The sequence below is a fragment of the Emydura macquarii genome, unplaced genomic scaffold (genome assembly GCF_026122565.2).
Source record: "Emydura macquarii macquarii isolate MOO-44397 ecotype Brisbane River unplaced genomic scaffold, CSIRO-AGI_Emac_v2 contig_1229, whole genome shotgun sequence".
Lineage (NCBI taxonomy): Eukaryota > Metazoa > Chordata > Testudines > Chelidae > Emydura > Emydura macquarii.
In genome coordinates this window covers 1973932-2083074 of record NW_027131366.1, presented here as the reverse complement: position 1 = coordinate 2083074, position 109143 = coordinate 1973932, and the positions used below count along the sequence as shown (strand labels likewise).

The window sequence follows — 109143 nt, the reverse complement described above, 5'->3', positions numbered from 1 at the left end:
GCACCCCATTACAGTCCTGGGAATAAATGTGGACCATTTTTTATTGTGGTTTTTTACTTCAATTTTTAGCAATTACAGAATGGCATGCTCAAGCAGGCTCCATTCTGAGTCTAAAACTTAATTTCTTAAATTTTGTCTTCACGTTCTTTTTAATTGTCTCTCTTGGTTTTTTAAACTCACCCTTCCTGAGTCTCAGTGTCACTGTATTGCCTACTCTCATGATTTTATCAAGTGCCTGGTATTTGGGTTTTTTTGTGAAGCCTCAGCTTCCAGATTCATGTAATTACATAAGAATCTGAGTTTTCATTTTTGAAGTAATTTTCTAGCCCTCATGATTGCAGAGAAAAGCTCAAAAATGTGACTAAAAGCTCACACACCAGCAGGCAAGGAGACCAGCAGAGAAGCTAATGAACAGGAGCAGCAAACGGAGGAGTTTTACAAAGGAGTCCTCCATGTGAAGTCGGAGTGACTACATGACCCTTGGGGTGAGTTTGTTGTCTGCCAGTTTGTTGTTTGTATGCTTGCTGCTTGCCTGAAATTTATAGTGTGGTCCGTTTGGGGAGGGGGGGGGGGGGCATGTGGCCTGCTAAACCAGGGTGAGAACTACTTAATGAGGCTTTGATCCATAATCCCTTTAGGATCTGATAACCAGGGGGTGGGGCTACTCAGGGTGAAGAGGAGTTTAAAATGCCAGCTCCTAAATGACCAGAGGAGCTAGTGAACAGAAGCAGCAAACAGGAGAGTTTTGTGAGGGAGTTTAGAGAAGGAGCATGAGAGCCAGCTACACCTAATGTTCTTTAAACTGGATCAATATACACCCCTCCCCCAAAAAATCCCAAACAAACAAAAACAAAAAACCCAAAAGTTGCAGGAATAAAAATAATGCAGGTAGCAGCCCATCAGTAGACTTGGAGCTATCCTGCTTATTGCACTGAATGCAGCATGCATGATTATCTGCCTTGTAGACAGGTACCATATGTGTGCACTTGGTGCAAGCAGCACTTGGACTTCAGGGAACAAATATGGGCTCGTGAGACCAGAGTGGCTGAACTGGAGGAGCTAAGGGAGACAGAGAGGTACATAGACAAGACTTTCTGGGACACAGTAGAGCAGTCCCACCCCCAGTCTAACAGCATCTGTGTTGTTGAGAAGGATGAAAGTCTCAGAAAGAGAACACTAAGCTGGAGTGGAGGGAAATGATCCCATAGTTGGGACCCATCTTCCATATGATGTCATGATATCCTGTCACACAGAGGATACCTCTTCAAGGGAGGGAACCCCTGTTATTAGGAAGAGACAGTTAATAGTAATGGGGGATTCAATCATTAGAAATACTGATAGTTGGGTTTGTGATGACTAGGAGATCAGATGGTAAATTGCCTGCCAGGTGCACAGGTTGTGGATTTCTTGAGATATTTAGACAAATTATGTGCAATGGTGGTAATCAGGGTACATGTAGATACCAATGACATAGGGAAAGATATTTGAAGACAGAGGTCAGAAAGGCTAAATCTAGGCTGCTAGGTAAGAGATTGAAGTTCAAGACCTCCATGGTAGCATTCTCTGATATGCTTCCAGTTCCTCCTGCAGAGCAAATTAGACCCCTAATCATTTGCATTGCCCTCCTCTGGACTCTCTCTAATTTGTCCATATCCTTCCTGTGGTGGAGGCCCCAAAACTGGACACAGTACTCCAAATGAAGCATCACCAGTGCTTAATAGAGGGGAATAATCACTTCCCTCGATCTGCTGGCAATGCTCCTACTAATGCAGCCCAATATGCCATTAGCCTTCTTGGCAATAATGGCACACTGTTGACTCATATCCAGCTTCTTGTCCTCTGTAATCCCAAGATCCTATTCTGCAGAACTGATGGTTAGCCAGTTGGTCCCCAGTCTGTAGCAGTGCATGGGATTCTTCCGTCTTAAGTACAGGACTCTGCACTTGTCCTTGTTGAACCTCATCAGATTTCTTTTGGCCCAATCCTCTAATTTGTCTAGGTCACTTTGCATCCTGTCCCTACCCTCCAGTATCTACCCATCCGCCCAGCTTAGTGTCATCCACAAACTTGATGAGAGTACAATCCACCCCATCCTCCAGATCATTAATGAAGATGTTGGGGGGAACACCCCCAGGACCAACCCCTGGAGCACTCTGCTTGATACTGGCTTCCAACTAGACATTGAGCCATTGATGTCTCAATAACTACCCGTTGAGCCCGACGATCCAGCCAGCTTTCTATCCACCTTATAGTGCATTCATTCAACCAACCCAAAATCCTTTAACTTGCTGGCAAGTATACTGAAGGAAACTGTAACAAAAGCTTTGCTAAAGTCAAAGCATATCACATCCATCACTTGCCCATAGATGACTGTAGGATAGCTAATGTGATGCCAATTTTTAAAAATGGCTCCAGAGATGATCCTGGCAATTATAGGCCAGTAAGCCAAACTTCAGTACCATGCAAATTGGATGAAACTATAGTAAAGAAGACAAATAGATTAACACAATATGTTAAAGGATAGTCCACATGGCTTTTGTAAAGAGAAATCATGCCTCACTAATCCGTGACAATTCTCTGAGGGTATCAACAAACTTGTGGACAAGGTTGGTTATAGTGTACTTGGAATTTTAGAAAGCCTTTGACAAGGTCCCTCACCAAAGGCTCTACGGGCTGGTCTACACTAGAGAGTTTGTTGACCAAAGCTGATTTTGTTGACAAAACCAGGGAGGTGTATAGACTAAAATGCTCCTCCCACCGATGTAACTCCCCTGCAATACCAACATAATAAAACCACCTCAACAGGAGGTGTAGGGCTTATGTCTGCTTAATTAGGGCGATGCAGTGACAATGTAGATACTGCATCCCTTACATCAGCTATGGGGCTGTCATTCTTATCAATTTCACTGCTTCTCCACCCTCTTCCTGCAGAGAGTGGAGGCAGCCTTGTCAATTTCATGGCTGAGCTGTGAAATTGACAAGCTGTCTGGCTCCCAGCCAGGCAGCTGGACCGCACTCCTCAGGAGTGAGAAGTCCCAGGCAGCTTCCCCCTGGGAACAAGGAGGGGAGAAGCCTGGATCTGGCTCCCAGCAGGGAAATGGGAATGTGGGGGGCAACCCATCAAGAGTCTGACAGCCTGTGGGGCTCCTGGCAGGGAGCTGAGAGCCCACACTACCCCTCTTAGGTCGGTGGGAGTGTAAGTCTATGTTAGGTCGACTTATTTTTTCTAGTGTAGACAAGGCTTAAGCGAAGTAAGCAGTCATGGGATAAGAGGGAAGGTCCTCTCATGGATCAGTAATTGGTTAAAAGATAGGAAACAAAAGGGTAGGGAATAAATGGTCAATTTTCAGAATGGAGAGAGAGAAATAGTGGTGTCCCCCAGGGGTCTGTACTGGGAACAGAGCTGTTCAACATATTCAATAATGATCTGGAAAAAAGGATAAATAGTGAGGTAGCAACATTTGTACACAATACAAAATTAGTCAAGATAGTTAAGTCCAAAGCAGACTGCGAAGAGTTAGAAGAGGATCTCACAAAACTGGGTGACTGGGCAACATAATGGCAGATGAAATTCAATGTGTATAAATGCAAAGCAACGCACATTGGAAAACAATCTAAATTATACATACCAAATGATGGGGTTCAAATTAGCTGTTACCACACAACAAAGAGATTGTTGAATCATCGTGGATAGTTCTCTGAAAACATCTGCTCAGTGTGCAGCAGCAGTCAAAAATGCTAACACCATGTGCAGTTCTGGTCACCCCGTCTCAAAAAAGTTAAATTAGAAATGGAAAAGGTAAAGAGAAGGGCAACAAAAATGATTAAGGGTATGGAACAGCTTCCATATGAGGAAAGATTAAAAAGACTGGGCCTGTTCAGCTTAAAAAAAAAAGAGATGACTTAAAGGGGATATGATAGAGGTCTATATAAAATCATGACTGGTGTGCAGAAAGTGAATAAGGAAGTGTTAGTTACCTATTCAGATAAACACAAGAACCAGAGATCACCCAATGAAAGCAATAGGCAGCAGATTTAAAACAAACATAAGGAAATACTTCTCCACACAACGCCCAGTCAACCTGTGGAACTCATTGCCAGCAGATGTTGTGAAGACCAAATGTATAACTGAGTTAAAAAAAGAATTAGATAAGTTAATGGTGGATAAGTCCATCAATGGTTATTAGTCAAGATGGTCAGGGATGCAACCCCCTCTCACTGCCAGATCCTGGGACTGAATGACAGGAGATGGATCACATAATAATTGCCCTGTTTTTTAATTTCCTCTGAAGCACCTGGCATTGATCACTGTCAGAAGACAGGATACTAAGATAGATGGACCATTGGTCTGATCCAGTATGGCCATTCTTATGTTCTAAAAAGCACCCAAAATATCTCATGATGTTTAGGCCAATCTCATGATTTTGGCAGTACTGTCTTATGATTTTGTAATGCTTGAGGTTGGTGATATTGATGCCATAGTAAAGTAAAATAATTACACAGAGCTGATAGAAAACTAAAAATTTGGTATTAGAAAGAAGGAAAGAGAAAACAGTTTCCTGGGGTTCAGTCTGAAAAACCAGTAATTCACCCAAGGTGATGAACGATACAAAAGTTACAAGATAGTTGTGTGGCATCCTATATCTGTCTGTCTACCACCCACCCCAAAAAGACAAATCTCAATCTGGTGTATGTGAGATGTTCAGGCATTTCTGGAGGAGTATTTTAACCCATCCAGTGTGCTGATATACGTATGATGACTGGCTGGAGAGGCAGGATGGGGGAAACTGGCTGGACACCATGGAAGAATCCAGTGGCCTGTCCCATGGCAGAGATGGGTCCATACTATTTCTAATGTAGGACGCTGGGGGCGGGAGGGAGATAGTAAGGTAATATACACAAACACTGAAAGGTACATTTAAGGTGAGAACAAATGACACAGAATGACAAGACAGACCAAAGAAACCACACAATAAAAGGCATGGTCTTACCTCCCCAAACACCATCACCCTCATGCCATGCCCAGAGGCAAGGCATATGCAATGTATCTAACAGCACTGTCACTCCTCCTGTAGGACTGGACTATTCAAGGTGCAGGAGAGACCAAACATATAAACAGGAGATGATATATTCTACAGACCTGAGAAAATGTGCAACTAAACCAGGGAGCATAGCAAGGTAGGGAAAAGAAGCCAAAGGTTTTCACCATTTCCTGAAACTGGGGTGCTGGATATTGGAAAAGACAGTATAGAGGTGGGATTGTGTGGAGTAAGGGGAGTAGTGGAAGATGTAGGAAAATTAACATGAACGTTTGTATTACTGTAGTACCTAGGAGCCTGGGGTGGAGTGTGATTTTCCCAGATTATCAGGTGGGGGCTTGAACCTGTTCTGTGTTGTATTGTTAAGAAGAACCCCTAGATATTGAACGCAGCCCTTGTCACTGCTGACTCCACTTGGCAGAAGTACTACAAAAAAATTTTTTTTAAACTTAGTGTATCAAAGGAGGGAGGGTGAACATAGTTCCTTCCAGGGACTATGTTACCACTTACCTATTTCTTCTTTAAAAGCTGGTCATCATTTGGAGAACATAGCAGTTTTCAAGATACTAGAATGGAACTGAGAAGTAGGAGCACTTGGCACCTCTAAAAGGCAATATTTCCCTTTTGCAAGCACTGAGTCTGAGTATAGAAAAGAAAACTTAAAAAAGGGAAAAGAATTGGCATTAATTTGGGGAAATGCCACAAGCATGATTCACAAGCATATGACCATGAGCAAAACACTCACCCCAGAGTGAGTCAGTGTCCTTTGCCTCAGGTTCTCACCTTGCGATGTGAAAGTCTAACAAACAAATGTTCTTTTAATATGCCACTCCCCTCTCCCTCCATCACACCTCTCTCACAGTTGATGTCCTTGGTCAGTGAAGACCCAGAGTTCAGATGTGCGTTTGTGAGAGTTCATTTCCCACCATGGGGGGAAGGCATCAAGCAATGCATCAACTGCTGCAGCTGCGCGATTCACTCTGTGTTGCTGCTTGCTGCCACCTCTGCTCCATTGAGCAGCTGCCAATGGCAAAGCAAACAATCAGTCACTCTGCTGCTGCCTGTGTTGTTGTTCACTCTGCTACTGTGCCACTGGGTTATTGTTCACTCCACCATTGCACTGTCACCCTATTCACTACTGTACTGCAACCTCTGCAATGTCTCCTGGTCCCATCACTTAACCCAGTTCTCAGTGATTTCAGCAATTAGTGGAGGAACCTCACTACTAGGGCAGGTTGGTCAGTCTCTTTCACTGGCAACACTTCCCCACAGCAGGTGTAAGGCTTAGCACACAGACCTGGTTATCAGAGATTTCAGCTCTAGCTATCTTTAACAAAACAAAAGACTCCCAATTGACTCTAATCAGCTGACATTAAACAATGGAAAGGGGAACGGTCAAATGGTGTCCAGGATTCTTTGGGCAGACCACACAACAACAAGGTACAAGTACCTATCCCCACCCATTCTCCTTGTCATTGGGATTTGACATCCTTACGGCCCTTGCTCAATGAGTGCCTTTCAGTTGTGGGAGACTCCCTCAACCAAGGCAGGCCAAGCACATCCCTGCTGCCCCCCCACTCACACAACAAAAACTACTACCTTTCATAACCCCTGCACCCAACACCCAAGTGACTTGCAATCCAACAGCAGCCAAAAATGATTATGTGGGCAAAGCAGCTCCATCATGCTGAATACCTAGGCAGAGTAGGCATGTTTATGCAAACAAGGTCAGTTTCTGTAGTCTTTTCCCTCAGCTCATCACTAGATATCAGGAAAGAGCTTATTCAGAACGTGCTTGCACATTACTACAGATATCTTAACCATTATTAACCTTTGCTCTTTCCTAAGGGCTGCAAAAGTTTGAGAATGAAAGAGAGTGTAACAGTCACATTCCTGAAATGTGAAAAAGTATCAATATTGGGTCTTTCAGCAGCACAGCTATGTTAAGTGGGAGGATTTATAAGCTTCTTTCAAAAGAAAGAAAAATGTAATGCTACCCTTCCCTTTAAATTGGCAGGACCTTCCATTACTAAGAGAACAACCATTTCTGCCAGGAGGGCACGCCAGAGGCAGATGGAGAAGGACCTTGGAGAATGTGCTTATTGGCATGGATAGGAGTAGTTTTAGTTCCTTGGACCATGGGAGGATCAGGCTCTTTGGAAGATCAGGAGAAGGCACTGATGAACCAGTTCCTGGAGCAGGATGCATGCCTCAAGGAATGGGATCAAGCCGTGATATAGTCACTCATTCAGCTGTTAGCCTGCTTGCCACGGCCACTGCGCCTGTCTGGGAACCGGCGCCATCTCCTTCTCCTCCCGCTGATCCACAGGATGCTGAGGAGGTGGAGGACCCAACTATCCCCCAAGTGACAGGGAGGAGCCTGCAGGACTCCTGGCACAACATCCTCCACCAGCACCTGAACCCCTTGTCAGGGAACCCCATTGAGCATGTAGGAGGGAAACAATAAGCCTGAGGCAGTCCCTGAAGCCGAGCTTGTGACTGGTCTGCAAATCCCATACAGATGACCCGGTTTGTCCCCCCAGATCATTTTCCACAGCCATTCCCCTGGGGATGGAGAGAGAAGGATAAGGAGATAGGGTCACCACTAATAATGTGCGCACATTACTCAGGGAGCCTGACCCATTGTTTTTTCATTTGCAGTTCCTTTAAAAAAAATTTCACTTTTACGTTTCATGTACCACTTTTAATATTACTGTTCCTTTGGCTTGTGTGTAGACCCTCCTTTCTGAGTATGATTAGCAGGGTATTTTCTGCAGATTTGGCCTAGGGCCCCAAAATTCACAGCACGTGACTGACTTCCACAACGCTCTGCTGCCAGGACACTGCAAAGAATTCCTTCTCTCTCCTATGCCCATTCCTTGGGCCCTAAATATCCTAATTTTAAAAAGGCCACAAGAGGAATAGGAACAGTGAAATGTGATCAGAATGCACTGGGTACTTTTGCCAGCAGCAGAATTAAAAACACAGGAAGAGTTTACATAAACATCTTTATGGCTTGGTTAATATATTAACTTCCCACAGAAAAAGGAAACAATTAAATTAACAGTAAAGACATCAGACACCAAACAGTGGTTAAATAGCCCCTTTCCTTCCTCCTCAACATCCAACAAACTTTGCCCACTTTCAACTTTGAGTGTAATCATGCATAATAGCTGATAAATGCTATAAGTGAATGGGGAAAGAAAGAAATTCTGATGCCCCTCCCAGTCACTTACAGACCTGTGTTTAACGTAGTTTACAACTGATTGAGTGCTTTTGATAAGGCACTTTTAAACAGAGGTGTTAACATAATACAAAAGCATTCCACAATAATGGCAATGGAACTGTGTGGACACCTTCTGCAGCACAAACAAATGGCCAAACGTGTTAAGCTTGAGGAGGTGCCCTCACACAATTGTCTAGGGTCAATAGGTACAGAAATGTCAGCTTCAGGGGATCAAAACTCACAAAAATGTTTGTTGGCACACAACTCTATGCAAATGTTCTCTAGTGTTTTTCAAGTGGCTTCATAGGGTGAGATCTGAGATTGTGACTTCTGCCTCTGACAAGCAGCACTATCTGCCTCCCTGCTGTCCCAGGATGTGGGATATATTGCATCCCAGATTTCATTTGCCCAATAAGAACCAGGACTTCAGTACACTTGAGTGGAAACTAGTTATCTGTACAAGCTTTGCAAACGAGGTCTGTCCTGTGCTCACTCTGTACTGAAGTATTTCCCTTTCCTTCACATATGTTGTGAAGGACACAGCATGCCATGATTATGCAAATGGTGCTGGTCACAATGGCATCCAGACAGGTATGCAGGCTTTGCCAACAAGCTTTCAGCTGCCCAAATGGACACTCCATGACCATTCTGCAGCTATCCAGCCTGTAATTAAATTCCATTTTTGCTGGGTCATTGATGTTGGGGTATGGCTTCATTAGTCAAGTTAGGAGTGGGTATTCAGGGTTCCCCAAAATAACTGTTGACACAGAAACACCTTAGAGAATCACCTTAGAGAATTGTATCTGGGGACTTAAGTCCCTTCTTCCCCTCTCAAGTACAATTCCACTCTCTTGAACAACCTGGCATCATAAATCTTTCCTGTGTATCCAGCATTGGTGTTAATGAACCTACCTGTCACCATTCCAGTCTGACCCAATATGCCCCTTTGTGGGTGGGCATACTGTTGCAGACAAGCCCTTACTTGATTTTCTCCTTGGCCAGGGTATCAAGTTGAAACAGCTAGTTAAGTGCTAAGGAGGCCCTCCTTGTGTGGGGGTCTAATTTATTAGTGGAAAAGCCAAAACAAAACATAAAACTTTCACCCCACATCCCAGTGCGGTGACCAGGTCATTCTTAGTCCATGTTCCTCACCTGCATCATGTTCACTTCTGCCTAGGCTCTTCCTCCAGGGTTCTCTTGGTTTCAGCCTCTTGCCCCTTCTGGAGTAATGTCCTTCTCTGGAATCTGGATTCCAGGGAGGTTTGTCCATTATGACTCTTCTCCAGGGACAGCAGGTGATCCTTGCCAGGCTGGGCTTGCAGCTAGTGTCTGGAGGTATGAGTGGTAAAGTCCTCTGTCTAGGAAGCTCCCCTGTCTAGGAAGCTCCTCTTACAGGCTCCCCATTCTGGTAGGCTCCCCAGTGAGCTCACCTTCTAGACTCCCTGTTCAGAATGCTGGCTTAGGCTTCTCTTGAGAGCTCCCCTCTATGGGACAAGAACAAGGACAGCCTCCTGTCTCCCTCTAGAGTTTCTCTAACTGAGCTTGAGTAACCTTTATTAGGTCCAGGTGCTTATTTACTAATCAGCCACCTGGGGCAGTCAATGACCCTACAGTAAGAGTATAGACTACTTGTGTGCTCCAGAACAAGCTGTTCCAAGAAATATTCATTGCTTCTCCAATCTGGGTCCCAACATGACCTTTGAACACAAGGGATGAATTTGGCCCTTTGATTACTGTAGGAATTGACATGGATGACCCCTATGGATTTCAGCAGGACTCCATTATTGTTTCACTATTTATACTATTAATTTAAGATAAGTTCATATGTAAACATTAGAAAATTGCTAGCAAATGAGGATACATGGATCATGGAAATAAAAGCTTATTAAAATGTTTAATCATTCTCAGAAGTAAAACTTTTCCAACATGTTGCTACACATGATTTCTGTTTATAGAACTTTGAATCACTTTTTTATATTGTCTTGGAATGTTGCAACTACATTTAAAAAATACCTAACTTTCTGTGAGTAATTAACTTTTTCTTATAACATAGTTGCTTATTGTATAGGTTATTCCATGTCTTTATGTAAATACAAATCCACAATATCTCATATTTGAACTTTGGGTAGGACTTTTAGAAGCACTCAGTGCTAGCCTAAATCTGCTCCCATTACAATTTACACACTCAAAATGCTGTATAGCATTAACTATTTATACCTCAAAACAGCCTGTGAGGTAAGTAGGTAATTATCACTTTTTTATAAATAGTAAAAGCTACTGGGGAAGAGCCAGGTTAGTTGACTTCCTGAAGGGCACACAGCAACTCAGTGGCAAAGCAAATATTAGAACTCAAGCATTCCTAGATTCCATTCCATTAGACTAGATTATCCCTCTCTCCCCAAGAATTCCAAGAATAGTCTTCAATAAATTACTGAAACAATCCTAAACACTGAGTAAGTAGTGTTTATAGCTAACAAACATGAAAGAGATTTTGTATTATATATAGCTGTAACGTTCCTATTTTTATCTGTGGACCCTGTGCTCTGTATGCAATGAAGACAAATCCAAGCCATTTGACAACTCCTAGGTGCAGTACTATGGCCTACTATATTTGGAAAATCTTTAAGGAAAGCACGCAAGATTGTTTCAGACCCATAGGTTTACTTTTTTCTCAAACTGGATAAACATACAAAGCCTGCCAAGTAAAATCATTTATCATACGGAGCCATATATGGAACCTCCATAATATTAGGGATTACATTCAGCTCTTTGAGCAAGAAAGCACATTGTGTCATTCTCCAGCTAACTCATCAGGCTGACACACTGAATACTGATGGTTTTCTTTTAGGTTAATTTAAGAAGATCCCTCTCTCAACCAGACTTCTGTTATAATTTATAATAATATAATATAATATATCCTGACTTCCCTCATTACCTCTAAATATACTAGCTTCTCCCTTCTTCTAAACTCCTTCATGCATTGTCATACAAGCTCCTTCTAGTTTCCTCTTCTTACCTTCCATTTCCTTTTGGCACACATCCAAGCTAGGGCTAGCTGGAAAATAAGAATTCCATTTTGTAAAAAGTTTCAAGATTTCAACATTTGTTTTTGTTCCACACCAGAATGAAATGAGACCTTTCAAAATTTTTCACAAAAAACCATGACAAACCTACCCCAGAATAGCTGATAACTATCCAAGATGAGTTGGCTCATACCAGGCAAGCCAATAACCATCCCTGGGATAAGACCACCCGGAACATCCAATAACCATCCTAAGAGAGTGCCGTAACCACTGGGCTATAGCCTCAGTCTCTTTCCCACTGGAGTTGTTCCACTTTATATTAATAATATTATTGGGGGATGGGGGTAAAAGAGAGAGAGAGCAAGCATGAGCATATGCATGCAAGTGAGAACACTGTCTCTACAACCCAGTGGTTAGGGCACTCAACGGGGCTGTGGGAGATCCTGGTTCCAGTCCGTGCTCTGAATCAGACAGAGCAGGGACTTGAACCTAGGTCTCCCACAACCCAAGTGACTGTCCTAATAACTGAACAACAGGATATTATGGAGGTTGGATGTGTGCATGCCTCTCTCTACTGAAATTATACAAATGTTTTATTGAAACCAGTATGTTGCCACAAAAAGTTTTGTTTTTGACAAATCAGATTTTCCTAGGAAAAAAAATGTTTTGTCAAAAAATTCCCAACCAGTTCTAATCCCAGCTTTCTTTCTCCCTACTTTTTGCTGGATACAGATTTTCTTCTGCTGGGCTCCCATGAATTCACTTTAACACTCGGACACATTGAATTTTGTATTGCACTCTAGAGTATATTCAAGCTCCAAGGCTCATGATTTAAAGTGCAATGCTCAAGTCCCTGCTGAGAAATAGGTGGACCACACAATGGATTTTATTGAGTAGGTGGAAGTAATGAAACTCCAGAAACTTGTGAGGATTCTCAAGAAGAACTTTACCTAAGTATCTTGAAGGAACCTTTATTCACCCACTACTGATAGTAACTCATGTATGGGTTTTATTTTTTCTGTTTTAAAAAGTGAGAGTGGGTTTAGTGCTCATCACAAGAAAGACTAACAAAACCTTGAGACTTGCATAGTGCAGACAGGATTGTGCTGCAAGCTGCAGCAGCATGCAGGGTATGCACACAGCAAACACATCCAACCACTGATGGAAGAACACTAATCAGCCAAGTCTGCTCTTGTGTCTGCCATTTAATAGCCAAGCAAGTTTGAGTGATTAATACAGTGACTAGAATCACACTGCTGTATTATTTCATTATAACTCACTGCAGTCAAACTATTACTCTATGAAAATTGCTTAACAGTTAAGCATTCTCTCAAATATTTGTCTAAATTATTTTCAGGAACTAATTCAAATGCAGCCTTTATTTATAACAAGATGTTACAATGCTTTTGTTGCTGCAAGTTGTTAGAGACAGCCACAAGATGATCAATAAGGAGAAAATCAATATGGCTAGATGTGACACTCTTACTCCTGTTAAGTAGTACCTTATTACAAACAAGCAAGCAAGCAAGCAAAGTTCTTTATATCATATGAAAACATTTTCCTAACAAAATAATTTGTAAATTAATATATTTTTGTGTAGATTTCAATAAATACATTTACAAATAAATCTTATTCTGGTGGAAAAGCTACATATGTAAAAATATCAATGAAAGAAGATAGATAACGTAATAATACCAAATAGGAAATTACTTTCAAGGTACTACTAGGGAAATGTAGGTAAAACATAGGTTTAATAAAGGGGGATGGAATAACTTGGTATTGGATATCACCTTGTAATTCATTTTAAAGTGCGGCTGTCCAACCTAGGAAGAAGTAGAAGCAACGGTTGCTGAAGTTTCTGACGCTGATACTTTGTTCTTCTTCCTCACTTTACTTTTAACTTTGTTCCATATGTTTATTTCATATATTTGCATCATAAATGCCACAAAGAGGATGCCTCCTACTAATACAGCCGTTACTGTGCTAACAAGATATTGTCCTGGGAAAGCCAAAGGAGCATCGTCAATATAAATCTGCAACAGAAAACATTTAATACTTATGATGTCTTATTCCAATAATTAACTACTAAAATATTATATCAAAATTTTAACACTTCCTATTTATTATTTGTTAATACTGTTAGCGTGCTCAACAGAGAGAAAGAAATGAGAGGTTCTTTTCCCTAGGAGCTTATAATCATAGAGCCAACTTCTGCTCCATTGAAATCAGCAGAGGTTTTGCCATTGCTTCAATGGGACCAGTGTTGGGAAATAAATTAGATTACCTAAACAGTTCAGACATAATATATTGGACTATGGAAAAGTGGTCTAACCTCAGATTAGTTGCTTTTAAAAAATTATGCACATACAGTTCTTACTTTGATGTGTTAATACTGATAGGCTTCACAGAAGGTTTACTGGGTCTGATCCATTCTTGGAGTGACTCCACAAAAGAAGTCACAGCAGGGATGAGTTTGGTCAGTAACTCTAGACTATCATTTTTTCTGAAGCATTATTTTGCATTTGTTATGCTCAGGACAGTCTTTTTGTAAAATATAAAAGTAAATACTTTTCTCCTACATAGAACACTGATTGTAGATATTACTGTAAGTACCTTTATGTCCTTTAATGAATGTAATTTGTCATGGATGTAAATTTGCTCGAGTAATTGCTTCAGTGAAATAAGAGTCCATACTTAAAAATAAAACAGCATTAAAAAGTATAAATCCTTTTATATAAAACTCCATTCTTTCAACCTTCTACAAGTTAGTTAATGTTTGTAAAGATCTTTGAAGGTGTGAAACATTATCTCTTGAATAAGTATATGATTTCTTTACAGTCATCTTTCATAAAAATGGTTTGCTTGGCTAAATATTACATTATTCCATCATCATCAGCTTCCTTTTAGAAATTCTGCTTAGCCTATGATTCAGCTTGACCAGCTATGCTGAGGAAAAATTACACCTTGACATGTCTGCTCTAGGATTTTACAATGTGTTAGCTATTCTGCTGTAAAAAACATACCTATTTTTCCAACATAGCCATTAATGCCTATCAAATCCTAACTATAATTCTTAAAGACATAAAAAGCTGTTGCTATTGCTAATCTGCCTACCTAAGTATTTCTAACACATTCATGACTATAATATCCAAGCACACATTTATAGTTAGTAAATAAAATCATCTTTCTAGGTATTCCATTGCTGAAATTGCTTTGGTTCTCTAACCATCTGCATCAGAAGACCTGCAAACATTCCCTAAAATCTTAGTTCTTGATCAAGCAGTGCCAGGAACAAAACTATGTTAAGAACATAGTAACAGCTTGTACTCATGATCTGAAACTCTCTCTACTTTGCCCTTTCTTCATCACTACCACCAGCCTCCTCATCACTCACAACTTAGGGGTCATCTTTGATTCCTTCCTTTCTCTTGACCCACACGTCTAGGCTGTGTCCAAATCCTGCCATTTCTGCCTCCATCACATTTCCAAAATCTAAACTTTTCTCTCTGCACTAATGCTCTCATCCAGGCTCTCAGCATCTTCCATGTTCAGTACTGCAACCTGCTTCTCTCTGGCTCCTTTATCCTCAAATCAGCACTGCCACCACCAAGTCCATAAAAAAGCAACTGCTAATGTCCATAATCCTTGCCCACTGCTTTGACCATATCATTATCCCCTCTTTGGATTCTTCCTACCATCAAGTTCTCACTTATCCATCATATCAAGTTCAAGTTTCTTTTTCTGTCTTTCAAGACCACTTATAGATCTCCCTCTGCCCTACCTATCTGCATTGGTCTCAGATAGCATCACTCCCTGCCTCATCTGCTCTGCCAATGATGCCACCTTCGATATCTCATATCCATCTTCTCAGGCAGACATGTATTGACCTTCTTCCATGTTGTTCCTTAAATAGGGAATGCTCTTCTTGAGCTGATCCATAAAGCCTCTACTCATCTCTTCTTACACATCTCTCCCTTAGCCCCATCTCTGTCACAACACCTACAACAAATATTCCAGCATAGAATGGCTAGGGGGCACAGTGAGAAAATGGAATGGGGATGTGGGAGAATGTATTTCTGTAAATAAAAGAATTATGTAGAAGTTCCAGAATCATAGAAATGTAGGACCGGAAGGGACCTTGAGAGGTCATCTAGTCCAATCCCCTGCACTCAAAGCAGGACTATGTAATAATTAGACCATTCCTGACAGGTATTTGTCTAACCTGTTCTTGAAAACCTCCAGTGATGGAGATTCCACAGCCTCCTTAGGCAATCTGTTCCAGTGCTTAACTACCCTGACAGTTAGGAAGATTTTCCTAATGTCCAACCTAAACCTCCCTTGCTGCAATTTAATCCCTGGGCTTCTTGTCCTATCCTTAGAGGTTAAAAAGAACAATTTTTCATCCTCCTCCTTGTTATGTACTTGAAAACTGTCATCAGGTCCCCCGTCAGTCTTCCCTTCCCCAGACTAAACAAACCCAATTTTTTCAATCTTTCCTCACAGGTCATATTTTCTAGGCCTTTAATCATTTTTGTTGCTCTCCTCTGGACTTTCTCCTATTTGTCTACATCTTTCCTGAAATGTGGTGCCCAGAACTGGACACAAAATTCCAGCTGAGGCCTTATCAGTACAGAGTAGAGTGGAAGAATTACTTCTTGTGTCTGCTTATAACACTCCTGCTAATACATCCCACAATGATGTTTGCTTTTTTTGCAACAGTGTTGCACTGTTGACTCATATTTAGCCTGTGATCCACTGTAACCCCCAGATTCTTTTTCTAGGTAGTCATTTCCCATTGAATGTGTGTGCAGTTGATTGTTCTTTCATAACTGGAGTACTTTGTATTTGTCCTTATTGAATTTCATCCTATTTACTTCAGAGCATTTCTCCAGTTTGTCCAGATCATTTTGAATTTTAATCCTATTCCCCAGAGCATTTGCAACCCCGCCCATCTTGGTATCATCTGCAAACTTTAGAAGTGTACTCTCTATGACATTATCTAAGTCATTGATGAAGATATTGAACAGAACCAGACCCAGTGTGACCCCTCTCGATATGCTCTTCTAGTTTGACTGTGAACCACTGATAACTACTCTCTGGGAATGGTTGTCCAACCAGTTATGTACCCACCTTATAGCAGCTCCATCTAGGTTGTATTTCCCTAGTTTGTTTATGAGAAGGTCATGCAAGGCAGTATCAAAAGTATTACTAAAGTCAAGATATACCACATCTACCACCCTATCTACCCCCTATCGACACGGCTTGTTACCCTGTCAAAGAAAGCTACTTGGTTTCACACAATTTATTCTTGACAAATCCATACTGACAGTTCCTTATCACCTTATTATTTTCTAGTTGTTTGCAAATTGATTGCCTGATTATTCGCTCCATTATCTTTCTGGGTACTGAAGTTAAGGTGACTGGTCTGTAATTCCCTGGTTGTCTTTATTCCCCTTTTTATAGATTGGCACTATGTTTGCCATCTTCCAGTCCTCTGGAATCTCTCCTATCTTCTATGAATTTTCAATTATAATTGCTAATGACTCCGATATCTCTTCAGTTAGCTCCTTGAGTATTCTAGGATGTATTTTATCAGGCCCTGGCAACTTGAAGACATTAACTTGTCTAAGTAATTTTTAACTTGTTCTTTCCCTATTTTATCCTCACATCCTACTTCATTTTCACTGGCATTCACTATGTTAGACTTCCAATTGTTACTAACCTTTCTGGTGAAAACTGAAACAAAAAGGTAATTTAGCATTTCTGCAATTTCCACATTTGCAGTTATTGTCTTTCTCTACTCATTGAGTAATCGGCCTATCCTTTCCGAGATCTTCCTCTTGCTTCTAATGTATTTGTAGAATGTTTTCTTGTTGTCTTTTATGTCTCTAGCTAATTTAATCTCATTTTGTGCCTTGGCCTTTCTAATTTTGACACCACATGCTTGTATTGTGTGTTTATATTCATCCTTTGTAATTTGACCTAGTTTCTACTTTTTGTAGGACTCTTTTTTGAGTTTCAGATCATGGAAAAGCTAAGGTGGTTTCTTGCCATACTTCCTATCTTGCTGCTCATTGGGTAGTTTTCTCTCGTGCCCTTAGTAATGTCTCCTTGAAAAACTGCCAACTCTCTCAAACTGTTTTTCCCCTTAGACTTGCTTCTCATAGGATCTTACCTATCAACTCCCTGAGTTTGCTAAAGTCTGCCTTCTTGAAATCCATTATCTTTATTGTGCTGTGTTCCCTTCTATCATTCCTTAGAATCATGAACTCTATCATTTCATGATCACTTTCACCCGAGCTGTCTTCCACTTTCATACTCTCAGCCAGTTCCTCCCTATTTGTCAAAATCAAATCAAGAAAAGCCTGTCCCCTAGTTGCTTTTTCCACTTTCTGAAATAAAAAATGATTTCCAATGCATTCCAAGAACTTGTTGGATAATCTGTGCCTGCCGTATTATTTTCCCAACAGATGTCTGGGTAGTTGAAGTCTGCCATCAACACCAATTCCTGTGCTTTGGATAATTTTGTTAGTTGTTTAAAAAAAGCCTCATCCACCTTTTCTTCCTGGCTAGGAGGTCTATAGTAGACTCCTACCATGACATCACCCTTATTTTTTTACCCCTTTTACACTTACCCAGAGACTTTCAACAAGTCTGTCTATTTCCATTTCATCCTCAGTCCAAGTGTATATATACCTTTGATATACAAGGCAACACCTCCTCCCTTTTCTCCCTGCTTGTGCTTCCTGAGCAAGCTGTACCCATCTATACCAATATTCCAGTCATGTGTATTATTCCACTAAGTCTCTTATATACATTTTGGTGTTTCCTGCTCTCCTCCTGTTAGTATATCTCTTGTATTCTTTGACTACAAGCACTGTGGAGCAGGAACTATGCATCTATTGTACATATTTGTATATCACACAGCATAATGGAGCGTTGGTCCTAATTTTGGGGCTCTAGGTTGCCCCACCTGTAAAATGGGGATAATGATAATGACCTTTTCTTAAAGTGCTTTGATATCTATGGATAAGTACTACAGAAGAATTCAAATATTATTATTGTAAGTAGTAACATAAAATAATGAAAAATAATAATATGCACCTATTAAAAGGACCCTCTGCATGTGGACCTCTTCCATTCCACATGGAAAAAGGGTTGGCTGTCTTAGCAGTAGCATTCCACTTGGAGGACTCTCTGCAGAGTTGAGAATCTGCAAGTGGGAAGGGGACTGAAGATTGCATTAATTCTAATTAAAAGTACAGCTTTTGGGATAGCTCTATTGTCTTTCATTTGAAATGCTGTGATCATTATTTTTAAATGACAGTTGAAATTATGGGCTATTTACTGTACCTGAAATTCATCAAGTAGATTACAAAAGGACACTCCAGGAATAGTTGCTACCCTGAAATGGAAAAGCTCAGACCCCTGTGAAAACAAAACAATGCAGCATTGATGGATCTCTTGTTTTAGGAACAAAATTTGTTTCATTAAAGAAAATATGCATTTAAGCTCCTATTGAGCAGAAACAATGCACAGAAAGAGTTTTCAACTGGTTCCTTGAAGCTATTTTGCAATTTTGACAGTAAAGCCGGCAAAAGTAAGAGCAGCTAGTGAGGGACAAACCTATCTTGCTTGCAGACACAGTAAGGGAGGGGGTTAAATTGGGGCCATCAGGGGGCTGACAATCTTCCTGTAATAGTCTGTGATTTCTTTATTCTGGTGTGCATCAATCTTAAATCGATAAGGGCCAGGGAGAAGACCACAAGGAGGGCCAATGTGAACTGCATGTTTTCTCCATACGTTGCTCCTAAAATCCAAAGGGTCATCTTCATTTCTCTCCTTATCAGAGAAAACTCAGCAGCAGGACAGCCCTGCGGGCAAAGGGGACAGAATACTCTGGCTTACTTCCAATTCCACTTCAGAACAGCTGATGTAGAAATCAAAGGAGGAATGCTCACCTGACTGAGGATTTCCCAATCCCATTAGCATGCCAGAATAAATTAGGGTGTTTTTTACTGCTCCAAAACATACAGCACAGATTGCTCCCAGAAAATGGCATCTCTAAGTGGATTTACTGGGAAATGGATCCATAACTAGTCCGCTGAATATCTCATTAGAAGACCCCAATATTGGTTTCTGGAGCCATAAATGGCCTAGTTTTGAAAGGGCAATCTCATTTCTGAAAGAAGTTAAGTTAAATGAAAAACAAAGTGCTAAATTTAGCCCTGATATAAATTGACACAAATTCTTTAAAGTTACATCTGGGCTGAATTTTTCCAATAATCTTTTATACAGAAGAAAAGTGTCTCGCAAACACACCAAAATCTTTAAGAATTTAATTTTAAAGCTGGGCTTAACATTATTTATTTTAATATTGTTATTGAAAACTTTAGAAGAAAGCAAAAAAGCTAAAATTCACATAAAGCATGTTTTTAATAAAGTGCTACTGTACTTTAATAAAATTATTTTAAAAAAGCATTTTGGAAGAAAGGGCTGCTAGAGTACCACACTGGAGAGCTGTTTGGGAATTTTCCATCAGAATGATTTTTGAACTGAAAACAGTCTCCAAAATAAAAAATTATGCCAATATTTTTTATTTTCCATTGAAAAATTGAAAAGACATTTTTTGGGGTCAGTTTAACCAGAATTTGAATATTTTGTTTTATTGAACTCACCCAAAACATTTAATCTTAAATCAGTTAAAAGAACCCATTAAACTGCATTTCCCTAGGACATGGCCTTATGGGAGTTGTAGGTTGGGTTCCCTAGAGGACTACATCTCCCAAAATGCAATGTGGATTCAGCTGACCGAGCTAGGGAAATGAATTTAATGTTGATGTGACTTGAAAGGAAGCTTTAGAGTCAATTCAGCAAAACTGGGGCCCTGAGGCCAGTTTGTTCAACATCTTCATTAATGATCTGGAGAATGAAGTGGATTGCACCCTCAGTAAATTTGCAGATGACATTAAGCCCGGAGGGAGTGGTCGATATGCTGAAGGATAGGGATAGAATATAGAGTGACCTAGACAATTTGGAGGATTGGGCCAAAAGAAGTCTGATGAGGTTCAACAACGACAAGTGTGGAGTCCTGCACTTAGGATGGAAGAATCCCATGCACTGCTACAGACTGAGGACTAAGGCTAAGCAGCAGTTCTGCAGACAAGGACTTGAGGGTTACAATGGACAAGAAGCTGGATATGAGTCAACAGTATTGCCAAGAAGGCAAATGGCATATTGGACTGCATTAGTAGGAGCACTGCCAGCAGATCGAGGGAAGTGATTATTCCCCTCTATTCGGTGTTGGTGAGCCTTATTTGGAGTATTGTGTCCAGTTTTGGGCCCCCCACTACAGGAAGGATGTGGACAAATTGAAGAGAGTCCGGCGGAAAGCAATAAAAATGATTTGGGGGCTGGAGCACATGAATTATGAGGCGAGGCTGAGGGAACTAGTCTTGTTTAATCTGCAGAAGAGAAGAGTGATGGGGGATTTGATATATCTGAAGAGGGGATTCCAGGGAGGATGTTTTCAGTGATGACAGATTACCGAACAAGGAGCAACGGTCTCAAGTTGTAATGGGGGAGGTCTAGGTTCAATATTAGGAAAAACGTTTTCATTAGGAGGGTGGTGAAGCAGTGGAATGGGTTACCTAGGGAGGTTGTGGAATCTCCAACCTTAGGGGGTTTTAAGGCCCGATTTGACTAAGCCATGGCTGGGTTGTTTTAGTTGGGGTTGGTCCTGCTTTGAGCAGAGGGTTGGACTAGATGATCTCTTGAGGTCCCTTCCAACCCTAATCTTCTATGATCCTATGAAAACTAAATGAAACATTTAGATTTCAGAAATGTCAAAATGTCTTGATTCTATCAAAAATGAAAAATGTTGAAATTAAACATTTTGAAGTTTCTGCAATGAAAATTTTCAGAATTTCAATTTTGTAATTTTTTTTTAGAAATTTCAATGTTTTGTCCTATTTCAGGATTAAAACAAATGTTTTCAGAATTTTAAGGCCAGAAGGACTAGTGTGATCATTTAGTCTGACCTTCTGCATAATACAAGCCATAGAACTTCCCCCAAAATTTCCTGTGGATGGGACTGAAATTCCAAATTTTGCTCAGCTCTATTATGCAGTTTTGACATTTGAAAGTTTAGGCAAAATATTCAAAAGCAGCTTCTAAAGACTGTACTCAGAATTTCGTATACCAGAAGCTATTTAGAGTCTTACTAAAACTGCTTAGAAAACAATCTACGGATAGATTAGATTAGCTAGATAAAACAGATAAAATAGATTAGATAGAGAGATCAAATATAACCATATTTAGTAATCAGTTATTTTTTTTCCAGGGGAACAGCTCATGTAAAACAGACTGATGAAATAAGTAATAGTAAGGTCTTGAACAAGACATATAGAGTAACATATTCAAAAGGATCGTACATGAAAGAACTGACAAATGTTTCCTTTAATATCTAAAGGATCAGCACCTTTATAGGCTACATATGGTATGTTCATAAGGTATAAGAGACAGTTTATCCAAATTACAGATGGGTCTGAACTACAAACAAATGTGCTTGGGCCTGGTTTTATAGGGAAAGGAAGTTTGGATTCAGATCAGAATGTCCTCAGATTTGAATGGTGTTTGGATATTTATTTTCAGTTCATGCCCATTTCTGTCCAAAATATTTATTTTTATCTGAAATGATAACACTTACATGTATGCTTAGGGCCAGGGCATCTGGATTATACAGTGTATTGTTGAGTTTATCTGCTAAATATGCTCTCATTTTTGACATGCTTGGTGTTTCCTTGGTACCTGTAAAACAGTACAGTAATTCCACTTTTTTCTTTCCCCCATAATTTTTAAATAATTCCTTTTTCTATATTATGGGTAGTTGGTAATATAGATTCTGGGACTCACAGACAGACAGATGAAGGGGAGTGTTTTAACATTTTGAGTCTAAGGGCCTACCCCTGTGAGATGGTGAGAGCTTCCTTCAAGATGTTAAGTACCATGAACTTCCATTAGAGAAAATGGGAGCTAGGGGCACTCAATACCGTGAGAGGTGCTCCGAATCTTGTAGGATCCAGCCTTTAAGCAATTTTGATCATTCACCTATCCCTGAGTTTCTGTGCATTATAGAGAAAGGAAAATCAGGGCCATTTTTGCCTCCTTGGGTTAAAAAAAAAAAAAAAAAAAAAAAGATTTTTCTCCCTTTCCTTGAAAAATTTCACTGCATCCACAAAATCATACAGACTGGGGACTCCAATTATACTGTATTACAAAAATCAAAATAAAGAAATATACTTTAAGGTGGTTGTGACAGATTTCTAACTGCATTCAATATCTTTGGGGACCATATTGTATTACATTTACAAATGTTTTATGTATCATTGTAGGCCAAGAATTTCATGCAACTCCAGGGGGGAAGGTTACCATAGCTCCTCCCATGAATGCAAAACAGCGGGGAGGGGGTGATCACACCAGTTTCAGAGACTGTAAACAACTGCAAAGAACTACTCTCTAATGGGATGGTTTGCATATACTGGTGTAGGGCTGAGTTTAAAAAGACTTGTGTGTCTGTTTTCCATTTGATTCAACTCTGAGAGGTTGACTTTCCTCTCTCACAGTGGAATCAGACTTCTCAGGTTTTCTGATTTTCGTTGAAATCAATAGGGTTCTGCCCTATGATGCCTAAAGCATTCCCTGAAATGTTGGAATTGATTGTCTGTGCAGCACCACTACCCTCAAGCCAAAGATCCACTAAGGACCCAGAAGGATTGTCTGCTGAAGCAGGTGTAGGAGGGGCAGGAATGCAATCTCTATCCTTCAACCTGAATGTCCTGTCCTCCTAGAGCACCACCATCTGAGGACCTCAAAGTGCTTTACAGGCTTGAGGGAATTTACCCTCTGTGACACTCTGTGTCTGAAAAAACACACCAGAAACTCCACATCCACCAGTGTCAGGTAATTATGATATGTTCTGTTCAAGGTATGCCTTGTGTGGTATTATTTTAAAAGTCTTGATTTGCTGAACATTCATAGCTTGGTGGATTGTATGTGCTGCCATAGTATGTGAAGTTATCAAATATTGCTGAAAATGCTACTAAAACAGGTTGCAAGGTGGGAAACTCCCACAAACAGCCTTTCAGGCACAACAATGGAGTGGCCAGACAGTGCTGATGGCTCTCTCTCACCCATTCCAGGATAGATTCCACTAACAAGAATTGTTCGCAGTAGAGACTTCAACAAGAAAGCTCGTAGACAATAAAATGCTGACTGACCAATGAGGATGAACCCCCAAGTCATGAGGACCAACTTTACAGCAAACTAGAAAAGACTATAAAAGAAGGGAAGTGGGGCAATTGGCTAGTTCTCTTAGGTGCCTGTGTACAAATGCAAGAACCCTAGGAAACAAGCAGGAGGATTTGGAAGTCCTGGCACAGTCAAGGAATTATGATGTGACTGGAATAACCAAGACTTAGTGGGGTAACTCACACAACTGGAGCATAGTCATGGATGGGTATAATCTGTTTAGGAAGGACAGGCAGGGGAGAAAAGGTGGAGGAGTTGCACTGTATGTAAGACAGCAGTATGATTGCTCAGAACTCCGGTATGAAACTGGAGAAAAGCCTGTTAAGAATCTCTGGGTTAAGTTTAGAGGCGACGGAACAAAAGTGATATCGTGGTAGGCGTCTGTTATAGACTACCTCACCAGGAGGATGAGTAGAGGAGACTTTCTTCAGATAATTAATGGAAGTTTAAAGATCACAGGCCCTGGTTCTCATGGGGAACTTCAATCACTCTGTAATCTGCTGAGAGAACAATACAGCAGTGCACAGAAAACTTCCTGGTGCAAGTGCTGGAGGAACCAACTAGGGGCTGTGCTCCTCTTGACCTATTGCTTACAAACAGGGAAGAATTGGTAGGGGAGGTAGAAGTGGATGGCAATCTGGGCAGCAATGACCATGAGATGGTCGAGTTCAGGATCCAGACAAAAAGAAGAAAGGAGAACAGCAGAATATGGACCCTGGACTTCAGAAAAGCAGACTTGGACTCCCTCAGGGAACTGATGGGCAGGATTCCCTGGGAGGCTAATATGAGGGGGAAAGGAGTCCAGGAGAGCTGGCTGTATTTTAAAGAAACCTTAGTGAGAGCACAGGAACAAACCATCCCAATGTACAGAAAGAATAGTAAATATGGCAGATAACCAGCTTGGCTTAACAAAGAAGTCTTCAGTGAGGTTAAGCATAAAAAGGAAGCTTACAAGAAGTGGAAGTTTGGTCAGATGACCAGGGAGGATTATAAAAATACTGCTCAAGCATGCAGGAGTGAAATCAGGAAGGCCAAAGCACAGCTGGAGTTGCAGCTAGCAAGGGACATGAAAGGTAACAAAAAGGGTTTCTACAGGAATGTTAGCAACAAGGTGGTGGTCAGGAAAAGTGTGGGCCACTTACAGAGTGGGGGAGGCAAGCTAGTGACAGATGATGTGGAAAAAGCTGAAGTACTCAATGCTTTTTTTGCCTCTTTCTTCACAGACAAGACTACTGCACTGGGCAGCACAGAATGGGGAGGAGGTGAGCAGCCCTCAGTGATGAAAGAACAGGTTCAGGACTATTTAGAAAGTCTGGACATGCACAAGTCCATGGGGTGAGATGCAATGCATCCGAGGATGCTGAGGGAGCTGGCTGATGTGATTGCAGAGCCACTGGCCATTATCTTTGAAAACTTGTGGCTATTGGGGGAGGTCCAGGATGATTGGAAAAAGGCAAATATAGTACCTATCTTCAAAAAAGAGAAGGAGGAAGATCTGGGGAACTACAGACTGGTCAGCCTAACCTCAGTCCCCAGAAAAATCATGGAGTAGGTTCTCATTTTGAGAACCATTTTGAGGCACCTGGAAGAGAGGACGGTGATCAGAAACAGTCAGCATGGATTCACTAAGGGCAAGTCATGCCTCACCAACCTAATTGCCTTCTATGATGAAATGACGGGCTCTGTGGATGTGGGAAAGCTGGTGGATGTGATATATCTTGACTTTAGCAAAGCTTTTGATACGGTCTCCCACAGTATTCTTATCAGCAAGCTAAAGAAGTATGGATTGGATGAATGGACTATAACATGTCTAGAAAGCTGGATAGCTCATTGGGCTCCATGGGTAGTGATCAATGGCTTGATGTCTGGTTGGCAGCCGGTAATGAGCGAAGTGCCCCAGGGGTCCATGCCGGGTCCGGTTTTGTTCAACATCTTCATTAATGATCTGGAGGATGGGGTGGATTGCACCCTCAGTAATTTTGCAGATGACACTAAGCTGTGGGGAGTGGTAGATACCCTGGAGAATAGGCATAGGATATAGAGTAACCTAGAAAATTGGAGGATGGGGCCAAAAGAAATCTGATGAGGTTCAATAACAACATGTGCAGAGTCCTGCAGTAAGGAAGGAAGAATCCCATGCACTGCTACAGACTGGGGACCAACTCGCTAGGCAGCAGTTCTGCAGAAAAGGGCCTGGGGATTACAGTGGACAAGAAACTGGATGAGAGTCAACAATGTGCCCTTATTGTCAAAAAGGCTAACAGCATATTGGGCTCCATTAGTAGGAGCATTGTCAGCAGAGCGGGAAAGTGATTATTCCCCTCTATTTGGCACTAGTGAGGCCTCATTTGGAGTATTGTGTTCAGATTTAGGCCCTCCACTACAGGATGTGGACAAATTGGGGAGAGTACAGCGTAGAGCAACGAAAATGATTAGGGGGCTGGAGCACATGACTTATGATGAGAGGCTGAGGGAACTAGTCTTGTTTAGTCTGCAGAAAAGAAGAGTGAGGGGGGATTTGATAGCAGCCTTCAACTATCTGAAGGAGGGTTCCAGGGAGGATGGAGCTAGGCTGTTCTCAATGATAGTAGATAACAGAACGAAGAGCAAAGTCTCAAGTTGCAGTGTGGGAGGTCTAGGTGGGATATTAGGGAAAACGTTTTCACTAGGAGAGTGGTGAAGCACTGGAATGGGTTACCTAGGGAGGTGGTGGAATCTCCATCCTTAGAGATATTTAAGGTGCGGCTCGACAAAGCCCTGGCTGGGATGATTTAGTTGGAGTTGGTCCTGCTTTGAGTAGGAGGTTGGACTAGATGACCTCCTGAGGTCCCTTCCAACTCTAATCTTCTATGACTCTATGATCATGAATTGGCTTCACTCCCCCTCAGCTAAACACCTGAAGAAACGTCTGAAAAGACAAAGAACTGTGCACTGGGGGAGGAGGGAGGGAAGTCCCAGACTGGGAAAGCAGTCTCTGCTTGTGAATTGAAAATCTCTAGCTTGCTTATACCATCTTTCTGGGTGAAACATTTGTAGATTCAAATCCTTTCAGAATTTAGATTACGTTCTTATTTTTTATTTTCTTTAGTAACTATTTCTAGTCTCTTTACATTTGCAATTTGTAATCTCTTAATTTTTGTGTAGTTAATAAACTTGTTTTATGTTTTATCTTAACCAGTGTGGTCTTGCATTGAAATGTCTAGAAACCTTAGCTCAGTAATAAAAACTGGTGCAGGTCTTCCTCACATAGAGAGGGAAGCGGACTTATTAATAAGTCTGTGATAGTTATATCTTTGTCCAGCACAAGACGGTATTATCTCGCATTCTTGTGCGATTAGGCTTGGAGAGCTGGGGGCAAACTGGCTGGGGATTGCATCCATGTTTTCTCAGGGACAGCATTCTAGGTCAGGGGTGTCAAACATACGGCCCGCGGGCCGGATGTGGCCCGCGAACCGGTTTTGTGCGGCCCATAGCCCCTGGAGCCACCGCCGAAGAGGGGAGGACGCGGTGAGTTTTGACGGCGGCAGCTCTGATCCCGCGACCCGCCACCGAGAAGAGTCGCCGCCTCCTCCCCTTTTCTGTGGCAGCTCACGGCATCATAGCTGCCGCTGAAAATGGGCAGAGGCTGGGAGTTTTTTCGGTGGCAAGAATAGCACCGGGAGTTGCCGCCGAAAAGGGGCCGCTACCACGCTGCCGAAAAAGTGAAGATGCCCCGAAATATTTGGCGGAGGGTATTGCTCCTAGGTACAGCCCAGCTCAGATACAATTTATTAAAATGTGGCCCGCAATCATCAATGAGTTTGACACCCCTATTCTAGGTTATTCATTTGGATGTCCGGCGCCACCTGCTGTTGGGTTGAGTGATAACAGAACTGGAGAGACTGTATCATCAGACAGAGGATGATGGAGAGCCCACCTCAAGCTAAATAGTTAATAAGTGAACCCAGCAGTTCCACAGCTCCCAGGCTGTAGCTCAGGGGTTCTGCATTCCGTCGCACCCTCCTGTCCCTCTAGGCCAACAGGAGACAAAGTAAAATAAGATTCATTACAGACAGATCCCGCTACCTTAGCCCCTCCTGCTCCCTATTCTTCCCTAAACTCCCCACCACTCAGGCTTGCAATCTCTGTGCTGCCTTTTACTCCCCCGTCACCTAGGTTGCTATTGAATCCTCTCTGTTCTTCATCCCCACCCTCAATCCCTGCTCCCTGTCTTGGTCACCTCTTCACTTGACTCCTGCAGCTCTCTCTTCTCTGGCCTCAATGCTTCTCCTCTTGCTCCCCTCAGCTTAGCTAAAATGCTGCTGCTAAAAATTATCTTCTTCCCCTGCCACTTTGCTAATATCACTCACTTCTTTAGATCTCTGCACTGCCCTCCCTGTGCCTCCTGCATCAAGGTCAGACTTCTTATCACCTGCTAGGACCTACCCTGCTCCTCTCCCTTCTTCATCTCCTCTTGTTCCCCACCACTCAGCCCAAGCCTCTTTGTATCCTCCCCATAACCTTTATGCCCTCTTTCATGCCCCCTTTCTGTGCAGAACAGCCTCTCCCTATTCCCATATGTCACATGACTTCCCCTCCTCCGCCTTCACTTCCCTCCCCAGAGCTCACTCCTTCTAACAGTGCCTCAGGAGAGATTCCTGCACACACTGTTACAGACAAACAAAAAGAAATGCCAATGAGTTGAGTGTAAGCTGAATCATCCAATATGTCTCACACTTCCTTTTTATTTATAATATGGTGCCTCAGTTTTAATTAATGAAAAACATTATTATTTTTGTGGAACTATAGGTATTCATGCTTCTTGATAGACAAATAGAAAAATATGGTTCCTGCCCTGAGGAGGTTAGAAAATAAATCATACTGATACCCCAATGAATAACAACAACAAATCTTGGCAAAGGTAAGAAAGGAAGAGAAATAACAGAAAACAAGGGAAAGGGAATATTATTCTTGTGGGAGCATTATTTTATTATTTATATACAAAATTTCTTGAGTAATGCTCAGAAAGGTGATTGGTTTCCAGGCATTTTGCTACTATATATGGCCCAAGCAGAAATGATTTAATGGTGATTTTGTTCAGTAGTTAAATTCTTTTAGAAACGCTAATGGATTAGCCTAGGCAGCATATGAGAAGGTTACTCACCTTGTGCAGTAACTGAGGTTCTTTCAGATGGTTGTCCCTGTGGCTGCTTCACTTTAGGTGTCCAAGCATCCTGCACGTGAGATCGAAGATTTATGGTAGCAGTGCCCAGCTGGGTCGCACAAGTGCTGTCATCATCTCGCGCTATTTTCGGTGGTTACATAGCGCTGTGCGACCAACCATCCCTCCATTCCTTCTCTAATGTGAAGCGCTTTTTATACCTACATACTCCAAAGTAGAGGTGAGGAGGGAGGGTAGTGGAGCACCCACAGGGACAACCTTCTCAAAGAACCTCAGTTTCTGCACAAGGCAAGTAAACTTCTCTTCTTCTTCTTCGAGGAGTGCTCCACTTTAGGTGACTGTTAAGCCCTTCAATGGAAGGAAGGGGTTTCAGAGCTGTGTTACGTACCGTTGATAAGACTGTCAGCCCAAATAAGGCATGTGAAGCTGATTGTTTTTCTATTGCATTATGTTTTGAGAAAGCATTGATGTCCAAGTAGCTGCTTTGCAAATGTCTATAATAGATACATTATTAAGGAAAGCAACCAATGTTGAGAGTGCTCTTGTAGAATGCGCGCAAATCCCAATTGGGGCCTGTTGGTGCATTTTCTGGTAACAAAGGTGAATACACCCCAATATCCACTTGGATAGTCTTTTTAAAGCTTTTAGTCCTATCTAGATAGAAGGCCAGTGCCTGTCTGACATCAAGAGTGTGGAATGCTGCCTCCCTTTTCTCCATGTGTGGTTTTGGAAAGAATGCAGGCAAGTAAATAGGTTTGTTTAGGTGAAAAGAAGAAATGACTTTAGGTAAGAATTTTGGATGTGGTCTCAAGATGACCTGGTCTTTAAGGAAGACTGTATATGGAGGATAGGCCATTAGTGCACCTAGCTTGCCTACTCGTCTAGCTGATATGATGGCAGTAAGAAAGGCGACCTTCATGGAGAGGTGTAATTGGGAGCATGAGGCAAGTGGTTCAAAGGGTGGTCCCATAAGTATATGTAGAACCAGATTGTGGTCCTAGGTAGGGACTGGAATTTTGGTCTCTGGGTAAGTATTTTTAATGCCCCTAAGGAATCGTTTAGTTATTGGATGGGCGAATATGGTAGTGCTGTCTACTTTGTTGTGAAACACTGTGATGGCCACCAGATGTACTTTAATGGAGTTTATGGTAAGACTGCTTTTCTTCAATGTAATCTAGTACTCATGGAGCTGAGAGGAAGCTGGGTTGAGACATTTGTTGTTGCACCAGGCACAGAATCTCCTCCATTTGTAGGTGTATATCTTCTACTGTTTAGTAGAATGTCTTTTACTTCATCTGAACAGGTTAATTCACTTTCTGTGAACCATGGAGTAGCCATGCTTTGAGGTGTAGGATCATCAGGTTGGGATGATAGGTATGTTTCGAGTCCTGGGAGAGGAGATGAGGTATTTGTGGGAGGTGCTGTGGTGGGCACAATGCCATCTGGAGAAGGTAGGGAAATCAGGTTTGTCTGGGCCACATAGGTGCTATGAGGATGACCTTGGCACTTCCTTCTTGATTTTGTGGATGACCCTGGCTAGTAGTGGTATGGGTGGGAATGCGTATGTTAGGGGCGCATCCCACTTGATGAGGAGAGCATCGCCCAGTGAGTTCAGACTTAGTCCTGCTCTGGAGCAGAACTGTGGGCGTTTGGTGTTTTGTGCCATTGCAAATAAGTCTATTGAAGGGAAGCCCCATTGACTGATTATCATGTTGAGGACTCCTGGTCTATTTCCCATTCATGGTTCTGTACAAAGTCTCTGCTCACTGCATCCGCTGTGGTGTTCAGTGAGCCTGGAAAAATATGATGCCGTTATGTCTACGTTGTGGCTGATGCACCAGTTCCAGAGATGAACTGCCTCCATGCATAGGGAGTGTGATCTTGCACCACCCTGGTGGCTTATATAAAACATGCATGTCATATTGTTCATTAGAATCCTGATTGATTAGTACTTGATTAGTGGTAGGAAGTATTTGCATGTGTTTCGTACTGCTCTTAGCTCTAGCAGATTTATATGGATGTTGGTCTCTGATTTGGACCATCAGCCGTAGCTCTTGTTGTTGAGTAGGTGGGCTCCCCAAGCTAGTAGGAATGCATCTGTTGTGATTGTTAGTGTTAGGGTCCTTTGGGAGAAAGGCACTCATGTGCAGACATTTTCGGGAAGAGTCCATCATTTTAAAGATTCTTTTATTTGGGTGGTATTGTGAGGAGTCTGTTGAGACTGTGTGTCTGAGGAATGTGAACTGTTCAAACCCATGTTTGTAGATTTCTCATATGAAGTCTGGCATTCTTGACCATGAAAGTTGTTGCAAACAGGTGACCTAACAGTTATAGGCACATTCTGGTGGATATCTGTGGGTTGTCCATCACCATTGTTATGAGATTGGTTAGGGTGATTAATCGTTGTTGAGGAAGTATGGCTCTAGCCTCCAGGGTATTGAGATAGGCTCCAATAAATTCTAGTTTTTGAAGAGGTACCATTGTTGACTTCTTTTCGTTTATTTGTAACCCTAATTTCGTGAACAGGGTTATCACACCCAGAGTGAGCTTTATTGTTTCTTTTAGTGTTGTTGCCTTTATCAGACAGTCATCTAGATATAGCAATATCATGATTCCGTGTTTTCGTAAGTGTGCTGCCACCACCGATAGAACCTTTGGAAAGATCATCAGAGCAGTAGATAGACCAAACTGGAGCACCTTGTCCTGAAAGTGTTGGTTCCCTAAAGTGAATCTCAGGAATCTCCTGTGAGATGGGTGTATCATAATTTGAAAATATGCATCCTGGAGGTCAAGAGCAGAGAGCCAATCACCCTTTTCTAACGCTGGGATTATTGTTGCTAGTGTCACCATCTTGAAATGTTGGGTTCTGATGAATTTGTTGAGTTTTCTTAGATCTAAGATAGGTCTCCATCTGCCTGTCTTCGTCTGTGTCAGAAAATAGTGTGAGTAAAAACCCTTCCCTCTGAACTGTGGTGGTGCCGATTCTACTGCACCCAGTTGTATGAGGCATTGTACTTCCAGTTGTAACCGGTTATCATGAGAGGGGTCCCTGAAGAGGGACAGGAAAGGAGGCTGAGTGGATGGGATAGACATAAATGGGATGGAATAACCATTCTCTAAAATTTCTAGAACCCATTTGCCTGATGTGATGTTTCTCCAGATGTTCTGAAATGGTGACAGCTGGTCTCCGAATGGTGTGGAGATGGTAAGTACTTCCTGCATTAGTTTCTTGAGGGGTCTCGTGCTCTCAATCGGACCTTCAAAATTGTTGTCTAGATGTGGGTTCCTGGCTTGTTGAAGATTGATTTGATGTTGGGTGTCTTCTGGTCTGATGCTGTTTACGCCTCTGGTCGAATTGCCTATGAGGTTGGGCTTAAGGTGGTCGAAATCTTTGAGTGTAAAACCTGCCTTGTCTCTTTTTGTTTTCAGGTGTGTAGATTCCCAAGGATTTGAGAGTTGCCTGAGTCTTTGAGGGAGTGAAGAGACTCATCTGTTTTCTCTGCAAATAACTTCTGGCCTTCAAATGGCAGATCTTCTACTGTGGACTGTGTTTCTTTTAGGAAATCCAAAAGATGAAGCCATGATGCCCGGCACATGACTACTGATGTGGCCATGGAGCGAGCTTCTGTATCGGCCGAGTCAAGTGAGGCCTGTAGTGCTGTGCGTGCAATGAGATGGCCCTCAGTGATATTGGCTCTAAACTGTTCTTTCTTTTCCTCAGGTAAATTATCAATAAAAGTTGCCAGTTTAGAAAAAATTGTGTGGGTGTATTTTGACAATAATGTGTCATAATTGGCTATGCGGAATTGAAGTGTAGCGGATGAGTACACCTTGCATCTGAAGACATCTAGTCTCTTCCAGTCCTTATTGTAAGGTGTCATTCTGCTGTGGTGTTGTTTACCTCTCTGATTCACAGCCTGTACTACCAAAGAGTTTGGTATAGGATAGGAAAATAAGAACTCATTATCCTTGGAAGGGACATAGAATTTTTTATCCGAGCATTTAAATGAAGGTGCTGCCATGGCGGGTGTCTGCCCTACGGGTTTTGCAGGTTCCACAATTGCATCATTAATGGGTAACGCAATCTTAGAGGATGCAGCAGTCTGTAATATGTCGCACAATTTGTGATGTGCTTCAGGTACCTCTTCCAGGGATATTTTGAGAGCCTCCAACACCCTTTTGAAGAAATCCTGGAATTGTATGAAATCATCTCCAGTAGTGGGTGGTGGAGACATTATAATGTCATCTGGAAAAGATGACGATAATTCTGGAGGACAAGTGTCCTCACGATCAGATGGTATATCAGAGTCATCAGCTACCTCATCGTGTGGCTACGAGGGAGGTGGAGCCATTGTTGTCATGGGAGAGTGTGGTACTCTTGACCTTGGAAGACTTACGGTCTTTGAATGTTGGGTCCTGTACATCAGTGTTTCTCAATTTTTTAAGTAGCAAGTACCGTGTGCGCTTTTCCTTGCCCTTAGTGTCTTTGTCTGAGCTTGCCTTCTTAGGGTTTGTAGCTCTATGGGTTCTTGCGGTAGCTCACAGTACTGAAGTCCCATAGTTTGAAGCACTCAATGTAGTTGGTACCAAAGTGGTTTCTGCAGCACAGGGACACTTTTTCTTTGATGATTCCCTCTCAGGTGAGTTTGCAGAGTGCTTTTAGGTGGTCTTTTTTTGACCAGATTCCTTGGTAGTCATTTTTGTGGTTAGCCTTGTGTCAGAGGGTGCCGAAGGTGACTGTTGGCTCAGAGAAGACCCTGGTTCAGGCTCTGAGGTGGATCACAGTGATTTCTCCATTAGGAGGAGTTTCAACTGAAGATTTCTAGCCTTCCTTGCTCTCTCCTTCAAGTTGTGGCAATGAGAGCACTTTTGAGGGCTGTGCGATTCCCCCAGGCAATGGACATACTGTGAGTGAAAGCGGAATGGAAAGCCTGTAGGTCAGGCACCACTTGAACCCTGGGAAACCAGGCATGACTGGGTTTTTGTCCATCATGTGAATTCCTAGTCTTCTAATTTCTAACTATAAACTGTAGGAAAGCTAGAGGGGGAAAACTCTGGGGAAATAGGATCAAAAATATATATATTTTTAAATATAGGGAGAAACAAGGAAAGAAAATAAGGGTTTACTAGGTTTCTAACGAGAACAAGTAACTATTAAGTATCTATCTAAGAAGAAGGGTGCTGCTTTCGGCCCTGACTCAAGCCAAAGGCAGTAAAGAAGGAACTGAGAGACGGTTGGTTGTACAGCGCTATGTAACTGCCGAAAACAGTGTGAGACGATGACAGAGCATGTGTGACCCAACCGGGCACTGCTACCATAAATCTCCAATCTCACGCACAGGGTGCTTAGACACCTAAAGTGGAGCACCCACAGGAAACTCCTCGAAGAAGAAATGTTGATTACACTCTGGGTCCTAATTTGGACCAGTGCAAATCCTTCTGTTCTAATATGACTATGCTAATTTTTTATTTGATTACAATAGCACTCAGAGAACCAAATCAGTATCAGGACTAGGCACTGTACAAATATACATAAAGCCAGGGTCCCAGCCTTGAACAGATTGCATAATTTTTAAATTTGAAGATCTACAGATGAAATCCTGGTCTCATTGAACTCAATGTGAATTTGCCATTGACTTCTATCGAGCCAAAATTTCAATGGCTCCAACTATGCAGTACCTATGCAAGTAAAATTCCCATAATCTGCAATTTGCCTGAGGAAGGAGACTGCCAACTGGGTCCTATGAAACTTTTTAAATATTAGGGGGCTGAATCCAGCTTCCATTTAAGTCAGTGGTAAATGAGTGGAAAGAGCTATCAAACCAGCCTGGCTGGAATTATACCTTTTTCTCTTGCATCCTTTACCCTGTCTTTTTCACAGAGGAATGTCTTGGCTGAGAGAAATCAGACAATGCTCAGTATCACAACCCTCTGCTATCCGACTTGACCACTGAGACAGATATGGTAGCTACATCAGGATCTAAGCAGAAATCCTCGCCTGGATCAGTTAAGAAAATAGGTGAGAAAGGAAAGGTAAACATTCAACAGAAATGCCCATTCAGAGAGAAGTCTTACAAATCTTAACATTTATTCATAGCCTAGTCCGTTATCAAAAAGAACTTTTCTGCAAACCCTTCATCCATACCTGCAACTTCCCAGTTTGTCCTATGGTTAACCTCCGTGACTGTGACAAAAAAAGGAGATACCAGTGGTGTATATCCATTCTCACTGCCAACTCTGAAATGGACTGGAAGTCTTGTAACTGGATACTTCATCCTCAAAGCCTAAAATTTAAGTTGCATATTGCTATTTAGTTACATTTTTAATAAAAGATGTATTACTCCTTTAAGATGCTCATTAAACATTCAGGCCTCACTGTGATTGGAGTGTCTACCCACTACAGGTGAAAAATGGGTTAACAGGAGTCTGAGAACTCAGTCCACCCTGATGCACCTAGAAGGTGTGTCAGAATTGATTTGTTATTAGACTCAGCTGGGGATAAGTGGGGTCTTCTTGATTAAAGAAGGAACTGAAAGCTAGAGAGGAGGACCCCAGACAGAGAAACCAGGAGAGAGGAGGTAGGGAGTTCCCTTTCTCTGGGAAGGAGGAAGACAGATAGAAGAAAGCTTCAGGGATGTAATTAATTCCAGTTGCAGGCCCTGGAAAGGTGACAAGGCACAGAGAAGGAGTCTTGAAGGAGTGGTGTTCTAGCTGAGAAAGGAGGAGCTGGGAGGACCTAGGAAGAAGCTAGAGGCCTGGGAAACAGAGGAGTGGCTGTGTTAAGGACAGGATGCTGGGAAGCAGCACAGGGAAAATCAGAGATAGGAAGTGGTCCATAGAAATAGTAGCAAGTTTGAAGAAGACCTAGCTACTTAAAACAGGGTCCTCTGGGCCGGAACCTAGAGTCAAAGGTGGGCTTGAGTTCCCTGACCAGCCCAGAGGAAGGGGCGTACAAGTCTGATACAAGGACTGTTGAGCCCAAGATGGGGCCGAAGATGGAGCCTCAAGAATGAGCTAAGAAGTAGTCCGAGGGGGCAGAAGGATAATTTTATTACAACAGTTTTGGACTTTCAATTGTACTTTTGTTACACCAGAAGAGGTGCAATTAAAATGTGACCTGGCCAGAGGGCTGAACTGCGAGACGACACCACCACAGGACCAGAATGACTGTTGGCAGGGGGCATTAGAGCAGAAAGAGCTGCTATATCATGCCCATCAGGAGGGGGAGTGCCAACAGTGAGTCAACTCTTCCACACTAATGTAAGTACAATGGTGAGCTGGGATGTCTCCTTAAGAGTCAGATTCTGCTCCCTGTGTCAGTCATACAATTCTTACTGAAGTTCGGAGAGTTGCCTAGTCATAGCTAAGGGCAGAATTCAGTCTTAATAAAAGTTGTTTTCAAGCTTGTCTCATTATAGTTCTTACCTTCTCCTTGCAGTCTGAGAAAGCAACAAAAAAGGAAAGTTTCTCGTTTTCATTGCAGTTGCATTCTGCTCGAGTTGACTTGTTAGCACATTGCTTGTAGACTCCAGAAGTCTGTAGAAAGGACATAAAAATGGAGTTTACCTCACTTTCTTACCTAAATTTTGAAAACAAGATTTTTTTAAAGGAAAGAACAAGAGTAAACAAATGCAATTACCTATCTGCATTTATTGGAGAGATTTAAAATGTAAATGTGTGATTTCCTATAGACCAATCTAGGTGTTAGAGAAGATCAAAATTCAGAATTTCCATTCTGTGGGAAATTCTGAGGTTTTAAAATATGGTTCCATCCTAAATCAGGATGAAAAATCAAAATATCAGAATTTTCCCTGAAATGTAATATTCAAAAAATATTTAATTTTGACCTTATGAAAACATTTACTTTCATCTTGATCTTATCATTTTGATATTTATGTTGCATTATATTAAACTAGCACTGGCCAGGAAACTGAATTTCAATTTTGTGAACATTTTTGAGTTTGGGAAAATTTAGTTTTGTTCTAAATTGGGACAAAAAGCCAAAAATCTAAAAAAGTTTTCACAAAACTGAAATCCTGTGATATTTTGTTTCAGAAAGATTGAAAAAAAATTAGTTACTTATCTGTACTGTAACTGTTTTTCTTCGAGATGTGGGTGCAGATGTATATGCCACTCAGATGTGCAAATACGCAGTTTGCCAAAGCCAGAGAACTTTGCGCATGCATTCTCATGCCTCTTTCTGGCCCCTCCTGAGACTATGTAAAGGTGGCACTGCCTTGACCCTCTTCAGTTCCTTCGCACAGGAAGGGATGGAGGATGTGCCATGGAATACACATCTGCATCCACATCTTAAAGAGCATCTCAAAGAGCAAAAGTTACAGTACAGTAAATAACTGTTTTCTTCTTCAAGTGGTTGCTGACATGTATTTTGCCTAGGTGACTCATGAGCAGTAACAGAAGGAAGTGGGACTTGGAGTCTATTTAAAGAGCAACTGCAGAACTGCCTTTTCAAAATTTGTACCCAGCCTAGATGTAGTTGTAATAGCGTAGTGTTTGGTAAAGGTATGCACAGAAGATCAGGTAGTGACCCTGCAAATATCTAGTATGGAAACATCACTGACAAATGTGATTGAAGCTGCTTGGTTTCTAGTCGAATGAGCCAATATCCTTTGTGAACATGGGAACCATTGAGATACAGAGACACCTGGCGAAGAGTTCCCTGTTCTTTGCAAACAACTCTTGTCTCAGACCTGACAAACTCACTGCACTAAACACTTGTGTTGCAGGCCATTTATCCATGGGCTACCCTGCAAATATCCACAGATAGCTGATAACTTAACAAGATGCATAATCATTGTGAGAAGTATGTATGAGTAATATTTAAGAAATAATGTAACTATATAGAAAGTATGCTTTATAGTCCTGGAGTGAAAGTTAGTCACCTGGTGATAATATATCATGGTGATGGCACATTCAAACAGGAGGGAGTTGTCATCCCTCACAGGTTAGCCAGTAATGCAAGACAAGGCTCAACTGTCTAGTCTTGGGATGGAGCAAGACTATCAATAGAAAACCATCAGATACAACTGCAAACAATTGAAACCACTTTGATGTAAAAAAGGAACAATACAACAGAGGGGATCATATTGTCTATGAGTAGAGACAAAATACTTTCAGTATAACACAGGGAGAGGCACTCTGAATCCATTCACTGAGGAAACATCTTGTGGAGCAGGGGTGTTTTCATGAAAGATTGGATCCTGGCTCCTGTACAGCCAGCCAGTTCTGAACTCTGTGGGGGAAACCTACTTTATTTATTTATTTAGGAAAGGGAACTATTAATAAATGTAGACCCAAGTTCACATTTTATGATTATGTTTTGTATTGTAACCATTTGTTTCCATTACTCACTCTTGTTTGTAACTAACTGACTATTCTTGCTTAATAAACGTACTTCTGTTTTATTATAAGTGCTCACAAGTCCTGTGTGCTGTACAAAAGCAGTGATTTAAGGTACAATTAGTGAACTGGAGTACACTGCAGATTTGGGGGATCTGAGATTTCTGTGAGTAGCCAATGTGAGGGGCTGGATATCACAGGAGAATACTTCAAAGGGACTATGAAGCTGGGATGCACCTATTGCTAACCTGGAAGGTGAAGACAGGACTGGCACAACCCAGAGGATTGGACTTGAGGATTAAAAGGCTTGTGGTGTTAGCGGGTTAACACCTAGCCACCACAAGCATGATTCCCTCTCGCTAGAGGGACTCACAGTCCAGGATACCCTAAGAACCATTTCACTTGTGCTACCCCATATGCAGTGCTTAATTTGTAATAAAAGAGATGCTGGGGCTCAAGCAATTTTTTTACTTTCATAACTGACATGGCAAGCCCAGAGGTGCCGGGACTATTAACTGTCAAGCCTAGAGGTGCCAAAAAGCACTGCCCATATGCCATCATAATGCAGGAAGTAATCCATCTAAAACCGTCTGACTCCTCATCCAATCCACAGAAGAGACAAGAAGTCAAGGCAATGAACAAAATGGTTTAATCCTTTTCAGGTAGAAAGCTCAGGATTGTCTCCATACCCAGTGTATGAAGGTGCTGTTCATCTGCATTTGGGTGAGGCTTACGAAACAATACAAGTAAATATATTGTTTGGTTAAGATGAAAGTGTGACATTGCTTTAGACAAAAACTTAGGCCTACTTTGCTTTTGAAAAATGGCATATACGGAGGCTCTGCCAGTAGGGCCTGCAGGTCACTTACTTTCCTTGCACATGTTACAGCAATAAGAAAAGCTGGCTTTTGGACAGAGAACAAGCTTCCAGGGGTTCAAATGGAGATCTCACGAGGGTAGCCAGCATGGTGTTTAGGTCCCACAAGGAAACCACTTCTTTTACAGGTGGAAAGGGACAGACAACGCCTTTCAGAAATCTGACTACCATGGAGTTAGAGAAAATCGATTTCCCTTGGATCGGAGGATGAAATGCTGAGATTGCTATTAAGTGGGCCCTCGATGACCTGAGAGACAGACCTGAGCATTTAAGATGTAACTGGTAATTCAAAACGTCCTGACTGTGAACTATCCTTAGCCAAATTCCCTGTGCCAGTGACCAAACTGAAAAACATTTCTCCTTGGTCAAATAGGTAGACCCTAATAGAGGGTTTTCTACTATTACATAGGACTTGCTGGACTGCCTCCAAACATTATCCTTCCTCCTTATCTAACCATGCACTATGCCAGCATCTATGCTGTGAGGTGCAGACTGCTCAGTGTAAAGGACCGTGATGTAGGTGATCCAATTTAGTGGCCACAGCTGTGCTGGGGTCTGCATGTCAGGAACTAAGCAGTTGCTAAGCAGAAGTCAGAGGAGTTGCAAAAGCCAGGTTCAGAAAACAAGAGTCAGGGTCGGAGACAGGCAGGGGTTGGAGACTGGAGATCAGAAATTGTACCAGGCTGGAATCAGGAATCAGGATCAGAGTCAGTCTGGGATTGGAGACGGGAGACAAGGTGAGGTCTGAAGTTTCAGCAGGCCAAAGTCTGTGTGGTTGCCCAGAAAACTTCCTGGGGCAACCCCTGGGGTTAAATAGAGTGGCCAATCAGAGGGCCACGGGGTATTGTCATTCTGGCTTCCTTGGGCAGTACTTCCTGTGGCACTTACTCTCCACAGTGCTCCCTGGCTGTAGCTCTGCATAGCCTCCTAGTGGCACTCTGAGAATGTCAGATGTCCCAGGCTCTAGTTCTTGGACCCTTACACTCAATTTGGGATGCCATATCTGACCATGGTGTTGTGTCAGTAGGTGGGGAAAAGCATGGGCAGAGAAGGTTGGAGAATGGTCACTTACCCCAAAAATCACAAAATATACAGGTTGCTCCCAGTCCCAAGAGACCATCACTTACCCCAGGTCAATTTGTATCTCAGATCTCATACCAAAGACAATCCAATAGTAAACTAATTAAGGATTTATTAACTAGGAAAAAGAAATGAGAGAGTTATTTACATGTTAAAGCAGGCAACACATATGCACAAATGAGTTACAGTCTATGGTTCCAAAAGGTGACAGAGATGTAGTAATCTGTCTACTGAATGTCTTTTAGGGCTAACATAAGTTGACCCTGGAGATTTTGTTTCCTAGATCCAGCACTGTGAGAGTTCAAACAGCAAAATAATGAAACATTTTCCTGTCAGCTATCTTTATTTCCCTCTTCCAGGATTCATACTGATGGGACTTGCTTTTCTGCACTTAGCCTGTGTAGGCTGTGTAATAAAGTCTTTGTATCATGATACTTCACAATGGCTCACTTAGTCTTGATAGTTTTCTTGATAGGCAGGGGGAACCACTCCTGCTGTCTACTTCACAAGTTCAGAGCAGGGATTTTTACAATTTCAAAGCAAAAGTTACATATCACCTTATAGCACAGGATATAAGATTAATGCAGCAACTTACAAACATTTTATAGAGTCTAAACACTAAATACATCCATACAAGTTTAACACCTATCTTGAATAATACTAACAGATAGGCGAGTTGGCCTGGTTTCCAGCTATGAATTGTCAGTGCTCACTTGACATCAACAGCCTTGGCAAGAGCTGGCACCAGGACGACCAACATCACACTAATTAACTAAAAGCTAAGGGTACTACTACTACTACTACTATCTATAACTATTTGCAGGAGTTCACAGAGAAAGCTACTATGACACCAAAACATGAGGTAAAGATACCACACTGAATGCTAGGACTCAAACTGTGGGCAGTGAGAAAGACCTGAAGGGAGTTGGGAGCAGCATCACCTTAAATAGCCTTGAGAGGTACTGCTGACAGGTACTGCTAAGCAAAGTTCTTCTTTTTTGGCATGCTGGGCACATGCACATCTGAGTGGAATACATCTCTGCAACCACTTGGAGAAGAGCGTAGTGTTTCCAAAATAAAATATATTTTCCAGAATCCCCCACTGCAGTGGAGCTGGAAGCTCTCCTAGCCACTAACTGAAATGGACATGATCCTTGTCAGTTTTACTTCTACCACTGAATAGTAGCAATGAAACTGACCAGACCTGTCATCAAATTAATGAGAAACCTAGAAAGATCCCCACTCCCACCCTAGAATAGCCAAAAGACCAGTGGTTGGGCACTCACATGGGAATCCTATGTTCAAAGCAGGCAGGACAGGGACTTGAACCCCGGACTCCCACATCCTATCTGAGTGCCCCAACCATCAGCTATTTTGGGATGGGTCTTTGCCCCAACTCACCCTCACCTCATTTTTCAGCAGAAATTCCATCCTGGACCTGAAAATCCTTCCCAACAAAAGTTTAATCAAAACTGATACATTTCTGACAAATTGGCATTTTCCATTGAAAAAAATCCCCAGCAGCTCTAGTGCCATTCAGTTTCCACTGTTCTTCCTCTCCATTGCTGCAGAATCCACAGCTGTACACTGCAGTTTACATCAAAGTATGCTGGTGGTGTTATAATGCTCTGCGGGCTGTGCTGTAGATCCAATATATAGGAAAGAAGATTTTACCCTGACCAAGATGAAAAAGATGAAGCTGGTGTATCACTAACTGTCCTGTCTGTAAACTTGCCTCTCTTTGAGCTTTTGCAGCATTAGTTATTTAAAGTGCCTTATAGAAAACTGAACAGAGTGTACAAAATGAATAGTATTGAAAGCACTCATGTTCCCATAACATTCAGCAGCAGTGAAATGATTACAAAAGACTTACTTTTGATCCTGCAAAATAATCCCTCATTCTAGGTTTGCTGGGGTCAGCATTATAAAAGTTATTGGTGAGTGGAACAGCTATTCCCAGTTTAGATGGAGGCCTGTAGTTTACCTGTATATAAATACAACAAAAGAGAGATGGATATGAAATAAATACACATTTTGATGTATTCAAAAGGATGACGTAAGAGATTCTTAATGTCAGAATAACATGGCAGAAGAAATGTACATGATATTAAAACCACTGAGGACATAAAACAGACCTGTTCATTTATTTTTATCAGACATTTCTATTTCTGCTGTTGTCCCAAATGGAAAAGTATCTATCTATCTATCTATATCTAAAATATATGTATTGTATGTTTAATAAAATGCATTATAAACCGAATGGACTAAATTTTGAAACATGGGCAACTAAACAGAACCTTCAGATCCTATATTTGAATGTTCCAATTGACACATATGCATATTAATACCCATTTGACATGCCTATATGCTGACCCTACTAAGGGATTTGATTGTCTCATTTAGGCATCTATGTTTGAAACATGGGTCTAACATAATGTGCAAAGTTTAGTATACTTTGTAGCTTAAATACAACTAATATTGGACAATTCTGTAATATCTTAAGTCTGATATAGAACATTTCACATGATTAAAAAGCCTTGTTTGAACATGAACCATTCAGCCACATAAATCGGTGATGTGTATAAGATAATCAATGCTAAGAAAGAACCATTCAATGGTCAAGTTAATAATATCACAACTTGGTCACTTGGTTCTCTACCTTGCCCCCCTCCCTACTTTCAGTCCCATTTCAGAGCTCCTGTATCTGTGGGCCTCAGGAATTTTGAGAAAAAACAAAATACTCTGGAGGAAAGTACAAGCTTTGAAATCATAAATTAATATCTAATAAGATGATTTGCATGATTGGAATGTTAAAATAAATGATTATAACCTATTTAGAAAGGATTAAGTGGGCAAAAGTGAGATGAGTGGTACTGTATGCCAAAAATGGCATCACCTGTTTCCGAGTCACTGACAGCTTGGAAGAAAATGATCTTGAATGCTTAGGGATCAATGTCTTAACAGATAACACACAAAATGGGATATTAGTTGGTGTCTGCTTCAAACATGGGGAATTCTATATTAACGCTCATCTTGATAGATAAACAGGAATTAATCACAAAACTAAAAATTAATGGAAGCTTAAGTACTAGTGATCATAACTTGATCATATTTGTAATATGCAACAGAAGAAAGTCCAAATCAATAATATATATATATATAGTTGGTGCTTTAAAAGGAGCAGTTTCACAAAGCTGAAAATAATTATGAACCAAATCAGCTGGGAGGACAAATTTAATTAGAAAAACCGATGATTATTGGGAATTGTTTAAGAACAGTAGCAGATACCCAAAAAAGCCACAATTCCACAACTGAGGAAGAAAGCTGTGTTGGTTAAAAAGAGAGCGACCTGGCTTAAAGGGAAGGGAAGGCACATATAAAAAAGAAAAAAATGTACATATAAAAAATGGAAGAAAGTGGAAGTCAATAATAATGAATATAAATCAGAATCTAGGAATTCTACAAAAATTGATAAGGGAAGCCAAGGGACACAAGGCGAAATCTATGGTCAGCAGAGTAAAAGACCAAAAAAAAAAAAAAGATTTTAAAATACATTAAGAACAAAAAGAATCCTAGCAATGGTATTAATCCGTTACTAGGTGGAAATGGTAGAATTATTAGTAATAATGCACAAAAAGCAGAAGTATTCAATATATATTTATGTTCTGTATTTGGGGAATAAACAGATGATGTCATATCATATGATGACAACACTCTTTCCATTACACTAGCATCTCAGGAGGATGTTAGACAGCAGCTACTAAAGATAGACATTTTTAAATCAGCAGGTCCAGACAGCTTGCACTAAAGAGTTTTAAAAGACCTGGCTGAAGAACTTCCTGGATTGTAAATGTTGATTTTCAATAGGTTTTAGAACACTGGAGAAGTTGTAGAAGATAGCTAACCAATGTTTAAAAAGGGTAAATGGGATGACCTGGATAATTATAAGCCTGTCAGTCTGACATCAATCCCAGGCAAGATAGTGGTGTGGTTGACACAAGACTTCACTGATAAAAAATTAAAAGAGGGTAATATAATTAATGACAGTCAACTCTGATTTATGGAAAATAGATCTTGTCAAACTAATTTGATATCTTTTTTTAAGATGAGATTACAAGTTTGATTGATAGATTTCTGCCAAACATTTGAGATAGTACCAGATGACTGTTTAAAAAAAACCAGAACATTATAAAATTAACATGGCACACATTAAAATGATTAAGAACCGGCAAACTGATAGATCTCAAAATGTAATTGTAAATGGGGAACCTTCATCACGTGGATGTGTCTAGTGGGGCACACAGGACTCTGTACTTGGCCCTATGCTATTTAACATTTTTATCACTGACCTGGAAGAAAACATAAAATCATCATTGATAAAATTTGCAGATGACACAGAGATTGGAGGAGTGGTAAATAATGAAGAGGATAGGCCACTGATACAGAGAGACCTGGAACATGTGGTAAACTGGGTGCAAGCAAACAACATATGTTTAATGTGGCTAAATGTGACTGTATATATCTAAGAACAATGAATCTTGGACATACTTACAAGATGGGGGATTCTATCCTAGAAAGCAGTGACTCTGAAAAAGATATGGGGGTCCTGGTGGATAATCAGCCAGACGTGAGTCCCCAGTGTGATTCTATAGTCAAAAAGGCTAATGCAATCCTGGTATGCATAAATGGGAATTTCGAGTAAGAGTAAAGAGGTTATTTTACCTCCGTATTTGACAGAAATATTGTCTCCAGTTCTGGTGTCCACAATTTAAGAGGGACACTGATAAATTGGAGAGGGTTCGGATAGGAGCCAGGAGAACGATTAAGGGATTAGAAAACATCCCTTATAGTGATAGATTCAAGGTGCTCAATATAGTTAGCTTAACAAAGAGAAGGATAAGGGGTGATTTGATCACAGTCTGTAAGTATCTACATGGTGAACAAATATCTGAAAATGGGCTCTTCAGTCTAGCAGACAAAGGTATAACATGATCCAAAGGCTGGACGTTGAAGCCAGACAAATTCAGACTGCAAATAAGGTGCAAGTTTTTTAACAGTGAGGGCAACTAACCATTGGAACACCTTTCAAGGGTCATGGTGAATTCTCCATCACTGGCAATTTTTTAAAATCAAGTTTGGATGTTTTATAAAAAGATATGCTCTAGTTCAATAGTAATTATTTTGCGGGAGTTCTGTGGCCTGTTATATAGGAGGTCAGACTTGATCATGACAGTGGTTCTTTCTGGCCTTGGACTCTATGAACATTTTGATTTACTCAGCCTAAACATACTAAATATTGATGGCATATTTGCAACAAAGTGTAAACATTTTTTATCAAACTTTCACGCCCTAGCTTCTGATTTTACACACTTACATTTTTGTGCACAACTAAATGCACCGACAAAAATATGTGGACACAAGTTTGTGTATTCATTTTCTCAACTTATGTGTACAAATAAGCGTGCATCTGCTTTTGCTTGTGAAATCAGCATCTCCTACAAAAGTGGATGCACAAAATGAGAGGCTGAACATTACTCCCTTTGTATATAAATTTGTTGACTACTTAGGCTTCTTACCGGCAATTGTTTTAAGAGTTTGAAACCATATTGGTCTTCTGGATCTCCATGCAGCCAACTCTGGACAGAGATCGAAACTGGAGAAATGTAGTGCATTGATTTACTGTACGAACAGCCACTCTTCAGTGTTATGACAATTGTTGATACATCACAAACAAGTGATGCTTTTTTGAGAATGACAGCTATTGAAGATTTACCCTGTGGAAGTTCATATGGTAAAAATAAATGAGCGCACCCAAAACATACACAGAATACCATTAAAATGAACATAGCAAATAAAGCTAAAAATGACCTATAGATCATACAGTCTTCTTCAGGAATGGTCTGTACCATTAGACACAGCAGTGGTTCATAATTTGCTCTGATTGGCTAGCTGGGTGGAGTTCAAAGAGATGGTTTTAATCTAAATGATTTAAGACCATTTATCTGGAGTGTTGTATTAATTTAGATGGAATGTATCGGTCCAAAGAGTCAAAGTAGTTAACATGACCCACTCACTGTTCAATATTAAACAGTTTTAAACAAGGTTCAGGGTTTGGTATACAGAGACTTCAGCCTACTTAGTACCAGGGCAGACACATTACAAATCATTTTTAACCTTTTATTAAAGATAAAGAAACAAAAGGAAAAACAGTTAAAGTATTTGAAATGTAAAATATTAAGTAAGGGTTTCCTTTTAACAACATCCCTTGTTCTCTTTCCCTTTAGCTGGGGAGAGTCTTTGGAAGGACCCCCTCCCACACCCTCCTTGTCTGACAGTCTCTTAGATGGTATTAAAGATGGTAATAAATGTCCTTTTGGAGAAAAGAGAAGAACTTAGTTGAGATGGGCTGGAACTGTTGTTGCTGTTATTAAAGTCCGGAACTTCTTTCCTAGGAGCCAAAACACAACACACACAGGAGGAGAAAGGAAAGAACAAACAGCAAAAGCTTTGAGCAGGGGGTTGGACTAGATGACCTCCTGAGGTCCCTTCCAATTCTAATCTTCTATGATTCTAAGATAGAAAATGCGGCTTCTGTGTCTAGTGTTGACTCTCACTTGCTTTGCAACCACACTTTTGAAGAAACAAAGGCCCGCCACACCATCTTATTAGCCACTCAGAGACCTGGCATACTTGTACTAGCACTGGGCAATTTAGGGATATTGCTTTTAACTGCCTTTCTAGTCACAGGCTTATAGCAATGTTGTAAAATGTATAGTCCTGACTTGCTAAGCCAAATTCTTATTAAACAGAAGAAAAAGGAGAGAGATAAAAAAAAAAAAAAGGATTTAGCTAGAGCCAGTGGAGGTGGTGATGTCATCTGAGTTCCTGTTTCTGGCCTGGTCTGGTCAGGGCATCTCTCAGGATCAGGATGACAAAAGCACAATTATGTCACACTGGATTCCAGGATCCCAGGAGATGGTGAGGATGGCACCCAGGATGGTGAAACTCACTCCTTCCCCTTTCAATCAGTAATTATTGTGTTCACCTCCACCCATTGGAATTTCCCACCAAAGTCTTTTTTTTTTTTTTTTTTTTTTTAAGAACCCCGAAAGAGAGTGATGGGTGGATTAGCCCATCCCTTCATTATTTTGTCCAATAGGACTAATTTCTGACACATCAATATTGGTTCATTGATTTCTGGTCCCACACTTCTCTTGTTTACCAGGCACGATCTGAATAAAGTCCCTGCCTTACAGCAGTAGGCCTTTTTGTTTGGTTTAATTACATCTGTCTCCCTTATGCACCTTTTCCATCAATATTTATATAGCTTATTGTGACAGTTTATGAACTTTCGCTCACGTCTCACAGTTGAGCTCACCATTACAATAAATGTATATGCTTATTATGACAACAGCTGCCTCTCTTCCCATGTAATAGGACTATGGTTGTGATCAGCTGAGTAGTCAAGCTACCTGTTTTAGATGGGTGGGGGTAGGTTGGCAGGACATGCTCTGGGAGGCGTCCTGGACTCAGGACTTCACTCTCCCACTTAATCTACCAGAGCCTACGTTTGTTGATTTTCTGCATATGCTGTTGTGACATTGAGCCAGCAAGTGTTAAGCAACCAGCAGGCTAAGTGACCTAAAGATCACCCTTTAAGAACACATTAGGTAAGTATTGAAATAGTAAACAGGACCATTCCTTGTAGATAGATATCAAAGCTATGTTAGATATACTACAGTGTTTGAAATACAAGTTTATATTGTCAAAATATTAGAGTAAATACTAGTTGTATTTGTCTGTGTTTACCTATATCTGTTAGAAACTTCACCACGTGATCTCATTAACTGGTAGATGATAAACTTCTCTTCCTGTCTGTTACTATGTTATATTGGTTCAGAGATCAAAAGGGAATATTAGCAATTAGATGAAACTTGTGGTGTAATAATATCATTGTCTTTATTTTTCTTTGAAGATTGTAGTAAACTATCTGTGAAACTTTGAATGGTAAATTGCCTTATGCTAATAAAGGCAACTAATTACCTATGTATACATAGGAAATAGAAGTATTGCTTCAAAAGCCACAATGTATATTACCTATTCTTCATCCAAGGGATACCTGCTATGACCTGCTGTCAAAAGGCTATCTGTAACCTGCCAGAGAGCTATAAAACAACTTTGGTATCTAATTGTTTTTTCATCTCAAGTCTGCTTGAATCTTATCAGGGGAGGTTTTGAGTCACAAGACTGAAGTCTCCAGCTCCAGTCTCGATTACACTGCTATTTCTCATGGAAGAATGTAAATACACTCTGCATATGGATTTCCTATTGGATTATAACCTATGCAATTGATTCTGAAAGAACCTTTTGCAACTCAGAAGCTCACCATCTCTGTTATGAAACTGACCTAAGAACTTTACTCATACTCTGTACATATAATGGTTTTTAACCACAACAACTTTTTCTTTCCTATTTAATAAATAAATAAAACAGGAGAAAAGGAATACTGCTCTTGGGAGTGTTTTTATATTATATATACATAAGATATATACATTTTCTTGACTAATACTAATTCCATAGGTAGAACTCTCATTGACACGTATGAGAACTTTATACAAGGCCTGAACGTCAACAGGCAATAGGTATTTACAAAATTTTAATCAAATGTTGAAAATGTTTCATAGCAAAGTTCTTTAATAAAGATATTCTACATGAAGTCAAAATTCTCTCTATGCATAGATAACCCTCTGCTCTGCCTCCCCTTTATCAAAACCCTGTTAAATAAAAAATAAAAGATACCACTGTAGGAACCAGTATGTTACTCGTTACATGTCTGCTCTTACTTGTTTGTAAAAATTGTTAGTAACGGAGAATTCCATCGTGTAACTATCAGTGTCATCCCAGTAATCTTTTGTCTTCACTTTAAATAGGGATGGATTTCCAACTACTAGCTTCATTAGTGGCATGTGAAAGATTGGATAGGCTGTGAAATCAAGCACAGAAATAAAGATCATAATTACTTGGAGCCCCATGCTCCCTTATTATAAGAAAAACTCAAGCGAGGAACAATTAACTTTTTCACTAGGAGGGTGATGAAGCACTGGAATTGGTTACCTATGGGGGTGGTGGAATCTCCATCCTTAGAGGTTTTTAAGGTGTGGTTTGACAAAGCCGTGGCTGGGATGGTTTGGTTGGGGTTGGTCCTGCTTTGAGCAAGGGGTTGGATTAAATGACCTCCTGAGGTCCCTTCCAAACCTAATCTTCTATGATTCTAAGCCCAACACTCAGAGTTTGAACTCAGAGTTGCCACCTAGTGCTCCACTCAAAGGGAAGAGATTTGTGCCCATATGAAGGGAACAGAGAAGAGCTTTCCCCTACTCACAGCTTTGTAGGTCCTCCTCCTCAACATTAGTAGTTGCTTTTTAGTTTGGCCAAATTGGTTAGTTGACCTGTTACTGTAGCGTGTCCTCACACAGATGAATACAGATTTTTGTGGGAACCATATCTGAGAATTCCCTGACTTTCTCCACTCTGGTCTCCCAGCATTTCATCTCACCCCACTCTTTCCAGTCTGTGCTGCTGTTAAAATCATCTTCTTGTCTCACCACTCGACCATGTCACTCCTGTAGTCTTTGAATCAGACTTCCGTTCACGATCTAGCTTCTCACCCTCATTCTCAGTGCTCTGCATAGTTCTATGCTGGCCTGTATTTCAGCTCTCATTTCTCACCAATATGGTTACCCTCAGCAACGCAGCTTTGGTATGCTTCGCCCACCCTGACTTTTGCACCTTTTTCCATGCCACCACTTATGCTTAGAATATAATAATTGTTGTTATTTTCCAAACAATCCTCCTTCATTCCTTTTCTTTGTTTAAACAGAATTATTTTACAAAGCTTACCAACATTAATCCATCAAAGGAAGTATGTGTGTGTGTTAGAAGGAAGAACTCTGCATCACTTTGAAATTTGACCATCTTCTAGTAATATTTTTCATTCTGGTGGGATTTTCAAAAGTGCATAAGGAATTTAGGAGCACAAGTCTCATTAAAATTCCAATGGGACCTGCATTTATACATCTCTGAATGCTTTGGAAAATCCCACTGTATGTGTTTGAACTGTTTTGTACACCTTATTTAGGATGTAAAATCCTTGCCTAGATACTGTGTTCTTCTTTGTTTTGCACATCAATCACGTTACCATGTATTTAAATTTTCAACATAGAATTGAATTGCAGATTTAGGGTCAAATTCTGCTGTCAAATACACATATGCTACTCCATTTACTTAAATTGGCATGAATGGGAGAAATCTATGATTATGATAGTTAGCTTTTTAATGGCTTGATCCTACAAACATTTACACATGAGTAATTTTATTTATGTGAGGATTCTCACTGAAGTCAAAGTGATGATTCATGTGACTGAAGCTACTTCATGTGCATAAATGTGTGCAGGATTAAGTACTGGCACTAATTTTCTTACTCTCTCAGTAACAGTTAATTTTCTTTGGTTCTTATGGGGTGTCACAAAGTAGCTTGTCCCTGTGGATAGACTAGGCCCAGCACCCCTGGACGAGAGCAGGTGAGTCCAATCCAGCCAATTACAGAGGGCTCAGCTACTCCTGACCTCTAAAGGGCTGCTAGTGAGACAGGCTGTGCCTGGGGAGAGAGAGCCACACAGGAGTGGAGTTAACTCCTGTGGTGGATCCCCTTGAACAAAGTGAGGGCTAGTGCTCAAAACTGAGAGCCTGTCAGAAGACCCTGAGAGGAGCAGTAACCTGAAAGTAAGGACTGAGTTAAAAGTGTTTTTCTGTTTGTTTGCTGGCTTCTATAAAAAAAGTAAACCTCCTTGCAAGAAACTGGGCATGGCAGCATATATTTTGGAGCTGGGGAGTAGCCTGATCTGGTGACATTGGGAATTAAATCATGTTGCAAAAGCACCCATACTGTACTGTATTACATTAAAAACCGTGTTTAATCATTGTGGTCCCTGCCACTTCCTGTTCTCTTTCCTGCTATTACTTTATTCCATCGGTTTGATTTAGTTTGATTTGATCTGTTATTGGCCAACTATTTTAAAATAGGATCCAGAAGTCAAGATATCATTTGATGCTTATATGTAATTGAAAAATCAATGAAAATACATTTTAAAAGACAACATTCAGCTTCACCCGTGCATTAAATTTCTTCAACCATATTTCTCCAAGTATGTCAAAAGCTATTTGTCTTTGTTGAGAACAGAGGGTCAGATCCAAAGTTCACCCAAGTCAATGGAAAGACTCCCTTTGACTTAATGAAATTTGGACTATGCTTTAAGTATATAGCAAGCTTGATGTTTTAAAATTAACCCAGTTTTGAGTTATGAGTGCAAAGAAAAAGCATTTGTCAAAATTCTGAAAATGTTAAAATGGCCATCCTAAGGTGCTTGGTTTTGGGTATGATGAGAGAGTGGAGATAGAATATGGTCCAAAAATTTCCTTTTGTCTGAAAACAAAACATGTACAATTTCATCTTATAATTCCAGCAAGAGGCAGAGACTTGAAATGTAAGATACTGCCTTTATTGGTGTTACTCCAAATTTACATCTGTCTTACTGAGATCAGTGTCTGGCCATTAACATATAAAATTCACCCAAACCAATCTCATAGCTATTTTATGTTTTGTGTTCAGACTATAGAGCTCAAGAAATAAAAACTAAATTGAAAATGTCTCACCTGTATCAACAGGGGTTACTCTGAATCTAAAATTGTAGGTTTTGGTAAGATCCAGGTATTTAATGGCATTCAGTGGTAGATTATCAAGCTCTCGTACCCAGTATCTACAGCTGTCTACTATAATCTTCCATTTTCTTCCATTCTTGGTGCCAAAGTCATACACAAACCACATTCCTGAGGTAAAGCTTTTGTTGAAAGGCACTCTCTCAGGCATGGTAGCATCTGCTAAAACATTCAGACTATCCAGAATTTTAACAATCAGGAAGCTGCTAAAGCCAGGAATCACCACAGTCTTCTCAAGATCAGAAGGTTTAAAGATGTTAGCTCCTGAAGAAACAGTCTCATTCAAATCAACACTATGATCTAAATTAAGAAAACAGAACAATTACATTTTATGTTTAATAATTTTTGGTATGCTAATCTAGGGCCAGATTATAGCGCCCTTACTATAATTAAGACGTACTTTATTCCTCCACTAGTATGACCACATGTAGATTAAGATATTACTCACTGTGAATCATGGCATCGGAATCTGTCTCATAATTTGAATAAAGAATGTTCATCAGTAACAGTTTAGGAATAAAACCTCATATTGGGTTTCAAACATTTGTATGAGTTATAACAGCAGTACATTTTATTAAATGTGGGCCCTGATCCTGTGGAATGCTAAGTGCCTCCCTTTACCATGACATAGGAGTTGCACCACCAGCCCTATTCTGACAGGGAATTTTGATGCTGATGAAACCCTCAGGTAGCTAGCTGTTTGAGCCAGCTTTACAGCTGCTTTGTGCACAGCAGCAGGAGGCAACATCAGGCCTAGGTTTGCAGGAGGGTATTGTTGGGTGGGTGAATAGACTCATTGACTATAAGATCAGAAGAGACCATTATGACCATCTAGTCTGACCTCCTGCACAACGCAGGCCACAGAACTTCATCCACTCACTCCTGTAATAGACCCCTAACCTAAGACTGAGTTATTGAAGTCATCAAATAATGATTTAAAATCTTCAAGGTACAGAGAATCCACCAGCAAGTGACTCAGGCCCCATGCTGCAGAGGAAGGCGAAAAAGGTGACACCCCTCCCCCCAGGGCCTATGCCAATCTGCCCTGGGGGAAAATTCCTTCCTGACCCCAAATTTGGCAATCAACTAAACCCTGAGCATGTAGGCAAGACTCACCAGCCAGACTCCCAGAAAGAATTCTCTGTAGTGACTCAGAACCCACCTCATCTAACAGCCCATCACAGGTCATTGAGTATATTTACCCACAGTAGGCAAAGATCAGTCAATTGCCAAATTAGGCTGCCCCATCATACTATCCCCTCCATAAATACGCAGCTTTCAGTTTTGATACAAATGACCATTTCTGGAGCACGTTTAAAGGTGGCAATGCATTCTCTTCCAGCGGCACCATTTCAATTGTTTATAATTTATTTGCATACATTTCTGTAAGTATGTCATAGCCATTTTCCTCTTGGAAAACTAATTCTGACCTTAAAAAACCCCCACCATTTTTGAGTGGAGTTCAAGATAGATTCCACTGAAAGATTTAAAAAAATTTTTTTTTAAATAGAAACACTTTTTTTCGTGCTTCTATAACTCCATTGCAGCTCATTTGAACTGGTTGTAAATTTTCATTTTCAGCCTGAGGCTGCGAATAAGCATGTGGAGTTACAGACTCAAAGGAAGTGTTTGGGGTAGTGAAATTGGGGTTTAGAATATAATGGCTTTTCAAAATATGTTAACGGTGGTTGTAATATTGCTCATTTGGCTACTCAAAGAAAAATCAGGAAGTCTGCAAAAAACTCAAAATTCTCAGCATGTTCATGTTTGCAACCTTCTTTCCCTCCACTCTTTATATGTCACTTGTCTCTTTAGGTCTTCAGGGCTTCGATGTCTTCATATGTGTTGTATACCGTCTAGCACTATGAGGCCTCTGAACACTACGTAATATAAGCATTAAATATGAATATTTCTTATTAATTGACAATGAAGGAAGAGAAAATTGCCTCAAGTTTTGTTAAAATACAGTTCTGATTTCATTGTTAAATAATGGGTATATACGTTTTTCTTCTTGTCAAGTAATTGCACATGTGCATTCCATTCTTGGGTGTTGGTAAGGAGTGTGCCTCCTACCATGTCTAAGTCCTGACAGCATTCACCATTCCTGGTGCCTAAGAGGCAGCATAAGAAGCAGGGGAGATGCTCAGCACTGAAGTCTGCTAGGCATGGGGATAAGAGTAGAATGTAGCCCAAGTCTAAGCACTCTTCTGCTTCAGTACTGCAGAAAATGGCACCATTGACTCTGGTGCCTAGGGAGGTGCCATCATATCTGGAGACAGAAGGAACTCCTTCCTCATCTGTGGTACCACACCATGTTGACACTATCTCAGTACTGACCATGCCGGAGGCATTTGCGGCTGCCAGTGATCTCCTGATCTGTTAGTGCCAATATCGTCAGCAGTACAAAAGCCAGTGCTGTTGGTGTGGTGGACACAGGAGAACCAACAGGATTACTACAGAGCTTGGCGTCATGCTAGTCTCATGTAGTCTCATGGCTCACCCTTTGGTACTGTCAAAGAGAAAACCCATGATGCTCATTTCTCTGTGGACTGCTCCACCTATTGCTGGAATGGTGTCTCTGTGGTCATCTTCTTCCTAATCCGAGATCGTGTCCTACATTTCCCATCCTCAGAGCCACTCTTCCTATCCCTCTCCTAGATGTTTCTACCCTTCCATGCTTCATGGCTCCTGAATTCTCCAGGCTAATGGATTTGGCCCTAAGCTCTTTGGGACAGGGATTGCCATTTTTAAAATATATTTATACAGTGCCTAGTACAATGGGGCCCAATGAGGTTTTTGTCTTTAGGTGCTACCACAATATAAATGTTAAGTAATAAAACCCTATAGAAAAGTTAGGGGACAATTATATAGAAGACAGATATGCAAGTAATGAAGCAGTAAGTTGATCAGAGAAGGTAGATGGGATTTAAAAGTTGATAACTTGAAACAAAAGTGGAACCAGCAGGTTTTAAATTAAGCTTTTAAATCATATTAATTAGAAATGCCACTAACTATTATAGAGCATTACATTTATGTAGTTTTAGGGCACAGAACAGACTAATGCAATTTGAAATTGTCAGCTGTCTGATATGCAAACATTTCATATTCTATATAAAAAAAGATGTTATTTACCTGTACAGTAACTGAAGTTCTTCAAGATGTGTTGTCCCTATGGGTGTTCTCCTTCAGATGCGCACGCACCCAATATGCCTGTGGTCAGAGATTTTTGACAGCAATATCTGTTTGGTCCATGCATGCCTCCTAGTTATTTTTGTGCTCTGTTCCAAGGGTATAAAGGGCAATGCGACAAGACCAATCGCCACTCCATCACAGTGCCCAGCATAAGCTAGGGACTCTGAAGCAGAAGGAAGGAAGATGGGTAGTAGAACACCAATAGGGACAACACATCTTATAGAAAACAAGTTATTGTACAGGTAAATCAACTTTCAAAGCAATTGTCCCTATGGGCTTTCCACAGTAAGTTCCTCCCAAGCAGTGAATTTATTAAGGACGCTGAACACCCAGCTCCAGTCTAGTACAGTTGAAGTACTGCTCTACCAAAAGATGATTCAAATCTAGAAGTCTCTAGACTTCTAGCATAATGGCTTGAGAAGGTGTGACTAGAATCCCAAATAACCTCTTTACAAATATCTATAATTGGGTTATTTTTCAAAAAGGCTGCAGATTTAGACTGAGGTCTAGTGGAGTGAGCTCTACGGATAGTCGCGGGGCGGGAGTGTCTAATAGGATGTTCTTATTCACCCTGAAACTTACTTTGATAATCAGAGTAGAAATAGGGGCACCTTTCTGCAAATGAAATAAAGAGCATCAGGGAGCTTCTGAAGGGCTTTATTCTTTGGAGATAAAAGGCTAACACACTCTAAACACTTAATGTGTGAAATCTAGTTTCTTCCAGATTGGCATGAGGTTTAAAATTGAATGTCTGAATTAAGGTAGCATTTGGATACAATTTTAGGAGTAAATCTCAGCATAAAGAGATAGCTTATCTAGTAAAAAACCATCTGTGGGGGGGATCTGCCATAACAGGTCCTATTTTACCTGCCCTCCTAGCTGACATAATAGCTACTAGAAAAAATGTCTTCATTGACAAATGTAAGAAAAAACATCATGCTAAAGGCTTAAATGGGTTACTCAAGTGCTATACAAACCAAATTATGGTCCCAAACTGGAGCTGGTTCTTTAATAGGTAGAACAAGTTTCAATAACCACTTGATAAATCTATGTTGTTGGGTGAAGAAAAAAAACCAAAGAAACCTTCTAATGGAGGTGAAAGCTGCTAATAGCTGCCAAGTGCATTCTAATGGAACTCAGTGGCAGCCCCCTATTTATTAGGGATAATAAGTAATATAAAACATGTGACAGCTGTGACTCAAGAGGAAGCAGACCATGCTGTTCACACCAAATGTAGAACCTCTTCCATTTCCCATAGGTCCTTCGTGTAGAAGGTTTTCTGCTGTTAGAATGTCCTGTACTTCTATCAAACAACTTCTTTGACATCCATCTAAGTATCATGATCTGAGATGCAGGGAGGACATATTTGACTGGAGTGTTATCCTGTCGTTCTGATGCATAAGCAACCTAAACGGAGACTCAGGCAGAGAGTAGAATAAGGCCAGAAACCAAAATTGCCCAAGCCATTCTAGAGCTATAAGAATGACTCTATGTCCTGCTGTATCTTTTCAATATTCTTAGAAGCAGTGGAACAGATGGGAAGGTGTACATCAGTTTCTTTGACCTCAGAATTAGGAACACATCTTCCAAAGCTCCTGGACTTTGTGCTCTTCTCGAGAAAAATATTATACATTTCCTGTTCATGTTCATATTGAATAAATCCACGGTCAGATATCTCCATTTATGAAAGATAGACACTATCATGGAGTTGTAAATCCCTCATTTGGGGTCTATAGAAAAGTGCTCACTCAACTTGTCTGCCATCATGTTTTGGAGACCTGGTAAGCAGACTGCTATGATGATGATCAGATGTTTTATGTATGAATGCCAATGTTGTAATGCCTCTGTGCACAGAAGAGCCAATCTTTCCCCTACCGATGATTTATGTAGAACACGGCTGATGTCCCTTACAGATTGACTGTTGAGCATGGGAAGAACGTACATATATGTGTTCCAAACTGATCTGAGCTCCAGAACATCACTGTGCTGAGTGGAATCCTGTGCAGTCCATTTGCCCTGTTTTAAAAAATTGTTCAAGTATATTCCCCATCCCACTAGGGATGCATCTGTAACAATTATATTTGTCAGGAAGGGCAGTGTGAAAGACACCCTGACAGATACCCAGTCTGGATTCTGACACGGGTTAGCAATAGTAGAACCTTCTCAGGAATTGAAAGAATCATGTACAGACTGTACTTGCTGGTGACGTAAACTATACTCAACCCGAAAGTGCACAGTGCTGTACAGCCTACCAGTCTGAGGCAAGATCTCACTCAGATGTAGCTGAGATAAGGAACTGACATTGTTTTGAATCTGTCTGGAGATAAATATGCTTTGGCTGTACTGGAATCCAGTATTATCCAGATAAATTCTATGCAATGTGTCAACACTAAAATTGACTTTTTTTTTCAACTCAGTCTTAGTGGTAGCATCTTGAATAGTTGTATAATTTTTAAGATGGCCGTTTGAAAAAACTTTTTATAAAATCTTTGACAAACCAATAGTTTATGTACAGAAAAAATGTGACACCCAGCAGTCATAAGTCATAAGCACCCAGCAGTGCTGCTACCACTGAGAGGACCATCATAAACTCTCTTGGAGGTGTTGAGTTATCAAACAGATGTACTACATATTGGTACTGGTTTTGTCCAACAACAGATCAAAGAAATGGGGTGTGTGCTAGATGCATGGCTATGTAGAAGTGTGGATCTTGAGGGTTCAAAACCAGTTTCCTGGATCCAACAGCAATATTATTGAATACTGAACCATCCTGAACCTTAAATGTTGAATGACGGCGTTGAGCATACTGAGGTCCATCCTCCCTTCTTCTTGGGTATTAAGAAATATATTGAATAAAAGCCTCTGTCTTTGTAAAGTGAAAGTTACCTCTTCTATTACTTCTAATGTTAGCAGTGAATCCACTTTTTGTTCAAGAAGTGTCAAGAGTCAGGGGTCCCTGAAAAAGGAGGGGAAAGGTGGAGGGAGAGTGAGCATAGAGTGGAAGTGAATGGTATAATAATATGCTATGACTTGAAGGACCCACCTGTCCTATGTTATTTTGTTCCAAAATTGCCGGTATAAACAGAGACAGTTTCCAAAGGATAGAGATGGAGTAGAAGAAGAAGGGGATGTCAGCTCTAGACAGCTGATTGGTTTACAACTCTCAACCTGCATATCAAAAGTTATGCTTCCTAGAAGAGGATGGCTGTGTTAAAATGTTGACAGCAATAATGGATCTCTTCTTTCTAAATGTTTTTCCACATCCTAGGGTTCTCAGAAGTCCTCTGGAGATAGGGCACCTGTGTGGTAGTCTGTCCCTGGAATGATTGATATCTATTATATTTCCTCTTAATTGCAGGGTGTAATACTAAGACTAGAGTGTCACTCTGGAATCCTTATGTGTGTGGAGCAACTGATCAAACTTTCCACTGAAACATTTCAGCCTCTACAATGGAAGGTGGCTTGGACTTCTTTGGGAATTCCAGATGTTTGCAGCCACAAAGAATGACACACATTTATTGTTATTTCCATTGAACATCCAAGGGTTCCTGCAATGAGGACCTAGTTCACCTTCTCTAATGAGGAACTGGAATTGTTCCCTATGCTCCTGTGGCAATTTTTCAATAAAATCCATGAATTTATTGTAATTAACATAGTTCTACTTTCCTTGAGAGCTTGGTAATTAGATATCCAGAACTGGAGACTTGCAGACAAAAAGCTCTCGCAGCCAAACAGGTTGAAATGCTTCAGATCCTTTTCATATGGAGTGACTTTGGAAGGATGCTGCTTATTCCATTCCTGAGCTGCAGCTACCCCAAATGAATTTGACACTAGATGTATTTTGCCTTCTTGGATGGCATGTAATATTTCCTGCTTACCCTTTTGCAAGTTGGAGCTATTGTAGCTGGAGTCTGCCACACAGGTCTTGAAGGTTCCAGAAGGGAATGATTGATTAGTAGGGCAGGAGGCCTGGTAATGATGTATGAAGTATGTCTAAGAGTTTGTGTCTCCTCCAAAGGGATCTGGGTGTGTCTAAGTCATCCGCGTTATCAAATCCTGAAATCTCTTAAAATCATCATGGTATGGTGGGGTTGGAGACATTATGACCTAATTGGGTGAGAAAGAAGCATTGTTCACTAGAGCCTGTATCTCTTCCTCTGTATGATGTTCCTCCTTCTCAAATGAATCCTGCTATTGAGGAGAATGTTCCAGAGGATCACCGGGCATGGTGCATTGCCTCTTCTGAGTCACTCACTCAGTGTGTCTAAGTATAGGCTGATACTGTTCCCTATATGAGCCCCATGGATTTCAAAATGGCCTCTTAGGTGCATCTTATGAAATCAGGGGAGGAAATCATGGAGACAGGCACCAGGGCATTTGCTGTTGGTGGAACTGTGCATCCCTAGCCTGTCTGGACACCCAAGATACCCTTTATGACTGATATTCTGGGGAGGGACTCCTAGGAGAATAAGGTAGTGTGTTCTCATCACTATATTGTGAATCTAATAAGTAAGAAACATCAAATTCAGAAGAGGGGCATGCAGTAGAAGGTGGAGTAATTTGCGGTAAGATGTGAGTTCTGATCAGTACTAGAGAGTCAGTTGGTTCTGATGACAGCCTTGTGACTCATACTGATAGGTGCATGACCCCTGCCAAAAGAGGGGATTCCAGTTCCTCTAATACAAGAAGATCCTTGGATAGAATAAATCTATCTGGTGCTGGTGTCAAATGAGGAGAAAGCACTTAATCCTACGTGGGAATGAGTAACTGGTACTGGTAGTGGAAGCATTGATTCAGCTGGTACTGAATAACTCTTTAGAACTGACTACTTTGCTGGTGCCAAGGACTTTCTTGGTGTCAGAGCAAAAACAAGCACTCAAAGAAGAACTTAAAATATCTAACCATGAGGACATAAAAGAGAAATCCAGTTTTACACTAACCCAACTGAAATGTGAATTCCTTTATTTGCAGGTTAAATATAGTGTACTCTCAACAGCTAGAATGAGGATTTTTTGTTGTTGTTGTTAAAGATCATATAAGAGGTTATTTTTTAAAAAGAGTACCTCATTACTGTACCAATCAACAGTATCTAAAACTTACTTTCAGAAAGAAGCTGAAGCTTAACTGCGGTGGTGTTGGATGCCTTCAAAATACTTAAAGAATTAGCTAAAATTCCATTTTCAGATTCAAAGGGAAATCTCTTCAGAATGTCTACGACGACAGAGGATAAATATTGTGGAGGATATTCATGATGGAAAACGTTGACTATTGTACCTGATCCGATTGGCCTATATTGGCAGGAAGCATAAATTGGTTATTACATTAGACAATTCACTAATTAAAGAATTTACACATGCTTACATCCATCCCTATTCACAACACTAATTAAGCATATGCTTAAATCCCATTGGCTTCAATAGGATTTAATATAAGCGTAGAGTTAAGCATATGTTTAATCACCATTCCTGAACTTTCATGAACTGGGGTGCTAGTCAGGTCTATTAGCGTAGAAATTACCCATGTCTCCAACATAAAGCCAGAACAGTTGGACTGTGTACAATGTTGGGTGAATATGGCAGAGATAGAATTTACTTCCTAACCTGCAGACAGGCTGTGGAGCTTCAGTGCGGCCTCTCTAAAGTTGATATTCCAGCCCATGGACTACAAAAGCAGTCACTGCCATGCTGTACCTCCTCTCCTGTGTTGCTGCCTCTGGCAGATTAGTGCAAAGGCTCTCTTACAATGGTAGCTCTTTTCAGTCACCATGTTGTTTTAACTAACATGGTGCTAAAAATGCTGCCAGAGCCAAAGAACCATTTACACTTGAGTTCCTAGTAGCGCCAGCACATTGCAGCTGAACTGGTCTTAGCAACAGTAAGAATTTTTTGTAACAATTCTGTAGTGTAGACAAAGCTTGAAGCAAACTATTACTGTGTCAGAAAGCTGCAGCTGGAAAAAAAAATTACACCAGATGCAAAGGGAAAGAGGAGAGAACAGATAAAAAGAAAGTTCTAAAAAGAGGCTGTACTGATGATTTCTACTGTTATTTCTGAAGAAAAACAGGTGACTGCTGGCAAGGGTAGAGTGGGGAAACTTGGTTGGCTGCAGAACTCAAAGCCTATTTAAAATGTAACTGTGTCACTTGGCTTCTTTACCTATGCAGCCCTTTGTCTGTCTGCCGAGACAAGCAATCAGTTGTAATGGTGGTAGTTTGTGTCAAGTCGGTGCTTGTTCACTAGGACTGCCACAATGTACTTCACACAGCCATCAGAAGGTAAGATTTAGCCCATTAGACAGAGAAATTGCCTCTAATAATATTGAATGCTCTAGTAGACATTTGTAATCAACACAAAGTCAACACACAATTAGGTTATGACTGGCTGCCACTGTGCAAATGAAGCACTGAGCTGGAGAAGCAGAGCTGATGTAAACTGGCAGAGCAGTATTAGGACATTTTCATGTTCATTACATTCACGTACACAATTTAAAACTCAAAATAACTGCAAGCAATACAGAAAATAGACAAAAATGAAGCTTTTTGTGCTCTTGGATATCTCTTCCACAGTTACCTAAAAATCCTTCTGACCAGTGCTGCGCTGATTCAACACATGATGTTAGTGCACACAAGAAGGAACTACATAAAAAGTCACAATAAATCCAACTCCATTAAACCACACACACACAAATGTCAAGTGCTAGATACTACAGTCCTAAATCAAATAAAACTCCCATTGAAGTCCCACTGGACTTAGTGGTATCCTAGTAAACATCACTTATGACTCTCCTATATGTTTCTGCCATTTTACCTAGATTGTTTGCTGCCAGCGTTGCTCCATTGGACAATTAGAGGGCAAATGGATCAAATTTCCAATGTTTGCTATTAGCCATCTGGCAAACAAAGGCTTTCCGAAGGCCACTGAGCATCTACTGGACTTCAGTGCAAACTTTCCTTACAGCACAACAAGACTGGACCCATCCTTTGCAGAATGGAAAAAGTAAAATTTGACAGAAAAATCTATATTCAGCTAAAAACTGCCCTTGATTATATCCAGGAAATCCTATTGAAGACAAGAACTTTGCAAAGTATGATGGAGGACAGCTCTCCAATGTTTCCAAGTTCCTAAACACAATAAAATGTTTTATTAAACATTTTAATAAAATACAAACTATGAAAAAAAAAGTATTTGGCAATGCCTTTTTAAATGATTAAAACATGAACATATTAAATGCACTTTGATAGTAATAATATATCAAGAGTTAATTTATTTACCCATGTTGTAACACTTTGCCTTTGTGCAGATCATAAAATCTTGACTTTTGAATATTTCTTGATTTTCCATTCAATGGGATATGTTCAAAAAAAACCATTTGCTGTTCAGTGATATATTGTGGTGACAATGGGCCATCAAAACCTATGTCATCCTCCTAGAATGAAGGGAAAATGTAGGTGGTTATTCTTTCTTTTTATTCTTCTTTGCTTAAATAATGTAAAATATAATATTGTACTGATGCCTTGAAAACTGATTAAAGATAAATGAGTAAAATAAAGGCATTTCAAATAATCTGTTCACCCCCACCCCCCCAGAAAATGTTCAAAATGTTTTCTAACACCTACAGCAGTGGTTCTCAACCAGGGGTATGTGTATTCCTGGGGGTACGCAGAGGTCTTCCAGGGGGTACATCAACTCATCTAGATATTTGCTTAGTTTTACAGCAGGCTACATAAAAAGCACTAGCGAAGTCAGAACAAATTAAAATTTCATACTGACATTGACTTGTTTATACTGTTCTGTATACTATACACTGAAATGTAAGTACAATATTTATATTCCAATTAATTTATTTTACAATTACATGGTAAAAATGAGAAAGTCAGCAATTTTTCAGGAATAGTATGCTGTGACACTTTTGTATTTTTATGTCTGATTTTGTAATCAAGTAGATTTTAAGTGAGGTGAAACTTGGGGGAACTCAGGACAACTCAGACTCCTGAAAGGGGTGTTGTAGTCTGGAAAGGCTGAGAGTCCAGACCTACAGGACTCTTTACATATAGAGACCACCATTAAAAAAGCAACAGTAACCAAACTTAACAGAGTAGTATTTGAGGTAGAGCAGTTATCTCCTTTGTTACACAAAGCAAAAACTGCAGTAGCTGAGATGTGTAACTGTTGGCAAATGTTTTTTGTTTTTTTTTAATAAGAAAAAAGAGCAGTAAGTACAAGGACTATATTATTGGACTGTTACTTGTGCCCCATTTGATTTAACAGGTATTACACTAACTTTTTACTACATCATTATTCGTGCCTATGGAACAAGGTCAAATTTCCTGGAATCTTTGTAACTGACGTGAATATTTTTTAGGTAGCTCATGCACTTTGGCCCATGATCTAATTGACTAATTGATCAGATTTTACCTATGAGTGACTAAACTCCACTCAGCCTCCCCCTTCTTATTCCTACATTTTGCCCTTCTCTCTATTTCTATGAAAGAAAGTTAATGTCTTCATAGTTTTTAAGCATTCTCTTCTTTTGGTATTATTCAGTACATTATTCTGTCTTGCCATATGCATGGGAATTGCTCTGCTCACTTAATTAAAATGTTACTTTTTAAACTCAAATTCTGTAAAGCATTGAGAAATAATTGGCCTGAAAGATACTATATAAAAAGAAATGCAATTTACCAGCACCCACTATGTGTGTGAGAAGCACTGGGGGAATCAGCTCTCTTCCATTGAAGGTGAAATTCACTCATGTGTGAAGGGTGCACTTAGAGCCTTCTGCACCATTCTAGAGCAGCATTGCCCCATCTGCTGGTGGGCAAAGGCCTGTGCAAATCTGTGCTGAACCTAGATAGGATGGTCAGATGATGTTGTTTGAGGTGGAATAGAAAGATGGACTACTAGATCCACACTTAATTGTACTCAGCATAAAAGCGAAGAAAGGTCTGTGACTTATTCCAAGTCATTGACTAGAAATACCCAAAGAGAGGCTATGCTGCAGCCTTGCAGTTTGTCTAAGGGCTGAGTGTGGATTCCATCCACCTATTCGCACAAAACCCAGTGTCCTTGAACTTTGTGCCGAAGGAGGGGTTTTTAAAATATTCTACTACAGTTTGTTAATTTTGTTATACAACTAACCTGTACTAGAGTGATAACATCAAGCAGGTTTATTTCCAGACTATCAGAGATTGATTCATTCAGAGCAATTATATTTAAAGACCCCAAGTGGTCATAGTACAAATTGAAAACATTGTACGCTGATGTCGTAAGCCTGGCATATTTTTCTAAACCTACAGAGAAAAAACACAGACAATAAGTTGAAAATAGGTCACCTAAACAAGGAAAATTTGGTTGCATAGTGAATTTAGGTTTATTGCAATAGGGTTGAAGGGTGCTATCGGCTTTCAAGGGAGCTGGGAGGGGTCTGTATAAGGCCTCTATTTTTAAAAATCTCTAAAGAAACAAGCTTATGGTAAGTCAATATATAAAAACTGTTTAGAACAAAATCACAAACAAATGTAACTGAATGGTTATCTCCTAAGGCAGTGTAGCAAGGGGGTATGGCCTCCCTCCAAGACAGACAGGGAGGGATGGTCCCTCAGCCTGAGGAGGGTGGAGCCAGCGAAGCCACGCCTGCCCTGTTGGAAACAGAGTGGTGGGGTTCAGACAGGAACAGGAAGTAAAAAGAGTGGGACTCCCAGCCCAGTTGAGGGAGAGCAGCTGATGGAGAAGGATGTCTCTCCCCTGGTGCTGGGACCTGAACCGCTGCCTTGTGGAAAAGCTTCCCGGGCTACCAGCTGACTGGGGCTCTGAGACCCTGCCAGAGCTACCTGGGCCCTGGGAGCTATCGGAGCTACTGAGTCCCTACTACGCGAAGGAGCTACCGGGCCCCTACCCTGTGGAGCAGTTGCCAGGGCAGCCTGCTGGCTTGAGCACCACGGACCTGCCAGAGCTACCTGGGCCCTGGGAGCTATCAGCGCTACCGGGCCCCTACCCTGCAGAGGGAATTGCCTGAGCTCTGCAAGCCCGAGGAACTATCTGGGCCCTGCAACCTAAAGGAGCTGCCATTCGCCAGCAATCCCGAAGAGTTGCCAGACCTGCCGCTGGTCGACAACGTTGAGGGGCTGTGGAGCCTACCCCAGCCGAGTACCTTGAAGAGACAGAGAGTGACTCTGAGAGCCAGGTACTTCAGAGAAAGAGGGGAAGGAAGGAGCCCAGGGAAGCCAGATGACAGTCTGGCTGTGTTGTGGCCTGCAGATGAGCAAGCAAGTTTTTGCTGGAGCCCCGCTGACTCAGTGGTGGGACACCCCGCTACTGCTAGGGCCCTGGGCTGGGATGCAGTGGAGTTGGGTGGGCATGCGTCTCCCTTTCCACCCCAACCCTGGGGTGATCACCCTCGGCCAGTGAGGCCACCTGGGCCTCACACTGTTTGCTCACCCTACCTAAGGCTATAGACTATTTACTTTGTCTACTCACTCAGACTCAGGTTAGAGACTGCTGTGCAGGCCCCCCCTCCCTGAGAGCCTGGGGCCTATAAACTGTTTGCTCGCCTGGACTTGGGCTAGAGACTGTTTTGCCTGCCTTGCCCTCTGGAGGGCCCGTGGCCTATCGACTATTGACTCGCCCGGAGTCGGGCTAAAGCCTGCTTTGCCTACCCCACCTTGCTTGGGGGTTGGGGTCCTAGACCGTGAAGAGCTAATCCTCTGTATAAAGTTTGTCTACACAGGTGTGACCGCACCGGGGCATGGCCTCCCTCCAAGACAGACAGGGAGGGACAAGCCACATCCTTTACATGCACATACTATTTAAGGTGCTGATCCTGCACTGAGCACTGAGGTAGGCCCTTGTGTCCATTATCTTCAAAGAGGCTCTGCATGGCTGAAAGGCATCCAGGCATCCAGTGCTCATTGCAGGCTCAGAGCCCTGGGGCTCAGCCCTGCAACCACTGAAGTCAATGACAAAACTCCCACTGACTTCAATTATAGTATATGGGGCATATCATTATTGATGCTCAGCATAATCAAATTATCTGCTTTGCAGTTTTAGATGTTATGTTAGTGTTAGTGCCAGAATACAAAGAGTTTTTCCAACCTAATAACAGTTCATTCAGAACTTAACAGAAGCTATGAATTCAATGCATTAATTTTTTGTAGCAGTTTAAATGGCTTCTTGTATCCCTTCCATCAATATACTGTAAAATAACGGTAACGAAGAACTAGCTCTAATGGTTTTTCAGGGAGTATGGTTAGCAAAGCAGCAGCCCTGGATCCATTCCTGATCACCTGCAGAACTAATTCTGAATTCCTCACCTGCCTTAGCAAAGAAGATACTTCCCTTGTCGGTCACAAATGCAATTGACTGACTATAAACACACATATTTGTTTTTATAATTATTTCATTCTCCAGAGTGATTAACAACATAAAGGTGTTGCCTCCATCATCAGAAAACCAGACCTATGGAAAAGAAGCAATAGTGACTATTGAACTGCTGTCTGCATTCCCAGTTTCATCAGAGTATTATACAGACAGAAACGTTTTCAAATGATCATTTGCTGGAAATAATCAAAATACACAGCCCCACACTTATAAAAATGCACTTCATTTGTTGTAATGAAGATTCAACAAATACATAAGCATTACAGAAATATCAAGCTGTCCAAAAATCTACAATTTGGTGTTTTTAGAAAATAACTTCTATCTGATGATACAAAGTTTCCCTGTAACTAAAATTTATTCATAATTAACTATAACTCACTTCTTGAGTATTTCCTGCCAGAATTAAAAGCCCATCTTTACTCATGCTGAGCAGTATTTCACTCCACAAGTCTCACTTGATTTAAATGAGACTATTCACGGACACTATTCAGTGGGAACCAGGGCTGCAGAATCAGGCCCTGTGAGAAAAATTATTTCTTCCCACAGTTAGAAAATGCATGACAGTTTCTATTTTTGGTCTTGCTTCCATTAAAGTCAATAGGAGTTTTGCAAAATTTCCTTAAGGGGAACAGAACTGGACCTTTCATTCCGAAAAATCATCATTAAAATTATGCTTCACTTCAATATATATTCCTATGGATGCCCACCTGGTTTCCATAAACATAGAGAAAATGACTTCCTGGGTGGAAAAACATTCCGAAAGGCAAAAACATAGGATCTGGAAACCAGAATACTGGAAATTTTGTTTGCCTGTTCAATTTGTGGTCTGTTATCTTGTACACTGACACCATTGCCTTATTCTAAAGAGAAAAAACATTATTCACTATAGACAGCTAAGATTTTTGCAGTCATTAGACCACTAGCATATTGAATATCTTAAGAGAAAGAATGTACAGCACATTTAAGTTATGAATTTATGTTCAGCAAGTGAGAGTAATACACAGAACTTAGAGAAAGAAACCTGCACATTCTTGTGTACCTGGGCACAAATTTTTGCTTTCCAAAGACCAATCAAATAGAAGCATCCCCTAATTTCTAGTAACTGAAGGGAAAAGCCATTGTCCTGGACAGAACAAAAGAATGGCATGGAAGGATGGGCAATGAAATTTAAATAATCAATTAGATGTACAAAGCAGCAAAAATTATGCCTGGGGTTCCATACTGTACCTGAACAGTTATAAGACCTATTCCAGTGTTCTGCTGATAGTCAATAAGAAATGCCACCACTCGTCTAGAAAGTGTCTTTCCACCATGAAATCTATAGGGCAAGCAACTGTACCATTCTGTATATGGATCATTACTATAGAAACAGGTAGATACCTAACAGAAAGGAAATCTGTGATTAGAAACTCAATACGTTGAAAGTTTTAATGGGTTTGTATGTGGTGTATCATAATCCTGGTTTCAAAATTTAGGATTGGATCTTTAGCTGGTGTAAATTGCTGACTTCAGTGGAATGCTTATGAGCTTGATAATAACAAAACTGCACAAGCCTTCCCACAAATCCCTTCAGCAAGACCAAACTCAGTCTTACCCCGGTACTGGATTTCTTTTTCTGGGCAGAAACTGACAACCATCTGAAACTAAGCCAACCTCTCTGTTGGATTTGTGATACAGACAGTTATAAGACTATAAATGGATAAGCAATGGATAAGTAAATGGAAGTTAATGAGAATTTTCCTGGAGTATTAAGGAAGTGGCTTAAGTAAACAAATGCAACTTCAGGCCTTTTAATCTGCGCTAGATCCATATAGATAGCCCTTATGCCAATTTGGAATCTAATTGACTTTAGTAGGATCCATAGTGGCGCTGGGGCCACCAGTGAGACCCAATGGAAATATCATCAGAGTCATAGTATGAACTAATTGTTATCAGATATTCATTTGGAAAGAAACTTTAAAGCTATGAAACTAACAGGGGGACATATAGTATGACAACTTTTTTCTAATGAGTTATGACATCAAGACTTTACATGTTCAGACAGAAAAATGGCAAAGAAATAGGAAGTTAAAAAATACAGACTAATAGTGGGAATATTGTTGCATTAGTACTGGTGTTACAACCCACCAATGCACCCCTTACCTGGCTTAATGTCTTGTCTTTGTTGAATGAGAGGCTAATATAATCCACTAGGGAAAAAAACAAAAGTATTATTTACAAGCCAACATCTGTGTTTCTAAAATATAGAAAGTCAGAATGAAATAGCTGTAATATAATTTTATAAAAAGACCAACATGGTTTCATCTTAATGGGACAGATTTCCCAAAATTGGGGTCAGTTTTTCAAAACAGCTCAGTACCAAACATAGTCAGCACGTCTGAAAATAAAGTCTTATATCAGATCATATAATTTATTGTAACTTATTGGTATGCATACACACACACACACACACAAACACACACATGATAAACATACAAACTCTGTTCCTCATACAGAAGGAGAACCTGTGCCAGATAATTTGAGTTTAGGCAGGTTGGAAAGGGGACTATCACTCTCAGGCATGTCCACCATTTCATCCAACTCTATAGAAACCCTTCATGAGTTCTCTGCAGGGTTCCAGTTCCACCTGATTCTCCATCCCACCAGAGTCACAGTAAGTTACGTTGCATCCCCCTCCACAATTTGAAAATCCCCTTTAGGGTTGTGGTCAAACAACATCTTTGGTTGAAGGAACTCCTAGAAGTAAGGCTGCTGGGAGCTGGACTCAGCATCAATGGAGAGACAAGGAGCATTTAAGTGTCAGTCCCTTGCTTCAAGAGGATTCTTCAAGGTCTGAGAGTTTGAGGCTTAGAGCAATAAAATAAAGAAATCAATATTTTTAAGTATGAAAAGTACTTTTCGGTAGAAGAATAAATGGAAAAGGCTATAAATGAAAAAATGAAATGCTCTCTGTTGCAATAGCTAGAGTCTCCCCCAGTTGAGCCTTTATTACAACAAGTAAGAACTGTAAATGGTTGAAAGGGCAAAATGGCTGCTAAAAGGCAGTTGGGTACATGGGGAGCAATTTTAGAACAACTTTCATTTCCCTTGATGAAGGGGTTTGGAGGGGAGGTGGGTCTACAAGATGTCTATATTCTGTTCTACACCTCTTGTTTTATTCCTTCTTCCTCACTCCCCTCTCTTATATTAAGTGGTGCACTACATGAATAAAAGGAGAACCACTGATCTGGGAAGTTATAACAAACTTAACAGGAGAAGTGTGACGTTGGCCTCTAGGGGAACCATGCTGAGATAGCTCAAACAGGGCAAATTGCAAAGAATGGGACAGGCAAAACCCTAAACATGGGTGGTTTTTCTTCCATAAGATACACCAAGCCAGCAACAAAAAACTTCTGATCACCTCACTGGTAATTCAGAAGGCAAAAACACAATTTCCTTAAAACTATCCAGCCCTTTGGCTAGCACTCAAACAGCCAAGTAAAATATGACAGGGATTACTGAAAATCTTGTCTATCGTATGTAAAAAAAAGTTCTACCAATCCCAAAGGATCAGATACATTACCAAACAGGTCAATGAATATTTCAGATCTTACTCAAATACACGCTTAAAGCCAATGCTTATTAACTAAGCTAGTATTTATTTAAAAAAAAGAAAGAGTATTGGTTAAAAGATCAAATACATATAGATGAGAATAAAATCCATAAATAAATTGCAAAGTAGAGATAATAAACAAGCTGCAAGGTTCTTAATTTGCAAAGTTTCTGGAAATAGAAACCCAAACAACATGGGGGTCATCAATTCTTGATTAGAGTTTCTTTGTTAAAGGAAGAAAAGTCTAGAGAAGTAAAGACTAAATAGTTCATGTACAGAGTCTTTATAATTTCTTCCATGAGAAATAGCAGGATGATTCCAGGCTGGTGTTGGGATCCCAGTTTTGCCATCCAAACTTTCCCTGACAAAGGTTGGACAAACTTGAGATAAAAAGGATCAGGCCTGAAGTTACCTTTATAGTTGAAGCAAGATGGGCACTTGCAGGTAACTCCCTCATGTGGGTTTTAATGAAAGTGAGCTGACAGTTTGATCTTTACTCAATGGGTCCTTCCTCAGACAATACAGTCAGCAATAGCCATATAAACTACCAAGACAGACCACAGATATTTCCTTGAGTGGAGAATAGTAATGTATATTGTCCTTTGAAGTAAAACCTTCATTTCCTAGGCACACATTGGTAATTAGCTGTATTAACACAGTTAACAGACAGATTATTTAAACCTCAAAGAATAATACAGGCAAATGATGTTATTACACCAAAGGTCCATCTAGAATCTAGATGTTAATATTCCCTTTTGATCTCTTAATCAATAGAACAACAGTAATAGACAGGAAAGTAGTTTTTCTACATTGTTAATCTCTAACAAGATATATGTAAACAACACCAAATAATTACCAACAATACACCTGCATATCAAAGTTATAGACTACTTGTAAGGAATGACCCTCATTACCCATTGTATTTCCCTTTAATGTGTCTTTAAAGGTCAGATTTAGGCCCTGCAACTTGCAAAGTTGCTTAGCCCTTTCTGGCCCAATGTCACAAGAAATAAGGCTGAAGATAGGTAAACGACAAGTTTAGGATGATTTGCTAGTCCATATCCGTACTTTATAGGCTGTATTTACAAAGAACAGAGTTTGTGAACTGGATATGTGAAATGCTGATTTCAATCTGCTTGTCTAAAGTAGCTACTGTGCACCCACATGGAAGTACAAATGAAAATTAAGAACATAGAATATATCCATTGGTGTCTGAAAAATCTTTTTTACCCCATGTGCTCATGCGAAGAATGGGAGGCGAGGAGACCTCTAACTGTATATACAAATGCAACTGTAAATACTTTAAACCTTTGTGTAGTTGTCTATGGATTGAATTCTTGTTACTGTTTCAAAGCCTGAGTGAATGGGCTTTACACAGGGAGCTGGGGAAGAATTGTCACCCTTACCTGGAGCCAGGTTTCAGAGCAGCCACTTCATGGCCACTACAGCAGTGTCTGGGTTGTAACAGAGGCTGCTGCTTGCGCTGTGTCCACTAAGTGTTTTTCTGATCAGTGGATTTTGTGTAGTCTATAGATTCACAGCCCACCCAGCAGGACACTCTGCATTGCCTTGCAGAGAACTATTGCAGATCAGTATTGTAGGGCACTCAGAGGGCATAGGTTTCTCTTCCATGCAGCCTCTCCACCACCTGTCCATCATGCAGCAGAAGGAGAGGTTACTCATCTTGTGCAGTAACTGGAATTCTTAGACATGTATGCCTGTGGTGCTCGCTTTAGGTGCCCAGGCATCCCTGCACCTTTGACGGGAGAATTTTGATAGCAGTGCCTGTTGTGCCCGTGCATGCACCCTACATATCCTTGTGCCCCTCACCAAAGCTATATAGGGTCACATGGGCAAACTGCTGTCAGTTCCTTCTCTATCACAAACCCCACAAAGGCAGCTTTGAAGCAGAGGGGAGTAGAGCAGATAGTGAAGCACCCACAGACACACATATGCAAAGTACGACACTTAGGAAAGGACAATCAGTTGTACATATACAAAGTGGGAAATTACTTCCTAGGAAGGAGTACTGGTGAAAGGGATCTGGGAGTCATAGTAGATCACAAGCTAAATGGGAGTCAACAGTGTAGTACTATTACCAAAAAAAAAAAAAAAAAAGCAAACATAATTCTGGGATGTATTAGCAGGAGTGTTGTAAGAAAGACCCAAGAAGTAATTCTTCCACTCTGCTCCACACTGATTAGGCCTCAACTGGAGTATTGGGTCCAGTTCTGGCCGTCACATTTCAGGAAGGATGTGGACAAATTGGAGAAAGTCTAGTGGAGAGCAACAAAAAGTATTAAAGGTCTAGAAAACATGACCTATGAGGGAAGACTGAAAAAGTTGGGTTTGTTTAGTCTGGAGAAGAGAAGACTGAGGGGAGGGACATGATAACCATTTTCAGGTGCATAAAAAGTTTTTACAAGAAGGAGGGAGAAAAATTGTTCTTGTTAACATCTGAGGATACGTCAAGAAGCAATGGGCTTAAATTGCAGCAAGGGTGGTTTAGGTTGGACATTAGGAAAAACTTCTTAACTGTTAGGGTAATAAAGCACTGGAATAAATTGTCTAGGGAAGATGTGGAATCTCCATCATTGGAGATTTTTAGACCAGGTTAGACAAACACCTGTCAGGGATGGTCTAGATAATACTTAGTCCTGCCTGGAGTTCAGGGGATTGGACTAGAAGACCTCTTGAGGTCCCTTCCAGTCCTACGATTCTATATTGAAGAACTCTAGTTACTGCACAAAGTGAGTCATCTCTCCTTTTTTGAGAAGTGTCCCTGGGGGCATTTCACTTAAGATCACTCCCTAGCACTAACCCTTTAAGAAGGTGGGGATTTCAGAATGAAGTCCATCACTGAAGAAGGAACTGTGTTGCCTACTGCCACGTCTGATCTTGCAGCATGAATTGGGGCATACCAGTTGGAAAATGTATGCAACAGAGAAACATGTTGCAGCCCTTCAGATTTCCGCAACTGGAACGTCTTTGAGTAGAGCTACAGATGTAGATGAGATATGTTAGAGTGTGCAGTCACTCTTAGGGGAGGTATAACCTCAGCTAAACCATAAAATGCAATAATACACCTGACGATCCATTTAGAAAGTCTCTGAGTGGAGACAGGTGCTCCTGTAGACCTCTCTGCAATAGAAACAAAGAGTCTGGGGGTCCTCCTGAATGTCCTGTCCAAGTAAAAGGCTAATGCCCTCTTAACACTTAATGTATGAAAAGCAGACTTCTGTGTAGACTGATGTAGCTTAGGGGGAAAAAAATGGAAGGTGATTAGTTTGGTTGAAATGAAATTCAGAGGACACTTGAGTAAGAACTTTGGATGAGGTCATAAAAATACTTTTTCCTTGGAGAACAAAGTAAAGGGAGTGTCTGCCATTACAGTCCGCACGAAAATTTTAGGTGGACCTAAGTCAGATTAATATAAATCAAAAGATTAATAAATGAGTCAAGGAGTTAATCACGATTAACTAAAAGATAACTCACATCTTAACCTAAGACTAATATTTCAGTCTGTATTCAACTTACCACATATGCTGGTTGCGATGCCTCTTGCAACAAGTCCCCTCCCTCCCTTCTCTCCTCCCCCCCCCCCCATCCCCACCCTCACCCTTCCCCCTCCCCCGGTGGGTAGATTCTTAGTCTTTGGTGTTGCTTAGAAGATGGATTCCAGGGGAGAGCCCTGAGACAAAGATGCCTTTTCTTTTTAATAAGTTTCTTTGACACCCCCTGGGCACAGGTGATCATCCATGTCCGGCAATGGGTGTGATTTTGCCTCTTGAACCAAAGTGCTCAAAGGTGCTTAGGCCAGTCCATTGTTCCTGTATGCATGCCTCTGCTGGGCATGGAAACACAGCTTTGTGCTTGTCTGTATCTATTCAAGCCACATGAGACACACATTTGAGGCTATGATATAGCAGGGTTTCATATCTGTACACACGTATGACATTGTAGGGAACATGCTATCACAACAATAATGTTCAGTATGTCATGAACATTCCAAAAACACCTTACATCGCATACTTTGCATCAGACTATATACAGTTACACTGTAAGGGTGAACATGAATGATACACAAATCACACCATAAGGGTGTACATGGGGTACAGCATGTCACACACCTGTAAGGTAGTTTATATTCAGTGTCTCCAGCCCATTGTGAATGGATTATTCAAGCTTGATGGGTCATTAAGAAGAATAAGTCTTCCTGAGGATGCCTCAAACAGCAAAGAGTCAATGGCCACCCGTGTGATTCAGCAAAACGTGTAAGAGCATGTGACATGGGCATGTGACCTTGGACTCCATCTTTGTCAGTAACTTCCATACACAGGGTCGGTGGGCTTTGGGACAGTAAATTTCCATGCACATGGCAGAGGATATAAAAGACACCTAAGACATCTCCGTTTTGGTCTCTTTCCTACTCCAACTTCTCTGGCCTGTGGACTTACAACTAAAAGGAGTACTTTGAAGAATGGACTGAGGAACTTTCAATCTTTTGGAAGTTACCAGAGAGACTTCTGCAAGCCAGAAGACGATTCCATCACTGCTGCAAACCTGATCTAAGGACTTTGCAATCATTTGTATGATTTTTTAACCATTTTAACTCTATTCTTTGATTAATAAATTCTTAGTTTACTAAGGATTAGCCGGCAGCATGATTTTGGTCAAATTGAAATATATATTGATCTGGGGGTAAGTGATCCCTTGGGATTGGTAGAGCCTCACATATGATGTATTGGGTTTTCAGTAATCTCTGATCATATGAGACCAGTTTGTCTGGATGGGAACTCAGGGGTGGATTGCCTAAGGGGGACTGTGTTTTTGGCTGCTTGTTAATCAGTGTGGTGACACAAGAGCTTGCTTTTGTTACTGGTTTGGTGAATCTAATTATAGAAATAGCCACCAGTTTGGGGATGTATCTGCTCTATTTTATCAGTTGCCCTGAGTTTGGCTTTCTGAGTGTGGTCCATTCTAGGCACCAGTCACATGGTAGTCGTAGTATTTGGTACTTGAATCCTTTACCACTGAGGTATGGGACTTAGTTGAAGACTAATACTTACAGGCTTAATACTCAGAGCCTTATTAGCACTCCTCTTGGAGCGCAAGGTTTCTGGTGACCAGATCTTCTTTAATGAGGAACTCTTCATTGTTTTGGTCCTCTTATCCCCTTCCTTATACTTAGAGTGGGAAGCTCTCGGTATTGGTAGTGTGCTAATTGATAGCTCAGTCAAGGAGAGTGTAAGGATGAGAGAACTAGAACCCAGGTCTGCAGAGCCTGCGATGGCTGATATTCCCACAGTACCACCAGGACACCATGCAGTACTGCAGCTAGGAGTACTGTGGAGAATAGGCGCTGCAGGAAGTACTGCCCAAGGATCCAGACCACCCTATTTAATCCTGGAAGGTGCCCCAGGAAGTTGTCTGGGCAACAACAACAGATTTTGGGCCCGCTGTGACTCCAGACTGCACCTTGTTTCCTGATCTCCAGCATCTGATCCCAGCTTAACTTTCACACGGACTCTTGCCTCCTGATTCTAGCTTGGTATTATCTCTGATCTCTGACTCTAGCCTGACTCTGACCCCTGCTTCCCAATTCCAGCCTGGTACTCTCTCTGATTTCCAGTCTCTGATCCCGGCCTTACTATGAGCACAACTCTTGCCTAATGAACTTGGCTCTAGCCATTCCTCTGACTCCTGCTCACAGCCTACTGTCCCTTGTGGACTCCAGCACAGCTGTGACTGCTAGGCCAGACTGCCTATGCCCCAGTGCCTTACAGAGAATATTGGTAACTGGGGTTTTGGTGTCATCTTCCCCTTGGAAGCTCTTGATGACCATGATCTCAATGATGGGGCAGGCCCCCATACAGGGGGTTTTCTGTACCTGGGTTCAAAGCCTCACATCATTGCTCAATCATTAATAATCTGTACTTAATTTCCCTGTTTTTACAGGATCTTTCCTTAAAAGAAAAGCAGATTTTACACTTGCTGGGAATATGAGATTCTCCCAAGCAATGAATGCAGTGGAAATGCCTGTCACTAACAGGCTTGCTTCTGACAAGAGAGGGACCTTTTAAATCCCAGGAATCCCAACATCCCCAACAGAAGAAACAGTTGTTCAAGCCCCTCAATAGAGGAAAAAGAAAAACAAAAGTGTGAGTGCATGCACGCACACACATACATATTTTAAGAAAAGGGGAACAAACATTTCAACTATCAGGTACTAAACTGACTACTATGAAGAACTAACTATACATCTAAAACACTAATAAAAGGGGGAAACAGGTGTACAGTAAACAGGCAAACACTAGACTCCATCTTTGGCCCAAGGTGCTTGAGAAGGAATGGAGGAGGGTGGTTTGCCCATGCAGCCCTATATAGTTTTGGTACGGGGCACAAAGATGTGCAGGCACATGCACTAGCAGAACAGGTACTGCTACCAAAAAGCTCCAATCAAAGGTGCAGAGGCATATACACACCTAACGTGCAGCATCCACAGGGTCACCACTCAAAGAAGAACCATAGCATTTCTGCTGCTTTTTGCATTTTCCATAGGTTCATAAATTATGGAAGAATGGTAGGGGGATTAGCCCCTAAATTAAAAACAATTTATAGTTATGCCTGGGATTTTCAGAAGATCAGAAATTCAGTGGGATTTGTGTGCCTAACTGCCTTAGACTCCTGTGAAAAGCCCAGATTAAGTGATTAACTTTAATACAACTCAGTTCATAACTATGCTTTACTATTTTTTCATTTTCTCCCTCCCCACTTCATAGATTTAAAAATAATCTGAACGTCTCACCTTCATAGCTCTCTTTGTTAGCTAGACATTGAACATTATACCATATATTTGCGCTGAAATAATCATCCTATGAGAAATGGAGGGAAATACATAATTAAAATAATTGCATCCCTTTGTAATTCAATTTTTCTGTACATAAATAATGGCTTAGTTTGCATTAAAGAATCCTGCAGGGACATTGGAGGGTGCAGTGGATTTGTTTAGACATATAGCCATATTACATCAAACTGATCTTAAGATGAAGAGGGCTAGGCTTGATCAATAATGTAGATCAGAGTAAATACAGGTTGATGGAGAAAGAGGAGTTGGAGAATACAGCCACTTCCTGAATCTCCAAGTTAGGAGCAAGCAAGGCCTGAACATAAAGCTGACAGAGGTGTAATTTTTCAAACAAGATGTGAAACCAAAGCCTTGATAAGTAGAAGTCATTAAAAGATACCATGATAATGCTCACAAGAAAAGTGATATACTACTCAGTGTTCACGGCCAAGTTCAAATCTGAGAAACTACATTGTGCTTGCCCTACAATCCCCTCTGCTGTTTCAATCAGTTCTTAGTAACCTGGCCTAACAAACTGTTTTTGTGAACTGTTAGGCAATTGTGGTGTTTTAATTCAGAAATGTAAAACACTTCTGTGGCTTTTAAAAAATATTGATTCATTGATGTAAAGTGATCTTATGTTGTAAACAAGTAAAACAAACAGAAAATTAAGAAAAATGCATTTCCAAGTTTCTTACCCTTTCAAAGCCACAGAAGTTAGGTTTGGTGAACTAGGGGAAAAAAAGAATGCAAAAATTTAGCATTTTACTAGTATGTGATCATGTAATTAATGACTATCATAATGCATATGCACCAAGGGATGAAATTAAGGTTGCACACGCAGCCTTAATTTTGGTATTTTCTAAACGTTGAATGCTTGACCTCGCAACCTTAATAATGTTCTTTTAGCATGTTTTTTGAGTGTAATATACATATTAAAATAATCAGTAGAGGATGGCATTTCGTGGCAATTCATGAACAATATTGAGCATATTCAACTTCTCCAGCTAGTCATTAACAACCAAGAAATGCTTTTTCTAACAATTATTATTAAATATATTCATGATTAATAGAAATGACAGATGGGCATGAGCTCCAGAGTTCAAATCCAGATTTGGTTTTGAATTTCTTCAAGTTGTGGGGATATTTGAACCCAGGGTTTTGATTCAGGCCTCTCTCCAACATAAAATGGATTGAAAATCACTGGCTCTCCGGTCTGTGATAAGTTGTAGAAACATATACAGTACAAAGTATTTAAAAGTTAATAGGATTTGTTTTGACAATTTATAATTAGAAGGGGTTTTTAATTAGATAGCTATTTCAGCTATAGACAGTCCATAGACAGTCACTGGTCATTAATATCATTGTGAAATATATGTATTGACACCATATAAGGAGTTACGTCTACATGCTAAAATAGAATGTAAAGTTTGTAACAAGACCCAATTGACAAATAGGCATGCTTCATCTGGCAGAAACCTATTTACCTATCCCTGTATCTGATGTAAATTAACATTGTGAGCCAAACACATTGGGAGCTACATGTACATTCCAAGTCAATAGAGACTTGTGAAGTCAACAGGAAAGGAGCACATAAGAAAATGAACAATGGGGGAGAAGTGTTCTAGCTGGGGATGCACTTCATAAGAATATACTTCAAAGGTTTACTGGACTTTATCTGGGGGAAAGAGATGGCATCCTGTTATCCATCACTGAGGAAGCAAAACAGACAGCAGTTTTTACATGCATGAAAAGTGGATCCCAGCCACGTTGGCTGGTGATGCTGGAAGGTTGTTTTAGGCAAGAACCTACTTTAGGCAAGGATTTTAGCCTGTTAAAGTTAAGTTTAGACTCTTAGAAGCATCTTATATTTCTGTTTCCAATATTCTTACTCATTACTCATTTGAATCTTTGAATCTCTGTTCATTGTGAATAAACTTATTCTAGTTTTTATTATAAATACATCTCAGCACTGTGTTATTAAGCAAAGTGTGAATCCTCAATTGAACCAAACAAGCTGATGTGTATATAGTTCCCTTTGGTGACCGCAAACCTAGTGATTTCTAAAAGTGTCCAGTGACGGGGCTGAACACTGCAGGCGTTGCTTTTAGAGGGGCTCAGGGGCTGAGGTGTACCTTTTGTTATCTGCAAGGCAAAGCAAGGGCTGGTAGAGCTCTAAGGAGATTGTTTGAGTAGCTAACAGACTGTTGGTGCCAAGGAGCTGACAACCAGTTCAGCAGACCCATGTCTCTCTCACTGAGGCAGAGGGTGTACAAAGGTGACTCTCAGTCTTGGACACCCTGAGAAATGTATCACAATGTGGAGTTAAAATCAGAAGATTTCAGAATTTGGTCCACTGTAAGAAGTTAGGGACATAATGAAACAAGTTGCTTAAAGAGAGTAAGTGTGTGTGACTAAAAAGGATTGATCCTGCAAGTTGGGGTTAATATCTTTCATTTCAGTGGAACTACTCCCATACTTAAAGTTAAGCATGTGTTTAAGTCCTTTGCTGGATGAAGGCCAGCATCTTGATGAAGCATCTTGCAAAATCAAGTTCTAAATGATCAATCAACCCTGCACATACCACTAGAGCTGATTAAATGAATTACTTGTGGCAAAGCCAATGAATTGCAAAGAAACATCCAATTCCTTTGCTATGGTGGCAAAGCAACTCTGGTCAACCCATCCATATGCGGGTTTCAGAACATATAAATTGGCAAAGTCCATTGAAAACCCTGGCTTCAGACTAGTAGAGTGAAGGAACTTCTTGTATGGAAAGTTTGAATTAGATGACTCAAAAGATATATTCCAGCATTAAAGTTTATGAATCTAATAAATAGTTAAAAGGAGCATGACTAAGTGTGCTAAATTTCTCACAAAACATGTTTACAATAAGATTACTCTACAAATTAACTTTTATGCTATGAGACAGTTGTGTTTCCTTGTTCTGAATTTTAACAATCTTGTGTCTTCCTTTATTTCTAATTTGCTAATCTCATGTTAAAAGGCTGAGAAAAAAGTAATCTCCCTAGTCAGCAAAATTAAAATCTCCCTCGTTATATTTCCATGAGGACTTCTCCATAAATAACTGTGTACAATTTTGCAAATTTTTATTTATCTTAAGCTTTGCAAATATGGTTTAAAAAGTTATTTAACTTATAAGAAAACTCACATACGTTTAAAATTCTTCCAGTTGGATAGCGTAGATCTTGACTGATAAAAAGGCCCAGCGTAGTGAGGATTATTAAATGATTATTCGTTAAGATTATATTCACAAGTGAAAGGTCATCACAGTCTTATGGAAGAGGAAAAAACAGCATTATGAATAATCACTACTTCATTTGTTTGTTTTGTGCATTCATATCTGCCATTACTAGAGTCTACACACAAACCAAAGGATCGCTTAGACAATCAGAACATTTGTGGTATCATTACAAGTGCTCTGTTTCTTTCTGGATTCAGCATATAGAATAATTAGAGACATTTTTACAATCATGCTTGATGTAGGTTTAAGAATTTGACACTGACGCCATTTAGCTGGCCAGCCTGAACCTGGAAATAAGGTCAAAGGGATAGGTGGTGTGGAATTAGGGCTTTGATTTTGCTGCTTCAGAATAGCTTCAAAAACATGTATCTTTCTTCCCACAAGAATTGATTATTCCTTTTGCCTTCCAGTTTACAGCATGGACTCTTTAGGAGATTCCTAGTTCAGCTCAGCACTGACCCTGATCCAACTTACCATTTAACAAAGGACAGGGATATGGCTCTTTTCAGAGCACATTTTCCACTCCAGTTGGCCAGTAGGGATCACTGTAGCAACTCTGTAATGTCTTTCTATTCTCTCTGACAGGGTTCAAAGCACTACCTCTGTAGGGTGACCAGATAGCAAGTGTGAAAAATCACAACAGGGAATGGGGGGTAAAAGGTGCCTATATAAGAAAGTCCTGAATAGCGGGATTGTCCCTATAAAATTGGGGCATCTGGTCACCCTATACCTCAGTGTTATTTACTTTTTCTGTTATCTGGACTGAGAATGTGGTCAGGCAAGGGACCAAAACTATTTCAAACTAGGTTCTTCCACATGCCGCTGATCTAAGGAGCCCTTCTTTCTCTATGCATGTCTGCTATGGATTTAGAACCTTTTTGGTTTTATTAGTGACTATTACGTACAAATGATACTATGTTTTGATGTAATTCAAGATGATTTCTACTGACCTCTCGGGGAGCAAATGTGGGGAGAGATGGGTCAAGGCATCCCATCTGTGCAGTTTTGTCAACACAAATCCATGTGCAGACTTGAGTTTCTCTCATGACAGTGTAATGAATATGCCACCGGTGCAACCAACAGAACTGCACTTGTTAAATTATTAAGTACAAAAAGGAATTACCATCGTCTAGGAGACTACACAGGCTGTCCGTCACATTGAACCACATTGTATCTCGAGATATAAATCCGGAATCTGTAACTCCTAAATAAATTCCTAAAAATAAAAAAATAAAAATAAAAAAAATCAAGATTGATGTAACAATGAAAGGAAAAAGTTACAAACTAAAAACAGACATCTAGTGTGTGCAGTTTCACCTCATCCTTTTTCAAATGTGGTTTTGGAAAGAATATTGGAAGGTGGATAACCTGACAAATGGAAATCACAGATCACTCGATAGAATTTTTGGGTAAGGTCTTAATGATATCTTGTCCTTATGAAAGGCTGTACATGATGGCCTATCATCAAAACTTGCAATTTCTCCATCCTCCTAATTGATATTATTGTTGCCAAGAAAGCTGATTTAACAGAAAGATGAAACCGGGAGGATGGGACCCTGGGTTCAAGTAGAGGTCCCATCCGCTTGCTAAGACTAAATTTACAACCTAGGGAAGGATAATTTCTCTAATTGAGAATCTAGCCACGATGGGGTGATAAAAGGTAGCATATCCATGAATTGGAGGGCAGAGTGATGAGATAGCTGCTAGACGAACTCCCAGCAAGCTCACTGATAGTCCTGAATTCTTTAATTCCAGAAGATAGTTGAGAAGCTGAGTTCTGAAAGGTAACTATTGGTCCTGACATATCCATTTTATAAATCTCTCCCACTTAGCCGAATAGGCCTGCTTACTAAAGTTTTCTCTACTATGGAAGAGATTGATAGCATCAGAGCATGTTTGTTGGAGAACAATCAACTAACATCCATGCTGTGAGATAGAGAGCACATGGATTGGGTGGCAGAACTTGGCCACAATTCTCAGAATTAGGTCTTATAGTAGAGGTAAATGTACTGGCATGAGATGGAGAGGTTTCTGAGCCATGAGTACCAAAACTGCCTCAGCAACTATGATTATCTTGACTGAGTCCTGCTTGAGCTTCCTGAAAATTCTTGGTTTTAATGGAATTTGGAGGAATGTGTAGCAAAAGCCCAAGGACCATGGGATCAGGAATGCTTCTGAAAGAGATCCCAGGCTCTGCTCCCAATCTGGATTAGAAGCGATGATAATTCCTGTTTTCTCTGATGGCAAAAAGGTCTATAGTGGGGAGAACCCCATTTGAAGAACTGGGTTCAAATCACATTGTCATCTATGGACCACTTATAATCATCTATACATTGTTTGCTGAGGCAATATGCATCATGTTCCATGTTTCTGGTAGGTGAACTGCCTCCATGGTGATTTCATGGCAAATGCAGAAATTCCACAGTAGTACAAGCTCTTGATACAGAGCAGTGGATCTTGCTCCACACTTGCTAGTTTATATAAAACATGGTTGCATTGCTGTCTGTCATGACTTTTATAGTGAGGATCTGGAGGGTTGAAAGGAAAACTGAGTATGCTCAACAAATGGCTCTTAACTCATTTATGTGGAGTCTCTCCCCTTGAGGAGTCCATAAACCCTTTGTTTGTAGTGATCCAGATGACCTCCCCATCCAAAGGTGGAGGTACTCATCATCAGTCTTAGATGGAAGAGGAGAGAATGGAACCCCATTGCAGACTTTTGTTGGATCCATCTGCCATTTTAATGACGACAGGACTTATGGTGGAATGTGTGTAGCATGTGCAATTGATGTTTCCTTGGCTGATATTCAGACGTCAAATCACCCTTGCATGCAGTGCTAGAGAAGTCTGACATGCCAAGCAATGAAGGTGCAGGAAGCCATGTGGCCTAGCAGTCTAAGGCAAGTTCTCACTGATGTCCTGGGATGAGCTCTTAGATTACAATGTAGGTCTAGAATGGCTTGGAATCTCTGATGGTAGATAAGCCATCAGTGTTTCTGAGTACAGACTGTCTTTTATGACATCTTTTTTTTTTTCCAGTCCATATTGGTTTATTTTTGTTTATTTCCAGGCCTAACAGAGATGCAGTTTGCTGAATTGAGTCTGCAACTTGCTGGCATAATTTCTCCTGAATAATCCAGGTATGGGAACACTTGAATTCCTATATTTCTGAGAGAAGCTGCCACTACCATGAGGCACTCTTTGAAAACTTTGAGTACTGTTGACATGATGAATGGTAATAATCTGCACTGGTTATGGCAACTTCCTACTTGGACCTTGTATGTCTTTGGTGAGCTGGGTGAATCATGATATGCAAATAAGCATTCTGGAGCTCAAGAGTGGGATACTAATTGATCAGATATAGGGAAGAGATAATAGAGGCAAGAGACCCCATCCTGAACTTGAGCTTTTGGATGAAGGTGTTTAGTTGCCTCAGGACCAGAATAGGTTGTAAACCTCCCTTTTTTGGAGGAATATGAAAATAATGAGACTAAAATTCCCTTCCCCTGTACTCTTGAAAAACTTCTACTACTGCTGCAAGAATGAGAAGTGATTGCACCTTTAGAAATACCATGCTGTCATGACAAGGGTACTTGAATAAGGACAGAGATGGTGAGTGAGCATGGGGCAGGGTCTGCAAGTGGAACAATAAGCCCACCTGTGACAGGGTGTAAACCTTGTATTAGGTAAGGAATAGTTAAAAAGCAGCTTTGGGTGCAGGCAGCCTTGCCCTGCCATGCCCCTATGGGGCTTGCCAGTCTTGGAGGAGGAGCCTTGAAAAAGGAGAAGTCCAGTGAAAGAAGAGTTCAGCCTGGTGAGGTGGACAAACCTCTCATCTTCAGCTCCCAGAGAGGAGCACAGCAAAGAGCCAAGCTACCTTAGGTTATCCATGAGCACAGAGAGAAGGACAGACAGCAGAAGGATCCTGGTTAGAGAGAGGAGCTGGTCATGTAGTTCATTTCTGTTAGTTTAGTCTCCTTTCCTTTGTTACCTTGAGAACTGGGTCTAGGAGCTTGACGCCAAAGCAAACCTCTGCTGAGAATATAAGCCCCCTGAGGAGAAATTGGGTCAACATAGGAAGTAGTCCATAGAAGAAGCAAGAAGTCTGACCAGACAGACCTTAACCACTTGTTACTAGGGTCCCTGAGCTGAAACCCAGACTAGAGAGAGGGACTTGGGTTCCCCTACAGCTTCACCAGGAGGCTACTGTGAAGACCCCTGTAAGCAGTTGCTTTTAACATTGTAGCACTCCCTGGCATCAGGGCACTATGTTGGAGAAGACTTCATCTCAAACACCTTCTGGTGGCCACTTCCTTGGCCCCATGATGGCCTGTCTCTGTCTGGATCTTCTGAGGCCTGGCCCGCCAGCCATGTCAATTAAAAGTTGTATCCCCTTGTGGGGTAACAAAGGCTCTACTATAATTCCAAATAAATCCAAACTAAATAATTCTTCTGCCCCTCTTGGGCTACTCTAAAGTCTTCTGTTTTTACCCCTACTCTTAGGCCTGGCAGAGTTCCTTCTATGCTGCTTCTTCCCCAGCAGGATTTCCCACTGACTCCTTTTCCCATGGACTCCAGCAGAGTCCATGGATCTCAAAAATCTCCCTGCTCCTTATAGCAACCTTCCCAGGAGCCTATCCTGCTTCCTGTGGGATTTTTCCAGCCTGACTTCCTCAGGCCCTTCCCAGAGTGGGAACTCCCTTTGCTCCTCTTTTCCTGGTCTCCCCTCTTAGACTGAGTACATAGCTCTGGTTAAGTAATCCTCTCTCTGGTCCCCTGGAGCTGGGATTAAGTCTCCATCCCACTCAGCTGGGAGACAGCCATCTATTCACAGGCAAAGCTGAGCCCAACATGCCTTAAAAGGCCAGCCAGCCTGTGAAAACCCCAACACACAAAGGGCCAGAAGGACTACTGGGCCTGGATCTGGGCTGTTGACCTAGTGTGAGATCCTGGAACTACTGGGTAAAAACCCTGGTTTACCCCCAAAAGGGCTGAGACCAAATGTAAGCCAGCTAGAGGGCCAAGCCACATGGCAAAGACTACTAGTGAATCTGAATGACCCAGGGGCAGGACAACAGAGAGAAAAAACCCTGCAGTGCTGCATCTAGTCACAAGGGAGTGCATTAGTTGGTGAGTCACTTTGCCACATCACCTCTATTATTTCCAGGACCCATCATTCTGTAGTAGTGGTTCTCCACAACTCTCAGAAATGAAACCAACAATTCCCAAATGGAGGGGATACAATACTCTCGAGTGAGCTGTAAAATGTGCTCTCTTGATGTTGATAGAGGCTGGTGAGTCAACATGGCAGTGGAACCAGAAGATTTCACTCTGGGAAACTTCTGATGTTTCCTTGCTGGTTCAGGTTGCTTCTATTGCTGGTAGGATTGCCATTGCAATGTTTGCAGCTGGGAGCAAGAGTATAAATCCCTAAGGATCTTAGCATTGCTTGGGAGTCCTTAAGGGAATTTAAGGCTGCATAAGTTTTAATGTTGAAGAGATCAGACCCTTCAAATCACAGGTCCTCAACTTGTACTTCTTTAGGGGGTCTCTGATGAATGGAGTCAGAGGATCTCCTCACTGCATATGAAGTCACCACTCATCTGGAGGCCGTATTGGCTGCATTGAGGGCCACCTGGAGAGATATTCTAGTTAGAAGCTAATCCTCAGCAATGATCGGCTTAAATTCTTCCCGGCTGTCCTGGGGAATTTTGTCTGAATTTCACCATGGAGTCTCAAAAAACAAAACTAAAATTTTGCCAATAAGGCTTGGTAGTTAGTGATTCGCATTTGGAAGATTGATGTTGAGTAATTTTTCTTTCCAAACAAGTCCAATTTTTTGGCCTATCTGTTTTTCAGAGTAGATCTTTGACACTGAAGTGTCATCTCATGTGCTGCAACTACCAGCGAGGAATACAAAATTTCTCAAATTCGCACTGGGGGAACTTCATAGCAGCAGTCTCCTAGATGAGAGAGGCATGCATCTGCATCTGCGAAAACCCCACCAATTTACTAAAAGTCCTTCGTTTACCGGTAAAGTCAGACATCCAGGAGCTGTGGTTTTGAGAATGTCAAGGTCTTGGTGTGATTTTTCTTGAGCTACCTCAACAGCAATTTCCAATGTATTAGCAATTCTCCTCAAAAGGTTCTGTAATGTTTTGTCGTCATCTGGGATGGTAGTCAATGACTCAGGCATTACCACCTCATACAGACTTAATGGAGACAAATGTAGAGGGGCCGTATGGTCTCCAATCTGGGAATCCTCACCTGAATCTCAGACAGTGAGATCAGGTGATGAAGGAATAGGATGGGCTGGTAGTGGATACCCCTTTTGAAGTGCACGAGGGGGTCTAGCCCTGGACTGGGCAGCTGATTCAGATCTTCTTGTTCAAAGTATTCCCCACAGAAATTCAATATAGCCAGGGGTACTGGTAAGCATAAAGTGCTGGTAGCCAAGGAAGAGGGCACCAGGGAGTGGCATCCATATCTATGTCTATGATAATAGGAGTCAGCCCTAGAATCTCTCCCAGGGGTTAATGGCCCTGAGTACCTGGACTTCAGCAATTTAGCTGGTGAAGGCTCTCTACTGCCTTGAGAGCTAGAAGAAGAAGAAAGAGAATACACCTCTCTAAGAGGAGAGGCAGTACCAGTAGGCATGCTTGGACCCACCATAATTGTGTTTTAGTCTGCAAAGGATGCCCTTGGTACCACAGTTGGGACAGTTGCCATTACAGGCAGTGGTAACTTTACCATTGCTAACTGCGGGGGAGGGAGTCTGCTCTGGAGAAGACTGATAGGTCTTTGGATGCTAAGTAAATCTTTGGTATTGAAGATGACAATGCCTATGATAACCAAGCTGCCAATGCCAGTATTGGGGTAGATGCTATTGGAAGAGTCAGTACTGGGGACATCAGTACCAGAAGCCTTGGCACTAAAGGGTTATTACCAGGTGATCTCTGCAGTACCAGATATGAGGGTCCTGTGATGAAGTGACTGGTGCCTGACTGGGCACTGGTCAAAAGCTATCCTTAGCCTCTGACGTGTAGGAAGATTCATGGTCCTTAGAAGCAGAAGGACCCAGAGAAGGAGATCTCTGTCTTTTCTCCCTACAAGCTCCTTCCTTCCACTGCCAGCCAGAGTTTTATTAGAGGAAGTGGACAAGTCTTTCACTACAGGAACATCAGAGGCATGAGAGGAAGAGGCAGCAGGAGCCCTGTCAGATGAGAGTGCTCTGATGTTTCTACTCCTGGCAACCCAGAATCCATGATTAGAGGAAGGATATATCAATCTCTCCATCAGAAAAAATTTTAGCTGAGATTCCATGGCTTTTTGGTTGTCTTTTGAAAGTGACTTACAGCTGGCACATTTCTCCCATGATGTGCCCTTCCCTTAGACACATAGCATCTAAGGTGCCCATAGTTTAAAGGCACTTTAGCTTTATACAAAGGGCAATTCTTAAAGTCTGGGATTTATGATCAGACACAACTGAACTAGTACTGAAAGTGTATCTCCCAAGCAAAATTAAATTATTTCCCTCATAACGAGAGGAAAGGAAATGCTATAAAAAAAGATTAACACTATTGTAATCACTAAACGTGCTAACTATCAGACTACCTACAACTATTCACAAAGACAGAAAAAGGCCACACAACTCAAAGAAGATCGGACACTGCAAGTTCTGACTGACTTGTAGCCACAGATGGTGAGAAGGAACTGAGGGGTGGAACTACTCTTTATGCCCTCAGTTGGAGACACGAAGACACATAGGGTCCAAGTGCGGCACCCAGAGACACTGCTGACAAAAATAATTCATCTTGAGCACCAACGGTGGAATATATATAGACAAGCAAACAAAGAACCACTTCATCTCCTATCACTTGTGACACTACCTGTTTTCATGCTTCTTCCTATTCCTGAAACAGATTCCCTGATCTAGTATGCCTTGCCAATTCACCGTTCTTCAAATCTCTACTGAAAATGCATTTACTTCCGAAGGCTTTCACTCATCCCTGCTCTCACACTTCTCTTCCCAATCCTTTCGTCTACTCTGCATTACGATTTGAGCACAGTGGGCTGAACGCTGATGTTTCTACTCAGTCAAAACTCCCATGTATGTCAAAAGGAGTTTGATTTGAGTAAAATGGAGTAAAAAGTGAGTAATAAATTCAGGATTCAGGCCAATCTGTATTAAAAAGAAGTGTACCATTGAATTGTTAAGAAGTGTCAGGACTTCCAGGCAACTGGCTGTCACTGGAGCAGTCTGTCAGAGCTACCAGACAGCTGGGAGTATCCCCAACAAGATAGTGATGTTGAGCAGACTGGATTGGCTGCTTTCATTAGCAGCCAATATACCTCCCTGGGGTCACCTAGTTGGACTCTTGCTTGTGGATTGGCTGGGCCCTTAGGATTCACAGGTAATCATCTCAGATGACTTGTGAGGCTCAGAACATGCAGGCTCAGGGCTGATTCAGCAGGCTCAGAACACTTATCCCAAGAAGTGAGCTAAAATAATTTTTTTAAATTGCTCAATCATTTTGCGTCTACGTTGCTTCTCTTCCCTCCGTCCTGCCTCTATTTTGTTCATTTGGATTCTAAAATATTTGGGTCTAGGAATTTATTTTTGTACATGTCTATAATTCACCTTTGTTCCCAGTGATGGGAATATAATATTAAATATTAAATACATATTAAATAAATAAAACCATTTTGCCCATCCCTAAAACGGCTTAACATTTGGTTTGGCAACTCTTTCTAGCATGGTGTGACAGACCAGATTACCTATAAGCTCCGCTGATTTTTACAACAGATATAGCTAAACAATAGTAAATTACTGAATATTTCTATTTTTTTCTTTGATTTTTGTTTTAAGATTACAGGTAATCAAGTTTGTGTTGGTTTTTACTTTTCAGCATTTCCTATATCTACCATTAGATGGCAGTGTTCACTTTTATTTGCATCTCACTTCCAGTCTGTCTGAGATATTAAAGCCAAATTCACCATACTGTACAACAGAGTATAAGATTAATTTTCTAATATGATCAAGTTTGTCAGGACCAATAAGACATCTAATAATAGGAGACCATGCTAAAACCAACCAATGGTCCGTCATGCCATATTCCCCCATCTCCAACAGGGATTCACTGCTGGCTTCTTCAGGAGAGAGTTTAAAAATCTTCATAATTCAACTAAGCGTGCAACACTACCCTATTGACAATTATTTTCCTGAACTCAAATGATGATCAGCATATGTCTGGAAGCCTTAGGTAGGGCACTGGATTGAGGGATAACTTGGGTTTTATTTCCATCTCTAACATCAACTTTCTATGCGATTGTAGTCATTACATCACTCTTCAGCGCCTCAAATCATTTTTACAACTGGGACACTGAGACCCACAAATTATTTATATGCTGTGTAAAAAAACATGTCTCAGATAATTTCAGTTGTCTTTTTCCAAACTTCTTATCTTTCTGCTCTGCCTTTTTTGAAATGAAGGGATGAACCCTAAACTCAAGAGGCAAAATGAGAATGTATCATTGATTTGCATAATGTAAATATAGTGTTTCCTGAATTTTTCTTTTTTCACCTTCTGGCTGCAACTGCACACAGAGCCAGACAATGTCACTGACCTGTCTAATTTTGGAAGGGAGAATACAGATGTTAACATAAATATTACCTTATTTCAGAACTCAGAAGAGTATACGAATAGTACAAACTATTCAATCCAATCCAATGTACATTGCTTTGCACTTGTCTATAGATTTGTCTATAGTCAAACACACAGAAGCACAACTTACCATATACTGTATCATTACATATGAGAGCAATTACTGCCACATCATTAGCACAGGGACATTTTGACACTGTGATATTTATTACATCGGGTATTAGAGCATTAATTTCTGCAGAGTGCATTGATTTGCCAAGACGCCATTGAAGAAGAGGCTCTGCAGGAGAAAAAAGTTTAGATGTTTAATATATACAAAGCATGAATACACTGCATATTTATTTAACCATCCTTATCACCTTTTATTTCATGGATAAACAGAAGACAAATAAAATGGGTTATAAGAGGATAAGTACATTAAGTAAGAAATGAACCTAAAGTGGCTTCACATTTGGAGTGTAATAGAGAAAGAATGTGCATGTGGACAAGTGCATATGTAAGGGCTTGTCTACACTACAGGTGCTACAGTGGCACAGCAGTTATGCTGCTGTAGCATAGACACTTATTACAGGAATAGAAGGGATTTTTCCTAACCCTATAGTAAATTCACCCCCATGAAAGGAGGTAGCCAGGTTGAAAGAATTCTTGCATCATTGACCAAGCGGTGTTTACACTGGAGTTTAGTTCAGCTTAACTATGTCTCTCAGAGGTGTGAAAAATTCACACCCCTGAGCGGCATAGCTTGATCAGCCTAAATTTTAGATGTAGACCAGGCCTAAGATGAAGAATGTCATTGAAAAACAAAGTGCAATGATAAAAAGCACTTGCATGCAGCTTAATGGAGATTGCAGATCGTGGTGCTTAAAATAAAGTTACTCACGCAAAATGATATTAAAAGAACATCATAGAGGTTGCAAAGTCAAGCACTCAGGAGTTAGGAAATACCAGAATTAAGACTGGCCATGCAACCTTATTTCACCGTCCTTGTGTGCATGCATTATGACATAGTCTTTAATTTTATGCTCACATACTATTTTTCCACACCCAGTTCCAGTCTCCTTTCCAGCTAGTTCTAGTTTCCACTATTTATATCCCAATTCCTTGTCTTGCAGTTTTCTTGCCCGGTCAGGCCCAGTTCTCCTCTCCTGACTCCCCGTCCAATCTGTCTCCTCACCCCGACACTGGCTCTCAGTTCTAGTCTCTATCCAATCAGTCACTCCTTGTCTTAGCATCCAACTAGCCAGTCCCATTTCTCTCCCCACAACCCAGCTATTTGTCAGAACTGTATCCCCTACCACCATCCCTATTCTCCCACACTGATTCCTACTCCGTCTCCCCCTTCCCCCAGCTTCCTGTCCAACCTCAGTATACCCCCTAGCCCCAGCCAAATGGCTCCCAGCCCCCACTTTTCCCTCATTGGCTCCCAGTCTCCTGCTCCCAACTCCCAGTCCCAGTCTCTTTGCCCAAGTAGTCCCACCCTCCCCTACCTAAAGCCCATCTCCCAGACTTTTCTCAGTTAGTTTCAGCCTCCCCTTCCAATTTCTAGTTAGCTTCTCTCCCAGTCCCACCAGACTCCTTGTCCAATTTACTCTTTTTTCTGCCCTTGTTCTACCTTTTGTCCCCTTTGCATTCAAAGGCTCCTTCCCCCACCCTGCTTGGGTGCCAGCTAGGAATGGGGGTCATTGAGAGCACAGGAGAGATGAACTCTGTAAGATCACTTCCAGTGCATAGCCCCACCAAGGACAGGAGCAGAGAGTCCTTCTGAGCCCCTGCTGCCCATGAACAGAAGCATGCTCATTTGCTCTGTCGGGATCATGTATGTGTAGTGTGGTCACTAGGAGCTGTGGGAAGATGGCTCGTGCTCAGCGAGGAAGGAATCTCTGTAGATTTGAGCTGTTAAAAGCCAAGAAATCTCTACTGAGCATGTGCAAACTGTGATTTTTCAAAGATTTATAACTTGGTGTGACAGGATGCTATCAGCAGCACCCTGATCACTGACCTTGCTGCAGCCTGGAAAAGGCTGGAAGCCCAGAGGAGGGCAATTACACACTTTCTGGTGGGGGATTGAGCACCTGGCTGACAATCACTGGGCTAACAAGGTAATTGGGGAGAATACAAGGGGAGGAAACAGGAAGTAAGGGGAGCTGAAGGGCAGTGCAAGAGGTACTCAGAGGGTGATCCTGGGCTGGGAAGTGTGGGCTGCAGAGAAGCCTGTCCTTGCTGTAAGCCTGTGTTGCATATTATTGTAATGTAAGAAGAAAATAAATGCACACCTTGGTGGAAGATAAATAGCCTGGTGTGCGTTTGTGACTGGGGAAATATCTGAACTGGCCAGGCAGTGGGGTTCCTCAGGAAGCGATAGAGGTGCCCTGTAACCGTTGGCCAAATATGGGCAGATTGTCACAGGAACAGGAAAAAGTAGAAGGGCTTGGGCCTTGTCAAATTTTAAGTTCCTGTTCCAAAGCATAGGCATGTTAGATCATTTCAAAATATATTTGAATGAGGAACACCTATTTTCCTCCTAGCTTTGTTCTTGGAAACAGCTGAACTGTATTGGCTGATTTTTTTTTTTTTTTTTAAACTATCAGCCTGAGAAAGATACCAAGCATGGAAAACTTCAGCCCAAACAGCTGAAGTTTCACAAAGTTATAAGCAACGGAAAACAGGAATTTTATCATGGGAAGTATGGGCAACCTTACTTACAGTTTTCCAGCTCCTTCAATAATAACCATGTTACAATACAATAGATTTGATAAAGAAATTAGGAAGTCTCTTTAGTTTGCTCTATTCTGCAGAAGGCACATCATTTCCTAATAAAATTAACTGAATAAGGTACACTGATCATCTTGTTACATCTTTCCACAAACAGAATTTTTAGATGAACTCTGTCCTATAGTGATGTTGTACGATAACTATATGAATATAATTAAGGCATTTTAGCATTTGTGGCTGCAGGTTAGAAGAAATTGATTTTAAATAATTTTTTTCAATATATTTTCCCTAATGGTGTCACTACAGAGCAGAGTTAAGGTTGTTTGTGTGTCTTAGGAGCATGTTTTCATATCTTAACATGTTTTGATTTAAATGTATGCTTAACTCTGACTAATATCATCCTTAACTCCATCTTAACAGTTTTTTATGTGGGAATTCTACATGATTCTCATCTTTCTAAATGATTCTTACCTCTGAGAACATCCAGTAATGTTCCTTCAGTAGCAAACATGTTTAATCCATGATGCATGGTGAATCTTACAAACCATTCTTCTATTGGAGCAATATCTGGTTGAACATAAAGTGAATACAAATGGACAGGGTTTAGCGTCTTATAAACACACAATAGAAAAATGATTCTCACAGAAGGTTCTTTCTTCAGACTTCTGTCTGCCTTCATACAATGGTTTTTCCATTACTTGAATCCACTCAAATTAAATAACTTCTCATGATTTTCCTGTTTATTAAAGAACCAAACAATTCTGAAACCCTCATTCAGCCAAAACTCTCATTGAAGTCAGTGGGAAGTTCTCTTAAATAAGTGCTGAATAAAAATTGAGTAAAGTGCATCAGGATCTGGCCCAAAGACCATTTATGATGTGGCTTCATTTCACATAACAAGGTGACCTAATACAGAGAATATAAAATGTAGTATATTTGGATTTTTAAAATGCTAAATATTCAGTGCCTCACTGACTACTAGTCAAAATATTTATCGTCATTTTCTTGGCTACAAACACTGCCACACAGAGTGAAAAAGAGATGAAGGACCACCAACTAGGAAACTGCTAATATATAATGTATAGAGCTGTGGGATATCTAGTCTGATATTACAGGGATCAGTGCTAGGTGGGTTTGTTGAACATCATTATTAAATAAGTGGAAGTGGAAGTAAACTAAATATTAATGAAATTAGCAGATATTACATTAGAAGGAACTGTGAACACTAGTGACAACAAAGAAATACTTAGATATGTTAGAAATGAGGAGAGAACATAACAAAATTCAGACTGGGATAGTGAAAACAAATACAGAGGAGGAAAAACAGTATGAAAAACATATGGAAGGCAAGGAATGAACATGGAAAGCAGCAATTCTATACGAAACAGAGGTGATAGTGGACAACAAACATGAGTCTGCAATGTAATATGCTAATATAATTTTGGCTACAGAGGCATGAAATCTCAAGCAGGGAAATATAGTCATTAGCAAAGGTTATTCAGAAATAGGTGCCTAATTTTAGGCTAAATAAACCTGGCCTGATTTGTTAAGTGATGAGCACCTTCAGCTGTCATTGAAAAGCATTCACAACTGTATTACTCAATATCAAAAAGATATTAAATTAAATGAAGATAAAGAAAGAACAAAAATTGTTAGATTTGTAAGGAAAGATTAAGCAAGGCTAACTAGTTACAGAATGGGTAAGAGATTACTATATGGGGACATGATCTACAAGTATATGGGGGGCAAGTATGAAAAGGAAGGCAAACTTAGTAGTAATGGCATGAAATTAAGAAGAGGAAAACTTCAGTTGAAGTGCAGGGAAAACATTGACAGTGATATATATGGAACTGAAAAAATATAGTTTTTACCTGTATTATATGTAATATTTCTTCTGGGGATATCAATAGTCCAGATAGACTGATTTTGTTCCTTTTATTAAAAAAAAAAACAAGCAGTGAAATATTTTATTTCTCTATGATTCTAAATCACTTATTTGTTCCCTTTTTCCATTATTTTCAAAAGGTCTAAAAGCTTTGGGTCAAATCATCTGTGATGTAAAGGAAGCAGTGCAATCACACAAACTGCTATCAGGTTCTCTCTTTTATGGTATTTATTCATTACAATACATACTTTATATCTATATGTGGATGACGGATGAAATTCATTGAAAAGAATAAGCATGATTCCATTCCTCACTAGGCAAATCTTCAGTGGCTCAATCCTCTGGCCAGTTCCACATTCAACATGCACCACTCCTGGGGCAGTGAACAGTTCAATAAACTGTCTGCCTTCACCAGGGTCTTCAGCCCTATCTCTGGCCCCTTAAAATCCAACCCTCTGCACAGATTTCTGAAAGAACCTAGTCCCCTTTTCAAGGCTTAGGACACTTTGCTAGTGGGGGAACCCAGGCCCACTCACTACTTCAAATTCCAGCCCAGGGACCCTATCTACAGCAGCCCATTTAGCCTCCTTTAAGTAATTGCTGCTCTTTTCCCTTGGCCTCTTCCCATTTGGTCCTTTTGTCTTCACCTGATACCCTAGGGTTACAGTTCTCAGGTCCTCTTTCTCTCTCCCAGCTCCAGTAAATGCAACCAGTCAAGCTTCTTTAGCCAGAGAGGAGGATCCTTCCTCAGCCCTCTGGTCTCAGCCAGGAACTGCCTTGCTAAGGCTGTGCAGCAACTTTTACCTGAGCCTGATAGGTTCTGAGTAGCTGCTTCTCTGTAGCTTTTGTAGTCAAGGCTGGGAGGACCCATCTTTGCTGCTTCTTTCCTGGGGCCAGTAGTAGGACCACAGACCATCCAGCAGGGGGTCATAAAGACCTGATGCACCCCTTCACACATACTGATCCAGTTATATGGAGAGGTACAACTTCTGTGTGTAGATAAGGCCTCAGGTAAAGCACTGGGGATGGCTTGAATAGGTAGCCCAAGCAGGACTAGCATTCAGATTTGATTCAACATTACTGAAGTCTCAGACGTTCTCATCAAATGTTGTCCCAAAATGGAAGAAATATGATTTTGTCATAATTATTCTGGATTGTAACCCACTATTCTGAAATGCCTGCAAAGCCTAAACAATTGGTTTGCAGCTTGCTAGTGTTTGACTTGCTGGCCTGTAGCCAGGAATGCTGGAACAATTTTTATAGCAGGGGTGCAGAAAGCTATTGAACAAAACTGTAAACCTTGTATATGACAGAAACCACTTCAAGCCAGGGGGTGCTTCCACACGTTCAGTACCCCTAGTTCCAGCACCTCTGCCTGTAGGTCTTCTAGGTTCTCCTGGATGCTGCTTTGCCTCCTGTTCCTCTGCCCATGCCTTCCTATTTGATGCCCCCTCTCTTCACCTATCTCTCACATTCCACTCCTTACTTCCTCAAATCCGCATCACATATCTCAGAAATAGACCAAGCTACCTGCCACCACTCACCTGGCCCCTTGGCTGGTACCACTTTTTCTCCTTCCCTCATTCCTGAACTTTAAAAAAAATATCAGGAATGAACAGGTTAAATTGGACTCAACCTTATTTAACTTCTGTATTTGTCTCTAATTCTGACAGAAATTCAAAGGTAATCCAACTGCTTGGTAGGAAGGAAAAAGGGTTAAGTGAGAAGACCTGGCTAAAATTGTTTTATTACACTGTCCATTGCTTGCCAAATTACTGTTCATCAAACATGCATGGAAAAATAACAAAATGTTACCAGTTTCATTCTGAAGTAGAAGATCCCAGAATAGGTACTGTTGAAGATTTGAATGCTGGGAGCAAGCCCTGATGATGTATATAGCAGCAGAAGCTTTTTCCTGTTCTCCAAAATATCCTCCTGATTTACATTATATAAATGACAGCTGATTTTCTTTGAGGAGGAAAGAAACCCACAGACTTTTAGCATGGGAACACCCTTCTTCCCCCAAATGTTACAGTTACCAAAATGATCAAACACTCAACAGGCCAAGTTAGGTGGATTAATTAGTTGAATGTGATTGCACATATCAATTTGCCCTGCAAATAAACATGTAGTAACAAATCTATGACCAGTTAGGGCTTCACAGTTATTACTACAATGCACATCACAGCCATGCTGAACTTCAAGACAACTGTGGCCATAGGAATAAGATCTTCTTGTTCCAAAAGCACAGTTCCCTACCACTTGAGCTGAAGGAGAACCTTTATTAATAGTTACCAGGACAAGATCAGTTGTGAAGTTCTGATTCTGTCAGATAATTACAATGTAATTAATTAAATACAAAACCCTATATCACTACAACTTTAATTTTCAAAATGTGGCCTATACCGATCTGTGTGAAAGCAACTTCACATGTAGCATCACTTCTGCATGTAAATTTTACACACTACAGCTATTATTTTTATGCACTAACTGCAAAAGGAAAACAAATTTGTGCATGCGAGCTGGGAACAATCAACGTCATCCAATTGTGCAGGCAAATGATCAAATTTACAAGTGATAGTGTGCAAAAATGACTGTTGCAAATGACTGCAAGTGCACAATTACACACACATAAAATACAGGCTTGACTTTAAACATCGAGATATGGCTGTAAGTTTTTGAAATCTGGAAAGCTTGCCATTGATGCATGAGATAACTGCAGAACTGCATTCTGTTCTAAGTTGCCTTTTCAACTGCAATAGTAGAAAATGCATATCTGCCTATGAAATACAAGTGCATATGACTCCAAATATATTTTAAAGAGAGGTACTGTGTGTGCAGTATACCCAAAGTGCCATTTTTAGTGTCACATTGGTGATCAAAGATTGCTTTTGCATCAATAGACTATATAGCCCATAGAACAGGAATAGTTTCCCTGGTATAATTCTAGTCTATTGTTAAATATATCTATTAGTAAAATGACTCTTATGAAGAATAGGCATATGAAGAATATACGAATTATTTGATCATTGAGATGTTAGGTTAAAGCAGTAATTCATTGCAAATCTAGGGAAAATTACTTTTTTGAATGATACCAGATCATTGCACTCTTCAATGTCATAGGTCAACTCTCAAATTTAATTTGTTACCTTGAGGTCATCATTCAAGCTAATGAGAATTATTTCACTTTTAATGACGTCCTTATTATACATGACAAGTTTACACACTTCAACTCCTACGAGGAATTAATTCAGTCTTCAACCGATAATAAAATAGTAAACCACAGTGCTGTATTTTTGTCTATATGCACCGAACAATCACAAATATAAAGCTTAATTGGGAACTTACCAAATTTTGTGAACCAAGGTACAATTTAATGACTTTGGGCTTTGTGCTTGCATCATCTAATGGTTCAGTATAGCAAGAGAAACTTGAATTCTCCTTCACTGAGGGAGACCAAAAATATAGTTTAATTGTTGAAATATCCTTTGTAGAAATGTCTGTTAAAGCCAAATATTAATTTTGGAAAGGAAAAAGGTAATGTACTAACTTGTACTAGGTATAAGGAAAATTAGCAACACACTATAGAAAAAAGTATACTCAGCTATCAGGAACTGACCATAGATTCAGAGAAATGTAGGACTGGAAGGGACCGTGATAGGTCATCTAGTCCAGATGAGCTGAGGCAGGACCAAGTAAACCTAGATCAGTCCTGACAGGTGTCTGTCCAACCTGTTCTTAAAACCCCCTATGATGGAGATTCTATAGCCTCTGTAGGTAATGTGTTCCGGTGCTTAACTACCATGACAATTAAGATGTTTTTCCTAATGTCCAACCCAAATCTCCCTTGCTGCAATTTAAGCCCATTACTTCTTGTCCTGTCCTCATCAGTAATTTCTCACCCTCCTCTTTATAACAACCTCTTGTGTGCTTAAAGACTTATCACAATTCCCTTCAGTCTACTCTTCTCCAGACTAAAGAAACCCAGTTTTTTCAATCTTCCTTGTAGGTCATTTTCTCTAGACCTTTAATCATTTTTGTTTCGCTCTTCTTGACTTTCTCCAATTTATCCACATCTTTCCCGAAGTTTGGTGCCCAGAATTGGACCCAATACTCCAGTTGAGGCCTTATCAGTGCTGAGTAGAGTGGAAGAATTATTTCTCCCATCTTGCTCACAAGACTCCTGCTAATACAGCTCAGAATGATATTCACTCTTTTTGCAACAATATTACATTGATGACTCATATTTAGTTTGTGATCTACTATAACCCCAGTAACCCCATGTAACTATTACAAGCAGTCTTTAAAGAGAAGAATGAGGGGGGATTTGATAGCAGCCTTTAACTACCTGAAAGGGAGTTCCAGGGAGGATGGAGCTAGGCTTTTCTCAATGGTAGTAGATGACAGAACAAGGAGCAATGGTCTCAAGTTGCAGTGGGGGAAGTCTAGGTTGGATATTAGGAAAACGTTTTTCACTAGGAGGGTGGTGAAGCACTGGAATGGGTTACCTACGGAGGTGGTGGAATCTCCATCTTTAGAGGTTTTTAAGCTGCAACTTGACAAAGCCCTGGCTGGGATTATTTAGCTGAGGTTAGTCCTGCTTTGAGCAGGGGGTTGGACTAGATGACGTCCTGAGGTCCCTTCCAACTCTAATATTCTATGATTCTATGATTCTAAAGCTCTAGTTCCTGACATAAATTCCAGAGTGCCTGCTGATTTTCTGCTATGAATTAGAAAAAGTTTTACAGCTCTGTTTTTGTCTGGCATTTCTACAACACCCCCCGCTAAGGTATCTGAATACATGGTAAATTAAACCTGCATATTTTTGTCCATAACGGACATTCACATTGGGTTCTATTCTTTGCCACTCTGGGAGCTCTGTGTGGTTGGGTGTGATAGAGTGTGAGAGCCCAAGGGCACTGATTTCAAATGAACTGCTAGAGGCTACTACACTGAGCCAAAGTTGGACTGCTTTTAAAGGACACAGTCAGATCCATCTTTTTGCAAAAGCTTTCCTACCATAATGAACAACTAGGAAATACTCACAACCCAACTAAGCAGATCTTATCTGGAATCTCTCACTAGCCATTGTTCTAAATGTTATCTGTCTTCTTCCAGCAGAATACAGTTGGTCTCAGGGTACTGCAAGTAGTCGGGTATTTTGTAATGAAGTTGGGTTATGATCCATTGATTGCTTTGTAGAACACCACTAAAGCCTAGAAATTGACATGGAAAGCAAACTGGGAGCAAATTGCTCCAAAACATTTTTTAAAATGCAGCATATGCTGAGGGTTTCAGTGTTACCACTCTACATCTCTGAATGTAAGTCTGTAACTACTCACCACCTGCACTGACTACCATTAAGTTAACATATCTGAAAGCCCTCTGATAGAGCTATATCACAACTTGCCTTCCACATTGTAAGTGAATCCTGAAGACAGATTAGGCATCTTTAAAATTGCTCCAACTGCAATATATAAAACCAATGAGTCCATCTGTTTAAACAAAACAAAAACAACGCCCCTTCATTTTATAATCTAACAATATATTATGAGAAAATCTTATTCTATCAGTTCTACATAAACTGAGGTCATTTCACAAAAAATGATGCTAGAGACTTGCAGGACTCTTGGCTTCTACTCCCTGCTCTGCCACTGGCTTTTTGCCTGAGTTTGAGCAACTCACTTAGCTTCTCTGTGCCATTTCCTTATTATTTGGGTTATGTTGCCCATCCTGCAATGCCCCACAATGCAATTATCTCTTGTTGACAGAATGTTGCAGAACAGCCAGTGCTAACTGGTAGTTAGAGTCTATGTTTGACTTTTGCCACTGGATAGCTGTATGACCTTGGACAAATCACTTCACCTCTCTGTGCCTCAGTTTTCCCGGCTGCAGAATGAGAACTCCCGGAGGAATTGTGAGAACTAATACTTATAAACCACTTTGAGACACTGGGATAGAAGGTGTTATATAAATATACAATATTTAATTATCATGATTTCTCAACTCTTGATGATTCCCTTTTATGCCTTGCTCTTTTCTTCTTTATTCTGTCCCCATTCTGCTCACTTTATTCCTGTTTTTTGTGTATTCAAAACACTGCCTTTCCTCTGAGTGCAGCTGTAACACAACAAGTAAACTAGACCAACTTCTCTCTTCCCCCAACCCCACCCTAGTCTTCTCCACTGTCACTTCATCCATCTGCTTGGCTGTGCTGTTGTGTCTATCTTCTGCAGCAGCCAATCAGCAGCTCCTTATCCTGGGACTAGCTTCAGGGTTCTGAAGGGTGGCAGTTGGCCTTTCCAACTGTCGCCTCAGAGAGATGAGTGGCAGTCCTTCTGGTCGGTGCTTCCAGGAGCAGAAGGCATAGAGGCTCTCAGAAACCCCTGACATTGAGAACTGCAGTGCAGATCCCTTGCTGGCATGGGGCCATTATGTTCACCCCCTTTCACATACTTGTCAATAAGCTTGTCTCAATTAATGTCTTTATACTGAATTAACAGGGAGCACAGACTAATCTACACTGTGGTTCTTATCCTAAAACACAGGCAGCTCCTGCACAAGGGAAGATGTTTCTTTCCTTTTATTATTAAAACAGAAACATAGCATGACAAAGAGAGAGCTAAATATTAAGACAAAATTGTGCTCTTGGATCCACACGATGTCTCTCAACTGATAATCTGTTCTCTCTGCCTGCTCAAAGCCCCTTACTCTGCTCCAAGATACTCTTGAATTAAAGAAAGAAATTCCTCACTGGGGACGAGGGGAAAGTCACAATCAGATTTGGATCTAAGAGAGGAGTGAATTAAATCATGCCCTCCCAGTCCACACAAGAAGGGGCGTTAAAGAGACCTGATGCGTTTTAAATAACTTGGTATGAGGTATTGCATTTCCCTGATCTGCTCGTGAAAGTTACTGAGTTCATAGAGTGATTTCTTACACCTTATATCAAATAGGAATAATTAAAAGTAAAATATAAACATGAGTCTCTAACATTATGTATTTTTTCTCTAAACATGCCACCTTTCTAAAGGTGTCCATCTTTATTCTTCTATGACTGGAAAATAGAGACCACAACATCAATGTGAGCACTTAAATCAATGAATGCTCACATCTCTCTGATGGCTTTTCATTCCATTCCATGCCAGGAGGGCACAAAGAGAACACAAACTGAGAAATGAGTTCTGAGTAGAAAAAAGTGGCATCACTAAATAGTTGTACAGTACTGTACAGAAGGCATGGCTGTAATGAGCTACACAAATTGGCCAAGTGTAGGGCAGTCATAGCTATTGTCCATAGATGACAGCATCCACATAGCTGGAAAAAAATGGGCCAATTAGAGGTAGCTTCAAGTAACTGGTAATCAAAGCACTAAAGTGGTCAGTCACTCAAGATTAAAGCCAACTACACAGAACGGAAAAATTAATGAGCATCTACAGTGTACAGCAAGTTGAAGCACAAACTATTTGGGGAAAATAAAAATTGCCAATAAGTGCCACTACTACATAAATGAAAATGTAACACCCAAGCACCAGCTAAAATCAGTATGAGGGGGAAAGTGGCCTCAAACAGCAGCAACAGCTTATTTAAAATATAGAATCATAGAAACATAGGGCTGGAAGGGATTTCAAGAGGTCATCGAGTCCAGAAGTGCTGAGGCAAGACCAAGTAAACCTAGACCATCCCTGACAAGTGTTTGTTTAACATGTCCTTAAAAAACCTCCAATGATAGGGATTCCACAATATCCTTTGGAAGCTTATTCTAGTGCTTTATCTACCCTTATAGTTAGAAAGCTTTTCCTAGTATCTAACCTAAATCTCCCTTGCTGAAGATCAAGCCCATTGCTTCTTGTCCTACATTTAGTGGACATGGTGAACAATTGATCAACATCTTGTTTATAATAACCCTGAACATATTTGAAGATTTATCAGGTCACCCCTCAGTTTTTTTTTTCAAGGCTAAATATACCCAGCTTTTTTAACCTTTCCTCAGAGGTCAGGTTTTCTAAACTTTTTATCATTTTTTCTGCTCACCTCTAGGCTCTCTGAAATGTATCTATATCTTTCTCAAAGTATAGCACCCAGAATTGGGCAAAGTGGTGAAATAACTTGCCCAAGATCACAAAGTCTCTAGCAGAGCCCAAAATATATCCAGATTTCAAGGCTTCCAATTCTGCATTTTGGACCTGATCCAAAGCCCATTGAGGCAATGGAAAGACTCTCATTGACTTCAGTAGGCTTTGGATCAGGCTTTTAAAGAATAAGACCATTTTACTGTAGGAATGACAATAAATGTTTGTTACTGTAGAGTAATGCATTAATAACACCAAATGTGAAAAGGCACTCTAAGTCAGTCAAGTAGAACTAAGGTGATTAAAACAAGCAGAAGAAGGTTATATTTTCTTATACCCACTAAAATATAAAATGAAGTAAAAACAATCTATGAAGAAAACCAGAAATAAATAAAATGCTTGAATTAGAAAAGAGCATTTAAATCCTAATTAGAGAAGGCAGGGGGACAATAATATTCTGCAGAGTACAGTGTTCCCTGAAATGTAAGGCATGAAGAATAAGAGCAATAAAAGGACAGAGATCACCAGGAAGTATAACAGGTCTGTCAGAAGCATGACCCACATTGCCAAGTTCATTTCTCCTTCATTTAGTAAACCATAGTGGCTTCCCAAACACCTCATGTAAAAGCAGACTTCTTCACATTGTAGAACACCTAAATGTTAATTTATTTCCCATACCTTTGTTCTCTATAATTTCTCATCTTGCTTGATTTTTCCCCCCCTTTTCTTTTTTGAATTTCCTGCTGCTGGCAGGTGCTGGATTGACAGGCTTGGGCTCTGAAGTCTTTAGCCACAGAAGAGTTGCAGCACAAACAGCTTTCCCCCACCATCCTACAACTTTAACCCAGAGAGACCACTTATAGAGGTAAAAACCGCTCATACCAGTCATTGGTGTCTGCTGTGAACCAGCTGGTACCTTTTTATGATTTGGACACATGTTCACTGAGGAATGAACTGTAACCACCAAACTCATTTCACATAAACCAATGAACAAACATCAGATGGTAATATCTTGTAATTATCACCAGCTTGGTGAACTGGTGGCCTAAAAATAAAATATTTAAATGCTCAGCACCAGTCTCCTAAGCCATCCAGTCTCCCACATGTTTGCTGAATATTCCAGACATTTGTAATATTCAAGACATCTGCATTTAAGCAAAGACTTGGCTTTTTCTCAGGCTATTTTCTCATCATTTGACCCTGCAGTGAAACTAATAATGAATGTCATTTCACAAACATAGGATGTAGGATCACTGTAGAATCAGCAAAAAGAGAAACTTGAGGGTGAAGGGATAAGTTCTTATTCAAACACACATATCTCCAGCATTAACAAAGGCAATACAGAAACTTCTTGGCCAGTGTAGTAGGGTCCTTAGTGGGCTGGGTGGCCTAATGGTTAGTGTCCACTCAGTTGTGGGATACTGGAAGAGAAGCCTGGGACCACCCATTCCACTGGGCTCTGACTCTAGGAGAGTCAACAGCATCTAACCCTGGAAAGGGGAGGATGGACCCTCTGAGTTACCCTCCCTTGGTCACTTCCTATCACTGCTTCCTCTGCTTATGGTCCCAGATAAGGAAATATAAAAAGGAAATCAAACCATCAGCCCCATCTGGGCTCAGCATACAGTCCTGGTACTTTAGGGAGGCGTTTCTATCCCCTTTTGGCAGGAGCCTGAAGAATAGGTCTGTACTCCTCTCCAGCTTTCTGAGCTGGGTTGCTGCCTTTTCAACCTTGTCTCCAGTTGGAGGGGCAGGGCTAGCCAGAGTTGGAGGGGCAGGGCTATCCAAGCCCAGTACGGTCCTTTAACCTCTTCCATCCCAGTGTGGGATTTGTATATCCCATCACAGCCTGGAAAATTGATTTATGTGAGGTTTTTTCCAAAGTTCACTCTAGTGTTAATGTGCCTCTACAACTAATTCTGGTACATCAACCATTGGATCGGAGAGAGAGACATTTTTTGTGTTACACTTATTATGGGATATTGGCCACATCAAATTAAAACTACTGTATACAATAGGATTTCCTTGAAGTTTTGAATTTGTGGGCACTCAGATTGTCTCCTTGAACTAGAGGACAATAGCAGCTGCCTCTTGTCTCTTGTCTCTTGTTTCATGTTTAGATTATAAACTCTTTTGGACAGGAACTTCTTTTTCTATGAATAGGGCTCATAGACGCTATGCTAATTCAATTAATAAATACTTATAATAATGGGTCTGTGAATAGCAAACTAATCCTCTGCTATGGTGAAATATCTCGCTGTGTCCCACAGACACTGCATGTTGACTTCAAGAGTGAAAATTATTAATACAATTTCTCTTAGAAATTTGCATCATACAAGAGAGAGGATCAAAATGCCATATTAGAAACTCACCTGCATTATATGTTGGTATAAAACATCTGCTGAGTTCTGGCTGAAGTTGTATGGCACCACAGGTTTTCTTTGTCCCCATCTACCCCGCCCTCCATCCCACCATCGTCAGGTAATATGCAAAACCACTTTTAATTTTGTCATCAAAGAAAATGGCATAACAAAGTAGAGCTGCCTGGGAAATGGTTTTCCTGTCTCGTGGATATTTTCAAAAATTCAAAAATGTTCCCATCCCAAATCTGGACAGTCAAAATCTTGAAAATTTTCATGAATCATAAAACTGGAAAAAAAAGTTCAGTTCGGGTCAGTCAATGTTTTGTTTTGATAATTACAAAACATTTCATTTTTATTTTGAACATTTTTCTTTTTTCCTTTAACTTCTTTCAAAATGTTTGTTTTGAAATTAAATTAAATAGACTGAAAAAAGTCACTTTGAATGGGAAAACTGGAATTTTTCATTTAGGAAGTGTCAAAGCAAAAGGTTTAGACAATTCTGAATTTTTTTCAACAAGTTTGGAGATTCGTTGAAACCAAACCTGTTTCAAAAAGACAAATTTGTGTTTTTTGATGAAAAAATTATTTGCTGAAAAATTCCCAACCAGTTCCATAAAACAGTTATGTTTTTAAATTGTAAATTCCTTGTGCAATACAAATAAACAAAAAAGCCATGTTTAATTAATGAAAAATTCTGAATGCATAGTGGATTAAATTTAAGAATGCTCATTTTCAGGGAAGCTCAGGTATTCTTCTAAATAAAATCAGAAATGAGCCTGAAATGGAACAATAGATCCCTTTCTAAATATTCGGGAAAACTCTGATTCAGATCCAGGTCCAGATTTAATTTCTCCTGTCCTTAGTTCTATGAACCAAACTGGAACACTGACTCCAAACATCTCCCAACTTTGGCATGACCTGAATTTTGTGAATCAGACCCCCATGACTGATACATATCAAACACCTCTTTCCCTTCAGCATGATCACTAAACAAAAATTTCTTTGGGGGCCTGTTTTCTCAGACACAAATCCCATTCTAGAAATTATGGATCAAGAGAGACTGCTAGCCTATTTCACCTTTTCACAGTGGAGAAACCAGCTTCCCCAATCTAAGCAAATCTTGAAGACGTAGCACCTGTACAGCCAGAGCTAGGAAGCCAATTTTTGTGTAATCTAATCTCCAGTACAAGAAGCTATAAGGCTCTTTCTTGCACTGCAGGGACCGTTTTATTTAGTCTAACACGGGTGAGCAATAATTTTCTCAGAGGGCCCACTCAATGAATTTTGGTAAGTGTCATGGGCCACACATTTCTGGGAGCGGGGACCAGCTGAGAGGTGAGCGGCTGCAGCCCACCTCTCAACTTCACACCGGGACCAGGCGGGAGGTGGATGGCCGCTGCCAGGGTCCTGGCTGCTTGCCGGTACCCGGTAGGAGCCCACGCCTCCCTACGGATGGCCCTGATTGCTGGGAGTCATTGGTGGCCAGACCGAAATGTTAAAACAGGCTGGATTCGACCCGCGGGCCGTATTTTGCCCACCCCATATCTAACACCTCCTACCATGAGAGGTCTTGGATTTCAGCTCTGGCAGTCCCCATCACTATTCCAATGCTAAGTTTCTTTGCCGCCATCACATCGATCTATGCGGACCGATTGAGTGGAAGTAAAGACATGCTCAATCAATCCGGAAGTTGTTTTATTAAAACCACCTCCAAAAAAAGCATAGTGCTGCATTGACGGGTACACATTTCCTGTCAGCGCAGCATAGTGGAGATGGCGCACTAAATCGAAGTTATGAAGTCGACGGGAGTTACGTAAGCTACTCGCATAGCTTGCATAATTCCCACTGACTGCCACCGAATTTCACCGGCAGTATAGACCAGGCCTTATAGATAAGACTTAACAGTTTCCCTGCTGTTCTTTAAAGCAGCCACTGTGTAGCAGTAGAGAATAACTTTTTTTCCCTTCCCACTAAAAGGCCAATGTATTTCAACAGAGACAATCTCCTGGGGCAGTGCTCAGACTTTCTCCTAAATTGCAAGCTTTTGGCAACAGGAACCATCTTTTCTGTGTGGGAGGGTGCCTGCGGGGCTTCCTAGCATAATGGGATCCTGATTCAGGAACCTGTATACTACCACAATAAATACTTTGAAGTACTAAGGCAGGTACACAGAAGACAAACAGAATAGGGTGTGGGAAGAGGACGAGGTTGAAAACAACAGGTTTATGCAGCTACTTGGATAGGTTAGTGCACCTTACACCAGAGAAGGCAAAAGAAGGGGTTGTTGTATAGTTATGGCTATAATTTATAAAAAGCTTCATTAAAGAAGTGTGTTTCAAGAAAAAACTTGAAGAGGAGGATGGCTGAGCCAGGAAGGTGGGTCCAGGCATGGGGGCTGACTGAAGGTGGACATGGCAGAAGAGGCTGGTCAGACAGGCAAAACTCAAATGGCTTGAAAAAATAAAATGAAATGCAATCCTCTCCAAAGAAAGCAGCAGACAAAACTTGGAGAAGTCCAGGTCAATGCAATGAGTAAAATTATGTGCTGAGGCCTAAAAAAACCCAAAAGTCCATTCTCTCAGCAACATAAAAGCTGGTGATCTATGACATTAGAGGAAGGAACAAGCATTTTAATTATCATTTAAAATAAAACATTGCACGTGATTATCAGAGATATAAGAAAAGCTCTTTGGTTTTGTAAATTAGTCCTGGTCAATTGTCTAAATAATAATAAAATGCTACTATTTGTATTGTGGTAGTGTCTAGAGGCCCCAGCCGTGGATCTAAGAGTCGTGCTATGCACTATGTAGACACATATAAAGAAAAGATGGTCCCAGCCCCAAAGTATATGATGAGAAACAACAGGTAGATATAACAAATGGACGTGGAGGAATACAAGGAAATAGTGAGACAATTATGATTGGTGTAGTAAGCAATGGGGTCACAGCACACCAGCTTAGCTCCCCCCTCAAAAAGCAAAACCAAATCACTCTCCTAGACTAAGGCCATTTTACCAAAATACGCGTCAGAACAAAACCAGGCTGTGGTTGGAGAATAGTGTTAAGCACAGCCCCGTGAAACACTGATAATGAAATGCTAAACCAGGAAAAATTATCTGGGTTTGGAGTTTTTCTGCGAACACAAAACTCACATTGGTTTGCAAACAGCCTTCAAATTTTGAGTAAACTTGAGTTGATTTTTTTGGTGGAAACTGTGTAAAGTACTAGGTGAAATGCAGCAGTTCTGCTTTGTATTTTGGAGCTTTCAGTAATGGATCAGCACCTTTTCTCTGGGTTGGAGTATGAGGAAAAGGATTCTGTCCTACCAACTTGTGCAGTGTTTCGAAGGTCAAAACTCATTTCAGTCTTTTTGTAGAGCAAAAAAAAAAAAAAATCACTCAGTGCCCTGAGGTCTCAAAGCTGCAAGGCACTGAGCAATCTGGTTTGACACTGCAAACCTTTTAAGCACGAACATCTTTAAACATGATTAGTTGCAATGATGGGGCTATTCCTATGCTTAAAAGTGATCTGTTAAACTGAGGACTGAGTGTTGAGCCCCTTACAGGATGAAGTTCCCTGTTTTATGCTATCAGTTCCTCACTTTCATGAGCAACAAATTCACACACATCCCATGCCCTTTAAGAATTTGCATCATATTGTAGTTTCCAAGTGAGAGCTGCAAGTTAAAGAGATAATAAAACTGGGTAACAGATCAATGAGAAATCAGTGGGACAGCAGAAGGGACTGAGAAAGTTGACAAGAAGCTCAACTAAAGTTATTACTTATACACAAAAAGTATAAAAATCCCCAAATATTGGACCTGATCCCACATTTCTTGTTGCACCCAAGTCTCCTGTTGAACACTAAAGTAGTTAGGTGTGCATGGAATGTGGAATGAGGCCCTTATTGTACAAAGAACACACATTATTTTGCAAATAGAATAAATGGAGATTAAGAAGACATATTATCCCAGTAAACTTCTCCATAGGAATCTCTCTGCATCTGGCTTTTCTTCGTGTCTTCTAAACTGTCAGAAACTGTTTTCGATCTGCATTATACAGTGCAAACACAGCCTGTTGTTATAAATGAGCATCATTTATATGGCCTAACCAAAAGTGTAACTTTTAATCTTACTCATTTGTAATATTACACTATATTCCACAATTTTGTAGCTGGAAAATTTGCCACAGTATCTATTCATTGCTGCAAAATCACTTTTTTAAAAAAACAAAACATTTCTAGTCCTTAAGGCTCTAAAGAAAATCATGAAAACAGTGTAAACTGATAGTCACGTTCCTACGCCTAAAGCTTGCCTAAAAAAAACCT

The 109143-nt window shown here is 40.7% G+C and overlaps 1 protein-coding gene across 1 annotated transcript; it reads right to left on the bottom strand.

Moving 5' to 3' along the window:
- Positions 1-13068: 13068 nt before the first annotated feature.
- CATSPERB (cation channel sperm associated auxiliary subunit beta) lies at positions 13069-94732 on the bottom strand. Its single transcript, XM_067547085.1, has 24 exons — positions 94632-94732; positions 94370-94430; positions 92970-93065; positions 89917-90066; positions 81245-81337; positions 80033-80151; positions 77555-77587; positions 76818-76884; positions 68560-68606; positions 67645-67797; positions 67125-67277; positions 66351-66495; positions 64180-64331; positions 62313-62467; positions 60143-60330; positions 51788-52150; positions 48919-49058; positions 45652-45849; positions 41949-42059; positions 36184-36294; positions 34904-35042; positions 21997-22097; positions 18642-18716; positions 13069-13321 (listed from the first exon to the last, which is right to left on the bottom strand). The coding sequence occupies exons 1-24, from the start codon at positions 94680-94682 to the stop codon at positions 13112-13114; spliced, it is 3111 nt and encodes a 1036-aa protein (XP_067403186.1). The 5' UTR covers positions 94683-94732; the 3' UTR covers positions 13069-13111.
- Positions 94733-109143: the final 14411 nt, after the last annotated feature.

Bases quoted from the DNA above. Each gene is read 5' to 3' on its own strand.
- CATSPERB (XM_067547085.1), bottom strand. From the start codon at position 94,682: ATGCTTATTCTTTTCAATGAATTTCATCCGTCATCCACATATAGATAT. The intron at 67,798-68,559 runs GTAAGGGGTGCA...CCTTTCTGTTAG, and splicing joins AAGACAAGACATTAAGCCAG to GTATCTACCTGTTTCTATAG. The intron at 45,850-48,918 runs GTAAGAGCAGAC...GAACTTCCACAG, and splicing joins CTAACAATTTTTACAAACAA to GGTAAATCTTCAATAGCTGT.